Here is a 121896-nt window from a genome sequence, read left to right as displayed (position 1 = left end):
CATACCTCTCGACAGTCTCGGATTCAGCGGATCCACATCCCTCCACCTGCAGAGCCATGCACTGCACATAACATATATGGCTGCACTGTGTACACAGGACCTGTGATGAGGTCACAGGAGGGGAGGAGTCAGTGGGGTCACATGATCAGGGGCCTCAGTGTATGCAGGTTGTCATGCTGTCAACCATGCTGTGCTGGTTGTCATGGTGATGGATGAGGGGAAGTTTATGTGTGGGGTAAGGAGGGAAGCCGCGTGTACAGAGCGGAGCCGGGTGTGTACGGAGCGGAGCTGGGTGTGTACGAGGTGTACGGAGCAGAGCCGGAGGTGTACGAAGCAGAGCCGGGTGTGGAGGAGGTGTACGGAGCAGAGTCGGGTGTGTACGCGGTGTATGGAGCGGAGCCGGGTGTGTAGGAGGTGTTCGGAGCGGAGCCGGGTGTGTAGGAGGTGTACGGAGCGGAGCCGGAGTTGTACGGAGCAGAGCCGGGTGTGTAGGAGGTGTACGGAGCGGAGCTGGGTGTGTAGGAGGTGTATGGAGCGGAGCCGGGTGTGTACGAGGTGTGCGAAGCGGAGGTGTACAGGTGTGTACGAGGTGTACAGTGCGGAGTTGTATGAGTACGGAGTGGAGCCGTGTGTGTGTGCGAGGTGTATGGAGTGGAGCCGTGTGTGTGTGCGAGGTATATGGAGCAGAGCCGGGTGTGTACGAGGTGTATGGAGTGGAGCCGGGTGTGTAGGAGGTGTACGGAGCGGAGCCGGAGGTGTACGGAGCAGAGCCGGGTGTGTAGGAGGTGTACGGAGCAGAGCTGGGTGTGTAGGAGGTGTACGGAGCAGAGCCGGGTGTGTACGAGGTGTGCGAAGCGGAGGTGTACAGGTGTGCATGAGGTGTACAGTGCAGAGTTGTATGTGTATGGAGCGGAGCCGTGTGTGTGCGAGGTGTATGGAGCGGAGCCAGGTGTGTGCGAGGTGTACGGAGTGGAGCCGGGTGTGTGCGAGGTGTATGGAGCGGAGCCGGGTGTGTGCGAGGTGTGCGAAGCGGAGGTGTACAGGTGTGTATGAGGTGTATAGTGCGGAGTTGTATGTGTATGGAGTGGAGCCGTGTGTGTGCGAGGTGTATGGAGCGGAGCCGTGTGTGTGCGAGGTGTATGGAGCGGAGCCGTGTGTGCGAGGTGTATGGAGCGGAGCCGTGTGTGTGCGAGGTGTATGGAGCGGAGCCGGGTGTGTGCGAGGTGTACGGAGTGGAGCCGGGTGTGTGCGAGGTGTACGGAGTGGAGTCGGGTGTGTGCGAGGTGTACGGAGTGGAGCCGGGTGTGTGCGAGGTGTACGGAGTGGAGCCGGGTGTGTGCGAGGTGTACGGAGTGGAGCCGGGTGTGTGCGAGGTGTACGGAGTGGAGCCGGGTGTGTGCGAGGTGTATGGAGCGGAGCCGGGTGTGTGCGAGGTGTGCGAAGCGGAGGTGTACAGGTGTATAGTGCGGAGTTGTATGTGTATGGAGTGGAGCCGTGTGTGTGCGAGGTGTATGGAGCGGAGCCGTGTGTGTGCGAGGTGTATGGAGCGGAGCCGTGTGTGTGCGAGGTGTACGGAGTGGAGCCGTGTGTGTGCGAGGTGTACGGAATGGAGCCGGGTGTGTGCGAGGTGTACGGAGTGGAGCCGGGTGTGTGCGAGGTGTACGGAGTGGAGCCGGGTGTGTGCGAGGTGTACGGAGTGGAGCCGGGTGTGTGCGAGGTGTATGGAGCGGAGCCGGGTGTGTGCGAGGTGTACGGAGTGGAGCCGGGTGTGTGCGAGGTGTACGGAGTGGAGCCGGGTGTGTGCGAGGTGTATGGAGCGGAGCCGGGTGTGTGCGAGGTGTGCGAAGCGGAGGTGTACAGGTGTGTATGAGGTGTATAGTGCGGAGTTGTATGTGTATGGAGTGGAGCCGTGTGTGTGCGAGGTGTATGGAGCGGAGCCGTGTGTGTGCGAGGTGTATGGAGCGGAGCCGTGTGTGTGCGAGGTGTATGGAGCGAAGCCGTGTGTGTGCGAGGTGTATGGAGCGGAGCCGTGTGTGTGCGAGGTGTACGGAGTGGAGCCGGGTGTGTGCGAGGTGTACGGAGTGGAGCCGGGTGTGTGCGAGGTGTACGGAGTGGAGCCGGGTGTGTGCGAGGTGTACGGAGTGGAGCTGTGTGTGTGTGCGAGGAGCCACATGTGTACGGAGCGGAGCCGTGTGGGGCCATTATACAGTGTGGAGCACTGTGTGGTGTATATATGTGTGTATACTGTGCCCCCCTGTGCACAGTATCTGTGATACATATACATGTCCCTGCCTTGTAATAACGTCCCCTGTCCTGTATTAACGTTTCCAGTCCAGTAATCCCATCCCCGTCCTGTAATAACATACCTTGTCCTGTAGTAATGGTCTGTCTTGTCAGTATGATCACAGGAGGCCGAATCCCTTACTCTGGAAGTCTGCAGTGGGACAATGCAGCGGGCCCTGAATGGGAGGAGGGGGTGTCCCAGCGGTGCAATGCTGCGGGCTTGATGTTGGCGGTGAGCTAAGTGGAGTGCATTCCTTTCATGGCGGCCATATTTCTGAAGCTGTGGGCCAATGGAGGCGGCGCATGTGGAGATTATGATCTTGGTCCAGATGCGATCTCAGTCTGCGCATGCGCCGCCTGTGGCGGCCGTCTTCCTGAAGTCTTCCGTAGGGAAACAATGCACTTACACCATAGCCTGGAGCCCTCATTATCATAGGAATATGTCAGGTAATTGTTTTTCTAAAGCTTTATAGTGTAGTTTTAGGTCAGGGAGGGATGGTTAGGGATGAGCTAGCAAGGTGCAGGGACAGGTAGTGATGGCTACTTGCGGACATGTGCGGCACTTACGATGAGACAAAAAACTACTGCTAGCAGTGTTTTTTTTCCCGCTGCTGCAAGTACCGCATTTGCCGGATTGCAGCAAAACCGCAAGTGCCGCACATGTCCGCAAGTCCCATAGGGAATGAATGAGGCCGAACGCCGTGTTGCCTTAAGTGATCCGCAGGTGCAGAAAAACCGCCGAATCTGCCATGAATGGCAAAAATCACTGATGTGAAAGTAGCCCAAATCACTGCCGACAGTGTCTGCGTTAAAAAGAAAAAATAATCTCCAACATGGATCTTCTAAAAAGTCAATTTATTGGAAACAATTTAAAATGCAAACATTTGCAAAAAAGAGATGGGGGTCCCTGATGGTCGAAACGCGTCGGCGTTGACCACATGGGACCCCCATCTCTTTTTTGCAAATGTTTGCATTTTAAAGTGTTTCCAATAAATTGACTTTTTAGAAGATCCATGCTGGAGATTATTTTTTCTTTTTCATTGCTGGCTCTGGACTACGCCCTTGACCAAGGCGGCTCCGTGCGTGGACATCATTGCACTGTTGAGGGATTGGTGAGCTGACTTATTTTCTTCCCATTTTTTGGGAAGACCAGAGGTGAGTATGTGTTTTTCTTAAACGTGTAAATGTGTATGGAATGTGTGCCTGCTTACAGAGGGGCTATGTGGGGGCTCATACTGTATTTAAGAGGCTATGTTAAGGCTAATATTGTATATATATATATATATATATATATAGGGAGGTTATGTGAGGGCTCTTACAATATATAGGGGATATATGGGGCTGATACTGTATATAGGGGACTATGTAGAGGCTCATACTGTATATGGGGGCAATGTGGGGGCTCATTCTGTATATACGGAGGTTATGTGAGGGCTTAGACTGTATACAGGGTCTATGTGAGGGCTCATACTTTATATTGTAGGCTATGTGGGGGCTGATAATGTATATAGGTGTATATGTGGGGGGCTCATACTGTATATGGGGGCTCATTCTAAATATAGAACAGTTATGTGGGGGCTCATATGGTATATAGAGGGTTGTGTGAGGGCTAAAATGGTATATTGGGGGGTGTCAGTATACTTAATTATGTTATTTCAATTTTCGCTTCTGGCAGCAAAAAAATCTTGAATCGGCCCAGTATAGTCTCGTAATTTGCCATCAATCAGATGAAATTTAATTGTTAAAATATTCAATTAGGAAAAATACAACTCCAGACAACCACAACCTTTACTTTATTCAACCCGATTTTCAGCCGTAGATCTTCATCTTTTCCTCATTCATTGTCTTATAGTTATTGAAATGTGCACAAGAACTTTGGAATAACAGTTGCATGCCAAAGAAAACTGTCAGAAGAAGGAATGTATTCTTATGAATTACACAGGTACTGTAGATACTATGGATTTTATAACCTTTGGGGTCATCTGAATTTCTCAATCCATAACTCCATAGATGAGATTTTTAGGTCCTGATATTTTGGATGTAGATTGGATGATTACCACCTTGGTGAAAATGTGCAACTGACCGTGACAGTTACATATTACATGCGGTGGTCAAGAGGCAAAATAAGAGTTCTGCATGGAGTAGAGACGATCGATGGGTCCTGCTCGGGCCTGTAGGTTGCTTCCATCAGATGACGTCAGTAAAGATCCATTTAGATAATTGAGACTATCACTGTCCATATCATGAAAAACGTTATCAGCATCTATTAAAAAAGACAAATGTATCAGAAAATGAATTATTTAAACCTGAATATCTCTTTAAGGTGTAAGGAGGTGAAGCACAAGAAGAGTCCGGGGGCGGTTACCTTCTCGGCTCTATGCCTGGAACCATTGAACTGTGCTAGAGGTTCCCCAGGGGGCAGACTTAGAGACTGGGACAGGAAGGAAGCTGGGCTGAGAGTGGGGAAGGCACACGTGCAAGGAGCAAAGCAGCATGAGCAGCGGTCAGAGCAGGGCGCAGCTGCGCTCCGGGAGAGAGAGAGCTCCCGGTCAGAGGAGATTGCCCAGAAAGACTGCATCTTGTGAGTACATGAAAGTGGACTCTGCTGTGACTGGAGAGAGGCGCTTTGAGACCCGTGCAGAGACATTGGCCCGTGCAGAGTCTGTGACCCCCTGGTACCCACGGTATTAGTACAGAGACTGTGACCCCTGGTACCCACGGTATCAGTGCAGAGCCCCTGATTCCTGTCCTGGTGAGAGACTTAATAATAGACTGACCATCGTTTTCCCGGGATAGGCTGTGCTGTAAAAGCTAAAGACTCAGAGCCTGTGCATATCACATTAACTCCCGAAAACCCCGGCAGCGGGCTCCTAAAGACTAATCAGCCCACGGACAACTGAGAGACGAGAAGTGCCGCCGTTTCTCGGCGCCTACGTTGGAGAAGACAACCCTTCAAGCAAGTCCTCATCAGACTGATAAGTGTTCTTTTTCTCAAGGAATCCTGCTTAATTCTCTTACACTGTTTGACGCCCACATTTTTACACTGTTTTATTGTTAGTTACATTCTACTGCTTCCTCCCTGCGAGGAGAACCTGATTCCTGTTATTAAACCCCTCAACTGTTGGACTGTCTGTTCCGTGGTGACCCACTCAGTACCTGCATACTATTACAAAGGCTCTATTCCTATCACACTTTTGGTTTACATTCATCATCAGTGCCAGGTGTGAGTGCAGAGTAAGTATACCACACAGGTATATATGTCGCCTATTGGATTCCTGTGTAAAAGGCAGCCTAACCTTTTCATGACCTTGGGATTTTCCACTTTTGGGATTTCATTTTTTACTCCAATTTTTCTAAGAGCCACAACTTTTTTTTTATGTTTACCTCCTTATAGCCTCGTGATGGCTTGTGGGACGAGTTGTACTTTTCAATGACACCATTGATTTTACCATATAGTGTACCGGAAAATAGGAAAAAAATCCAAGGGCAACGAAATTGCAACAAAAAAGTGATATTACTCTTTTTTTTTCTTTTATTTACCATGTTCAATATATGGATAAACTGACATGGGAATATGATTTTTCAAGTCAGTACGAGTATGCAGATACAAAAAAAAAATTGGTACTTCCAAAAGGTGGTGCTAGAGTTCTATAGTCCTCTTTCTCTCTGAAGAGACAATTTGCATATTTCCCAGAGAAGCATTGCAAGGCTTAAAAGTCTCCTCACCTTGACATGTCGGTCTCCGCAAGGTAATATACATTGTGATTTGAAAGCATCTGTAGCTTTACTTACCGTATGGATGTAAATGGTCACCAGGCAGTTGAGGAGGAGTAAGACTTTGCCGGTAGAGATCTGTGTTGTAGAGACTCTGGTCTATTTGGAGGAGTGACTGCTGTTGTAACCTAGAATATGGCATCATTACGCCTTCTAAGCCACTGCTGCCATCTGAAGGATGCAAACAGAAATGCAACGCAAATAAAAGTTAGAATCTGGTTCCAATGGGCAACATGATTTCTATGTTTAATAGCCTATTATTTATCTGGCATAGTAGCACCACCTGGTCAATACACGCTGAGCACCCTAGACTCTGAAAAGAGAGGCTAGCATAAAATGTCATCATCATGGGTCAACTAACCTTCACTGTCGTCATTACTCTGTCTACTACTTCCGTGATTCCCACAAGCAGAGCCCAGACGCTGTGATGCCAACTGTTCATGGTCCTGTTGTTGCTGCCTCCGGGCTATTTTCTTCATCTACAGTATATATGACTAAATTAAGTAAGAGCCGGGTAAACACACTGTCATAATCAAAATCAATGGGCTAATAAAGTCCACAAGGTCATTATCTAAAGTAGAAATGGGGTAATGAGATCATACCCCCAGAAGAAACCATAAGGCGAAACTCAGAGTCAGGTTGATGATGTTATTATAATTGGTTGTATATGCATTTCTGAAAGAATAAATCATGTAGGTAAACTAAATGCCTTTGGTGATAATTGGTCCCCAGGGAGCGTCTTAATTACGGGCTATTCTCGCTTTCTCTTTCTTGCTTCAGGGCATAGAAAGAAAAGTAACCCAAGGAGGGAAGTGATCACGAAGTGGTGGTGGAAGACATAAACTAGTACTGGCGTTCACTGGGAATGTGAAGATTGTACCTTGACATAAGTCCGAGGCTTGCATACTTATTTATTAATTAGAATATGCGACTGGCACCATTGATAAGAGTATTTGGGCCTGTTAACGTCACTGCACCAGTGGTGGAGCAGGTATGAAGACAACCGCTGTCCATATAACCTATTAGTGCGTATACACATAGGTCCCCATAGTAAAAGAGACCCTCGTGAAAGTGGACTCAAGTTTTCCATGTATTACAAACTTTTCATCTAAGTGACCACCATGTAATTCTGTTTGTGGCTGATATGTAGTAGTCAGCCGATTGCCAAAGGAACTGTAGTATAAATGGCGTTGTTTCTGAGGAGACAATCCCTTTAATGATAAAGAGAGTTTGTAAAGACCTGTATCTGTACCTTGGCTCTCTGGTTTTGGAACCAAACCTGAACAACACGCACGGTCAGACCGGTCTCTGCTGCCAGTGTCTCCCTCACCTGCAAGGAGAAACACCAAGTAAGCATACACAATATGTGCCCCGTCCACATTTCACCCACAGGAGCTGTAACGAGCTCTCATTCAAAATCCATAGGAAGTCATGGTCAGCACGTCTACAGCTGTCACAGCTCCCACTCTTATAGGAAGGCTTGCTACAAGATATTGGAGGTGTCTCTTGGAATTTTTTGTCCAACCATCCACAAGAGTGTCAGGGAGAACACTAGAGAGATCACACAGATCCCACCGCTGCCACCAATTTGTCAGGGATAACAGCGGGGGGAATCGCGAAGATCCCACCACAACACCAATAAACATATTTTACCTCACCATGCAATGGTGCCACTCCACTACGCGCGTTTCAGCGAAGTGCCATTGTCAGGGGGGGTGGCACCTTCGCATGGTGAGGTAAAATATGCTTATTACATTCATTACATCAATGTACGATATTATGGTTTTCACATCTATGCTCCAGTGTTCTATTCAATGTGTATTACAGGCACTTTAGCCGTAATGTTGAGGGTTATGGGAATATAGTCAATATACTATATGATTTTTTTTCTAGTCTCTGGATGCAAGTTTTATTTATTTTGGTACTTATTTGTGTATTTTCAATCTTTGACTGTGTAGTTTAGTAGCATTACATCTTGCCATCTTGCTCTCGCCTGCCATCTGGTGGTGCCACTTACTTTCTTTGGCTCATCACCCTGTCACTTTTTTAACATTGTTTGTCTTTTAAATTATTTCTAATAAAATATTGTAATTTTATTGTTCATCTAACGCCTCTTCTTATATGCTCTCTCTATCCTAGAGTTAGTGGCTGCCTCTCAACAGATCCCCTGTCATAATTACCGGTTCACAGCAAGAGGTCCTACTTCAATGGAGGTTTTGGAACCATTCATCAGTTATAATTAATCAAAGTGAGGGTGATATGTTCCCTCTCCGGAGATATCTTTTTGGATTTTACAATTTGTCTCTACGACAAAGAGCATTTGTGAGGTCAGACACTGATGTTGGGGAGAGGGCCAGGCTCACAATCTCCATTCTAGTTTATCCCATAGATGTTGGATGGGGTTGAGGTCGGGGCTCTGTGCGTCCGGTCATGTTTTCCCACAGTGCTCTTACTCAACCATATGTTTGTGGACCTGTTTGTGGACTGGGCACAGTCGGAAAAAGGCCTTCGCCGAACTGTTCCTACAAAGAAGGAAGTGACGATTGTTTAAGCGGTGCGAAATATGTTGGCGCTATTTAAATACAATTATTATTATTATTTATTTATTATTGCCCACAATGTTTTTTTTTATGATGAACTGATTGAGATTTCTCTTTGCTGAAGAAGGTTTAGACAGTTATGGAGTCAGCACTCCTCAGCACTGGGTGACCCCACTCGGTAACATTATGGGGTCTCCACTTCATGGCTGAGTTACAGCGGCTCCTTCCACTTCTCAATAATAACACTCATAGGTAATTGGGAAGATTTAGAAGGAAGAAATGTCATGAACAGACTTGTTACACTGGTGGCCCCTATTACAGGACCGCGCTGGTATCAGTGAGCTCTTTACAACCAGCCATTCTGTCACATGTTAGTAAAGGCAGACAGCAGTGCGAGGGGGCCAAAGTTATACACTGGAGGCAATGGGGCTGGATGGATTTACACCGGTCACAATGGTGCTGAAAGTTGTACACAGGGGTGGCGGGGCCGGATGTTATACACCATGGGTAAGGGGCTGGTAGTTATACACTGGGGTTGATGGGGTCAGATGTTATACATCGGAGGCAAGGGACTGGATGTTATACACTGGGGGTGAGGGACTGGATGTTATACCCCGGGGGCGAGGGACTGGATGCTATACCCCGGAGGCGAGGGACTGGATGTTATACACTGGGGGTGAGGGACTGGATGTTATACACTGGGTGTGAGGGACTGGATGTTATACCCCGGGGCGAGGGACTGGATATTATACACTTGGGGAGAGGGACTGGATGTTATACACTTGGGGCGAGGGACTGGATATTATACACTTGGGGAGAGGGACTGGATGTTATACCCCATGGGCGAGGGACTGGATGTTATACCCCGGAGGCGAGGGACTGGATGTTATACCCCGGAGGCGAGGGACTGGATGTTATACACTTGGGGCAAGGGACTGGATGTTATACCCCATGGGCGAGGGACTGGATGTTATACCCCGGAGGTGAGGGACTGGATGTTAAACCCCGGAGGCGAGGGACTGGATGTTATACACTTGGGGCAAGGGACTGGATGTTATACCCCATGGGCGAGGGACTGGATGTTATACCCCGGGGGTGAGGGACTGGATGTTATACACTTGGGGCAAGGGACTGGATGTTATGCCCGGGGGGCAAAAGGCTGATTGTAAAATTGGAATTCAATGATTAAGATGTGGAGCCCAATCCTTTTCTCCATAACATGTAGAGTAAGGGAAGAGCCAGAAGCTCACCACCATAGCCAAATGCAGCACAATTTAGTTTCACAATTGTGTAGTCATTTTTCCATCGTACAGCCACCATACCATGACTGCATCATCTGGCCATAACCTAAAGAGAGTTGCACGCAGTTGTCAGGTACAAATGTACTCTGAGCGAGCAGAATACGCTGAATACCCTGACTGTAAAAACCAGCATCTGCTAGTAAAGGTATCATTATATACTTATGTAAATCATTAAATAAAGTCCAAGCTGCTTTTGCCTAGGAGACTAATACGCCATACTGAAATTCTGTAAAAACAGAGGATGGAAAACGGAGACCATATAGATATAACTCTAACTATGTACTATTATAGTTTGCCTAGAGATGGTTTCTTATGAGCGGGTAGTTGGGTACCTTTCTGCAAGGCTTGGAAGACACCTCAAATGAAGCCTTAAAAGCTCTGCGCTGCTGGGTGGTGAGGATTGTTCTCGGCCTTTTCGATCTTTTAAGTTCTTTCGCTTCATCGCTTCCCTTGCCATGACTTCCATCCTCATCTTCACTTTTAACTGTAAGCAAAACATATTTCCAAGGATGAGCCAAAGCATGGTAGTTGTGCATACAAATACCATCTAATACCTCATGATCGTGAGTGTTTTAACAGGTTTCTGGTTATCTCTCTTTTATATCTATCTCTATACTTTTTATAGCACACCTATATATTAGTTGTACACTGAACAAAAATATAAATGCAACACTTTTGTACTGGTGACAGGACCTAGGCGTTTCGACTATCTGTCTTAGGGTAAGTTCACACAGGACTTTTTAGCTGCGTTTTTTTATGCTAATTTAGGTGCGTTTTTTGGTGCGTTTTTTGGGTAAGTTCACACAGGACTTTTTGCTGAGTATTTTTGCTGCGTTTTTTTATGCTAATTTTCAGCTGCTTATAGATGATTAGTTGGGAAACATTAATGCTCATCCTCCTATACCAAGACATGGCTAACACCTCACTACCAGAAACTCCCTCACAATAGATCACAATCAGGACACCTCACAATGGCTCACTGTCACTATGGACACCTCACTAACCACACCCCTAAGCTCTTGGCTGTGAGATCACTTCCTGCTGGCCATGATTTTTCTGCACCAAAAATGCAGCAAATAATGCTACATGCGTTTTTGCTGCGTTTTTGCATTGTTTTTTCCATCACCCATTCAAGTCAATGGGTGAAAAAACGCTGCAAAAACGCAGCAAAAACGCTGAAAGAAGTGACATGCCCTATGTCCAAAAAACGCAGCAAAGCAGAAAATAGTGATCAAACAAAAACCCAATGTGTGTGCATGAGATTTCTGAAATCTCATAGGCTTTGCTGGTACTGTAAAAAGCAGCTGAAAATTAGCACAAAAAACGCAGCAAAAATACGCAGCAAAAAAGTCCTGTGTGAACTTACCCTTAGACCGGAGTCACACATGCGAGAAACACGTCCGTGTCTCGCATGTGAACAGCAAGCTCTGGCGCCGGCACTTCGGAGCGGAGCGTGCGGCCGCATAGCAACACATGGAGCCGCACGCTCCACTTGGAAGTGCCGGCGCCAGAGCATGCTGTTCACATGCGAGACACGGACGTGTTTCTCGCATGTGTGACTCCGGCCTTAATCATGGGCTCCATGAGTAAGGCCGGCGTCACACTGGCGTTTAAAACGGCCGAGTGCAATGCGATAAAAAATCGCATTGCACTCGGACCAATGTTAACATATGGGGCAGCTCCCAACAGCCGACTTTTTGTCGGCCGTTTTCCTCGGTCCAAGACAATCGCAGCATGCTGCGATTGTCTCGGACCGAGGAAAAATCTCGCCTCACTCGCACCCATATAAGGCTATGGGTGCGAGTGAGACAGCGCACACCACTCGGATAACATACGAGTGATGTGCGTTATAAGCGGACCCCAGCAATGGAGGAGATGGAGAAATTCATTTCTCCGCCTCCTCCGCAGCTGTGCTCCGATCCTCCCTGTGCGAGAGAATCGGAGCACAGACGCATGAGACTCGGCTCCTGCTCTGCTGCGAGCAGGAGCCGAGTGTCATTAGCATATTGCATCCGATGCTCTCGCATCGGATGCAATACGCTAGTGTGACGCCGGCCTTAGACAGATAGTTGACACGTGTAGGTCCTGTCACCAGTACTTTATTGATTATTTCTGTTAAATATTAATTATTCTTATTTTTATTCTGTACCGAGCACATGGTTTCTTGCTGACACTATCAAAAGCTATTTCTGTGTATGTAGCTCAGAGTATAAGTTAACTCCATATACAGAAGACACGTGATCAGTGTTGAACATATATAAACGTCTCTTAGGAGGGTGTGGGGGGCTTTTGTCACGTGGGACGGTCACCTCCCTTCCTTCACCATCATTCTCCATGGACATAAGACAAGACACGAGGAACAACAGCTGTTAGCTACTCCATGCCATGATGACTTCAGACTTTCACACAGACAGATGACTTCTACCATTCAGGACCCTGGAAAGATGAGTAACAGGAGAAGCGCTGATATCTACACATGGACACTCTGTTTATAATTGTTTCATTTACCTTTTATGTTTTTGCTGCGATGGTGGATAACTCAATAAACCACTATACTTTCGTCAGAATATCATGACATTTTTCTTTTAAGAATAACGCACCTGGTTAAGTCTTGATTAGATATTTTTGCGCAATAACGATTTTTAACAATTTCTCATACCTATGGAGTTTTAAAATGTGTTAAATAAATGCTAAGATGTACATATGGAGGATTGCCTTCAAAAACAAAAGTGCTGTGTTTATATATTTGTTCAGTGTACATATATGTACAACTATCCATATTACGGGCTTATCTTCGATCATGTCTGAGTGTAAAAGATCCAGCGAGAAAACAATCAGCGATAATTCACTCAATTATCATTGACTGTATCTTTTACGTAAAAATAAGTTGATCACCTTTCACTAAAAGGGGTTGTCAATTCTTGGGGCTCAAGTCTGCAGTCACTATGTGATTGCAGACTTGTGAATTTTCAGAGAGTGTACAGTGCACACTATGAGGATTCTCCAGGGACAGCGCCAGCAGGCTGCCATGTGACAGCAAGTATTAAACATTCTCCCGACCACATTCCGACTACACGTGTCCAGTCTTTCTCAATTCACTTGTATTGAGAGAGGCCATGCACGTCTACTGCGCATGTGGTCGCATGTATGCAAGTAGCATACTGGCAGTCATACACTCACCTGCTCCCGGTACTGGAGAAACCTGACAGCGCACACATTGTGATGAGCGAACATTCTCGGAAAATGTGTTATCTGAGAATGCTTGGGTGTTATCTGAGTATCTTGAGCCTGCTCGAATAATATGTTCGAGTCCCCACTGCTGCATGGTTTGCGCATGTTAGATAGCCACAACACATGTGGGGATTGCCTGTTTGTTAGGTGAGGATTCACAAATCTGCAGTCACATAAAGTGACTGCAGACTTGAGCCCTAAGAATGGACAACCACTTTACCCCATGAACTTTTCCACATTTATTCATGTAACATCCACAAACTTAAATGCATTTTATTGGGATTTTATGTGATATACCAACACAAATAAGCAAGTGCTTGTGAAGTGTAATGACACATGGTTCTCGAAAGATTTTAAACATATAAATCTGAAAATTGTGACGTGCATGTGCATTCAGTCCCCTGTAGTCTGATAACCCTAAATAAAATCCTCAGTGACCAATTACCTTCAGAAGTCAGATAATTAGTAAATTGAGTCCACCTATGTGTAATTTATTCCCAGTATAAGTACATCTGTTCTGCGAAGGCCTCAAAGTTTTGTTTAAGAATATTAGTGATCAAACAGCATTATGAAAACTAAGGAGCACACCAGACAGGTCAGGGATAAAGTTGCTTGTGAAGAGCAAAGCAGGGTTAGGTGATAAAAAATATAGGGAAGGAAAAAAATTTAGCTGGGGCAAAGATTCCTAAATAAATATACATATGAGATCATACTAGCTGGTTCTGTTCCTCCTAAATAAATCTGTGGTCGTTTATAGTATTCATGAATATTGATTACAAATCCTTTTAGGCAGGTACAATTTACTATTCTCTGTCACTACAGACTGGGACCCTCTAGTGGATTACTGCTGTGAAATAACTTATCGATCTTATTTTTTGCACAGTGGTGGTCCTTCATACGCCCAGATAATCTGAGTGCATAGTGCCATTGCACTATTTTAATAATATCACCTTTTCATCTAATCTAAAAGTTATATTTTATTCACACTCTACCTTTCCTTTCATTCCCTATAATATTTATGATTATTTCTAGTGATGTACACTTTCGTGAATAAAAATAATTTTATAAAAACTAGACTTTTTCTATTTACGATAAAAAAAATAGCCTACGCTCTGAACATCTAACAAAGCACTGTCAAATCCATAATCCAAAATGAAAGGAGTATGGCACAACCTCAAGACTACCAAAACATGGCCATCTACCTAAGCTGATATCCCAATCAAGGAGAGCACTAATTAGAGAAACGGCCAATAGGTCAATGGTCACTCTAGAGGAGCTGCAGAGATCCACAGCTCAGGTGGGAGAATCTGTCCACATTACTACTGCAAGTCAAATACTCCACAGATCTGGCCTTTATTGAAGAGTGGCAAGATGAAAACCATTTTTGTAAGCGAGCCATAAGAAGTTCCATTTGCAGAATGCAAAAAGCCATCTAGGGGACACAGCTAACATGTGGAAGAAGGTGCTCTAGTCAGACAAGACTAAAGTAGAACTTTTGGGGCTAAATGCAAAATGCTATGTGTGGCAGAAAAGTAGCACTGCACATCACCCTGAAAACACCACCCCCAATGTCAAACATGGTGGTGGCAGCATCATACCATAGGAAGGCTTTTCTTCAGCAGAGACAGGGAAGCTGGTCAAAGTTGATGGAAAGATGGATGGAGCTAAATACAGGGCAATCCTGGAGGTAAACCAGTTTGGGGCTGCAAAAGACTTGAAACTGAAGCATGGATTCACTTCCAGCAGGATAACTACCCTAAACATACAGCCAGAGCTACAATGGAAGGTTTAGGACAAACCATATTCATATGTGTAAGTGGCCCAGTCACAGTTCACATTTAGAATGTGTGGCAAGACTTGAAAATTGCTGTACAAAGACGCCTCCATCCAATCTCACTGTGTGTGCAAAGAATAACGGGCAACAATGTCCCCTCTTCATGTGCAGACTGGTAGAGACACACCCAAAAGATCTGCAGCAGTAATTTCAGAGACACATGGTCCAACAAAGTATTGACTCAGGGAGAAAGAGTGTGTGTGTGTGAATACAAATGCACATCACAATTTTCAGATCTATATTTTTTTAAATATTCAGAAAACCGAGTATCATTTCCTTTACACTTCACAAATACTTGCTACTTTGTGCTGGCATATCACAAAAAATCCAAATATATAACATTTAAATTTGTAGATGTAATGTGAAACAATGTAGAAAAGGTCACGGGGTATGAATACTTTTTTCAAGACACTGTAAATATGTTTCTGTAATTTATCTGCCCACGTAAAAGGAGCTTTACCGGTTTCTAAGTATGATATCATCTCATGAGTTATTTTCAATAAGAATCAGACATGGATTATTATGTTCTGAGGTCTTTCAGAAACTCGGAAACCATCCTCAGAAACCAGAGCATCGTAAACATAGTTAGCAAAAAAAAAAATTATACTCACCCAACTCTCGCCTCTCTTATCGCTGGTACAACCTCTAAGAAGGCATCTCCGATGTGGCAAAGTCTAGTCTTGGTGCTGAAGATGCCATTGACAAAGAAGATGACCGGACCGGAGTGGGGCCTTGAGGCTAAATATGAGAGGGCCAGGTGAATATAACTTTAAGGCCACGTTCACACTATCAGTATTTGGTCAGTATTTTACATCAGTATTTGTAAGCCAAAACCATGAGTGGGTGATAAATATAGAAGTGGTGACGTGTTTCTATTATATTTTTCCTACGATTGTTCCACTACCGATTTTGGCTTACAAATACTGAGGTAAAATACTGACCAAATACTGGACGTGTGAACGTGGCCTAAAAATAAAAATGTATTCCCTTCACGGCTCGATATTCAACCAAGTGGCATTTTTCTGGATTTGCTTAAGTGAATCCAAATTTTGTATAAAATTTTAGGCTAATTCGATTCTGCCATCTCTACTCGGAAGTGGGAAAAATTATCTTTTTTGTATTGGCAGTTTGAATACTTTTTATTTTAAATTGAAAACTTTTACTGACCATCAACTCATCTGATCGAGATTAGTAATTATGGAGGTAGGTACAGCGATTAGGGCATGAACCGCATTACCCTATGTGCACACACATTTGTAGATGACAGAATCGTCTCGCTGTGTAAAAATAGAGAGTCTACGACCTACCTGATCCAGCTGGTGTGAGACTGAAGGCACTGAGCATCTCTCTCTCCCTTTCATAGTCACTTCGACACAGAAGCTGTCCCTCCTTTAAGACAAACTCATCTCCTCGCTCTAATCTTCGCTCACACTCGCAGCAGTAGAAGCAGGCCACATGGTACACGTGGCTGAGAACCCGCATGATGAATTCGGATGGCAGCACAGTTTTCAGGCAGCTGTTGCACTTGGTAGCAAAAAGCCTAGAAGACATGAATACTCAAGTAATTATTTGGAGAAATATATGTTGGAATTCTAGTACGAGACCCATTTCTATAAGAGTGTAATAAAAACCATGATGCATAGGTGTCCATCTTATCATATCTGTTCTTTAAGGGTCTATGGAAACAACCCAAAAATCTTGGGAAGCTTTAAGTGAGTTCCATTATGGAGCATATGGGGCATATGGTGACCAGGATGAAGGACATATTGGGACTTAGATATGGGTAATATAGGGATCAGGTTGAGGGACATACGGTATGGTGATCTGGATGAGGGACATATGGGGACTAGTATGGATGACATAACGGGCCCAAGATGTGAGACCTAGATTTGGGATATATGGGGAACAGGATAAGGGACATATTGAGACCTAAATATGGGATGTATGATGAACAGGATGAGGGACATGTTGGGACCAGGATATGGGACATATGGTGACCAGGATGAGGCACATATTAAGACCTCGATATGTGATATATGGTGACCAGGATGAGGGACATATGGTGACCAGGATGAGGGACATATTGGGACCTGGATGAGGGACATATGGGAACCTGGATATGGGATATATGGTGACTAGAATGAGGGATATATGGGACGGGTCCAGTTATGGTCACAACCTCTGCAACTTTGGGACACCCCTTATGACACCCCTACCAACCAGCTGAAAACTGCTCTTGAAGAGACTGGAAAGAAGCGATGTATGCGGCAGCACACAGTGTCCCTGTGTATTGTCCAATGGTCACTGCTGAGTGCTGCAATTTATCTCCTATTCCGTCTCTTGAGGTTACTGAGCAATATACATGGCTGCTGCTGTTCCTCCCCGCACATCAGTTATGGCCAGCCGTGGCCGAAGTAGTCTTGAGCTGATCGGTGATGGAAATGGGAAAAAAGGTGCAGCACTGGGAAATGGCCACTAAACAATGCACGGGCTGCTGTGTTCCTCCCGTACATCAATTACTTACTGCCCAAACAATATTCTGGTGATTGGTGTTGGACCCCATTGATTTTACATTACCTATCCTATGGATAGTTCATCAATACTTTGATCCTGAGCAACCCATTTAAAGGGGACAATCCCCCATTTTGCTATAAAGCATTACTAACTATACATTTATCAAAGGGCATCCTGCTGCTGGGACTGCCAAGGATCTTCATCATTATACTAATGCTATGGAGAAAAATAGACTGCCCATGTAATAAATGGTTTCCCCTATATTAACTTTGAATTACTAAATAGGGTGTTTGAAAATGTGTTTCATAAACCAGACAACCCCTTTTAGCTTAAAGCACACTGCCCCAGTAAGCAAAGAGATGTTAGGGCTCATACTCAATTGCGTGAAATACGGCCGAGTCTCGCATGTTAAAACCCGGCTCTGCCACCGGCACTCCAGAGTGGAGGTTGCAGCCGCATAGCAATACATGGAGCTACACGCTCCGCTCTGGAGTGCCAGCGGAAGGCTATAGGGCCTCCCACAATGCACTGAAAGGAGATAATGGCTCCTGCAGTGCTTTGCTAAAAAGGTTACCTGAGTTCAGGCTCACTTTACGGCAATGCTGCATGGGAATTTTCTCACACAGCGCCGCTGATGAGAGAATGAACTTGGGAGACCTTTCTCCCGGCAGCAACGGAGGGTTACATCTCGGAGGATTACCTCCGCCTGTTAATTCATCGCGGAGGCCCTGTAGAGCATTGACATCACTCGATGTCATTGTTCTACATGGGAGATCGTCGTGGGACATCCGTTACTAACTGGACTACAGCAGAAAGGTAAGTATAGGTTGGTTTATTATGTTATTTTTATTACAGGAGATCGAGGGCTTTGGGGACTAGGTGATTGGTGAGTATGTACTGTATGTTATGTGTTGTGTGTACTGCCTGTATTGTATGTCCTGTATGTCTGCTGTATGTTCTGTATGTTTTTTTTTTTACTACTGAACACATGTATTGTCTGATGGGACTACTTTCCCATCATCGGCTAGCTGTCACTGTGAGCATTCATTGCCGGATGGGAGCAGTAGTCCCATCAGACAATGGCTGCTTACACAGACCTACACACACACGCAGGGACACACACACACGTACACATACAGAGACACACACAGACACGCACACACACATACACGCAGACCCCGGCACACAGACACGCACATAGTCTCTGCCCACACACTTCCCTCCTCCCGATCTGCAGCGCTTCTCGCACCTACATCTGCAGCAAATCCGCAGATCTTTTTTACACGTGTGGATTTGCTGTGGATGTGCCTGACTCAGTGGAAGTCAATGGGTGCAGAAACGCTGCAGATCCGCAAAAAGAATTGACATGCAGCGGAAAATAAAACACTGCAAACCTGAGTGATAGATATATTGACAGAAAGACAGATAGATAGATACATACATCTATAGATAGATATGTTGATAGATAGATAGATAGCTAATAGACGATAAATGATAGATAGATAGATAGATAGATAGATAGATAGATAGATAGATAGATAAATATGCAGCGCCCCAGGGTCCTGGTCGTTGCAGTAATATCATTCTCCTCTAGGGGGGAGTGGTGTTTGAAGGCAATAAAAGAGATCTCTATACCAGGTAACACAGACACACAACACATTTTGCACTCCAGTCCACCAGGGGAGCTATGCTCCTATTTATTGGGGCACTCTTCACAATTAGGTGGAACTCTTGGTCTGGAAAGGAAGTTAGTCAGATGCTAGTTGAGCTTCACTCAGCTAGTTGCTGCGTGAGCTCCGCTCAGTTTGTTGGTCCCTGACAGGGGTGGGATCCTGTCAGGCCTAGACAGAAGACCACGGAGCTGCGCCTGCCCCACGTGCGGCAGCTTCTAGAAAGAGACACGAACAGAGAACTGTATTGTAGAGAGTGAGAAGAAGTCATAGCAAAAGGAGAGGAAACCAGAAGGAGTTCTGCCCTACACGGACTGCCTACTTCTGAGGGGCAGGATCCGGTAGCCGGAACACCGAGGGAGCAACAGTTCTCTATGCCTTGCTCCAGAGACCGGCAGGACAGCTAATTCTACGTTACCTGCCCACCCTATACCCAAGAGGCAAGGTGGCACCCACGAGAGGCTGGAGCATGATAGAGTCCCTGTAAAAAGCTTCATGCCACCAGTCATACGGGTTTGTCCTATCCATCTGGGGGACAGAGAGAGACATAACATCTAGAACATCTACAACAGTTGTGAGGACCTTATGAGACACTTAGCAATAAGGCACTACAACACCCAGGTGCTAGAGGAAGGCTACTGATTTCCACCTGGATAAGGGGACTCTGGATTTGCCTTCAAACCGGCCGGACTCTGCCTGCCCTGTGATCTGTACTCTGGAATGTGGATGCTGAAACCTTCAGTAAAAAGGTAAAGAGACTGCAACCTTGTGTCCTCGTTCTTCACTGCACCTCACTCCATCTACCATCTACACTCTGGGAAGCCCTGGGGACACACTTCACCTGTGGGAAGGTACAGTTAAGGCCATATATTTTTGGACAAAGACAACATTTTTCTAATTTTGGTTATAGACTTTACCACAATGAATTTTAAACAAAACAATTCAGATGCAGTTGAAGTTCTGACTTTCAGCTTTCATTTGAGGGTATCCACATTAAAATTGGATGAAGGGTTTAGGAGTTTCAGCTCCTTAACATGTGCCACCCTGTTTTTAAAGGGACCAAAAGTAATTGGACAGATTAAATAATTTTAAATAAAATCTTCATTTCTAGTACTTGGTTGAAAACCCTTTGTTGGCAATAACTGCCTGAAGTCTTGAATTCATGGACATCACCAGACGCTGTGTTTCCTCCTTTTTGATGCTCTGCCAGGCCTTGACTGCGATGGTTTTCAGTTGCTGTTTGTTTGTGGACCTTTCTGTCTGAAGTATAGTCTTTAACAAGTGAAATGCTGCTCAATTGGGTTGGGATCAGGTGACTGACTTGGCCATTCAAGAATATTCCACTTCTTTGCTTTAATAAACTCCAGGGTTGCTTTGGCTTTATGTTTTGGGTCATTGTCCATCTGTAGTATGAAACGACGACCAATCAGTTTGGCTGCATTTGGCTGGATCTGAGCACACAGTATGGCGGCTCTGAATACCTCAGAATTAATTCGGCTGCTTCTGTCCTGTGTCACATCATCAATAAACACTAGTGACCCAGTGCCACTGGCAGCCATGCATGCCCAAGCCATCACACTGCCTCCGCCGTGTTTTACAGATGATGTGGTATGCTTTGGATCATGAGCTGTACCACGCCTTCATACTTTTCTTTTCTCTTTTCACCATTCTGGTAGAGGTTGATCTTGGTTTCATCTGTCCAAAGAATGTTCTTCCAGAACTTTGCTGGCTTTTTTAGATGTTTTTTAGCCTTTTTCTTCTTGATGCTTATGAGTGGCTTGCACCGTGCAGTGAACCCTCTGTATTTACTTTCATGCAGTCTTCTCTTTATGGTAGATTTGGATATTGATACGCCGACCTCCTGGAGAGTGTTGGTCACTTGGTCGGCTGTTGTGAAGGGGTTTCTCTTCACCATGGAGATTATCTGCGATCATCCACCACTGTTGTCTTCCGTGGGCGCCCAGGTCTTTTGTTGCATTGATGAGTTCACCAGTGCTTTCTTTCTTTCTCAGGATATACCAAACTGTAGATTTTGCCACTCCTAATATTGTAGCAATTTCTCGGATGGGTTTTTTCTGTTTTCGCAGCTTAAGGATGGCTTGTTTCACCTGCATGGAGAGCTCCTTTGACCGCATGTTTACTTCACAGAAAAACCTTCCAAATGCAAGCACCACACCTCAAATCAACTCCATGCCTTTTATCTGCTTAATTGAGAGTGACATAACGAAGGGATTGCCCACACCTGTCCATGAAATAGCCTTGGAGTCAATTGTCCAATTACTTTTGGTCCCTTTAAAAACAGGGTGGCACATGTTAAGGAGCTGAAACTCTTAAACCCTTCATCAAATTTTAATGTGGATACACTCAAATGAAAGCTGAAAGTCTGAACTTCAACTGCATCTTAATTGTTTTGTTTAAAATTTATTGTGGTAATGTCTATAACCAAAATTAGAAAAATGTTGTCTCTGTCCAAATATATATGGACTTAACTGTATACCATCTAGCTGCCATAACATTACCCCAGCGGACCCCTTAAAGCAACGTCGGTCATCCTGACCGAATACCACACGAACATTATCCCTTTAAAGACCTTCCCCTTTTACAACGGACCTCCCAATGGCCACGGACCGGGTCAGCCACCGTGACATCCCCCTTGAGAACCGAAGGACCCAGTACCGAGTTCCCCTGGCCCTTGGGGGCGCTCCAATCTGATCTATAGATAGATCTATCTATTGATCCATCTATCGATCTATTTATCTTTCATCTATCTATAGATCTATTTATCTATCTATAGATCTATCTATCTAGCTGTGTGTGTGTAAACATTATTCTTCAATGGAGTATATAAATGAAGAGGTTGGACAAGAAATTACATCACAATTCTTTTTTTGTTAAATAACAGATCTTTATTTAGCCTGCAAAAATGCATACAAATCTGCATGAAAAAAAAAACGCATGAAAATTCGCATAAAAAAACGCTACAAAACCGCATCAAATCCGCTAGGGTTTTTACCTGCGTTTTTTGCCAAGAGATGCTAAATCTGCACAGAAAATTCCACAGGCAAATCTGCAACGTGTGCACATACCCTGAGGGTTAACACTTCAACCACCAAAAATAATAGGAAATGTTCACTATGACTTTCGTTGGGCTACAGTTAAAAAATTTAAGTTGGAAAAACAGTTTTTGCTGTCCATAGCAACCAAATTTGAATTATTTTGGAATCCATACTTTGGTTGGTTGCTGTTGGTAACAAGACAGCTAATCATATGATCTATCTACATGGAAGTTTCTGTAGTGTAGTGGTTATCACGTTCCCCTAACACGTGAAATGTCCCTGGTTTGAAACCGGGCAGAAACACATTTTTTTTTAAATTTTGCGTTTGCTGTCACTTTGTTCCCATCTCTTTACAGGTTGAGTACAAGCCACCCCCATCATCTTCAACCCCATCTTGAGAGCGAAGAATAATCTGTCGAATATTCACATCACATCGGGTGTGATTCCTGCTGTTCGTAGTGTCTGGCAAAAAGAAACACCATTTGTGATTTTTTTTTAAAAAATGTAAAAAACTTTCCATAGTTAGTATTGTGCATGCGCTTAAATGGGTTACGGACAGTAAAAATTGAAAAGGAGTATGGAGGAGAATTGGGCTGAGGGCCGTGGGGAGCGCAGGAGAAGCCCATGCTTGCCCCCTCTTGCCAGTAATAGAATTGTGCAGTGGTGAATCTCCGCATCCCCCCATAACAGTGCCAGCGAGTGATCCTCATAGCGGGGGTGTCAGTGAGGGTGTAGAGGAAACACGGGAGTGTCGTTCTCTCTTATTCTCCAGAGCAATCCACTATCCTCAGAAACAGGCAATCCCGGCACGTGTTGAGACTGTCGAACATCCACGAGAATATGAGATCATATTATTCGAGCACGACGAAGAGCCTCGGTCAGCACCTGAGCGTGAGCAGATAGCATCTTATCCGAGCACGTTCGCTCCTCACTATTCTTTATGTCTTAGGGGCTGCGAGTAGTGGAAAATGTCCAGAAAAATTTTAGACCACCTGTGAATTTTGGTCCAGTTTAACAGAAAAAATAGAATAGTAGGCCGGCCACCCTGAATCCAGTATGGCGTCCAGCACATCCATACTTAGCAGTGTGACTTTGCAAGAAGTCCGGCGTTTAGTTTTGATTTGCACACGCAAAAAACTTTTCAGCTTGGTTAAGCACTTCGCACATTTCCGCAATGTCTCCCTGGACTTGTCCAGCAAAAAAATTGGTTACGAGAAGGCGAGGCCGCGTGAGGCGTCTGCGATGCAGATCTGTGCTCCCCAGCAGCAATTAGCCGGCGCAGGCAGCTCCCAGCTAATAAACACCGTGTCAGCCTCCATTACACCGTGAAGGCTGTGGATCCGGTGCCAGCGTCAGGAGCGCCCGAAAAGCCTCTCTCTTTTTTAATATAGCTGGAATCCAGTTAAGGCGATGTAATAATGTCTGGATTACCGGAGCCGGCTCATAATAAATCTCCGCTGTGTAACCCTGTATCAACAGGAGAACGCAATGAAATTATTCCTGGATTAGACACTAACAGCGATCTGACAGCAATATCTGGTGTGTGTTCACATCTATCTGTCTATCTATCATCTCACTCTTTCTCGCTTTGTCTTTCATTTTTTCTTTCTTTCTATTTATTTTCTTTCTTTCTCTCTCTTCTTTCTATACTTTTTTTCTCTTTTTGATTCTTTTTCTTTCTTTCTTTCTTTCTTTCTTTCTTTCTTTCTTTCTTTCTTTCTTTCTTTCTTTCTTTCTTTCTCTATTTCCCTCTTTTTTTCCTTCTTTCTCTTTTTTTCTATCTTTTTTCTTCTTTCTTTCTCACTTTCTTTCCCCTTTTCTATATTTTCTCCTCTTTCTTTCTATCCTTTTTTTTCCCTTTTTTGTTTATGTTTCTTTGCCTACTTCTTTCTTTCTCTTTTTCCTTTCTAACCTTTTTTCTTTTTGTTAATTTTTCCTCTCTTTTCTATTACTCTATTTCCTTTTGGGAAATATACTCCGTCGCTGGGCAATATACTATGTGGCTGGGCAATATACTACGTGGCTGGGCAATATACTACGTGGCTGGGCAATATACTACGTGGCTGGGCAATATACTATGTGACTGGGCAATATACTACGTGACTGGGCAATATACTACGTCGCTGGGCAATATACTACGTGACTGGCCAATATACTACGTGACTGGGCAATATACTATGTGGCTGGGCAATATACTACGTGGATAGGCAATATACTACATCGCTGGGCAATATACTACATGGCTGGGCAATATACTACGTGGCTGGGCAATATACTACGTGGCTGGGCAATATACTACGTGGCTGGGCAATATACTACGTGGCTGGGCAATATACTACGTGGCTGGGCAATATACTACGTCACTGGGCAATATAATACGTAGCTGGGCAATATACTACGTGACTGGCCAATATACTACGTGGCTGGGCAATATACTACGTGACTGGGCAATATATTACGTGGCTGGGCAATATACTACGTGACTGGGCAATATACTACATCGCTGTGCAATATACTACGTGGCTGGGCAATATACTATGGCTGGGCAATATACTACGTCGCTGGGCAATATACTACGTGACTGGGCAATATACTATGGCTGGGCAATATACTACGTCGCTGGGCAATATACTACGTGACTGGGCAATATACTATGGCTGGGCAATATACTACGTCGCTGGGCAATATACTACGTGACTGGGCAATATACTACATGACTGGGCAATGTACTACGTGGCTGGCAATATACTACGTGGCTGGGCAATATACTATGTCGTTGGACAATATACTACGTCGCTGGGCAATATACTACGTGACTGGCCAATATACTACGTGACTGGGCAATATACTACGTCGCTGGGCAATATACTACGTGACTGGGCAATATACTACATGACTGGGCAATGTACTACGTGGCTGGCAATATACTACGTGGCTGGGCAATATACTATGTCGTTGGGCAATATACTACGTGGCTGGGCAATATACTACGTGACTGGGCAATATACTACGTGACTGGGCAATATACTACGTGACTGGGCAATAAACTACGTAGCTGGGCAATATACTACGTGACTGGGCAATATACTACATGACTGGGCAATATACTACGTGACTGGGCAATATACTACGTCGCTGTGCAATATACTACATGACTGGGCAATATACTATGTGACTGGGCAATAAACTACGTGACTGGGCAATATACTACGTGACTGGGCAATAAACTACGTAGCTGGGCAATATACTACATGACTGGGGAATATACTACGTGACTGGGCAATATACTACGTGGCTGGGCAATATACTACGTGACTGGGCAATATACTACGTGGCTCGGCAATATACTACGTGACTGTGCAATATACTACGTCGCTGTGCAATATACTACGTGGCTGGGCAATATACTATGTCGCTGGGCAATATACTACGTAGCTGGGCAATATACTACGTGACTGGGCAATATACTACGTCGCTGGGCAATATACTACGTGACTGGGCAATATACTACATGACTGGGCAATGTACTACGTGGCTGGCAATATACTACGTGGCTGGGCAATATACTATGTCGTTGGGCAATATACTACGTGGCTGGGCAATATACTACGTGACTGGGCAATATACTACGTGACTGGGCAATATACTACGTGACTGGGCAATATACTACGTGACTGGGCAATAAACTACGTAGCTGGGCAATATACTACGTGACTGGGCAATATACTACATGACTGGGCAATATACTACGTGGCTGGGCAATATACTATGTGACTGGGCAATAAACTACGTGACTGGGCAATATACTACGTCGCTGTGCAATATACTACGTGGCTGGGCAATATACTACGTGGCTGGGCAAAATACTACGTCGCTGGGCAATATACTACATAGCTGGGCAATATACTACGTGACTGGCCAATATACTACGTGGCTGGGCAATATACTACGTGACTGGGCAATATACTACGTGGCTCGGCAATATACTACGTGACTGTGCAATATACTACGTCGCTGTGCAATATACTACGTGGCTGGGCAATATACTATGTCGCTGGGCAATATACTACGTAGCTGGGCAATATACTACGTGACTGGGCAATATACTACGTGGCTCGGCAATATACTACGTGACTGGGCAATATACTACGTCGCTGTGCAATATACTACGTGGCTGGGCAATATACTATGTCGCTGGGCAATATACTACGTAGCTGGGCAATATACTACGTAGCTGGGCAATATACTACGTAACTGGGCAATATACTACATGACTGGGCAATATACTACGTGGCTGGGCAATATACTACGTTGCTGGGCAACATACTACGTGACTGGCCAATATACTACGTGACTGGGCAATATACTACGTGAATGGGCAATATACTACGTGGCTGGGCAATATACTACGTGACTGGGCAATATGCTACATGACTTGGCAATATACTACGTCGCTGGGCAATATACTACGTAGCTGGGCAATATACTACGTGACTGGCCAATATACTACGTGGCTGGGCAATATACTACGTGACTGGGCAATATACTACGTGACTGTGCAATATACTACGTGACTGGGCAATATACTACGTGGCTGGGCAATATACTACGTGGCTGGGCAATATAGTACGTGGCAGGGCAATATACTACGTGGACATGCATATTCTAGAATACCCGATGCGTTAGAATCGGGCCACCATCTAGTATCTTATATTTCTCTTTCTATCTACAGTATCTAACAGGTTTCTGCTAATAACCAAGAAAAATTATCTTTCACAATTGGTGCAGAATCCAACCAGAGGAGCAGCACTTTTAGGGTATGTTCACACGTTCAGGATTTCCATCCTTTTTTTTTCAGGACAGTTTTTTTTAAAAAACTGCAGCTCTTGGCAGAAAACGCAGGTCCTTTTTTTGTCCTTTTTTGATGCGTTTTTGATGCGTTTTTTGATGCGTTTTTTTATGCGTTTTTTGATGCGTTTTTTTATCCTTTTTTTACTGTGTGTTTCCTAGGAAGCTTTTTAGGGCTAAAATGGCTGAAAATACCCTAACCCTACCCCTAACCCTACCCCTACCCCTAACCCTACCCCTACCCCTAACCCTACCCCTACCCCTAACCCTAACCCTACCCCTACCCCTAACCCTACCCCTAACCCTAACCCTAACCCTACCCCTAACCCTAACCCTAACCCTACCCCTAACCCTACCCCTAACCCTACCCCTAACCCTACCCCTAACCCTACCCCTAACCCTAACCCTATTCTAACCTTAGTGAAAAAAAAAAAAAAAAATTCTTAATTTTTTTATTGTCCCTACCAATGGGGGTGACAAAGTGGGGGGGGTGTCATTTACTATTTTTTTATTTTGATCACTGAGATAGGTTATATCTCAGTGATCAAAATGCACTTTGGAGCGAATCTGCCGGCCGGCAGATTCGGCGGGCGCACTGCGCATGCGCCCGCCATTTTGCAAGATGGCGGCGCCCAGGGAGAAGACGGCCGGACGGACACCGGGACGCCGGGTAAGTATAAGGGGGGGAGATTAGGGCACGGGGGGGGCATCGGAGCACTGGGGGGGGGGCATCGGAGCACGGGGGGGGGGGGCATCGGAGCATGGGGGGGCGGGATCGGAGCACGGGGGGGCAGCCACACTCCGCCCACGCACTTCCGCCCGCTCCCCCGCACTTCCTGCTGCAGCGGTTCTGCACATCAAATCGCAGTAAAACCCGCAGATATATTTTTGATCTGCGGGTTTTACTGCGATTTTGACCTCACAATGGAGGTCTATGGGTGCAGAACCGCTGCGGTTCAGGAAGAAGAATTGACATGCTCCTTCTTTTTTCCGGGAGCTATTCAGCGCGGCTTTTTTTTTACAATTTCCGGACCATGTGCACAGTGTGTCCTGTTTTCCATAGGGTACAGTGTACTGTACCCTGCATGGAAAACAGCTGCGGAACCGCAGCGGCAAAACCGCCGCGGTTCCGCGGTAAAAAACGCACTGTGTGAACATGGCCTTAGACCTAATACTATCTAATAGACCTGACAGAATAACAAATCTGCAGGTGGTCGGGCATCTAGGAAATAGCGACCACAATACAACACTGAACTTTAGGAAGGCAAAGTTTGAACAGCTTAGAGATGCCCTTAATCTGGTAGACTGGGACAATATCCTCAGAAATAAGAATACAGATAATAAATGGGAAATGTTTAAGAACATCCTAAATAGGCAGTGTAAGCGGTTTATACCTTGTGGGAATAAAAGGACTAGAAATAGGAAAAACCCAATGTGGCTAAACAAAGAAGTAAGACAGGCAATTAACAGTAAAAAGAAAGCATTTGCACTACTAAAGCAGGATGGCACCATTGAAGCTCTAAAAAACTATAGGCAGTAGCGTAGCTACTGGGGGGGCAGAGGGGGCCATTGCCCCAGGCCCTTTCACATGAAGGGGCCCACCGGGAGCCGGGGCCATTTCTGTGATGAGGCAGAACACACCACAGGATAGGAGCAGAGCAGTATAATGTCTGCTCCTATCTGACGGAGACTCTGCAAGCTGGCTATTAGCACAGTGGCCGGCTGCAGTCTCCCCCCTGCGGTGAATGGTTTCGCCTGTCTGACCTGATCCTGAAGCTTTTCCCAGGCTGCAGTTTTCTTCACTCTGTGCACGCTGGGATTGGCTCAGGCACGCTGGGTCCTAGTGCCCACATGTTGCATTTCACCTGGACACTTCCTGGTCCTGCCTGCAAACTTTATCAGTAAGTGGGGATGGAACTTATTAGGGTTATTATATTCAGGTATGTCACTGTGATGTGAATGTGAGACCATTGGGGTATTGTGGGCGCTGAAAGTGGGTGAGGGGGGACAGAGTACTGAGGGTGTAGATGTGAGATGATGGGAGTATTGGGTACTGAAGTGGTGGAGGGGAGACATGGCACTGGGGGGTAAATATGAGACCATGGGGGTGTTGTGGGGGCTGAAGGTGGGTGAAGTGGGACAGGGCACCGAGGGGGTGGATGTGAGATGATGGGGGTATTGGGGCTGAAGTGGGGGAGGGGGGACAGGTCACTGGGGGCTGAATATTATAATGTTTTGTTATGATTTTATATGTGCTCTATCACGTAATATTTGCTGTCTGGGGAGGCTGGAGATGGGGGGCTTTTGATGTGTACCACCTGGATCTTTTATGAGTATTAGTATATGAAGCCCTCATACAGTAACCATTACCATTACAGCACCACTCCAGCATTTTTTTTAATTTCACTGCTGGATCGGTGCTGAAAATCCAAGTCCCCTGCCCCCAGTCTGATACTCACCTTCTGGCGTTTTCATCTGTTTTAGTCTCCGCTCGGCTCCGTCTCCTGCAGTTTGTGACCTGTCCGCTGCTCCAGTGTTTCATGGAGCAGCGCAGAGGTCACTAATCAATGTGAGTCTATGGGAGCCTCATTCTGGCCTCTCTCTCACTCTCAGGCTATGTGCACACGGTGCGGATTTGGCTGCGGATCCGCAGTGGATTGGCCGCAGCGGATCTGCAGCAGTTTTCCATGCGGTGTACAGTACCATGTAAACCTATGGAAAACCAAATCCGCAGTATTTTCCGCAGCATGTCAATTCTTTGTGTGGATTCTGCAGCGTTTTACACCTGCTCCTGTATAGGAATCCGCAGGTGTAAAAACGCAGGAGAAATCCTCACAAAAAAGGCAGGAAATCCGCGGTAAATCCACAGGTTTTACCTGTGGATTATGCAAAAACAGTGCGGAAAAATCCGCAATGTGTGCACATAGCCTCATAGTCTTATATTGAGCGCTTGTGTTGTGACATAGCTTCTCTCTTCTGGCCTGTCAGAAGCTGCGCTCACAAGTTTGAGCCGTGGGACTGCAGCAGTGCCACAAAATAGTGAATACGCCGGAGGAAGCGTAAATGACCGGGGCAGGGGAGTTGCGCTTAAAGCACCACTCCAGCGGTGGGAAAAAAACCCTGCTAGAGTGGTGCTTTAATAATTTAATAATAAACAATTTATTACTATAAAGTTGATAAAGGCTTGGAATAAATGTCTGCAGTCACTTTATGTGACTGCAGACTGCCAAATCATGACAGGGAGCTGCGGGCCCATCATACTGTGTATAAGGGAGCTGCGGGCCCATCATACTGTGTATAAGGGAGCTGCGGGCCCATCATACTGTGTAAAAGGGAGCTGCGGGCCCATCATACTGTGTATAAGGGAGCTGTGGGCCCATCATACTGTGTACAAGGGAGCTGCGGACCCATCATACTGTGTATAAGGTAGCTGCGGGCCCATCATACTGTGTAAAAGGGAGCTGCGGGCCCATCATACTGTGTATAAGGGAGCTGCGGGCCCATCATACTGTGTATAAGGTAGCTGCGGGCCCTTCATACTGTGTAAAAGGGAGCTGCGGGCCCATCATACTGTGTATAAGGGAGCTGTGGACCCATCATACTGTGTATAAGGTAGCTGCGGGCCCATCATACTGTGTATAAGGGATCTGCGGGCCCATCATACTGTGTATAAGGGAGCTACGGGCCCATCATACTGTGTATAAGGGATCTGCGGGCCCATCATACTGTGTATAAGGGAGCTACGGGCCCATCATACTGTGTATAAGGGATCTGCGGGCCCATCATACTGTGTATAAGGTAGCTGCGGGCCCATCATACTGTGTATAAGGGATCTGCGGGCCCATCACACTGTGTATAAGGGATCTGCAGGCCCATCATACTGTGTAAAAGGGAGCTGCGGGCCCATCATACTGTGTATAAGGAAGCTGTGGACCCACCATACTGTGTATAGGGGAGCTCTGGGGGGCATTATACTTTCTATAGTGGAGATCTGTCAGCATTATACTGTGTATAGGGGAGCAGTGAGAGCATCATACAGTGTATCGGGGAGTTATAGAATCATCATACTGTGTATAGGGGAGCTGTGGGGGCCTTAGACTGTGTATATGGAAGCTTTGAGCTCACCATACTGTGTATAATGGAGGAGTACATGGGGGAACTTAGGGGACATTATTAAATGTAAAGTGGGCACTTAAGCATTACTGTATTGTTATAGGGGCACTCAGAGTATTGCGACTATCAAAGTTGCATATCGTCACAATATGGCGGTAAAATCAATGTTCGTTTTTGTATATAGATTTATTTTCAATAACTAGCGCGGTCATATTCTGAGGTTCCACTATATTCACAATTAGATTGCGCAACCATAGCTGTAATCAGGGTTAGCTGGTTAGGGGCCCACTCAGATGTTTCGCCCCCCCTAAGTTGAAACCCTAGCTACGCCTCTGCCTATAGGGAAAAAATACTTTATCTAAAAAAACTAATTAAAGCTGCCGAAAAGGAAACAGAAGCACATTGCTAAGGAGAGTAAAACTAATCCCAAACTGTTCTTCAACTATATCAATAGTAAAAGAATCATAAGTAAAAGTGTAGGCTCCTTAACAAAATGTGAGGAAAGAATGGTTGTAGATGACGAGGAAAAAGCTAATATACTAAACACCTTCTTCTCCACGGTATTCACGGTGGAAAATAAAATGCTAGGTGAAATGACAAGAGACAAAGAAACCCCTATATTAAGGGTCACCAATCTAACCCAAGAAGAGGTGCGAAACCGGCTAAATAAGATTAAAATAGATAAATCTCCGGGTCTGGATAGCATACACCCACGAGTACTAAGAGAACTAAGTAATGTAGTAGATAAACCATTATTTCTTATATTTAGGGACTCTATAGCGACGGGGTCTGTTCCACAGGACAGGCGCATAGCAAATGCGGTACAAATATTCAAAAAGGGCTCTAAAAGTGAACCTGGAAATTATAGGCCAGTAAGTCTAACCTCTATTGTTGGCCAAATATTTGAAGGGTTTCTGAGGGATGTTATTCTGGATTATCTCAATGAGAATAACTGTTTAACTCCATATCAGCATGGGTTTATGAGAAATCGCTCCTGTCAAACCAATCTAATCAGTTTTTATGAAGAGGTAAGCTATAGACTGGACCAAGCTGAGTCATTGAACGTGGTATATCTCGATTTTTCCAAAGTGTTTGATACCGTGCCACACAAGAGGTTGATACACAAAATGAGAATGCTGGGTCTGTAGGAAAATGTGTGTAAATGGGTTAGTAACTGGCTTAGTGATAGAAGGCAGAGGGTGGTTATAAATGATATATTCTCTAACTGGGTCGCTGTGACCAGTGGGGTACCACAGGGGTCGGTATTGGGACCTGTTCTCTTCAACATATTTATTAACGATCTGGTAGAAGGCTTACACAGTAAAATATCGATATTTGCAGATGATACAAAACTATGCAAAGCAGTCAATACAAGAGAAGATAGTATTCTGCGACAGATGGATCTGGATAAGTTGGAAAATTGGGCCGAGAGGTGGCAGATGCAGTTTAACAGTAATAAATGTAAGGTTATACACATGGGAAGAAGGAATCAATATCACCATTACACACTGAACAGGAAACCACTGGGTAAATCTTCACACTCCAGTCCACCAGGGGGAGCTAAGGGTTCTATCTATTAGGCCACTCCTCACATTAGGGTAAAACTGGTTGGTTGGTTAGGAAGTGAGTCAGAGTCAGAACGAGGAGAGGAGAGTTCCTGGCTGGGGACCGATGAGGAAAGGTCTCCCGGTCGAGCTGGCTGGGGTGATCTCCAGTCAGATCCAGTCTACAGTCTGAGGAGAAAAAAGGACACGGAGCTGCGCCTGCAACCCATGCGGCAGCATCCTAAGAAAGGACACAAAAGGAATTGTGCTGTAGTGAGTGAGAAAAGAAGTCATAGCAACAGGAGTGAAACATCAGTGGGAGACCAGCTAGAAGCAGGCTGCCTCCATCTGAAGCACAGATCCGGTGGCCAGAATACCGAGGGAGTAAAGAGCTCTACGCCGTTACCTCAGAGACTGGCAGGACAGTTAATTCCAAGTTGGCTGTCCGACCTTTATACATAAGAAGACATGGTGGCAACTTGTGGGGGCCGGGCGTCTCTAGTGTCCCTATAAAAAGCCTCAGGCCATCAGTCATACGGGTTTTGTCCTATCCGCACCATCTGGGGGACAGATATGAGTAACAACAGTAAGGACCTTATGGTAGCTTATACAAGTAGGGACCTACTGAGTTACTGTGCGTTAGGGGAAGGCTATTGAATTCCTCCTGGATAAGGGGACTCTGGATATTGCCTTCAGACCATCCGGACTCTGCCTACCCCGTGGTCCCTACCCTGGACTGTGGATGCTGAAGCCTTCAGTAAAGGTAAAAAGACTGCACCCCTGTGTCCTCGTTATTCACTGCGCCTTGCACCATCCACCATCTACACTCTGGGAAGCCCTGGGGACATACTTCACCTGTGGGAAGGTAAACCATCTAGCTGCCATAACATCACCCCAGTGGACCCCTAAGCAACGTCGGTCACCCTGACCAAATACCACAGGTGGCGTCACGAACACTATACCATAAACTGTTATCCTTTTATTGGATGCCCTCAAAGGGCCACGGACCGGGTCCAGCCACCGTGACATCCCCACCGACTACAGAAGGGGCCCGGTACCGAGTACCCCATTGGCCTGATGTGGGGGCGCTCCACTATTGTATCAGTTGCGTTAATATTCAAGTCAATTAAAACTTTAGAACAGCAGCAACGATGCAAGGGACCCGTCATTAACCCCCAACGTTGGTTTTGGGCAGGCTACAAGGCGTGTATCCAGACTCAGAATCCTGCCGCGCCAGATGGGTTTTTCTTCAGGTCTCTGGAAAACAAAACAGTTCTCACAACAATGTTAGAAGCAGCCTTTTGTCTTTAAAAGCTCCTTTTGTAAAACCAGTAGGAAGCACCTTCAGGAAGGTGCAAACTATATACAGTGGAAAGTTCTTGATCATGCACAGTTCATGATTCACACTTCTTTAAGGCAACTCGTGCAAAACATAGGATCCCTTTAACATGGGACCCCTTTAAGAAGAAACCCTGACCGGGTTCAATAAGCTTGGTCTGTACTGTACATCAAATGTCAGGAAAGGGTTGAGGAACCCGCTGTTCCCACACATCAATTTTATCTTTTCTTTTTGTGTCCAAACTTTACCTGTAGAGTAGGTGACGGTCACAAGGCAGCATTTCCTGTGTCTGAAGGAAAGAAGGTTTTCCACCAACATAGAAGAGGATTCTTTACTGTTAGGGCAGTGAGAATCTGGAATTCCTTGCCTGAGGAGGTAGCGACCAACGATCAGGCCCCTGCTGGGAGATCGTTGGTTGCTGGGAATGATCAGGACCTTTTTTTTGGTCGCTGATCACCCGCTGTCATCGCTGAATCGGCGTGTGTGACGCCGATCCAGCGATATGTTCACTGGTAACCAGGGTAAACATCGGGTTACTAAGCGCAGGGCCGTGCTTAGTAACCTGATATTTACCGTGGTAACCATTGTAAAAGTAAAAAAAAAAAAAACAGTACATACTCACATTCCGTTATCTGTCACGTCCCCCGGCGTCAGCTTCCCGCACTGACTGTGTCAGCGCCGGCCGTAAAGCAGAGCACAGCGGTGACGTATCCGCTGTGCTGTGCTTTACGGCCGGCGCTCACAGTCAGTGCGGGAAGCTGACGGCGAGGGACGTGACAGACACCGGAATGTGAGTATGTAGTGTTTTTTTTTTTTTCATTTACTATATTAACCAGGGTAAATATCTGGTTACTAAGCGCGGCCCTGCGCTTAGTAACCCGATGTTTACCCTTGTTACTCGGGGACTTCGGCATCGTTGGTCGCTGGAGAGCTGTCTGTGTGACAGCTCTCCAGTGACCACACAATGACTTACCAACGATCACGGCCAGGTCGTATCGCTGGTCGTGATCGTTGGTAAATCGTTAAGTGTAACGGTACCTTAACTAGATAGAGGGTGTGGGTGGAGTGAGTAGTTAGGGGAGGAGCTAATTAGGAGAGAAAGTGAGTCAGATTGTAAGAGGAGCTAAATGGAGTAAGACGTGCAGAAAGAGGCTTCCTGTCAGAGGGAGTTAGAGAGAGAAAAGGTTGAAGAGAGAGAAGCTCCAGAAGGAAAGAAGGGGTCCTAGGGGCACGGGAAGTGAGCAATCCACCTGTGGGGCCTGCATCCGCGCTGACCGTCGCCAGGTGGAGGGACCTGGTAACAGTGTGGAATCAGCCCCCAAGACTAGTGGAGGACTACAAGACTCAGGTAGCCAGCCAGAGGCTGCAGCATCTGCATATGTTGCAGCCACATCCAACACATTCACTGAAAAGGCAGTCAAATAGGATCCAGGGGACCAACAGAGAGTGTCACAAAATCTGAGGCTGCTGGATTGGGACACTCTGTGTGAAGGTGCAGGGCAGAAGGGTGAGAGCCAGCGCAGCGAGATGGCCCGGAAAGGAACATAGAAAGAGGGTTCTGGAAGGTGCACCCAATTTATTTGAGAGCTGGCTGGACCTCAGACCCGGAAGTCACAGCACCTGGCTGGGGACTACAACTAAAAACTGTGAGTAAACGTGTGGAAACTGCACCCTGCTGTGTCCTCTGAATTATTACTGCATCACCTGCCCTGCACTACAACCACCATCATCACCCTTTAATACCATCACTGCCCTGAGGTGTAGCTCTACCTGTGGAGAGCTGTAACAACATTGCTGCATCACCATCAGCCCCAACGGTCTCTTCAAACAGCGTCGGCTAACATCTATTTGCAGAATACCACAGGTGACATCACGAAAAATTCCCCTAATCCCCTATAAACTGTATTCCCCTTTTCATCATCACTCTTTTATTGGATGCCCAGGGTCACGGACCGGGTCACCGCTTCAGGGACCACCCCTTTAAGTACTGCCGGACCCGCCCAAGTACCCCATGGTTCTAGCGGGCGCTCCACAACAATATTGTATCTTACAGTTATTAGATTTTTTAGAAGGACGTAGATTTGGGGATTTATTCTGTAGGCTGAAGTAGATGGACAAATGTCTTTTTTCGGCCTTGCTAACTATGTTACTATGTGTTATTACCTCTCTACCTGAAAATACGTCACAATACTTATCTCTTGGAATTGTCTTATGCTGGAATTTTAGGTCCGGCTTGTCAGATTCAAGAACTATATTCATTCTACATGCGCTGTTGCTTAGATTGTGCAAGTGCAGTTGACAAAAACAGTATGGTAGAAATAAAGAGGTGGGCATCAAGTTCAATCGAAGGATGGAAAATGATAAAGCAACCCCCACATGTACTTATGCTGGCTAACAGATGTAAATCATTCAGCTGCGGCGATGAAAACTAAATCTCTGAGCACTAAAAAATACTCGGAGGTTCCCCGAGCGTGCTTGGGAAATCTCAAGTAATGAGTATATTCGCTCATCACTAGTAATGAGGTATAGGTATATCCATAATGCATTATCAACTCAGCACTAAAGAGTGTCGATGGACTGGACCAACATTCAAAGCAAGAATTGTATATATTTCCTCATCCCTTCTCAGTTTCCTGGTTCTTCTTTGTACCTTTGCTATCTCCAGGACATTCTTTCTATGAACTGATGCTCAGAACTGAACAGCACTTTCCAGGTGAGGTCCCATTTTTGCTTTGTAAAGTGGTAATTTTATGTCGCTGTCCCGCAAGTTCATGTCTTTTTTACTACCTGACAATTTCTTGCTGGCTTTACTACTTGCTGATTGACATTGTGTTGTTATTTAGCCCGTGCTCTACCTGTGCAGCAAGATCTTTCTCTATAGGTGACTCTCCTAGATTTACGCCATTAAAAATATTCTGCCTGTGGGTTAGTAGTGCCCAGGTCGAAAATTTTACATTTCTCTTTCTTTCTGGAACTGACCTCTTACATTTATATGTTCTACATGATATTGTTTTGTCATTTTTGGCCTTTTTATCAGTACGGTATGTGTAAGTCATGTGGGATTTCATGTTTGTCATCTATACTTGTTAGTTATAGGAATACACTTTGCAATGTAATGGACCACACTGGATGGTGAAAAAAATAAAGGCTTACATTTTATTCTGCCTCCTGTAGCGACGTTTCGGTCACAAGACCTTTATCAAGCACAGTAAACAGCGTTCTAACCACCGTTAAATACATAAGACTCCTCCCACCCCATTAACACAGCACCAATAGGGTGTTAATACAAAAGTGAAAAAACAATACAATCCTAACAGACATACAAAAAATATTAAAAACAGATCCATAAAGTCACTATTGAATTAGCCCCTCAGATCATAGATGGTTAATAACTCTGATCGCTCTTTATAAATAAATAACATTACAATAGAGCTCCCATCCCTACATTTGTAAACAGTAACACACCACCAATCAATATATAGTATTATAGTCCCCATAGCGATAACCACCTCCACAGGCATGCCCCTACAGATCACAGACCAACGAAAACAATAGTTTCCCCACACATAAAGCGCAAACAAGTGCGCATGTCGGCTCGCAAAGTCAGGACCGCATCCATCCAGCGTTGATGAGCGATAGCGATGCAGCTGTGTGTCCTACGTACATCCATATGCGCCGGTTACACAGACTTCCGGTGAGCGCATAGCTGGCCACACTGCGCATGTCAAGGCTCCCTCCGGCCTGCGCCTCTCACATGTTTTCATTGCGCATGTCAATTGAAGCCCTTTTTGGCCGACAATGTCTAAGTCTCCAAAGGCACTCATTGCGCATAGCATCTGAAGTCCTTCTCGGCCGGCTAAAAATACTCATTGCGCATGCTCCAGTCCAAAGGCTCTTATCCAGCCATCTATTTCGCACACCTCCCCAGGAGTTTTAGCATCACATCTTCTCCTTATATCTAGAATTTTCCTTTTGTTTATTTTTTAGTGGTAAAACTGCAAGTCCAGGGATATGCTCGGAAGACAAGAAATCCAAAATATTATACATATACCATCTTAATTCTTAAAGGGGATAGCAACATATATTTACATCAGTATGCAGAAACTATCAAATCAATCTACATATATATATATATATACTATCAAGGAGGGTCTAAATGGATAAAACTCCTCCATATTAACACCAGTAGATCACAAATGTGCACGTATAAACGCAAACATATACAATAGTGAGCCCAAGCGGAGCGCAAAACGCTCCCTCCGGGTCCACCATCAAGGGCACACGACCCTATAAAGTTAATCCAAAAGCACATCAGTGTACAATAATGGAATGTGAATGCCATATATATCCAAAGGTGCACGTTTAGGGTCATATCACTGTACAGTCATGTAATGTGTATGCCACATATATCTCCCCTTCTGGTCCTACAGTGTATTATCAGTCACCTTAATGGCCAGGACTATCAGGATTAGATCAGGACCGAGGGGAATCCACAACAGTTTACACATTAGATGTAAACATTTTATATACAGAACAAAAGCACATAAATAGGATGTTCTCATTGGATCCACATTAATTTACAAAACTTACATAAATCACTAAATAAATCCCCCAGAAAAAGGAGATCATAGAATAAATAACACCTGAGGGGTACTACACACCATGATTTGAGAGGGCAGACCAAATCTCATATGGAACAAGGTAAGTATATAATAGGAGATTAAAAACAATACACTGGTAAGGAGCTACAAAGAACCACAGAATACTAGAGACAACAGTTCTGCTGATATTCAATATTCATCCCCTTTGGATAAAGGGTATTAAGTTCAAAAATCCACCTTAGTTCTTTCCTCTTCAAGAAGGAAATGCGATCACCCCCTCGTCTTAAGGACGGCACATCGTCTATCACTCTAAATCTCAATTGATTAACTGAATGACCCATACTCAAAAAGTGTCTAGGCACCGGGGGTTCCGTCAGTCCAGTCCTAATGGTACTTTTATTCTTACTGATTCTCGCTTTAATCTCCATAGTGGTCTCCCCCACATAGAAGAGACCACATGGACAGCTCAGGACATAAACCACGAAACCACTTGTGCATGTAAATCATGCTCCTGGCCATGGTTTTGTACAGAATCTCTGTTTCTCTGGATCTTTGGATGTCTTTGTATAGAGGCATATCCCCCTTATATAGTTCACAACTGTTGTCCTTGAAGCCATTATCCAGAGGTCAAGAGGAAGGTGTCATGAAATCATAGAATCATAGAATAGTAGAGTTGGAAGAGACCTCCTGGGTCATCTGGTCCAACCCCCTGCTCAAAACAGGATTCACTAAATAATCCCAATTAACTCCTTGTGTGAGTATAGTTTATCCTTCAATATTTGCAAGTTAACAAACTATCTGTCCTGGAAAATGTGTAATCAACATATCAGCAAACATCATTGTTCAACTATCCTGTATGTTTGTCATCCAGGATAACAGCACAATATGGTACAACAAACGTAAACGTAACAGTTAATATTATAGGCTTGTGCGAACAAAAATCTGTGTTTTCTTGACGAACCAAAGAACATATATATAATTCAAAAATCAACCTATAGATAACAGACTATTCCTCCTGGCTTACTGAAAATAAACCTCTGGCTAAATAAGATAAAATGCTGTGTCGTCACAATGACCTCAGTCAATATCTTGATAGTTAGAATCTCTCAAAATCACTACTCCCAGCCTGTGCAGCCACGCCATCTGTTTATGAACCAGTCCCTCCAACTTCTCAGTGATGTTAGGGGACTCTGTAGATCACACCAAAAATTACTTTTTCAGTATTTACTGTCATATGTAATTCCTCCATATATGGCACCGATAGTTGACATGGCTAATGCCTCTGACAGCAGACTATCCCTGCACGTCACCCCAGAAGTCTCTACCGCCTCCCTTGTCAACAATCGCTATAATTTGTCATGATCCCAATGGCAGGGGATCACAAAAGGACAAGCACACAAAAAACAGAACAAGCTCTAGGGTGATGGAAACTGAGCTGACCGCGATCCTGAACCTAATTCACAACACTAGCAGTAGCCGGGGAACGTGCCTACGATGATTCTAGACATCTCGCGCCAGCCGAAGGACTAGCTTCCCCTATTAGAAGAAACAAAGACCTCTCTTGCCTCCAGAGAAACACCCCACAGAAATAGCAGCCCCCCACATGTAATAACGGTGAAATGAGAGGAAAGCACATACGTAGTAATGAAAACAGATTCAGCAAAATGAGGCCCGCTAAAACTAGATAGCAGAGGATACAAAAGTGAACTGCGCGGTCAGCGAAAAACCCTACAAAAAACCATCCTGAAATTACCTGAACTCATGTGCCAACTCATGGAACATGAGGAGTAATATCAGCCCACCAGAGCAACCAGCAACAAGGAATCACATAACTGCAAGCTGGACTAAAACAAAAATAAAGCAAAACGTGGAACAGGAAAATCAAAAACTTAGCTTGTCCTGATGATTACAGAAGCAGAAAGCAGAGGTAACAAGACACACTGATTACATTGATCGCCGGCGAGGAAATGACAAGAAAGCCAGGTTAAATAGGAAACTCCCATATCCTGATAGAACAGGTGGACACCAGAGACAGCAGAGAACACAAGTCACCCAGTACCATCTGTAACCACCAGAGGGAGCCCAAAAACAGAATCCACAACAATAATTGCTTGGTCAATTTTGACCAACCAATCGTAGCGCTTTGACAATAAAGTAAAAAAAAAAATCAATATGACACACTGTGATTGGTGCTGTGTGAGACAGCATCAATTACACCAACCAGAATAGGTGGGGGGATCGTTTATTAACCGTTTTGGTGCTGATCGACAGAACAATAATTACTGACCAAATGGTGCCAAAAGGGTTGGTTATAAAACAACAATCATCGCCATCTTTTCATCAGATCCGATGTGTAGAGTGGTTGCAGACCCCCTCTGTGTACCTGAGAAAAAAAATCATTGATGGTCAGTGTGATCCTGCTGCGATCCTCCTTGTCTCCTGTGATCCTATGATCCTGTGCAGTGCGACTGTCTGTGATCATAGCAGCAGTTCCCAAATCCCTGTTTCAGCTCTATCCCATCCCCCAACCCAGCCCCAATCCCACCACTCCCCAATTACATTTTTGGTGCACGCTTTTGGCGCCTTTTACGTGAGTGAGTAAAAGCATCACTTACACACACACACACACACACACACACATCCCCACTGGTTAGAATAAAATAAAAAATGGCCCATTCATCAAGATGTTATTCAGCAGAGAAGGCATACGCTTTCCTTGCCTCCAACACAGATTCAGGCAGTGAGGAATATCCCACATTCCTCTTTTTATCTTCCCCCTCCTCCTCATCTAGTTAGAAGGGATCCTCAGGATGGAGCCCTAAGACTGAGGCAACAACTTTAGCAATTGATCCCATATGAACTCCCCCCCCCCCCAGAAAAAATTATCAGACTGTTATTCTGGATTTCTTCAGCATCGCAGAAAATCCAATTTGATGCTACAGGTCTCACTGAAATTTGCTTTTTCAAATCCTTTTCAGCGAGGAAATAATACATCTTATCATGGCCCAGACAAATGTGTGTGGGCATAGTCAGTAAACCAGAGATTTGGCAATACTGGAGTATTGATATGCTGTAACAACTCTGCTGGCATCACAGCATGGCCTCACATCTCTCACACAATCTTACCCACTGCTCCAGGCCATGATGTGGTTTCTGTTTCATGCCAGCTCCATGTTCTGTGTCTCTGCTCTCTGCATGCCTCACGGCTGTGTGTATAGGGGGCCGGCGCCTGAACTCTCTGGTTCTTATAGGAATCAGGTGCATCTGTCTAATCAGTTCCTGACCAATTAACTCCTGTATATAGTGCAGCTCCACCCTGTGGTCTGGGCCTGTGCAATGTGTTAGCTCAGTTAGTGTTTAGCTGCTGAGTTTGCCTGGCCTTGCTCTGAGTTACTCCCTCTCTGGAGGCTTTTCTCTGTGCTATTGCCTTGATCTTGTAGTCCACCCTCCAGGAGGCAGAATATCCTGGTCCCTGTGTCTTTGTCCCTGTGTCTTGTTCCATTGCCTTGTCTGTACTTTGTCTTTTCTCGGTCTCCTTGTCTGTGGCTTCCTTCCCTACTTTGTCTTTCCTTGTGTTCTCAGTCTGCTTACACTCCGCACTCTTGCGGCTCTGCACTCAGACCTTGCTTCGCACTCTCTGGCTTTGCTCTGTGGCTCCGCTCTTTGCGGTTCTGTCTGGCTCCGCTCTTTGCGGTTCTATCTGGCTCTGCCTCCTGTGTTTCTGCACTTGGCTCCGTCTCTGCTCTTGGCTCCGCCTCCAGCGTCTCCGCTCTTGGCGTTACCTCCAGCATCTCCGCTTTTGGTTCCGCCTCCAGCGTCTCCGCTCTTGGCTCCGCCTCCAGCGTCTCCGCTCTTGGCTCCGCCTCCAGCGTCTCCGCTCTTGGCTCCGCCTCTAGCATCTCCGCTCTTGGCTCCGCCTCCAGCATCTCCGCTCTTGGCTCTGCCTCCAGCATCTCCGCTCTTGGCTCCGCCTCCAGCGTCTCCGCTCTTGGCTCCGCCTCCAGCGTCTCCGCTCTTGGCTCCGCCTCCAGCGTCTCCGCTCTTGGCTCCGCCTCCAGCGTCTCCGCTCTTGGCTCCGCCTCCAGCGTCTCTGCTCTTGACTCCGCCTCCAGCGTCTCTGCTCTTGGCTCCGCCTCCAACGTCTCTGCTCTTGGCTCCGCCTCCAACGTCTCCGCCCTTGGCTCCGCCTCTTGCGGCTCCGCCCTTGGCTCTGCCTTCTCCTTCTCTTCTCTTAGTTCCACCTTCTACTCGTACTCAGCCTCCTGCTTTTCTGTTCTTGGTTCTAGCTCTTGTGCTTTCGCTCTGCATCCGCTCTTGTGGTCTTTCTCTACTTGTTACTTAGTCCTCCTGTCTGAACAGGTTCCAACCTGTTTCTCATACCTGCCTGCAGACCGGTCCCTACCGGTTCTTCCTATGTTCCAGCCGTACCTGCCTGCCTACCAGAGAGCCAGTCGTGTCCGCCTGCCCGCCAGTGTCTGTTGTACCCGTCTGCCTGCCTGTGTCCCAGCCGTGTCCGCCTGTCAGCCAGAGTGCCAGCCGTGCCCGCTCCGTTCTTTAGTGGGATCAGCAGCCACAGCCAGACATCACCCTGGAGTGGCACCTGGTAGCTTCCTATTGCACAAGTCTGACCTCACCATCAGAGGCTCCAGCGAACACCTAGGAAGCTACTTAGTTACGCCCCTTCCAGGGAAGTTTGGTCTGTGGTCCAGTGGGGCCACACCCCCGTATGCCCGCGCCAACCAGTCTGGGCGCGTGCATGACAGTTTGCACAGGCCATGGTCAACGCTGAGTCCCATGTGCCTTCGCTCTCGGAGCAAGATGAACTCTCTTCTTGCCAGTATTGGCCTCCGAGGAAAATGTTTACACAGTCTGAAAGCCAGTCCTTCACTGCTCCATCCCCAATTGTCATCTCTAATGAGCTGTTTGATCGACTTCAAGCCTGCGCTCCTAATGACGAATCCAAGCCAGCAGATCCTCCATGCTACTATGGGGACCCAAAGCAATTTCGTGTGTTCCTGGAGCGGTGCTTGCGTTATTTCAAGTGGCATGCTCCCCAATTCCGCACTGACTGGTTGAAAGTAGGTTTCTTAATGGCCTACCTTAGAGGAGATGCTTTGATGTGGTGCGACCCCCTTTGGGAAGCAGGGGACCCCATCATCTCGAATCTGCCGGCCTTCCTGGTGGCCTTCTGTAAAGCCTTCGATGAGCCAAGTACTGCATCTCCTGAAAAGTCTTCCCCTTCAAGCTCACAGAGATGGTCCAGACGAAAGAAACCTGTAGGTAAACCGTCACTTCCGTCCATGACTGTCCAAGACTCATCTGTTCCACAACCCGCCAAAACGGCCACCCGAGCAAGATCCAAGAGGTCTAATAAAAGGGGTCTGGCAAATCTGCAGCCTGAATCTGGTGCTGAGATTGAAATACGGTATCCCTGTGGTTGTAAAGAACATTCAGATGGTCTTTGCCCTGTGAAGCCTGTACTCCAAAACCCTGGGCCAGTAGGAGAGGCTGCCCCTGGCGAGAGTACTTCCTCTCCGTCAAAGTTAATGACTGTTTCTCTGCCTTCTGGGAGCTTTGGTGTGTTTAAGCTGCCTATCATTCGGAGTCAGTGTATGGTCTCAGTTCTACAGCTCCAGAAGCCGGTGTGGGCGTTGCCTGATAATGGCCGAGCCCTGCTAAAGAGCAGTCTAGTCCTGCAAGGACAACTACAGCTCCAAGTTGGAGCCTTATGCACGAAGAAGTTTGTTTTCCGTATGCTGTCTGTTATGCCCATGGGTCATTCTGAGCCAAGGACTCTACCACCCGCTCTGGTCAAGAGTTCCAGTAAAGTGCTTCGTTTGAACTTACCCAGTCTTGAGAAGTGTCTGGTTCCCATGCGTCAAAGACACTCAGCAGTGTCATCTTCTTCAGCTGGTCTGCTAGTCGTCGAGTCATGGTGTGCTGACGTCACCGAAGATGGGGAAACGGTGACGATGTCTCCACACATCTCCAATGACTATACCAGTAAACAGTTAGTCGTCGAGTCAAGGTGTGCTGACGTCACCGAAGATGGGGAAACGGTGACGATGTCTCCACACATCTCCAATGACTATACCAGTAAACAGTTAGTCGTCGAGTCAAGGTGTGCTAACGTCACTGAAGATGGGGAAGCGGTGACTATCTCTCCACACATCTCCCACGACTATTCCTGTAATCTGTTCCTAGGAACATCCCCGCCGTTTGGACGATTTCTTCTGGATAACGGGCAGAAGATGGTTCCTATGTGGATACCTTCAGCGTCCTTGTGGCCGGCTGGTGAAGATTTCAAAACAGAAGTTTGTTCACCTCAATTTCTCTCTGACCCGGTGGAGCTATTGTTCTCCTCTCTCATCTCTAATGACTTTTCTTGTGTTCCGTATCTAAGAACATCTCTGCTACCTGTCGGGCAAAAGTTGAATCCTATGAGAAGGCTTCCAGTTTCCATGTGTCCGGCTGGTGAAGATGTTAAGACAGCAGCATTCAATTCCCTGTTACCTGTCTGTTGTGACCTGGTGGTCAGGACAATAATGGACCTGGTGGTTAAGAGCACAAGGAATGACCTGATAGCTACTGATAATAAAGGACGAGCTTTGGGACATGGGAACTCTGCTGACCGCAATCCCTAATCCTATCAAAACACACTAGAAATAGCCGTGGATTGCTCCTAACGCTCCCTATGCTTCTCGGCACAGCCTAAGGAACTAGCTAGCCCTGAAGATAGAAAAATAAAGCCTACCTTGCCTCAGAGAAATTCCCCAAAGGAAAAAGCAGCCCCCCCACATATAATGACTGTGAGTAAAGATGAAAATACAAACACAGAGATGAAATAGATTTAGCAAAGTGAGGCCTGACTTACTGAACAGACCGAGGATAGGAAAGGTTGCTTTGTGGTCAGCACAAAAACCTATAAAAAGACCACGCAGAGGGCGCAAAAAGACCCTCCGCGCCGACTCACGGTGCGGAGGCGCTCCCTCTGCGTCCCAGAGCTTCCAGCAAGCAAGACAACAATAAAAATAGCAAGCTGGACAGAAAAATAGCAAACCAAAGAAATACAAGCAGGAACTTAGCTTCTGCTGGGAAGACAGGTCACAAGAACGATCCAGGAGTGAACTAGACCAATACTGGAACATTGACAGGTGGCATGGAGCAAAGATCTAAGTGGAGTTAAATAGAGCAGCCAGCTAACGAATTAACCTCGTCACCTGTGGAAGGAAACTCAGAAACACCCACCAGAGGAAGTCCATGGACAGAACCAGCCGAAGTACCATTCATGACCACAGGAGGGAGCCTGACAACAGAATTCACAACACCTGTCTACCTGAAGGAGGTGGTCCAGCTCATTGTGGAAGCTAACCCTGTTGAACACCAAGAGACTTTGTTTTATGAGATTCCTGGTGACCCGCCTGCCTTATTCTACCCTGAAGATGTCATGTTGGCCTGGACTATGTGTACTCCTATCCTTCTTCTACAAGTTATTCTGGCGGGCTTGAAGAAGAGGGGCCGTAAAGGGGGGGTACTGTAACAACTCTGCTGGCATCACAGCATGGCCTCACATCTCTCACACAATCTTACCCACTGCTCCAGGCCATGATGTGGTTTCTGTTTCATGCCAGCTCCATGTTCTGTGTCTCTGCTCTGTGCATGCTTCATGGCTATGTGTGTAGGGGGCTGGTGCCTGTACTCTCTGGTTCTTATAGGAATCAGGTGCATCTGTCTAATCAGTTCCTGACCAATTACCAAGAGGCCTCCTGTATATAGTGCAGCTCCACCCTGTGGTCTGGGCCTGTGCAATGTGTTAGCTCAGTTAGTGTTTAGCTGCTGAGTTTGCCTGGCCTTGCTCTGAGTTACTCCCTCTCTGGAGGCTTTTCTCTGTGCTTCTGTGCTATTGCCTTGATCTTGTAGTCCGCCCTCCAGGAGGCAGAATATCCTGGTCCCTGTGTCTTTGTCCCTGTGTCTTGTTCCATTGCCTTGTCTGTACTTTGTCTTTTCTCGGTCTCCTTGTCTGTGGCTTCCTTCCCTGCTTTGTCTTTCCTTGTGTTCTCAGTCTGCTTACACTCCGCACTCTTGTGGCTCTGCACTCAGACCTTGCTTCGCACTCTCTGGCTTTGCTCTGTGGCTCCGCTCTTTGCGGTTCTATCTGGCTCTGCTCTTTGCGGTTCTATCTGGCTCCGCCTCCTGTGTGTCTGCACTTGGCTCCGTCTCTGCTCTTGGCTCTGCCTCCAGCGTCTCCGCTCTTGGCGTTACCTCCAGCGTCTCCGCTTTTGGTTCCGCCTCCAGCATCTCTGCTCTTGGCTCCGCCTCCAGCGTCTCTGCTCTTGGCTCCGCCTCCAACGTCTCTGCTCTTGGCTCAGCCTCCAGCGTCTCCGCTCTTGGCTCCGCCTCCAGCGTCTCCGCCCTTGGCTCCGCCTCTTGCGGCTCCGCCCTAGGACCTAGGAAGCTACTTAGTTACGCCCCTTCCAGTGAAGTTTGGTCTGTGGTCCAGTGGGGCCACACCCCCGTATGCCCGCGCCAACCAGCCTGGGCGCGTGCGTGACATATGCTCTACAACACACTGGTATTCCATATGGCCATGGAAAGGACATGATATGAAGAGATACAAAAATGTTTGCATTATAATGATAATGTGCAGTGTCCTCCCAGAGACCATCCCAACTTTCATTGTCTATATAAAATTCAGACAGTAGTTGAACAATTCAGCATAAAATTGCTGAGGCATACAACCACCAAAGGAACATCTCTATAGATACATCTCTGGTTCATTTCAAAGGGAGGCTTATTTTGACTCTTCAAAGCAGTATGAGTATCTAAATCCTTAACCATCAATCCCTTAGACAACTATATGATTGTTGTACTCACATGCCAGGCATCCTCAGATAGTGCCAACTCAGCTAGCAGTGACTTGTAATAAGAGTCCAGGAGAAACAGAGTTGATATTCTCTGAAATTTTGTATTAAGTTCAATGCAGCAGGTGAAAAGAGTAATCTCAAACAGAGAAGTATACATGTGCATCCAAAGATGGCTACAGCAAACTGATAATGAAGAAGAAGGGAGGAGCAAGGGCTAACATAATCAACTACAGAAGGGAAGTAGGGACACACTTCAAAAGAGAGTGCTTCTCCCTAGAAACCGCAGAATTAAATGCATAACACAGAAAATACACAACAAGTTGTTCCCATTCATGGGACACAACAAGGCTAAAATTCCAAAAAATAGTTGTCCAATAAGAGGGCCAGAAAATGAATTAAACTGTACAGGCTGTGTGAGTACCTCAGGGTACACCCACAGATTTAGAGTCTACAAAGGGGACACCCAGGTTAACCCCCCTGTCCTGGTAGTGAATGGGAAAATTGTGTGGGAATGGCTGCACCCACTGCTGGATAATGGTTATCACCTCAACGTGGATAACACATGCTGGTGGTCAAGAATAAGGACAAGAGATTGTATCTTGGATTATAATAAGTTCATGGGTGATGTAGATCTCTCAGATCAGGTCCTCAAACCATACAATGTAATGCGAAAAGCAAAAGTATGGTACAAAAACTTGCCTGTGCACATTGTTCAGATGGCACTGTACAATTCTTTTGTGCTGTTTCAATGTGCAGGCAATACGGGGAGCTTCCTTCACTTTCAGAAGGTAGTCATAAAGGCCATAATGTTGGCAGTCAGGAAGGTGAGGGTCCCAGTGCGTCTGAAACTGATGGTGCCCGTATCACCTAAGGTCATCATTTTCCCAGTGAGGTTCCACAAACTGTGAGGAATGGAAGAACATAAAAAAAGTTGCAGAATATGCTCCAAGAGGGCACAATTTACCATTGTGAAACCTGACCTGACGATTGCTTCAAAGCGTACCACATGTCCATTAATAAAATTTGGTTTTACCTAATTGACACAACAGCCTTTTATAGTCTGATGTACTCTGCACAATTTACACATACCACCACATTATTCGTGCACCAGCAAACCCTAAAGCATTACCATTACTATAGCTATGCCTCTAGATAATTCCTTAAGGGTGTGGTTTCCAAAAATTAGGTCATTTTTGTGGGATGTTTCCTCTGTTTAGGCACATCAGGGGTTTTCCAAGTGCAACGTGATGCCCGCAGACCATTCCATTAAAATCTGGGCAGTGTGTCCAAACAGTAGTTTCCTACCACATATGGCATATTAGCTTACTGAGAAGAAATTGCACAACAAATTGAGGGGTCCATTTCCACTTGTTATCCTTGAGAAAATGAAAAAAGTTGGGGCTAAAGCAACATTTTTGTAGGAAAAAATTCTATATGGTTCAGCGTTGTAAAATTCTGTGAAGCACATGGGGGTTCAAGGTGGTCACCACACTTTTAGATAAATTCCTTGAGGAGTGTAGTTTCAAAAATGGGGTCACTTGTGGGGGATTTCCACTATTCAGGTATATCGGGGGCTCTCCAAGTGTGACATAGTGTCTGCTATCGTTTCCAGCCAATTTTGGTTTCCAAAAGTCGAATGGTACTTCCTCCCGAGCCCTGCCATACACACAAACAGTAGTTTTTCACCACATATGGAGTATTGGTGAACTCAGGGAAATTTGCACAACAAATGTTTTGGTTTATTTTCTCTTGCTAATCTTGTGAAAATAAAAAAATTGGGGCTAAAGCAAGATTTTTGTTGGAAAAATGTGATTTCTTGTTTTCACAGCTCAACGTTTTAAACTTCTGTGAAGAACCTGGTGGGTCAAATTGCTCACCACAAATCTACGTGCATTCCTTGAGGAGTGTAGTTTCCAAAATAAGGTAACTTGTGTGGGGTTTCCACTGTGTAGGCACATCAGGGGTTCTCCAAAGGTAACATAGTGCCTGCTATCGAGTTCAGCCAATTTTGTGTTTCAAAAGTCAAACGGTGCTCCTTCCCTGCTGATCCCTGCTTGCGCTTAAACTGTAGTTTTCCACCACATATGGGGTATCATTGTACTCAGGAGAAATTGGACAACAAATTTAGAGGTCCATTTTTTCCTGTTATTCTTGAAAAAATAACACATTTGAGGATAAAACAACATTTTTGAGGGAAATATGAGATTTTTTATTTTCAATGTTATAAAATTCTGTGAAGCACCTAGTGATTCAAGTTGCTCAGTACAGATCTAGATAAATTCCTTGATGGGCCTAGTTTCTAAAATGGTGTAATTTGTGTGGGATTTTCACTGTTTAGGCACATCAAGGGCTCTTCAAATGCGATATGGCATCTGCTATTGATTCCAACCAACTATGTGTTCCAGAAGTCAAACGGCGCTCCTTCCCTTCTGAGCCCTGTTGTGCGCTCAAACAGTAGTTTTCCACCACATAATGGGGTATCAGCGTACTAAGGAGAAATTGCACGACAAATTGTATGGTGCATTTTCTCCTGTTAACCTCATGAAAATGTAAAATTCGGGGATAAAATAAAATTTTTGTGTGAAAAAGTGCAATTTTTAATTGTTTCCTTCCACATTGCTTTAATTTCCGCGAAGCACCTGAAGGCTTAATAAACTTGTTGAAAAATGGTGCCACTTTGGAGTATTTTGTATCACATAGGCCCCTCAAAATCACTTCAAATGTGATATGGTCAACAAAAAGATGGTTTTGTAAGTTTTGTTAAAGAAAATGAGAAATCGCTAATCAACTTTTATCTCTTCTAACTATTTAACAAAAAAAAATGTTTAAAAAATTGTGCTGATGCAAAGTAGCCATGTGGTAAATGTTATTTATTAACTGTTTTGTTTGGTAAAACTCTGGTTTAAGGGCAATTAAAATCAAGTTTGAAAATTGCAAAATGTACTAAATGTTCTCAAAATTTCCAATATTTTCACAAACAAGCATAAAAATATTATCCTAACTTTACCACTAACATAACGTATAGTATGTCATGAAAAAAACACTCTCAGAATCACTGGGACACGTTGAGGCTATGTGCACACGTTAAGGAATTCATGCAGAAAATTCCTGTGAAAAAACGGACATTTTCTGCAAGAAATCCGCAAGAAAACGGCATGTGTTTTTGCCGCGGTTTTGCCGCGGTTTTGCCGCGTTTTTTTCCGGACACTTCCCAATGCATTTTGTAGTGGGAAATCCGCAAAAAAAACGCAAAATTAATGAACATGCTGCGTTTTTTACCGCGATGCGTTTTTTTCACGGAAAAAAACGCATCATGTGCACAAAACATGCGGAATTCATTCTAAATGATGGGATGCTTATTATATGCGGTTTTTTTTTGCAGTTTTATAGCATTTTTATCAGGAAAAATCGTAAAAAAACCGCAAAAAAAGCAACGTGTGCACACAGCCTGAAGCGTTCCAGAGTTGTTACTACAAAAAGTGACATTGACCAGAATTGAAAAAAAATTGGCCTGGTCAGGAAGATGAAAACAGGCTTTGGGGCAAAGGGGTTAAGTTTCCATCCAGTTTTCCATATTCACTTTCAGAAATGCTAATTCCTGAAATTTTGTGGGCAAATTTGTCTTCACTGTGAGGCTGCCGTCACACTAGCAGTATTTGGTCAGTATTTTACATCAGTATTTGTAAGCCAAAACCAGGAGTGGGTGATAAATACAGAAGTGGTGCATATGTTTCTATGATACTTTTCCTCTAATTGTTCCACTCCTGGTTTTGGCTACAAATACTGATGTAAAATACTGACCAAATACTGCGAGTGTGACGCAGCCTAACACAGAAATCTCTGTACTTTTATTCTTAATCACCACCCCCACTCCAGTGTCCATTTCTCCACTCTCCAATAAAGTCTAACCCTTCTCTAGCCTATATACCATTCTATTTTCTGCCTTGTCCTCCTCCCTCTCTCCTAAATTCTCCTCTCTGTTCCCAGAACAGCAGACCCCCTTCCATTCAGGTGCAAATTTCCTGCAGAGTACAGATTGTACCTCAATGAAAAATGTTATGGTTTGCAGCAAACAGCAAACTACACTCAATAAAAACTCAAGAGTTAAGGACACCTTGTCGCGATGAAATGGCTTTTACTCTCTTAGGCCTCTTTCACACTTGCGTCGTTTGCCATCCGTCGCAATCCATCGTTTTGGGGAAAAACGGATCCTGCAAATGTGCTCGCAGGATGCGTTTTTTTCCCATTGACTTGCATTAGCGACGGATCGTGACGGATGGCCACACGTCGCGTCTGTCGAGCAACGAATCCGTCGTGTTTTGGCGGACCGTCGGCACGAAAAAAACGTTCAAGTGAACTTTTTTTGTCCATCGCATCCGCCATTTTCTACCGTGCATGCGCGGCCGAAAATCCGCCGCCTCCTCCCCGGACTTCAGAATAGGCAAAAAAACTGCATCGGCTGCCCACGTCAGGCTCAAATTTCACAACGTGCGTCGGTACGTCGGCCCGATGCATAGCGACGGACCCGTATCGACGCTAATGTGAAAGTAGCCTTATGATCAAAATAACGTCAACTTCATACCCTGTACTATTACTATTTATTTGCTTACTGCAGGGTATTTGCTCATTTTGTTTTTATCTTTGGTTCTGTCTGTTAAACGACCACAGTGTGAACATGCACCTTCACATTGCACTTATACCAACATGTTTGCTGGTCCATTTCTTCAGTTTTACTCAATAAAAGTGGTCTCTTATGGAGCAGGTGCACAATAGAAAGGTTTTAAAAAGACCTTAAAATGTCACAATAAATATGATCTATCTTGTACGCTTAAACAATAAGGTAATACAGATTTAGGTATTCTGTCGCTGAGTGCAAAGCCGATAGGGTGAAACCCTGCGTCAGACAACATGTCAGAAGTGCTGTTTTATGGGCTTTTTAATTATATTAAGGCACTGTTTTATCTTTCTATGTGAGTACAATACACTGGACCTAATAAATCAATCCTTGCTGTTTGACACTGGATGTCTGCTTGTTGTGAGGACGTTCCTCTTGAAGATTGTGGAGGAGCTGACACCGATCCATGGTGGTTTACATAGAGACATCAACCTTGGGACACCCAGAAGCATCAGACTCTGCTCGTGAGTGGATGTTCAATTTGTTTTACCTTATGTTTTAAGTGGTCCAACATATTTTTTTTACCCCAATGAAAAATCAGCCCAGTGGTCAAGGAACCAAAATCCTTCTGATCTGCACCAAGACTTAATTCATGCACTCTGTGTCTTATCCGTGATGCATATGGCACAGGCAATATTCCAGAGAATACTACCACGGAGGTCATTCCTTCAGCTTGCAGACTAATTTTCTTTAATTAATTCTTAAGGATCCTCCACCTACTATTTATTCTGTCATTTGTGGGCCATGACCTCTAGATCATCACCCACTCCCTGCAGTAATTTATCCATCCATTGCACCAAACTCTGGCACCAGGGAAAGGGCAAAAAATGCGGTTGAGGTTGTTATGGTGTCAAATTATTCTATCCGTCTTCCTGATTATAGAATTCCCTATAAACACTGTCTTACCCTATCTATATTACCGCCCTCCTGGGGCAGTATCCAGAGACTGACATGCTTGCAACATCACCCATTTTGATTAATTTGCTTGGAAGTAGTGACACAGTAGTAATTTTCCTTTTTTTAGACCCATTTCCACACCCTTTTCACTCCAATAATATCGTTTTTATGGGGTGTAGGTAGTATTGTGCCTCAGCCCCATACATCTTGTGTAGCTGAGTTGCAGTACCAGACTCATCCCATTGAAAGGGGCTATTTGTAGTACCATGTTTTTTTTAATCGTGGATAATCACTCTAACTACACATATCACAGTTGTAGGCCTGGGATAAACCAAACACTACAATGGGAGCCTGGAATCTGGTGTGAGCATGCACCGGCGACAGCTCTATTTAAATGCCATTCTCAAAAAATTACTACAGCATCTAAATGGTTAAAAGCAGTGAACTGAGCACAGCCCCGGCCGCTGTTTCTAGTGACAGATCCCGGCTGTGTGAAAAAAAGCTGACATGTATGCATAGAGCATGCTCAGCTCCTGTGCCCCCCCCCACCAATACAAGCCCACTCCATGATGGAGGTGGCATTCCGAGGCTAAGTTTATGGCAAGGATCTCAGGGGGTGGCACTTTGCTTACCCCTGGGAGACACCTCAGACTGCTGATTTAAGTGAGATACTCATCTTGCCTCACAATTTCTGTTCTAGATAACCCCAAAAGTGTTTTCTGGGGTCAGTCATGTTCTTCTACACCAAACCTAACCATGCCTTTATGAATCTTGCTTTGTGAACTGGCCACAGTCATGGGGAACAGAAGGGGGGCCTAACCCAAACTGTTCCCAAAACGTTGGAAGCTACAATTGTCCACGATACCTTGTGCCTAAGCCAATCTCTGATAAACAAGACCATAGCATTATTCCTTCCCACCAAACATGACGCAATGCGGCCGGGGGTAACGTTCTCCTGGCATTCACAAAACCCAGACTTGTCCATCAGATGCCAGAAAGAGAAGTGCGATCCATCACTGTACAGAACATGTTTCCTCCAGAGTCCCGTAGTGGCGGCTTTACACCACTCTATCCGACGCTCGGCATTGTGCTTTGTGATGTAAGGCTGCATGCAGCTGCTCGGCATGAAGCTCCCGGTGGGGGTGCAGTGCTTGTGCTGATGTTAATACCAGAGGAGGTCTGGCCTCTGCAGTTATGGAGTCAGCAGAGTGTTGGTGACTTTTCTGCCCTCTGCTCCTCAACACTCTGTGACCCCACTCTGGAACTTTATGTGGTCTTCATTTCATGGCTTAGTTGCTGCAGTTCCTTCCATTCCTCAATAATATCACTCACAGTTGATGGGGGAGGATTTAGGAGGAAGAAATGTCATGAATGGACTTGTTACCTCAGTGGCTCTTATTACAGGACCGAGCTGGTATCAGTGAGCTCTGGACCACCAGCCATTCTGTCACATCTGATGTTATAGACTGGGGCGAGGGCACTGGGTGTTATACACCTGTGGCTCCTCTGACAGGACCCTGGTATACATAAGCTCTTTTCCACCATGCATTCTGTCACGTTATTAAAGGCAGATGGCAGGTGAGGGACGTTATACACTGGGGGTGAGGGAACTGGATGCTATACACTAGGGGTGAGGGAACTGGATGTTATACACCAGGGGTGAGGGATCTGGATGTTATACACTGAGGGTGAGGGAACTGTATGTTATATACTGGGGGTGAGGGAACTGGATGTCATACACTGTGGGTGAGGGAACTGGATGTTATACACTGAGGGTGAGGGAACTGTATGTTATATACTGGGGGTGAGGGAACTGGATGTTATACACTGTGGGTGAAGGAACTGGTTGTTATGCACTGGGGGTGAGGGAACTGGATGTTATACACTGTGGGTGAGGGAACTGGATGTTATACACTGAGGGTGAGGTAACTGGATGTTATACACTGTGGTTGAAGGAACTGGTTGTTGAGCACTGGGGGTGAAGGAACTGGTTGTTATACACTGAGGGTGAGGTAACTGGATGTTATACACTGTGGTTGAAGGAACTGGTTGTTGAGCACTGGGGGTGAAGGAACTGGTTGTTGAGCACTGGGGGTGAGGGAACTGGATGTTATACACCAGACATGAGGGAACTGGATGTTATACACTGTGGGTGAGGTAACTGGATGTTATACACTGTGGTTGAAGGAACTGGATGTTATACACTGTGGTTGAAGGAACTGGTTGTTGAGCACTGGGGGTGAGGGAACTGGATGTTATACACCAGACATGAGGGAACTGGATGTTATACGCCAGGGGTGAGGGAATGGGATGTTATATACTGAGGGTGAGGGAACTGGATATTATATACTGAGGGTGAGGGAACTGGTTGTTGAGCACTGGGGGTGAGGGAACTGAATGTTATACACCAGGGGTGAGGGAACTGGATGTTATACACCAGGGGTGAGGGAACTGGATGTTATACACTGGGAGTGAGGGGACTGGATGACAAATCCGAGTTCAGTCGTTAAGGCTTGTGTGCATATAGAGTATATAATATGTATAATCTTTTGGACTCCAGTTGATCAACATAAGAACTCATTCAGACATCTGTGAGTAACATATGAGTTCTAGCAATGTTTTTCACTTCTAGAACATGTACTCATTATAATCTATGGTGCTGTTCACATGACTATGTGTCTGCAAAAATAAATCTGAGATATGTTAATTTTCACTCAGAGTCATGGATCAAAATTACCCATACAATCCTTTGGGTCTGTGAAAGTCATGGACAGCACATGGATGTCATCCGTGTGCAATCCATGAGCTGACTGTGCTTGACATTGTAATGGGAAGGAGAAGCTTTGCAATTTATTTCATTTTTTAAAGCATATGAGAAAATCACTGATGAAACACTGCTGGAAAAAAATGACATACGGACCGGACACTGATGAAAATCTGATCCAAATCTTATCCAATATACTGATGAAAATCAGTCCATTTTTTGTGTGTAAGAAAAATCCATAATGTATGAATGAGGCCTAATGAAGCTGATATGGTTTTCATTTTCTTCTTTTATGTTTATTTCTGTTCGGTCTGATTTAAGCCTGAATTCAGCTTGGCCCGTCTCTCCTTAAAGGGAAGCTATCATTAGAAAATGACATATTGTTTCAATCAGGTTTTTGTATTCATGTTTTTTTTTTTATATTACATTCTTTATTCAAAAATACCAAAAATGTAATCCTGCAGTTTCACACTGGCAACTGAGAGTTTTTTAGGCTCACACTTTCTATTCTTCCAGGATCAGTTTTCAGCAGTTTCTTTATCAGCAGAGGCAGGATTACAATGACAGGCATATCTCTATACATACAGCAGCTGATAACACAGGATCCAACAATCGCGATAGGTGATGTCACAGCTCACCTTTGCACACAGTCATTAGATGTTTCAATATAAAAGATGAAGTCAGAGTCTGTTCATTGCTGCTTATATACATGTGTTGTTTCCTGAAACAACAGGAAGTTACAGTCTAAAAAATTCCTAGTGGCCAGTGTGAAAATTGCTACATTTATATTTTATTTTTTAATGTAAAAGCATTGGCAAAAAATAATAATAAAAAAAATGAGCACAAAAAAATAATTTAACCAATAGGTCATTTTGTGTGATAGCTTCACTTCAAGAAGATCAACTGTGGATAAAGTCGTAATGGCAATGCTCTGTGAAAATCTAAACTTTAGTACATAAGATGGATTTTCACAGAGCATTGCCATTACGAGGAAGGAAGGCAATACAGGGTAAAATACCTTTTTGATTTTGTATGTAATGGCAGGATTTCATTCCTGTGTATTTAGAAGTACATCACTCCTTCACTTTCCTGGGTTCTTCTATCTTTGCTTGAAATATGCCCCTTCCCCCCTCCTCCCCCCGACAATGAGGTTTCATTGTGATTGCTACTAACTACAAAGTGTTTAAAAAATCAAGCTTAATGAATCTTTCATCTTCAGGATAGAGTATAACTTCCCAATTGTTGGGGGTCCAACCATTGGGACCTCCACTATTCCAGAGAACCATGGTTCCCCATTGTGAATGGAGTAGTGGTCGATTACACATACGGTCACTCCATTCATTCTTAATGTGAGCTGAAGACCAGCTGAATTCTGCACTCTGCTATCTCTGGTGGTCCCATAGTGAATGAATGAATGAATGATTGACCACCAGTCCTTTCACACAAGGCTCTTCAGAGTCATGGTTGTTGGGATCGGTGGAAGTCCCAACGCTCAGGAAGTTAGAATAGCAGATAACTTTCAAACTTGGTATACCTTCTTCGAAGCTCGCACAAACTTTATAGTCAAATGATCCACCAGATAATGGCAGGATCAGTGAGAAGACTAATGTGTATGGAGGCTTCAAGACTCTACCCAGACAGATGATGTATGGGGACAGAAGTGTAACAACCCAGGGTCCCGGTTGTTACAGTGGCATTGCTTTCTTCAAGGGGAGAGTGATGTCACGCTTGGAAGCGAGGGAAGCTCTTCTTCATCAGGTTAACACAAACATACAACATGTTCACACACCAGGCCAGAAGGGGGAGCTCTGATCCAGCTTATAGGTGGCTCCCCTATATATATATATATATTCTGGTCTGGAGGGAAAGTTAGTTAGTTCCTGTCAGAGAGACAGAGGAGAAGGAAGCAGAGAGGCCGTGCAGCTACGAGAAAGTGTTGCAGCTCCTGGACAGAGATAACACAGAAGGAAGAACAGCCTGTAGTGAGCGTGCAGGAGAGTGGAGCACAGGAGAGTGAAACCTGGGGAGAATAGGTGCGACTAAGCTACCTCCCTGCAGAGCGCAGATACTGGAAGACCGAGGTTGTGTCGGACTCTAAGAGGCACAGCAGAAACCGGCAGGACAGCTGGAGTACACGTCACCTGTCTGCCCAAACAGTGCGCCCAAACAGTGGTTTACCCCCACATATGGGGTATCAACCATGCGCCCAAACAGTGGTTTACCCCCACATATGGGGTATCAGCGTACTCAGGACAAATTGTACAACAACTTTTGGGGTCCAATTTCTTCTCTTACCCTTGGGAAAATAAAAAATTGGGGGCAAAAAGATAATTTTTGTGAAAAAATATGATTTTTTATTTTTACGGTTCTACATTATAAACTTCTGTGAAGCACTTGGTGGGTCAAAGTGCTCACCACACCTCTAGATAAGTTCCTTACGGGGTCTACTTTCCAAAATGGTGTCACTTGTGGGGGGTTTCAATGTTTAGGCACATCAGGGGCTCTCCAAATGAAACATGGCGTCCCATCTCAATTCCAGTCAATTTTTGCATTGAAAAGTCAAATGGCGCTCCTTCGCTTCCGAGCTCTGCCATGCGCCCAAACAGTGGTTTACCCCCACATGTGGGGTATTGTCGTACTCAGGACAAATTGTACAACAATGTTTGGGGTCCATTTTCTCCTGTTACCCTTGGTAAAATAAAACAAATTGGAGCTGAATTAAATTTTTTGTGAAAAAAAGTTAAATGTTCATTTTTATTTAAACATTCAAAAAATTCCTGTGAAGCACCAGAAGGGTTAATAAACTTCTTGAATATGGTTTTGAGCACCTTGAGGGGTGTAGTTTTTAGAATGGTGTCACACTTGGGTATTTTCTATCATATAGACCCCTCAAAATGACTTCAAATGAGATGTGGTCCCTAAAAAAAAATGGTGTTGTAGAAATGAGAAATTGCTGGTCAACTTTTAACCCTTATAACTCCCTAACAAAAAAAATTTTTGGTTCCAAAATTGTGCTGATGTAAAGTAGACATGTGGGAAATGTTACTTATTAAGTATTTTGTGTGACATATCTCTGTGATTTAATTGCATAAAAATTCAAAGTTGGAAAATTGCGAAATTTTCATAATTTCCGCAAAATTTCCGTTTTTTCACAAATAAACGCAGGTACTATCAAAGAATTTTTACCATTGTCATGAAGTACAATATGTCACGAGAAAACAATGTCAGAATCACTGGGATCCATTGAAGCGTTCCAGAGTTATAACCTCATAAAGGGACAGTGGTCAGTATTGTAAAAATTGGCCTGGTCATTGACGTGCAAACCACCCTTGGGGGTAAAGGGGTTAAGGAGGACAGAGAGAACAGTGAGGACCTTGACAGAAGCCACAGGCAGCAAGGGACTACACCACAGCGCAAGTAGGAAGTCTAACTCCACCTGGTAAAGGGGACTCTGAACTCGCTTCCAAGCTGGCCGGACCCTGCATGTACCTGTAATCTGGGACCCTGGACTGTGGCTGCCTGAAGTCTTCAGTAAACCAGGTAAAGAGACTGCAAACCTGTGTCCTCCATTTATTTATACACTACCCACCATCTCCAGCTACACACCGAGAGCCCTGGCGACCCAACTTCACCTGTGGGAAGTTATACCATCTTAACTGCGATAACATCACCCCAGAGGACCCCTTTAAGCAGTGTCGGTCCCAACTGACCGAACACCACAGGTGGCGTCACGAACATAAACTTTATTCATCAAACTCCTTTAAAGACTTTTCCTTTAACATGAGTGCTAAGGGCCTCGGACTGGGCCGCCGCCGCCGTGACATCCCCCTTTAAGTTCCGGATTCGGTACCGAGTACCCCACGGCATTCCAGAAGGATCCAGAAGAATACCAGTGGAATATTAACGATCGAGAAGATAAGCTAAAGCCAGAGGCGTCCAGTGAAGAGTAAAAAAGAGTGTTTGACCTAGCCGAGTGTTCCTACGTATGGGAGAGTCGGAAGAGATAGCACTATGACTGTTATGGTACGTTCAGGTTTTTTCGCGTTTTTTTGCGATAAAAACGCATTACAAACTGCAGACATATGCATACTATCATATAGAATGCATTCTGCAATTTTTCTGCACATGATGCGTTTTTTCCACAAAAAAAAACCACATTGCGGTTAAAAAAAGCAGCATGTTCATTAATTTTGCGGATCTTTTGCGTTTTTCCCGCTATTCTATGCATTGGGAAAAAATGCAAAAAAAAAAAAAACGCAAAAAAAACGCATGCGGATTTCTGGCAGAAATGTCCAGTTTTTGTCAGGAAATTTCTGCTAGAAAATCCTGACGTGTGCACATACCCTCAGACTAACAGCTATCTGATATGTATGGGGGGGCTTTAGATCTTGTTTGATTAAGCACTAGTCAAACTGGACAATTTTGGGTTAAAAGACTCTCCTTCCCCTTCATATCTTGGACAGCTTCCTAAAAAGAAGAGTGCTATCTATGAAGTAGACATTACCATATTGAGCACCAGACCTCACAGCTTCTCCCTGTCTCCGAGTGTTTGAGTAAGTGACGTCCCTACGATTTTATGAGATCTGTGACTCTAAGGCATCAGGTAATCTGATCAGACATTTGATTACATTTCACAGCCTTGTCTTCTTTATTAAAATCTCCCAGAACCCTCAGCGGCAGGTCTTATTGCTGCTGGATGCTAATAAAAGTATCTCCCTCTGGGACATGCAATAGATGAAGGAGGCTGCAGCAGCAAAACATGCCATCCGTGGATTAGGCTAGTGTAGAGGGCATTCATCACCTCTACAATATGAATACTATATACCATGTGCTTTACTTACTAGGATTTTTTCTCGCACAATCCCCAATAACAGCACAATATTGGATGTGATCACTAAGAATCCCCATCTATCCCACATCAATATCTTGAAGATGCCTACACAAAATGAGTAGGGAACAATATATTGGATCAGAAATCCTGATTCACACTGATGGGAAAATATTAAAGTGTCTTTCCACTGCCCCTTCCTAGTCGGTCTACAATTTCTCTACAGTTATGCAAATATTAAAATGCCATTTTCATTCCAAAGGTCAAAAGTAGATAAAAACTGCAAGAGAAAAATATGACATAAAAATATAGAAAATGAAATTGGCTCTGTATATAGTGGAATTACTTAGGTGAATGTATCAAGGTACCAAGTAAGTAACCTCATATTGGCTCATTAGATGTTAGAACACCTCAGGGAGGTGTTCCTGACTCAAGAAGATCCAGCATCAAATAATCCAAGTATGAGGTTACGTATTTGATTCCCTGATATGTTCACCTAAGTAATTCCACTATATACAGAGCCAAGTTTATTTTCTATATTTTTTATGTAGTATTTTGTTTTGTTTTCTATGGGGCTTTTTGGCACTCTGATAAAGCTCTCGGAATAATGGCGATGATTGGCAAAATGTGCCTATGGCTACATTCACATTTGCGTTGTTGGGCGCAGTGTCAGCGACGCGACGCAACCAACAACGCATGTGCACAACACTGCGTTTTGCGATGCATGCGTTGTCATAAGAAAGCACAGAGCAGGAATTTCGGCGCAGGGAAAACGCTACAAGTAGCGTCCTCTGCGCCCTGTCTGTGCGTCTATATGATGCATGCGTCGTAAAACGCAGTAAAACGCGCACATGTCCATGCGCCCCCCATGTTAAAGATAGGGGCGCATGACGCATGCGTCGGTATGCGTCGACGACGCTGCGCCCAACAACGCAAATGTGAACGTAGCCTAAAATGTACTCCATGGTAAATTTTTATCTTGTATTTAAAGAGGTATTCAGGTTACAACAAGTTATCATTTCTCCTTTCCAGTTGGCCACCACAATCATCAGACTTGCCAATATCTGCTATATAGTAAAAAGTTGTGTCTGCTTCATACATGTCAGGTGCAGGTTGCATTTTACAAATTGCACCTGCTTTTATCAGCAGCGATTGGTACTGCTGTCAATTAATGGCAGCATAATTTAAAGTGAATCAGTCACCAGGTTTGGCCGATATGAGATACGGACACCACTTTTCAGGCGTCGTATACAGCATTCTATAATGCTGTATATCTGCCCCTAACCTGACCTGTAAGAAAAGAAAATAACTTTTATTATACTCACCTGCGGGGCGGTCCGGTACAAGGGGTGTCGACATTTTTGGTCCGGCGCCTCCCATCTTCTTACAATCGCCGTCCTCCTTCTGTGCTTCGTGTGGATGATGCATCCCTATGTCATCCACACAGGCTATTTGGCATCGTGCTCTTCTCTGCCCTGTTGAGGACAGGGTAAAGTACTGCAGTGAGCAGGCACAGGGGCTCTTTGATCTTTCCTGGTGCTTGCATCAGTGACTCTACAAAAAATTTTTTGAAGTGGCATACCTGTTGGTAGGAAGCCAATCTAAATGACTAATTGATGAAGCTGCTCAGATAATGCCAAGAAGGTGTAAAGCTATCACTAGAGTAAAAGTTTTCATTAATACATGTTTCTTTCCATGTAGGTTCACTTGTGGTTTTGCTGACTTCAGCCTGAGTCTACAATGTGCACATTCCAATAACAGTAAACAAAACCATTGCAGAAGAGGCATGTCCAAAGGTTTGATTGGTACTGTATAACTGTAAAGTGCGTGACAACGGCAGTCATGACCGAGCTGCTGTCCGGTTACATTTTGGCACTTTACAGACAAACGGTGTCCCAGTCCCAGTGTCCTGTCAGGTGTTGGGTGCATCACACTCACTTGTAGGCCCTAGGCCTCTGTTCTCTCCAGGCTTCTATCCTCCGGAGTCACCGCACACAATTCAGGGGACACAAAGTTCGTTACAACAGGTGAAAGTTTACTGTTCAGTTCAAGTTCATCAGGTGGTGACATATGGGATAGGGCATAGCATTTCTTCCATAGTACAGTATCTCTTCAGCCCCACCACTCATTCATCCTGGACTCTCAATAAGCCCACTGACTCCGTCAGCCTTGTGGATTTCCTATCCACTTCAGTAGCGCCCCTGCCCTTCACGTGATTCCTGGTCCACCGATGTCGAGATGTCAGAAGACCAAGCCCTCTCCATGGTACTTGGACCGAGCCCTAGGCTCCAGACGTTACAGGAATGACAACAAGGGATATCAGAAAGGCCTCCCACTTCTGTTGTGAATTCTGTGGCTGAATTCACTCCTGTGGTCACAAGTGGTACTGCAGCTTCTGAGCTTCCTCCCTCAGGTGTTCTGGTGAGCTCGTTAACTGCTTCATTACTTAACTCCGCCTGATGCTGCTATCCTTGCTCCTTGTCAATGTTTCAGTGTTGGATCTGAGCTTCTCCTGATTGTTCCTGTGACCTGCTGCTCTGTATAGCTAAGTGCTTTTTGCTTTTTTTTGTTGCTTTTTTTCTGTCCAGCTTGTCTTTTGTTTTGCTGGAAGCTCTGAGACGCAAAGGGTGTACCGCCGTGCCGTTAGTTCGGCACGGTGGGTTTTTTTTGCCCCCTTTGCGTGGTTTTGCTTTAGGGTTTTTTGTAGACTGCAAAGTTCGCTTTACTGTCCTCGCTCTGTCCTAGAATATAGGCCCCACTTTGCTGAATCTATTTCATCCCTACGTTTTGTCTTTTCATCTTACTCACAGTCATTATATGTGGGGGGCTGCCTTTTCCTTTGGGGAATTTCTCTGGGGCAAGTCAGGCCTATTTTTCTATCTTCAGGCTAGCTAGTTTCTTAGGCTGTGCCGAGTTGCCTAGGTAGTTGTTAGGCGCAATCCACAGCCGCTTTTAGTTGTGTTTAGGATAGGATCAGGTGTGCAGTCTACAGAGTTTCCACGTCTCAGAGCTCGTTCTTGTATTTTTGGGTATTTGTCAGATCACTGTGTGCGCTCTGATCGCTAAGCACACTGTGTTTCTGGATTGCCTTCATAACACCTGTCATTAGCAAACATAACAGTACAAGGAGCCTAACTAATGATTCTCAATAGAGGGAAAGAGAAAGTTCTGACATCATTTTTTTTTTTTCTCAGCTCTGTGTTCACTTTTTTTTTTTCCCCTAGACATTTGGGTGATTCTGGACACAGGTGTGGACATGGATATTCAGGGTCTGTGCTCTTCAATGGATAATCTCGTTATAAATGTACAAAAAATTCAAGATACTATTGATCAGAAATCTATGTTAGAACCAAGAATTCCTATTCCTGATTTGTTTTTTGGAGATAGAACTAAGTTTCTAAGTTTTAAAAATAATTGTAAGCTATTTCTGGCCTTGAAACCTCATTCTTCTGGTAATCCTATTCAACAGGTTTTGATTATTATTTCTTTTTTGCGCGGCGACCCTCAAGACTGGGCATTTTCTCTTGCGCCAGGAGACCCTGCATTGAGTAGTGTCGATGCGTTTTTCCTGGCGCTCGGATTGCTGTACGATGAGCCTAATTCAGTGGATCAGGCTGAGAAAAATTTGCTGGCTTTGTGCCAGGGTCAGGATGATATAGAAGTATATTGTCAGAAATTTAGGAAATGGTCAGTACTCACTCAGTGGAATTAATCTGCGCTGGCAGCTTTGTTCAGAAAGGGTCTCTCTGAGGCTCTTAAGGATGTCATGGTGGGATTTCCTATGCCTGCTGGTTTGAATGAGTCTTTGTCTTTGGCCATTCAGATCGGTCGACGCTTGCGCGAGCGTAAATCTGTGCACCATTTGGCGGTACTGCCTGAGGTTAAACCTGAGCCTATGCAGTGCGATAGGACTATGACTAGAGTTGAACGGCAGGAATACAGACGTCTGAATGGTCTGTGTTTCTACTGTGGTGATTCCACTCATGCTATTTCTGATTGTCCTAAGCGCACTAAGCGGTCCGCTAGGTCTGCCGTCATTGGTACTGTACAGTCCAAATTCCTTCTGTCCATTACCTTGATATGCTCTTTGTCGTCGTTTTCTGTCATGGCGTTTGTGGATTCGGGCGCTGCCCTGAATCTGATGGATTTGGATTATGCTAAACGTTGTGGGTTTTTCTTGGAGCCTTTGCGGTGTCCTATTCCATTGAGAGGAATTGATGCTACACCTTTGGCCAAGAATAAACCTCAATACTGGGCCCAGCTGACCATGTGCATGGCTCCTGCACATCAGGAAGTTATTCGCTTTCTGGTGTTGCATAATCTGCATGATGTGGTCGTGTTGGGGTTGCCATGGCTACAAACCCATAATCCAGTATTGGATTGGAATTCCATGTCGGTATCCAGCTGGGGTTGTCAGGGGGTACATGGTGATGTTCCATTTTTGTCGATTTCGTCATCCACCCCTTCTGAGGTCCCAGAGTTCTTGTCTGATTATCAGGATGTATTTGAAGAGCCCAAGTCCGATGCTCTACCTCCGCATAGGGATTGTGATTGTGCTATCAATTTGATTCCTGGTAGTAAATTCCCTAAAGGTCGATTATTTAATTTATCCGTGCCCGAACACACCGCTATGCGCAGTTATGTGAAGGAATCCCTGGAGAAGGGACATATTCGCCCATCGTCTTCACCACTGGGAGCAGGGTTCTTCTTTGTAGCCAAGAAGGATGGTTCGCTGAGACCGTGTATTGATTACCGCCTTCTTAATAAGATCACTGTTAAATTTCAGTATCCCTTGCCATTGTTATCTGACTTGTTTGCTCGGATTAAGGGGGCTAGTTGGTTCACTAAGATAGATCTTCGTGGTGCGTATAATCTGGTGAGAATCAGGCAAGGAGATGAATGGAAAACTGCATTCAATACGCCCGAGGGTCATTTTGAGTATCTAGTGATGCCGTTCGGACTTGCCAATGCTCCATCTGTGTTTCAGTCTTTTATGCATGACATCTTCCGTGAGTATCTGGATAAATTCCTGATTGTTTACTTGGATGACATTTTGATCTTCTCAGATGATTGGGAGTCTCATGTGAAGCAGGTCAGAATGGTTTTTCAGGTCCTGCGTGCTAACTCTTTGTTTGTGAAGGGATCAAAGTGTCTCTTCGGTGTGCAGAAAGTTTCATTTTTGGGGTTCATCTTTACCCCTTCTACTATCGAGATGGATCCAGTTAAGGTCCAAGCCATCCAGGATTGGATTCAGCCGACATCTCTGAAAAGTCTGCAAAAGTTCCTGGGCTTTGCTAATTTTTATCGTCACTTCATCTGTAATTTTTCTAGCATTGCCAAACCATTGACCGATTTGACCAAGAAGGGTGCTGATTTGGTTAATTGGTCTTCTGCTGCTGTGGAAGCTTTTCAAGAGTTGAAGCGTCGTTTTTGTTCTGCCCCTGTGTTGTGTCAGCCAGATGTTTCTCTTCCGTTCCAGGTCGAGGTTGATGCTTCTGAGATTGGAGCAGGGGCGGTTTTGTCACAGAGAGGTTCTGATTGCTCAGTGATGAAACCATGTGCTTTCTTTTCCAGGAAGTTTTCGCCCGCTGAGCGTAATTATGATGTGGGCAATCGAGAGTTGCTGGCCATGAAGTGGGCATTCGAGGAGTGGCGTCATTGGCTTGAAGGAGCTAAGCATCGCGTGGTGGTATTGACTGATCATAAGAACTTGACTTATCTCGAGTCTGCCAAGCGCTTGAATCCTAGACAGGCCCGTTGGTCGTTATTTTTTGCCCGCTTCGACTTTGTGATTTCGTACCTTCCGGGCTCTAAAAATGTGAAGGCGGATGCTCTGTCTAGGAGTTTTGTGCCCGACTCTCCGGGTTTATCTGAGCCAGCGGGTATCCTCAAGGAAGGAGTCATTGTGTCTGCCATCTCCCCTGATTTGCGGCGGGTGCTGCAAAAATTTCAGGCGAATAAACCTGATCGTTGTCCAGCAGAGAAACTGTTCGTCCCTGATAGGTGGACTAATAAACTTATCTCTGAACTTCATTGTTCGGTGTTGGCTGGTCATCCTGGAATCTTTGGTACCAGAGAGTTAGTGGCTAGATCCTTCTGGTGGCCATCTCTGTCACGGGATGTACGTACTTTTGTGCAGTCCTGTGGGATTTGTGCTAGGGCTAAGCCCTGCTGTTGTCGTGCCAGTGGGTTGCTTTTGCCCTTGCCGGTCCCAAAGAGGCCTTGGACACATATTTCGATGGATTTCATTTCTGACCTTCCCGTTTCTCAAAAGATGTCAGTCATTTGGGTGGTCTGTGATCGCTTTTCTAAAATGGTCCATCTGGTGCCCTTGGCTAAATTGCCTTCCTCCTCTGATTTGGTACCTTTGTTCTTTCAGCATGTGGTTCGGTTGCATGGCATTCCTGAGAATATTGTTTCTGACAGAGGTTCCCAGTTTGTTTCAAGGTTTTGGCGAGCCTTTTGTGGTAGGATGGGCATTGACCTATCCTTTTCCTCGGCTTTCCATCCTCAGACTAATGGCCAGACCGAACGAACCAATCAGACCTTGGAAACATATCTGAGATGTTTTGTTTCTGCAGACCAGGATGATTGGGTGTCCTTTTTGCCGTTGGCTGAGTTCGCCCTTAATAATCGGGCCAGCTCGGCTCCCTTGGTTTCTCCATTTTTTTGCAATTCTGGGATCCATCCTCGTTTCTCTTCAGGACAGGTTGAGTCTTCGGACTGTCCTGGTGTGGATTCTGTGGTGGATAGGTTGCAGCAGATCTGGACTCAGGTAGTGGACAATTTGATCTTGTCCCAGGAGAAAGCTCAACTTTTCGCTAATCGCAGACGCCGTGTGGGTCCCCGACTTCGTGTTGGGGATCTGGTTTGGTTATCTTCTCGTCATATTCCTATGAAGGTTTCCTCTCCTAAATTTAAACCTCGTTTTATTGGTCCGTATAGGATTTCTGAGGTTCTCAATCCTGTGTCTTTTCGTTTGACCCTCCCAGACTCCTTTTCCATACATAATGTATTCCATAGGTCGTTGTTGCGGAGATACGTGGCACCTATGGTTCCATCTGTTGAGCCTCCTGCCCCGGTTTTGGTGGAGGGGGAATTGGAGTATATTGTGGAGAAGATTTTGGATTCTCGTGTTTCTAGACGGAAACTCCAGTATCTGGTTAAATGGAAGGGTTATGCTCAGGAAGATAATTCCTGGGTTTTTGCCTCTGATGTTCATGCTTCCGATCTTGTTCGTGCCTTTCATGCGGCTCATCCTGGTCGGCCTGGGGGCTCTGGTGAGGGTTCGGTGACCCCTCCTCAAGGGGGGGGTACTGTTGTGAATTCTGTGGCTGAATTCACTCCTGTGGTCACAAGTGGTACTGCAGCTTCTGAGCTTCCTCCCTCAGGTGTTCTGGTGAGCTCGTTAACTGCTTCATTACTTAACTCCGCCTGATGCTGCTATCCTTGCTCCTTGTCAATGTTTCAGTGTTGGATCTGAGCTTCTCCTGATTGTTCCTGTGACCTGCTGATCTGTATAGCTAAGTGCTTTTTGCTTTTTTTTGTTGCTTTTTTTCTGTCCAGCTTGTCTTTTGTTTTGCTGGAAGCTCTGAGACGCAAAGGGTGTACCGCCGTGCCGTTAGTTCGGCACGGTGGGTTTTTTTTGCCCCCTTTGCGTGGTTTTGCTTTAGGGTTTTTTGTAGACTGCAAAGTTCGCTTTACTGTCCTCGCTCTGTCCTAGAATATCGGGCCCCACTTTGCTGAATCTATTTCATCCCTACGTTTTGTCTTTTCATCTTACTCACAGTCATTATATGTGGGGGGCTGCCTTTTCCTTTGGGGAATTTCTCTGGGGCAAGTCAGGCCTATTTTTCTATCTTCAGGCTAGCTAGTTTCTTAGGCTGTGCCGAGTTGCCTAGGTAGTTGTTAGGCGCAATCCACAGCCGCTTTTAGTTGTGTTTAGGATAGGATCAGGTGTGCAGTCTACAGAGTTTCCACGTCTCAGAGCTCGTTCTTGTATTTTTGGGTATTTGTCAGATCACTGTGTGCGCTCTGATCGCTAAGCACACTGTGTTTCTGGATTGCCTTCATAACACCTGTCATTAGCAAACATAACACACTTCCTTGAAAGATTGGCACATGCTGCCCCTAGCAGCCAACCGCACCAAAACTTGACCTTGGCACTGCACTTCCCTTTCTGAATCACTAGCAGGAAGTGCCCACCTTTTACTAACACAAGTTCCCACCCACTGGGCTAGTTCTATCATTAACCATTTCCTATCCTACAAACTAAACCTATTGTTCTTATTCTATATCCTATACCATTCCGAAGCCATCTACTATCTAAGCAGTATCCCTTATCCCTTATCTAATCCTGTGCTATGCAATACTCACATTATACATTAACACTTTACATTAACATTACACGTTGTATAAGACGCACATCACTATTCACATGTAAGACAGCATGACACTATACACACAGTGCGATCGCTGTCTTCAGGGGCAGGAACAGGGTCCTCATCCCTATGTAACAAACAGAGAATATAAGGTGTTTGTAGTACAGAGGGTATCTGGGATCCTCAGTTCGCTCCCATCAGCAGCACAACTGTATTTGAGGGCTGTGTACAAACAAGTATTCTTATCGTCATCTCTACAAAGAGCTCGGACAAACTCAATATCCTGTGAAGGTGCATTCTGGTGAAATGCCAGGAGCTATTACCATGAGGGAAGAGGAATGCCCATGGGATTGATCTCAAAATTGTCTTTTATTACAGCTGTAATAAAGTCAGAAGGAGAGGGAAGATATTAAACATGTATGAGGACCGTTTAATTACATTTCTAAGATGCAGGATTAAAACTGTGAAAGAGGTTACTTGGGAAGTCAAACAAAAATTAAGTCAATGGAAAGGCAATATTTAAATTCAAGGCTCGGGCTGGAAGGGAAATAGGATAAAAAGGAATTAGTCATTGGACACATTTCATTATTAAAGCAAGCACATGGGTGTATGAATATTACCTCTACATCGATCTCTATGAGTAATCAAAAATGAGAAACATAGCTGCTACCAAAATTATATGTCACAGCTCACGTCTATTGAAAATTATTTTTATTAGTAAAATTTCCTAATTTTCCACTGTCTGAAATAAACCTAAACCAATCAAGCAAAACTATTTCAATATCTGAAAACAACTGATATCACAATTATTTACTCAAAATGCCATTTTTACTGACTACTGCAGTCTCAACGTTATTCAACCCATTTTTGACAAGCGTCTTTAGCATTTAATAGAGTTCCTTTATCGGTTATTATGACCTGCGGCAAACTTGATCCATAATCAGACACCAGCTTCTGGCAGCGTTCCTGGTGAATTTTAGCCCATTTCTCATGGACAGTGCCGTCCAGGTCACTAATATTCTTGGGGTTGTGTACTGCAGCCATCTTTTTGAATCCTACCAATTGAATTAATGGTAGGCGACCATGATGGCCACTCCAGAATCTTTCAAGATTTCTGCTCAAACCAAGCCATGGTCCTCCTTGCATGTGATCATTGACCTGATGGATGATCCAAAGACAACAACGCTTCAAGTTCCACACAGAACGAATGATGTTTTCTCCTAGCATTCATGTAATTGTATCAATCTTGCCTTCTACATGCTTCAGGTTGCTTATGCAAAAGGAAGTAAAGCAGTGGAAGAGCTTCACCAAGCAACCACCATTCTTCACTGTTGACATCACCAAGCCACTGCCATACATCACTGTAACCATCACTCCAACACTGAGCCACCACCGTGTTTCACGTAGAGATCACTGAGCCATCGCCATGCTTCACTGTAGCCTTCACCAAGCTATTGCCATGCTTCACTGTATCCTTCACCTAGTCATTGCCATGCTTCACTTTAGCCTCCACCTAGTCATTGCCATGCTTCACTGTAGCATTCACTGAGTCATTGCCATGCTTCACTGTAGCCTTCAGCTAGTCATTGCCATGCTTCACTGTAGCCTTCACCGAGTCATTGCCATGCTTCACTGTAGCCTTCACCTAGTCATTGCCATGCTTCACTGTAGCCTTCACCTAGTCATTGCCATGCTTCACTGTAGCCTTCACCTAGTCATTGCCATGCTTCACTGTAGCCTTCACCGAGTCATTGCCATGCTTCACTGTAGCCTTCACCGAGTAATTGCGATGCTTCAATGTAGCCTTCACCTAGTCATTGCCATGCTTCACTGTAGCCTTCACCGAGTCATTGCCATGCTTCACTGTAGCCTTCACCTAGTCATTGCCATGCTTCACTGTAGCCTTCACCGAGTCATTGCCATGCTTCACTGTAGCCTTCACCTAGTCATTGCCATGCTTCACTGTAGCATTCACCGAGTCATTGCCATGCTTCACTGTAGCCTTCACCTAGTCATTGCCATGCTTCACTGTAGCCTTCACCGAGTCATTGCCATGTTTCACTGTAGCCTTCACCGAGTCATTGCCATGCTTCACTGTAGCCTTCACCAAGTCATTGCCATGCTTCACTGTAGCCTTCACCGAGTCATTGCCATGTTTCACTGTAGCCTTCACCTAGTCATTGCCATGCTTCACTGTAGCCTTCACCGAGTCATTGCCATGTTTCACTGTAGCCTTCACCGAGTCATTGCCATGCTTCACTGTAGCCTTCACCTAGTCATTGCCATGCTTCACTGTAGCCTTCACCGAGTCATTGCCATGCTTCACTGTAGCCTTCACCGAGTCATTGCCATGCTTCACTGTAGCCTTCACCTAGTCATTGCCATGTTTCACTGTAGCCTTCACCGAGTCATTGCCATGCTTCACTGTAGCCTTCACCTAGTCATTGCCATGCTTCACTGTAGCCTTCACCGAGTCATTGCCATGCTTCACTGTAGCCTTCACCTAGTCATTGCCATGCTTCACTGTAGCCTTCACCTAGTCATTGCCATGCTTCACTGTAGCCTTCACCTAGTCATTGCCATGCTTCACTGGTAAGTGTTCTTTGCAGCACATGCTTCATTCTTCTTCTTCCAAATATACCACTGACCCAATGGCCTGACAAGTTCCAGTTTCACTCCACAAAAGTCCCAACATTTCTGTGGATTATTTATTAGATTTAGAGAAAATTGTGACATTTCTTGCGCTTTTCGGTCAACAGAGGGTCAGAGTTCGGTAATGGAAATCTTCAGAGTTTAGTATGCTCCTTACTGTGCAAACTGAAACGTCAGTGCCTGCTGCAACAAAATCATGCTATTGGTCTTTTGCAGTCACTTGGTTTTTGACTACCTACCTTCTCAGGAATCTGGTGGCAGCTGGTGGTAGGTTCCTCTTTGAATCACATCCAGGTAGTATAATCAGTGTTCCAAAAACAAACTATACATGTTTGGTATCTGTGTACTCATACTATCCTGGGGAATTATATTGCCAGGATAGTTTATAGTGGGCATGGTAAATAAAAAAAACAAAAAAACTGTTTGGAAAAAACATTGTGGAAATGTACTTTTTTTTTCAATTTCAACGCCCTCTGAATTTTTCCCCTTTTCCAGTACACTATATGGTAAAATGAATGGTGTCATTCAAAAGTACAACTTGTCCCACAAAAAAACAAGCCCTCATATGGCTATAGGGACGGAAAAATAAAAAAAATTATGTCTCTTGGAAAAATTGGAGGAAAAAACGAAAATGAAAAAAACGGAAAACCTCCAGATGGTGAAATGTATGATGGTTAAAGCCTTATTACAAGGATGCAAAAAAACATTTTACCACAGGGTCCTGATTATGTTTATATGGTATTGAATAGTGCACTGGCTGCACATGCGCATTATAGGAGATAGTCAAGCATAATTTATAAAGTTCCCAATAAAGAGAATGTATCATCAGAAAATGATCTACTGTTTAAATCAGGTTTTATGTTAAACGTATAATTTTTTTTTTTTTAAATTCCATATGTCTATAGGCAAAAAATAAATAAAAAATGTTGCACTGTGCCAAAGGCCTAACAATATACTCATACTTCCTGTTCTGAACAAATGATTTTCCATTAATCTCTTAATCATCATAGGCAGGATTACATTACAGATAACACCTCTATATACAGGACATAACACAGGATCCACCATTCACAATAGGTGATATCACAGCTCACCTCCTCCTCCTGTACAATGACAGATAACACCTCTATATACAGTAGATAACACAGGATTCACCATTCACAATAGCTGATATCACAGCTCACCTCCTCCTCCTGTACAATGACTGATAACACCTCTATATACAGTAGATAACACAGGATCCACCATTCACAATAGGTGATGTCACAGCTCACCTCCTCCTCCTGTACAATGACTGATAACACCTCTATATACAGGACATAACACAGGATCCACCATTCACAATAGGTGATATCACAGCTCACCTCCTCCTCCTGTACAATGACAGATAACACCTCTATATACAGTAGATAACACAGGATTCACCATTCACAATAGGTGATGTCACAGCTCACCTCCTCCTCCTCCTGTACAATGACTGATAACACCTCTAATACAGTAGATAACACAGGATCCTCCATTCACAATAGATGATGTCACAGCTCCCCTCCTCCTCCTGTACAATGACTGATAACACCTCTATATACAGTAGATAACACAGGATTCACCATTCACAATAGCTGATGTCACAGCTCACCTCCTCCTCCTGTACAATGACTGATAACACCTTGTGTCAATGCTACTCACTTGGAAGCGATATGAGGTATCACAGGAACCATTTTTATTTAAAAGTTTGGCTGGTTTATTTATTTATAACCCTCATCACAGGAAAACTTATACAGCCTTTGTAAGGCACAAAGTGAAACACAAAGTAAAAAGTCAATAAAAAAAGTTCTGGCATAGAGCCCAGCTTCTTAGATTTTTAGCAAAGCCACACAATCCAGGAGATGTGCCACCTCAACACACTGCCCTGTGTGAGATAAGCAGGCCTCATTTTACAAAGTGAATCACACCCAGAGGTGAAGATATGGTGAGCAGCCATCTCCCCCAACTCTTCAGCTGCTTATAATCAATTTCTCATGACCAATTAATCCCTTTTAGTCCTATATGTACAAAAGCATTACTCCAGGTTACCTCCCATCCACGATGTGTCCAACAGCCTCCTGACAACCTCTATATACAGTAGATAATACAGGATCCAACATTCACAATAGGTAATTTCACAGCTCATCTCGTCCACCTCCTGTACAATAATTGGTAAATACTCTATATACAGTAGAAAATTCAGGATCCAGCATTCACAAAAGGTGATGGCACAACTCACCTTCTCCCTCTCCTGTACAAAAGCTGATAACATATCTATATAAAGTAAATAATTCAGGAGTGATGCCAGTAAAGATAGTCATGAACAGCGCCACCGCTTTCTATAACACCACCCTCACATCAGCCATAGACTCAGTCGCCCTCATGCATTGCAAAGTGCAACGAATCATTAGGCAACCCTGGGACAACAATCTCACTAAAAAACTTCGACAAGCATCCAGGGTCGTGGAGCGGCACTGGAAGAAAACACGCCTGCCAGACGACTTCACTGCTTTCAAACAAGCTACACTTGCCTTCAACTTAGCCCTCACCTCTGCTAAATAGACCTATTTCACAAACCTTGTATCTTCATTATCCTACAACCCAAAACAACTGTTCAGCACATTCAACTATCTCCTCCACCCACCACTGCCACCTTTAACTCCCCTCATCTCTGCCTAGGACTTTGCCACTTACTTCCAAAATAAGATCGACCAAACAAGGCAAACCTTTACTGTTCCACCACCCCAACCACTCCATATAACAGACCTCTGAACTTCCCAAATAACCTCCCTCTCCAACATCACTGAAGGAGAGCATACTCACCTCCTTTCCAGATTACACCTCACCACCTGTGCACTTGACCCCATCCCTTCCCATCTGCTCCCCAACCTCACTAACATGCTCATTCTAGCCCTAACCCATCTCTTCAACCTATCGCTATCTTCAGGTATCTTCCTCTCTTCAAACATGCCACCATCACACCCATCCTCAAAAAACTAACCTTGACCCCACTGCTATGCCTAGTTATCACCCCATATCACTGCTCCCGTTTGCTTCAAAACTCCTTGAGCAGCATGTCCATGCTCAACTTTCCTCCCACTTCTCATCTAGCTCTCTCCTTGACAACCTCCAATCTGGTTTCCGCCCTCACCACTCCACCGAAACTGCCCTTACAAAAATTACTAATGACTTACTCCATCCTCCTCCTTCTCGACCTGTCCTCTGACTTCGACACAGTCGACCACTGCCTACTCCTACAGATTCTTTCTTCCCTTGGCATCAAAAACCTTGCCCTGTCCTGGATTGCCTCATACCTTTCTTACTGCACATTTAACGTTTCCCACTTCCACACTACCTCCTCATCCCGCCCTCTCTCTGTTGCTGTCCCTCAAGGCTATGTCCTGGGACCCCTACTTTTTTCCATCTATACCCTTGGCCTAGGACAACTCAAAAAGTCCTATGGCTTCCAGTACCACCTGTATGCAGACGACACTCAGATCTACCTCTCTGGCCCAGATGTCACCTCCCTACCTTCCAGAATCCCGGAGTGTATATTAGCCATATCCTTCTTCACCTCTAACTTCATAAAACTCAATGCAGACAAAACCGAACTCATCATCTTTCCTCCATCTCACGTATCTCCCCTACCCAATCTATCTATTATGGTAAATGGCATCACACTCTCTCCCGCACCTGTAATCTGTAACTCTCGACTCTGCCCTGTCCTTCAAACTGCATGCCCAAACTCTTGCCACCTCCTGTCGCCTCCAACTCAAAAATAGTGCCAGAATTCATCCCTTCCTCAGCCCTCAATCTACTAAAACATGTGTGCATGCCTTCATCATCTCCTGCCTCGACTACTGCAACACCCTCCTCTGTAGTCTCCCCACTAACTCTCTTGCACCACTCCAGTCTGTCCTCAACTTTGCTGCCCATCTAATCCACCTCTCTCCTCGCTACTCCCCTGCTTCTCCCCTCTGCAAATCCCTCCACTGGCTCCCAATTCCCCAACGAATCCAGTTCAAACTACTAACACTGATCTACAAAGCCATCCACAACCTGTCCCCTCCCTATATCTCTGAACTAATCTCCCAATATCTTCCCTCACGCAATCTTCAATTTTCCGAAGACCTCCTACTCTCCACCACACTTATTCGTTCCTCACACAACTGCCACCAAGATTTCTCCTGAATATCCCCCATCCTCTGGAATTCCACGCCTCAACATGTCCAATTATCCACCACCCTCCGATCCTTCAGATGGAACCTGAAAACTCATCTCTTCAGGAAAGCCTACAGCCTGCAATAACCATTCTGCTGCCTCACCACCACCCATAGAATGTAAGTTCGCAAGGTCGGGGTCCTCGCCTCTCTGTACCAGTCTGTCATTGTAAATTTGTTTACTGTAAATGATATCTATAACTCTGTATGTAACCCCTTTCTCATGTACAGCACTGTGGAATTAATGGTGCTATATAAATAAATAATAATAATAAAAATAGTCAAGGAGCCTAAGGTCCAAAAGCCAGAAGGGTAGTTCATAAAGAGAGAAAATAAACAAAGGTGTATTCAAGTAATAGTACAAGGTCAAAATACCAGGATGACAGCGGATCAGAACAAAGGGATTAAACAGACAGAGGGTCAGAACTAGATGCAAGGTCAGGCAATGAAAGATCATCAAGCAAAACAGTAAGCACAGAGAAAATTAACTACACTTAGTTGAAACTATATCTGGAAGAAGTCTGAGACTAAAGGTACCTTCACACTGAATGATATCGCTAGCGATCCATGACGTTGCAGCATCCTGGCTAGCGATATCGTTCAGTTTGACACGCAGCAGCAATCAGGATCCTGCTGTGATGTCGTTGGTTGCTGCAGAAAGTCCAGAACTTTGTTTCGTCACTGGACTCCCTGCAGACATCGCTGAATTGGCATGTGTGACGCCGATTCAGCGATGTCTTCACTGGTAACCAGGGTAAACATCGGGTTACTAAGCGCAGGGCAGCGCTTAGTAACCCGATGTTTACCCTGGTTACCATCGTAAAAGTAAAAAAAACAAACACTACATACTTACCTTCCGCTGTCTGTCCCCGGCGCTGTGCTTCTCTGCACTGGCTGTGAGCGCCGGCCAGCCGGAAAGCACAGCGGTGACGTCACCGCTTTGCTTTCCGGCCGCTGTGCTCACAGTCAGTGCAGGAAAGCACAGCGCCGGGGACAGACAGCGGAAGGTAAGTATGTAGTGTTTGTTTTTATTACTTTTACGATGGTAACCAGGGTAAACATCGGGTTACTAAGCGCGGCCCTGCGCTTAGTAACCCGATGTTTACCCTGGTTACCGTCATCGTTGGTCGCTGGAGAGCTGTCTGTGTGACAGCTCTCCAGCAACCAAACAGCGACGCTGCAGCGATCCAGATCGTTGTCTGGATCGCTGCAGCGTCGCTCAGCGTGAAGGTACCTTAACAGCCCAGACATAGTTTCTCCAGGCAATCATCAGGGACAATGAACACCTAGAGAAAGTCCAGCACCTCCTAGTCTCAGATTGGACATGTGTCAATTAAAACACCCACAAATCAGCACGCCACTGCACTAGATTGAACACTGGGCTGTCAATCAAACTACTGACAGCTTCAGCATGCCACCGCATCAGATTGGACAACTGAGCCTTCAGTAACTTTATCCTAGATGCACCGAGGGGTCGAATTGTCACAGTACCCATTTCTAGTGGGGGCCACTGGACCCTTAGGATTCCCAGTAAATTTTAAATGGGAGGCCCAGACTAACTGCTTGGCCTTCACAGCGTAAGCTGGGACCCAGAATCTCTCCTCTGGTCCATATCCCCTCCAGTGGATGAGGTTTTGGATGGAATTTCAGACCCTATGAGAATCTACAATTCTCTGAACCTCATACTCCAAGCCTCCATCAGCAGAAACCAGAGGAGGGGGGATGAGGGAGACACTGCCGAAGGGACAATCTTTTTCAATAGGGATTATGGAACATGTTAGGGATGTGGAGGATGGAATGGAAGAAGCTTTAATCTGAATGCCACTTGGTTGACCACCTACACTAACTCATATGGACCAATAAACTTTGAACCCAACTTTGCTAATGGCACTTTAAGCTTAATATTCCTAGATGACAATCCAACCTTATTCTCAATCTGTAAAACAGGACCCACCGAATGTCTTATGGGCCTTCCATTTTTGGCGAATCTGAGCTGTCCCAATATTCTTTATTAGCTCCCTCCAAACATCCCCAAGTCTCTGCATGGCGGGTCCTCCACCACAGGACATTCAGAACTAATCCTAGAAAATGTGACGCCGTGAGTCAGGAAAGTTAAGGAGTCCAAGGTCAGAAGCCAGGAGGGTATGTGATAAGCAGAAAGAAGAGACAAAAGCATAGTCAGGTAACGGTCCAAGGTCAGAGTACCAGGAGGGTGGCAGATAAGAGCAGAAGGGGTTAAACAGATGGATGGTCAGAACGAGGTCCAAGATCAGGCAACAAAAGATCAACATACAGAACACAAGTCGCAGAGGAACAAACCAAACAGCTGAATGTATGACTGGCAGAGGTCTGGGAGAAACAGTTCAGGTAAGTAGCCTGGCAGTCACCTGGGATAATGAACACCTGGAGACAGGCAGCGCCTTCCAGTCTCAGATTGGACGGCCGAGCTTTCAATCAACACACTAACAGTTCAGCACTCCCCTGCAACAGACTGGATGGCTGAGCTGTCAATCAAAATACTGACAGCTTCAGCACACCTTTGTACCAGATTGGATGGCTGAGCTGCCAGTAATTGCATCCCAGACACACTAAGAAGTGGAACTGTGACAGAAGATTCACCAAAATGGGGATGAAAACCATAATTACAGAAAAATGGTGAGGTTCCTGTAGGCTAATATACTTTACTGTTAAAGGCAAACTCAGCAAGAGGTAAAAATGATGTCCAGTCCTCCAGCCGAGCTGCCACATAGCACCTTAAAATTTGTTCCAAAGATTGATTTCTCCTCTCAGTCTGATCATTGGTTTCAGGGGGTTAAGAAAATGAAAATGACAAGTCACCCCCGAGTTTACTACAAAAAGCCCTCCAGAATTTAGAGACAAGTTGCATTCCCATATCCCTTACATAATCTTTAATATCAGTATGCATTGATGGCCACCAAAAAGTCTTGCAATAGCTTTAAATTTAGCAGTAACCCCAGGATGACCACTCAAGATGGAATCTTTCCTAACTTAATAATTTTTTTCCACAGACGAAAATGTTTTAGAAAGAAAAGCACATGGACGCTAGTTAGTCAGAGTTTTGGGCACGTATGATAAAAATGCATCTTATACATAACACTAATTATCTGACCCTGCAACTGATATTGTGATGACTATAGACATAGCCAGAGCCCGAGTCATCTGCATCAAATTCGCCACCTGGTCGCTATGAATGTGAACAGGATCCATAATGGTGAAAATGAAAAATGTATAGGCCAGACGTAATCTGAGTCGGGATGATCAAGAAATCTGAGGTCAAAAGCCAGCAGGGTACGTCTTAAACAGAGGGAAGAGACAAAGTCGTAGTCAGGTAATGGTTTGAGGACAATACCAGGAGGATAGTGGATCAGATCAAAGGAGTTAAACAGACAGAGGGTAAGCATGAGGTCCAAGGTCAGGCAATGAAAGATCATCAAGCACAAACTAGGCACAGAGAAAATCAACCGCACTTAGCTGAAACTACATCTGGCAGAAGTCTGGGCCTAACAGCTCAGATAAGTAGCCAGGGACAAGGAACACCTGGAGACAGCCCCTCCCTGTCTCAGATTGGATGGCAGAGTTGTCAATCAAAACATCAACAGCTTATCATGCTCCTGCACCAGACTGGACAGTGAGCTGTCAATCAAAGTACTGACAGCATGCCCCTGTAAAAGATTGGACAGCTGAGCCGTCAGTAACTGCATCCTAGACACACTAAAGAGTTACAACAGGATGTACCATTCATAACAGGCGATATCACAGCTCACCTCCTCCTCCTGTACAATTACTGATACCTCTATATGCAGTAGATTACATAGGATCCACTATTTACAATTGGTGATGTCACAGCTCACCTCCTCCTCCTGTACAATGACTGATAACACCTCTATATACAGTAGATAACACAGGATCCACCATTCACAATAGGTGATGTCACAGCTCACCTCCTCCTCTACAATGGCTGATAACACCTCTATATGCAGTAGATAACACAGGCTCCACCATTCACAATAGGTGATGTCACAGCTCACCTCCTCCTCCTGTACAATGACAGATAACACCGCTATATACAGTAGATAATACAGGATACACCATTCATAATAGGTGATGTCACAGCTCACCTCCTCCTCTTGTACGATGACTGATACACCTCTATATACAGTAGATAACACAGCATACACCATTCACAATAGGTGATGTCACAGCTCTCAACCTCCTCCTGTACAATGACTGATAACACCTCTATATACAGTAGATAACGCAGGATACACCATTCACAATAGGTGATGTCACAGCTCACCTCCTCCTGTACAATGACTGATAACACCTCTATATACAGTAGATAACACAGCATACACCATTCACAATAGGTGATGTCACAGCTCACCTCCTCCTGTACAATGACTGATAACACCTCTATATACAGTAGATAACACAGCATACACCATTCACAATAGGTGATGTCACATCTCACCTCCTCCCCACCCTTCACAATGACCTTTGCCCAGATTGAAGCATGCCTAGAAAGTTCTCCTATAGAATCAGATCTATCTACTGCAGCCTACATCCTACATATATAAGGACACATTTTTCTTTTTTCCATGTAAACCCGTTAATTGTAATTTATAATCTGATGGAAATTGATTGGTCACAAAGCTAAAACTCAAGGAAATGCTCACCACAATAATTCACTTCAATAAACACTAATAACATCTATTTCTAATTTTTTTTTCCCGTGTAAAAAACTAAAAATACGCTACATGGAAAATAGGATTACAGTTAATATGCATTAAAGTCTATTTTTTTTAGTTGGCAAAAGAAAGACATTCAGATTACTTGGCTGCGGAGGAGGGTTAAATGATCAAATGGTTTCTGTCAATCCCACCCCTATTCTTCTGTGATAAGATGCAGTCTGGGCACGGATCTTATGCCTTAAATCAGGTGCCAAGGGAAGTCTGTGGCCTGGGACAGGGGGTGAGGATGGGGCTCCATGTGTGGGATTAAAGCTTTTCATCACCCCACATTATATCTCACTTGTAAGGACCCTGGCGCAGCTGTTAGTTTATCTTATTTCTTTCTCATCCCACAAACTTTCATTCAACTTCAGTTTTAGGACTGCAAAACACCCGGTGAAGATAATTTTATATCTTCTCCTGAAACGTAGACTTCTATATTTTCTGCAATGTGAGTCTCTTAATTTGTACATATACAGGCGCTTCTCACAAAATTAGAATATCATCAACAAGTTAATTTCTGTTCTTCAATGCAAAAAGTGAAACTCACATATAAAGTTATTACAAACAGAGTGATATATTTCAAGTGTTTCTTTCTATTAATGTTGATGATTATGGCTTAGAGACAATGAAAACCAAAACGATATTACCTCAGTAAATTCGAATAATTAACAAAAAACACCTGCAGAGGCTTCCTAACTGTTTAATAAAGGTCCCTTAGTCTGTTTCATTAGCCTGCACAATCATGGGGAAGACTGCCCACTTGACAGATGTCCCAAAGGCAGTCATTGACACACTCCCCAAGGAGGGGAAGCCACAAAAGGTCATTGCTAAAGAAGCCGGCTGTTCACAGAGTGCTGTATCCAAGCAGATTAACGGAAAGTTGAGTGGATGGAAAAAGTGTGGTAGAAAAAGGTGCACAAGCAACTGGGATAACCGCAGCCTTGAGAGGATTGTTAAGAAAGGGCCATTCAAACATTTTGGGGAGATTCACAAGGAGTGGACTGCTGCTGGAGTCATTGCCTCAAGAGCCACCACACATAGACGTATCCAGGACATGGGCTACAAGTGTCACATTCCTTGTGTCCGGCCGCTCATGACCAATAGACAACGCCAGAAGCGTCTTACCTGGGCCAAGGAGAAAAAGAACTGGACTATTGCGTAGTGGTCCAATGTGTTGTTTTCAGGTGAAAGTAAATTTTGCATTCCATTGGGAAATCAAGGTCCCAGAGTCTGGAGGAAGAGCGGAGAGGCCACAATCCAAGTTGCTTGAGGTCTAGTGTGAAGTTTCCACAATCAGTGATGGTTTGGGGTGCTGGTGTAGGTCCACTGTGCTTTCTCAAAACCAAAGTCAGTGCAGCCGTCTACCAGGAGAGTTTAGAGCACTTCATGCTTCCCTCTGCTGAGGGAAGCAGGACTTGGCCCCTGTCCACACTGCCAAAAGTACCAATATCTGGTTTATAAACAACAGTATCACTGTGCTTGATTGGCAGCAAACTCACCTGACCTTAACACCATAATCAATGAGGTACTGTCAAGAGGGAGTTGAGAGGCACCAGACCCAACAATGCAGACGCGCTGAAGGCTGCTATCAAAGCAACCTGGGCTTCCATAACACCTCAGCAGCCCCATAGGCTGATCACCTCCATGCCTCATTGATGCAGTACTTGACGCAAAAGGAGCCCCGACCAAGTATTGAGTGCATTTACTGAACATACATTTCTGTAGGCCAACATTTCAGATTTTAAAATCATTTTTCAAGCTGGTTTTATAAAGTATTCTAATTTCCTGAGATAATGACTTTGGGGTTTTCATTGGCTTTAAGCCATAATCATCAACATTAACAGAAATAAACACTTGAAATAGATCACTCTGTTTGTAATGACTCTATAAAATATATAAGTTTCACATTTTGCATTGAATAACTGAAATAAATTAACTTTTTGATGATATTCTAATTTTGTGAGAAGCACCTGTAATTTTCTTCAAAATGATCTTCTTATGTTTAGTTTTAAACCTTTCTTCCCCCTTAAGCCTCACTCAAAACTGTCCTACTATTCACACACTTCTGTAAAATAAAAAGTTATGGAAATCCAACTGTTGCTGGAAAATATACTATGTCACGTAACCCCCTACCAATATCGTTACCAAGAGTTCTTTAATAATGATGCTCACTTACTTTTCATAGTCTTCTTTGCAGTACAGCTGACGGTTGCGATAATAGCAGGTCCCAGATAGGGTTTGTAGGCAGGCTGCACACTTAACGCAGCACTCGTGCCAAGATCTGTCATTCACTCGGAGTAGGAATCGGTCTGAGATAGCGCATCCACAACCCGCACACACTTCATTTATCTTGTGATCTGAAATAACATGTTGAAAATTCTCGTAATGCTCTGATTTCACACATCATCATGAACTTGTATAAGAATTAGGCATTTCTTAAAGAAGACCTGGTACCAGGCCAAAAGTGAACAGTGTTTGCTCTTATCTTCTTCCTGTTGGTCTCCCAGTTATTACATTTTTCGCTTTTTTAAAATCCGCTATAAGGTTTCCGAGATATAGGCCTTATTTAAGGAAGGCTTTGATGCGGGCAGGGCTCACAGGGTTCTTTGAGGGCGCATCTTTTGGCTACTCTGCATGAATGCCCCGTGAGCACTACCCCTTTGCTAAAAACTATAAAAATTATCTCTGTTTAAAAAAAACCCATATCTCTGGAACTGTATGGCGAATAGGGTTGAGCGAAACGGGTCGGCCATTTTCAGAAGTCGCCGACTTTTGGCAAAGTCGGGTTTCATGAAACTCAACCCGACCCCTGTGTGGGGTCGGCCATGAGGTCGGCGATCTTCTGAATTTGGTATCGGAATTCCGATACCGAGTTCCGATATGTTTGCAATATCGGAAATCGGTATTGGAATCCATATTTAAGTGTAAAATAAAGAATTAAAATAAAAATATTGCTATACTCACCCTCTGACGCGCCCTGGTACTAACCGGCAGCCTTCCTTCCTTAGAATCAGCGCGTGAAGGGCCTTAGATGACGTCGCGGCTTGTGATTGGTCGCGCAACCGCCCATGTGACCGCTCGCACGACCAATCACAAGCCGCGACGTCACCGAAGGTCCTTCAAGCGCTGATTCTTAGGAAGGAAGGCTGCCGGAAAGAAGCAGGGCGCGTCCGAGGGTGAGTATATACCTAATAGTATATATAGATTAATGGTATATATAGTATATATAATGGTATATATTAATGGTATATATAGATTATGGTGCCAATGATGTCTGAATGGTTTTATACTAAGTTTATGGTGCTGATTAAGAAAATGACAGATTTGATCTAGTTTCTGAAATATTTAAAAGCCAATTAATTAATTACTGTAGAATTGTGGCATCAAAAAGTCGATTTTATAATATCGCAAGCCTACATACTGAAATACAAAATAATTACTGTATATGGGTTATTTCATTGCCGAAGACATTGCTAAAGAGTCAAAAGACCAAAAGCTATTGCATTTCTTGTCTCACACAAGTTGCATTGGGGGAATGCATATTTTTTTATGGATGAACTATCTCAAAAACTAGAACCAATTCAGCTAAAATAATGGCGTTTTTTTAATTCACTGCCCTCAAAATACCCTAAATCTATTAAAAAAACTTTGACAGTGGCACCCGAAAAACATTTTTTGTAGACCTGTGAATTATTAAGGTCTTCTCAGCATCTGATATTCCATCATGTCCTATTAAAAAGGGAATGATGGTTAAAGTATACGACAGATAATGGATTGTAAGATCTTCTGGTAGTCCAATTTGATCGTCATCAGTGACTACACAGATTGAGTGCGTGGGAATGAAGTGGCTGTGGTGACGATGCCAATGGAGTGATGCCACCTGTAGAAAAGCGGCAGAGAGCCAGAGAGAGCAGAATCTGAGACAAGATGGATGGCGAGACTCTTCATGTCATTGAGTGGCAAAGAGACTGTAATACTTGCTGAGAAGTGCCACCATGTTCCCACCAAGATGACATAGGTAAATAGTTTATAAGGATGGTCCTATTATGGAGAACTTGCTATCTGATTCATGCTGTCTGGACCACAGGCAGCATTAAGCAGATACTGGTGCCCTTCTTGTGTGCAATGTATGATTTACTCCGAAATGTTGCAACGTTTCAGGAAAAACAGACTTTGAAAAGCTCCCTGAAGGGCTATGCATCTTGGATGGCAAGTCTAAGTTGTTTTTCCCTGTCTTCCTCCCCATGACTGACCGGTCTCCCTACTGCTGACATCATCCCCTCAGGGACCGAGAGGAGTCTGTGAGCAAGTTTCCAAGCAGGTTGAAGGATGAAGTCTCTCATAGGCACTGGCAGTGAGTGTTAATGTGGAACAGTGAAAGAAATGTCAAAGTTTGTTCCTGAAAACAGAACAAAAACATCAACAAACTACATAATTATTAAATGGGAAGTTACTGTCATTGTGAAGTACTGTGAAACAGAGCAGGCCGGAGCGAGCCGTCCCCTCCCCCCCAGACGGCGTACGTGCAGGCCGTCATGACAGGGGTTTGGAGAGGAAGGATAGAGGGGGTGGGGTCATGTTTTAGGGGAGGAGGGTAGTATGCATTGGGGGGGTTATAGGGCAAGGAGGGGGTGGGGTTGGCCAGTTCCCGCTCTGGAGGCCAAACGTGAGAACCCGCCCGCCCTGTTTTTTCCATTTCTCGTTTGGAGGGGTTTTTTTGGGGGCTAAGTTGCTCTGAGTCATGGTGGCTGGTGATGGTGGGAGGGGTCCTTGGAGTTGGTACTAAATTGGCCTGGGGGATCCGTTGGGATATGGATTCTTCAGTTGGTGTAAAGTTTGGTTTCGGGTCTGGTGGTTTGGGGGAATCTTGGCAACGGTGGGCCGGATTCCCAGGTGTTAAGTGGACAATGGTAACCTTTTGGGGTATTTTGGTGCTCCCGAGCCAGGTGGTAGCGGCTGGGAGTAAATTATGGTCTGGTTTCTATCGACTCTATATATTATGGTTTACCACCAGTTTGGAGCTTCAAGGACCTCCCCACGTTACTTTACCATTTTGTATGTTTATAATAAAGGCCACTGTGGCCAATTATTATCCAAGTTTTGAATCCTGTCTTTATTGGGGATGGGGTCTATTCGGGAATTTGGAGAGGGGGCCTAAAGATAGGAGAATCCTACTGAGCTATCGAACAATACCAATGTCATGTTCTACTAATGTGCCTCATGCATAAGAAGTAACCAACATGTTTAGAGTGCCCAAGCGGTTATGGACCCTTATGTTGTCTTTCTGAATAATACTGATTCCTCCACAGTCAAGCTCCATATTGTAATTTTTTTTGTTTAGTCTCTTGTTATAAAAACAAACATATCTTTATTCTTAGGAAATTGGAAAGTGCAACAACACTCTGATTCTATAACCACACAACCTTTTAGCTGGTGTGCTCTTCATGCTCCATGCCTCATTGACCATGTTTGATATCCTTATTTCGCCGCTAAATTTGCCTTCATCTATTTCTCACATAGGGAAAAGGGTCTCGCTATGACTTTTGCACCGGTGCAGAAAACTAGAATTTTCATGCACTCACACAAATCCTCCAGTAGGTGGATTTTAAGACCCTCTCCAAATGGTGCAGGGTCTTCTCCAAGCTTCATGCCCGTAGACCCTCAGTTTTTCAGTTTCTCTGGAGACGTGGGGTTGATATTGGTACTCTTAAATAAATATTGTGGGATTTCCCTAAGCTGACCAATTCTGAACTGGTGTCTAGTGTATAGCTTCAAGATTTACTGACTTTACATTACCTTTTTCCCCAAATTCTGCTTCAACTGAATTCTATACCAATATGCTCCTACCACAAGACAATAGTAGGTAAACTAATAGAGCCTTTATTTTTACTCTTTGGAAACAGACCTTCCGTCACTAAAATGTTGGCTTTTGAAAGTGCAGGAGGTGATATGGATGAAGGATCTCAAAGCTTTTTTTAAGGAACCCATGATAAATTCCTCGAATACTGACAGGTCTTCTTACTCATTTTTGAATCTTGTCAAGGACTAGCTCGGTGTCTCAAAGTTCCTATTACAAAGTTCTATTTCCGGGTGATCTTATGGTATGTGCACATAATGTCTTTTTCAGGTGGATTCCACTTGGAATCCACCTGAAAAAAAGCTCTTAAAAATCATCTAAAAGATTGAACATATGCATTGCAACGTCTAAACGAATTGTCGTACGTATGATCCACCTTTTGTAACTTCTTTTAACCACTTTTTGCTTCGAAAGGCATGAAGTAGCTAAAATAAGTGACTGGTCCAATTTTTTGGTGGATTCTGCCATGAAGCAGTCAATATTTTATAGATAAAATACATAGAATGGAAAAAAAAGATGCTGGTGGCAAGCCAACTGTAAGAAATGTCCAAAAAGATGTCACAAAAGAAGCTCCAGGAAACACATGGCGTTTTCCTGAAGCGTCATCTTATAGCAAAATTGACATGGATGTTCTGGCATCTAAAAGACATCGTGTGCATAGTCCCTTGCACTTTACATGAAAATGTATAAATAAAAGATTAACCCCTTAAGGACCTAGGCACTTTGTGGGTTAATGACCAGGCCTCATTTTTTACATCTGACCATGACATTGTAACTCTGGAACAATTCAGCAGATCCCAGTGAGTTACAATTTTCAAATTTTAATTCTTATGCTCTTTAACCAGAGAGTTATGTCACACAAAATAGTTAATAAATAACATTACCACATGTTCTACATTTTTTTAAACATTTTTTGATCAAGTTAGATGTGATTGATTAGCAATTTCTAATTTTTCCCCCACAACTTACAAAGCCATTTTTTAGGGGCCACATCTCATTTGAAGCTACTTTGTGGGGTCTACGAGTTATATGACAAAAATATTGACACCATTATAAAAACTGCACCAATCAAAGTCCTCAAAACCACCTTCAATATGTTTATTAACCCTTCAGGTGCTTTACATGAATTAATGCAATGTGGAAGGAAATTAATGAAACCTTTTTCACAAAAATATTAATGTAGCCCTGCATTTTTTATTTTCACAAGGGTAACAGGAGAAAACGAACATCAAAATTTGGTGTGCCATTTCTTCTGAGTATGCCGATACCTCATATGTGGGGGAAAACTACTGTTTCGGTGCACAGCAGAGCTCAGAAGGGAAGGCGCACTGTTTTACTTTTTGAACGTACAAATGGCTGGAATCGACATGTCACATTTGGAGAGTCCCTGATCTTCCTAAACAGTGGAAATCCCTCACAAGTTACGACATATTGGAAACTAGATGCCTCAAGGATTGTGTCTAGATGTCTGGTGAGCACCTTGATCCCCCAGGTGCTTCCAAAGGTTTATAACGTAGAGTCATGAAAATTAAAGGGTGACGGGAGATAATGGACCCCATATGTGTGAAAAGCTACTGTTTGGGCTCACGGCAGGGCTTGGAAGGGAAGGGGAGCCATCTGACTTTTGGAGCGCAAAATTGACTGGAATCATTAGCAGATGCCATGTCACATTTGGAGAGCCCCTGCTGTGCATAAACAGTGAAAAAAAACACAAGTGACCCCATTTTGGAAACTACACCCCTCAAAAAAATTATCTAGGTGTGCGGTGTGCACCCTGAACCCCCAGGTGCTTCACAGAAGGTTATAAGGTGCAGCCGTAAAAATAAAAAAAATCACATTTTTCCCACAAAAATGTTCTTTTAGCCCCAATTGTTTTATTTTCAAAATGGACCCCAAAATGTCTTGTTCAATTTCTCCTGAGGGTGCAATACCACATATGTGGTCGAAAACTACTTTTGAGACAGTGCAAAGCTCAGAAGGGATGAGGTGTCATATTGGAGTTCAGATTTTGCTGGAATGGCCTGAGGGTGCCATGTCACATTGGCAGAGCCCCTGAGGTGCCAGAACAAGAGAAGTCCCCCATAAGTGATGTCATTTTACATACTACACCTCTCAATGAATTCATCTAGGGGGCAGTGAGCACGTTGACACCTCATGTGCCTCACAGAAATTTATACCATTGAACGGTGAAGAAAGGGTCAGGAGGGCGTTAAACTAGAAGAAGAGGGGACGGGAAGAAAAACATTAGACTTGAACAAAGAAGACCCAGGAAAACATACTCAGAAGGGAGGTAAGAACATTTATAAAACAATCCACAGCGAGGAGATTGGAACAAAACAAAATCCTCTAAACTGCATGCTCGCAAACGCCAGAAGCCTGACAAACAAGATGGAAGAACTAGAAGCAGAAATATCTACAGGTAACTTTGACATAGTGGGAATAACCGAGACATGGTTAGATGAAAGCTATGACTGGGCAGTTAACTTACAGGGTTGCAGTCTGTTTAGAAAGGATCGTAAAAATCGGAGAGGAGGAGGGGTTTGTCTCTATGTAAAGTCTTGTCTAAAGTCCACTTTAAGGGAGGATATTAGCGAAGGGAATGAGGATGTCGAGTCCATATGGGTCGAAATTCATGGAGGGAAAAATGGTAACAAAATTCTCATTGGGGTCTGTTACAAACCCCCAAATATAACAGAAACCATGGAAAGTCTACTTCTAAAGCAGATAGATGAAGCTGCAACCCATAATGAGGTCCTGGTTATGGGGGACTTTAACTACCCGGATATTAACTGGGAAACAGAAACCTGTGAAACCCATAAAGGCAACAGGTTTCTGCTAATAACCAAGAAAAATTATCTTTCACAATTGGTGCAGAATCCAACCAGAGGAGCAGCACTTTTAGACCTAATACTATCTAATAGACCTGACAGAATAACAAATCTGCAGGTGGTCGGGCATCTAGGAAATAGCGACCACAATATTGTGCAGTTTCACCTGTCTTTCACTAGGGGGACTTGTCAGGGAGTCACAAAAACACTGTTCTTCAACTATATCAATAGTAAAAGAATAAAAACTGAAAATGTAGGCCCCTTAAAAAATAGTGAGGAAAGAATGGTTGTAGATGACGAGGAAAAAGCTAACATATTAAACACCTTCTTCTCCACGGTATTCACGGTGGAAAATGAAATGCTAGGTGAAATCCCAAGAAACAATGAAAACCCTATATTAAGGGTCACCAATCTAACCCAAGAAGAGGTGCGGAACCGGCTAAATAAGATTAAAATAGATAAATCTCCGGGTCCGGATGGCATACACCCACGAGTACTAAGAGTACTAAGTAATGTAATAGATAAACCATTATTTCTTATTTTTAGGGACTCTATAGCGACAGGGTCTGTTCCGCAGGACTGGCGCATAGCAAATGTGGTGCCAATATTCAAAAAGGGCTCTAAAAGTGAACCTGGAAATTATAGGCCAGTAAGTCTAACCTCTATTGTTGGTAAAATATTTGAAGGGTTTCTAAGGGATGTTATTCTGGATTATCTCAATGAGAATAACTGTTTTACTCCATATCAGCATGGGTTTATGAGAAATCGCTCCTGTCAAACCAATCTAATCAGTTTTTATGAAGAGGTAAGCTATAGGCTGGACCACGGTGAGTCATTGGACGTGGTATATCTCGATTTTTCCAAAGCGTTTGATACCGTGCCGCACAAGAGGTTGGTACACAAAATGAGAATGCTTGGTCTGGGGGAAAATGTGTGTAAATGGGTTAGTAACTGGCTTAGTGATAGAAAGCAGAGGGTGGTTATAAATGGTATAGTCTCTAACTGGGTCGCTGTGACCAGTGGGGTACCGCAGGGGTCAGTATTGGGACATGTTCTCTTCAACATATTCATTAATGATCTGGTAGAAGGTTTACACAGTAAAATATCGATATTTGCAGATGATACAAAACTATGTAAAGCAGTTAATACAAGAGAAGATAGTATTCTGCTACAGATGGATCTGGATAAGTTGGAAACTTGGGCTGAAAGGTGGCAGATGAGGTTTAACAATGATAAATGTAAGGTTATACACATGGGAAGAAGGAATCAATATCACCATTACACACTGAATGGGAAACCACTGGGTAAATCTGACAGGGAGAAGGACTTGGGGATCCTAGTTAATGATAAACTTACCTGGAGCAGCCAGTGCCAGGCAGCAGCTGCCAAGGCAAACAGGATCATGGGGTGCATTAAAAGAGGTCTGGATACACATGATGAGAGCATTATACTGCCTCTGTACAAATCCCTAGTTAGACCGCACATGGAGTACTGTGTCCAGTTTTGGGCACCAGTGCTCAGGAAGGATATAATGGAACTAGAGAGAGTACAAAGGAGGGCAACAAAATTAATAAAGGGGATGGGAGAACTACAATACCCAGATAGATTAGCGAAATTAGGATTATTTAGTCTAGAAAAAAGACGACTGAGGGGCGATCTAATAACCATGTATAAGTATATAAGGGGACAATACAAATATCTCGCTGAGGATCTGTTTATACCAAGGAAGGTGACGGGCACAAGGGGGCATTCTTTGCGTCTGGAGGAGAGAAGGTTTTTCCACCAACATAGAAGAGGATTCTTTACTGTTAGGGCAGTGAGAATCTGGAATTGCTTGCCTGAGGAGGTGGTGATGGCGAACTCAGTCGAGGGGTTCAAGAGAGGCCTGGATGTCTTCCTGGAGCAGAACAATATTGTATCATACAATTATTAGGTTCTGTAGAAGGACGTAGATCTGGGGATTTATTATGATGGAATATAGGCTGAACTGGATGGACAAATGTCTTTTTTCGGCCTTACTAACTATGTTACTATGTTACTATGTTACTATTACATTTTTACCACTAATATGCTGTTTTGGTCTCAAATTTTAAATTTTCATAAGGGCTAATAGGAAAAAAAGAACTTTTCAGTTTGTTCAGTTTGTTGTGCAATTTCTCCTGATTGCACCTGTACCCTACATGTAATTGGGAAATACTTTTGAGGCACAGTTCAAAGGTCAGAGGGGAAGGAGAACAATATTATTGTGAAGATTTTCCTGTTATGGTTTGCGGGTGCCATGACCCACTGGAGAGCCCCTGAGATGCCAGAATAGTAGATAACCCGAAATACATGACCCCATTTTACAAACAACACTTCTCAATGAATTCATCTAGGGATGCAGTGATCATAATGACACCACAGGTGTGTCACATAATTTTATACCATTGGGCAGTGAAGAAAAAATTATTATATTTTTAGCACAAAAATTTTGGTTTAGTACCAGATTTTTACCTTTTCACATGGGGAAATGGGAAAAATTATTTTTGCTAAAAATGGCAATACCCCATATATGGCTGTTCAGTACTGCTTAGCCATATGGCGAGACTCGGAAGGGATGAAGCGCTATTTGACTCCCAGAGTGCAGATTTTGCTAGAATAGTTTGAGACTCCACATACAGAGCCACTAAGTGCTAGAAGAGCAGAATCCCCCCTCAAGTATAAATTATACTCCTGCCAAACATGTGGACGCTAAATGTAGTTTCGGCACACTGGGGTTCAGAAGGGAGGAGGCATTTGAATATGCGAGTTCAAACATTGCTGAATATCTTTTGAGGGGTGAGGAGCCATTTCACTTTTCTAGAGCCTTTGTACTACCAGTAACGTGGAAGCCCCCTATATTTCCATTGACAGGTGATGGAGCTGAGTGGGGACTTTTTTTCTGGATTGAGTTGAAGCTTTTATTAGGAACATTTTACACAATATTTGGGATCACATTTATCCTCTACACTAAGCATTTACATCGGGGTTTACATCTAAATCTTAGAATGGCGTGATTCAGATGAAACCCGCAAGGAATCATTTCACTATAAAAAATGCAGCAGAGTTTGCAGCAGGACTCTGTGTGGTCTCTGTATGGTCTCTGTAAAGCATTGTCCTTATTTTCAGAAGTGCACAAAACTGTGGTGGACAGTGCTTTTATGAACACCTAAAAAGATGGACACCGATGGATAACAGGCCAGACAGAGTCCACAGTGCCTCTATCTGCCTCATTATAGGGAATTTTCCACCGGGAGTTCCATCCAAATCACGTTTTTCAGAGATTTACACAGAAACCCCGGTGTAAGCGCTCAGCAAAGAGCGCCGAATAAATGTGAGCCAATTCTTACTGTGATCTTTGAGAGGCAGAATAAACAAATCAACAGCAGGTGAAGAATTGGTTTTAATTATTTTTTACGCTGTTCATCATGCAGTATAAGTGATTAGATGACTATTCTTTGGTTCAGTGCGATTACAGTGATACCAGATTTATATTGGGTTTTTACGTTTGGCTACTGTCACAAACTAAAAGATGTTTTTTTGCATAAACTAGTTTTTGCATCACCATATTTAAGAGCTATAATTTTCCTATATTTCTGCTGACATTTTTATTGTTACTGTTTTCGGGTACATGACAATTTTTTTATCTCTTTCTATTACAATTTTTGGGAGGCAGAATGAACAAAAACCAGCAATTCAGGAATTTATTTTTTGGGGTTTTATGGTGTGTCATGTTAGGTAAGATCGATAAGGCAGCTTTATTCTTGAGGTCAGTACGATTACAGCGATACCTCATATATTTTGGCGCTTTTGCACAATGAAAACTTTTATAGAAAAATGTATTATTTTTGCCTTGCTGTATTCTGAAAGCTATAACTTTTTAATTTTTCCACTGAGAGCTGTATGGTGGCTTGTTTTTTGTGGAATAAGATGACAATTTCAGCCATACCATATTTATTTACATTTGTCTTTTTAATCGTGTTTTATTCCACTGTTTTTGCAGCAGTATGATGAAAAACCATAGTTTGCCACTTTTTTAAAGGCATTAACTGAAGGAAGGGGTTAACTAGTGTGATAGTTTTATAGATCTGATGCTGCAATACCGAATTTGTGTCCTTTTTTTTGTTTCTTTTTTACATAAAAATGTGTATTCATTGGTGTAATATTTTTTTATTATTTTATAATTTTTTTAATTTTTATAATTTTTTTTAACTTTTTTTGTACTTAGTACCTATATGGGACTTTCACTGTTTTTGCTTTTTTTTACTTTGATCACAGGTAGAATGCATTATATCTGTACAGAAGCTTCTTAGACCATGATCTGAGCATGATCTAAGCAGCTTTCCATCATGACGACCCCGGGTCACCATGGTAACATTCGAGCCCCGCTGATTTCCCTCCTTTTGCCTGCCCCCTAAATGTTGCGATCGCTCTGCATTGCAGGATTTATGGGGATAAACAGCCAGGAGCCATTATGGCACCATCCATGGCTGTTAGTGCAGGAGCTCAGCCACTAGCATCACTGAGCTCCTTCTGTGATTAGGCAGGAGGTGCTGATATTTCAGCATCTCATGCATGATCATGCTGTGACTGGTCAGTCATAATGACTGACCGATCACAGCTGCCTGAGTGCAGAGACCGACGTCATGGGTCCCCGCACCTCTTCCATGCCACTCAGCTGCCAGTGACAGCTGTCGGCATGGAAGTGTCACTCAGTTTTTACTAGCTGTCACAGTTTAAAGTCATGATGGACATAGCACGTCATGATGCGGGAACTGACACCCAGTAATGATGTGCTATGTCGGTCATTGGTTGTTAAACGTTAAGGAAAGAACAAAGGAGCACAATTGTAACACAAAATAATCCAAAGTCCATCCATTTAAATGAGAGTCAAATCATTGTCCTTTACCATTTACATCATGTATACTAAACTTCACACACTTCAAATTTTTTATACTTTCAGGTGGGAATTTTTTTGTGTTCATTTTTGCTTGTCTAATCTATTTCTTTGAAGATTGAGAAAAAAAAACTGAAAAAAATGCCACCCTTTGCCAACAAAAAAATAAAAGGGAAGCATAAACAAGTTGATAAATTTTCTCTCCACCGACATCGTATTATCTGTAGTCAAGCGTAAAACCCAAATACATCTGTTTACCACAGGAAATAAGAACATAGAATGTAGGTTTGTGTCTGATTTTATCTGGTACTTCATCTCTGGCATCTCTTCAAAGTTAGTGATGAAGCATTCGAAATGTGGAGGCAGAGAGAATATCCATCCTATGTACACAGGGCTAAACTTGACCTTCATAAAGTCAATCTTCAATACAAACACAAGTGGAGTGAGTTTCAACTTTGTGACCTCAACGATGTTAACTCCTTGCATTGCCTGCTGTATGAATCATTAATTTTTGTGCTGCGGGGAAGTCACACATTGTTATTTTTTTTTTATTAGAATAAAATGAAAATTGGTATTAAGCAACTGGTGCACATAATTAGACACTCCAAGCCATCATGCATCTGTACGGGAGCACGAGAGATGAGACAATCTGCTGAAAATTGGCAGAAATTCGGGCAGAAAATTGGATTCTCGACACAAACCTATTGCTGGCAAAAGCTGTTTATTATGCTCTGAGATCTCTCAAGATCCCAGAGCCTAAAGAACAGAGTGGTTAAAAAATAACAAATATTATACTTACCCTGACCATCATCTGTCCTAGCACTACAACTCCTTTGTCCATTCCTTTGTTGGCTCGCCTTCTCCCTCTGGTTCTAGTCTTTTCTTTCATCTTCAGTCTTCTTCTTTCTTATGTCAATCACTAGGCCTCTCATGACATCCCGAGCCGCGTCGTCTCTCCTCATAGTAATGTGACTTAATGCCTAGTCAACCTTACAAGTGCTGAAGACGTAAGAAAAGAGCAAGAGCGAGGAAGAGAGCAAGCGGACAATGGGCCGGGGAGATGTAACACCAGGACAGATGATGGGTAAAGAATCAAGTAAATCGAATCACAAAATATCCAGGTTCTGGTGAATCCAAATGCGAAAGTTAAAGTGAATTTAATTTAGTTCAAATTGATTTGTTAATTTCTAATAAACATGCTTCAGTGAAGGCACCATGATTTACAGGCTACAAAATGGATTGTCCAAATGACAGATTATCAGGTAAAAAGCTATGAATAAAGCTTGGTCTTCTTATAGTTGGATTTTCAGGGTTTCCAAACTATAAATAATTATTAAGCTCGTTATGCCTGTTATCGACTCATATAAACCACATCATTCTGGCTGGCTGCAATCCCTGATGAAGGAGATTGTTTTTCTCCAAAACATGTTGGATGTATTCTGACCAGCAAGACACTCTAAGATTTCTAGCATAAGGGATGCCACAGCTCGTCATGACTTAGACAACCTGTGGCATCTCATCCCCGGCGCACCCCTATCCTACCCTACTTTTGCCCATTTTGGTGGAGCTGGCGAACACAGAGATTAAATTTCCCCAAATTTTGGGACTTTTCAAATCAGTTTACGGCAGAATTTTTGCAAAATTGCTTTGATGAAACGGGCTTTAGACGCAGATTCATTAGGAATGGCATAGCACATTCATGCCGTTCATCAGTCTTGATGGAGTATAAGGCACCAAATTCATTAAGATGCCCACGCCACTTAACGATTTCGGTTGCATCTTAATTAAAAGTGGTGTGCTTAAGTTTTCATAGCATTTACACCATTTTTCTGGAGTGAGAGCTTTGATGAATTGGCCCCATAGTGCTTATGTTTGACATTTACAATTACAAAGATTCTAAGGCCTGATGTTTGTTTTGCAGAAAATGTTACCTTATCCAGCTCTATCACTCACCGCCTGGGTGTCAAAATACATCATGGATCCCTATTATGTTAGTTTATGATCGCCAACTTTGTTGATATAGTCTATGTGGCTGCAGTGCACTAAAGAACATGAACTATTTTGCAAATTTAGAACTGATGCGCGAGTCCCAAACTTTACTCTTAAAACTTATTCTCGTTCCTTTGCCAAATGCAGTTCAGGAACCTCTGACTTAGGATTTGTAGCTGGATTGGTAGAACCATATTTGGTGTACACACAAGCAACTCAGATCCGTTCCCTCTGAAATTGATCCAAATTTTAATTATTTAAAGCCAGTAACTTAAAATATTGTTCTGTGAAATGACTTTCGGCTCATTGCCGGGAGTTTTTTCTACTTTTCCCTATGTAAAGTGCTTTAGAGTCTCTCTCTCTCTCTCTATATATATATAAGTTTGGGATTTGACCCAGTTTACTTCTACAGACCTTTGGATCAAGCCTGACAAATAAAACAACGGTCTTGATTAATTAAAAGCGAATACTTCCTGAAACGCTGACTACATACCAGTGGCGTAACTAGAGACTGATGGGCCCCCGTGCAAGATCTGTATCGCCCCCCCTATTCTGAATATATACATTTATGCCCTCTATCTTGGTATATATGTTCCCCATCCTGGTATTTATATTTATATGCCCTCCATCCTGGTATATGTGTCCCTCATCCTGATATATATCCCTCATCCAAGCACCATCCTGTTATACAGTATATATCCACCATCCTTGTATATGCCCCTTATCCTGGACCCCAACCTGATATATATCCCCCATTCTGGTATGTATCCCTTATCTTGGGCCACATTGTGGTGTGTATATCCCCAATCCTAGTATATGTACTCCAATCTGGCACTGTCCTTTAATGTATAGAAAGAAATAAGCCATTATACTCACCAGGGACGTACATAGAAGTCATGGGGCCCCATAGCAGAATTATAATGCACTACCCATGGTCCTCCATATAGTATAATGTAAAGTCCATAGCCCTCCCTATAATATAATGCACCCCCATAATCCTCCATATTGTATAATGTAACCCCATAGTCCTCCAGACAAGAAAAGTTGTCTCCAGCGACCACAGGAGATATGATATGATTCGTAAAACTTGACGTTTATTTATCATCATATTAAAAAACATAGATATGCATATATGAGCATTCCCAGTGCAAGGAAAGAATCTTACATGTTTTAACCTACACGGTCTTAATCATGGATAGTCCTCCATACGGTATGCTGCAACACCCATAATACTCCATATGGTATAATGCACCCCCATTGTCCTTCATATAATATAATGCACCTCTCATAGTCCTCCATATAGTATAATGTAACCCCATTGTCCTCCAGACAAGAAAAGTTGTCTCCAGCAACCACAGGAGATATCATATGATTCGTAAAACTTGATGTTTATTTATCATCATATTAAAAAACATAGATATGCATACATGAGCAATCCCAGTGCAAGGAAAGAATCTTACATGTTTCAACCTACACGGTCTTAATCATGGATAGTCCTCCATACAGTATGCTGCAACACCCATAATACTCCAAATGGTATAATGCACCCCCATAGTCCTTCATATAATATAATTATTATTATTATTATTATATTATTATTATACATTTTTATAGCGCCATTTATTCCATGGCGCTTTACATGTGAATACGGGGCAAATATAGACAAATACATTAAACATGAGCAGATAACAAGGCACACGAGTACATAAGGAGGGAGGACCCTGCCCGCGAGGGCTCACAGTCTGCAGGGGGTGGGTGAGGATACACTAGGAGAGGGAAAAGCTGGCTGTGCGGCTGTTCAGTAGGTTGAGGATCACTGCAGGCTGTAGGCTTGTCGGAAGAGATGAGTCTTCAGGTTCTTTTTGAAGGTTTCTATGGTAGGCGCAAGTCTGATGTGTTGGGGTAGAGAGTTCCAGAGTATGGGGGAAGCACGGGAGAAGTCTTGGATGCGGTTATGGGAAGAAGAGATGAGAGGGGAGTAGAGAAGGAGGTCTTGGGAGGATCGGAGGTCGCGTGTAGGTAGGTACCGGGAGACCATGTCACAGATGTATGGAGGAGACAGGTTGTGGATGGCTTTGTATGTCAGTGTGAGGGTTTTGAACTGGAGTCTCTGGGCGATAGGAAGCCAGTGAAGGGCTTGACACAGGGGAGAGGCTGGGGAATAGCGGGGGGACAGGTGGATTAGTCGGGCAGCAGAGTGTAGGATGGATTGGAGTGGTGCCAGAGTGCTATAGGGGAGTCCAGAGAGTAGGAGGTTGCAGTAGTCGAGGCGGGAGATGATAAGGGCATGCACTAGCGTTTTTGCAGTGTTGCGGTCAAGGAAAGCACGGATCCGGGAAATATTTTTGAGTTTGAGACGACAGGAGGAGGCAAGGGCTTGGATATGTGGCTTGAAAGAGAGGGCAGAGTCGAGGATCACCCCGAGACACCGGGCGTGTGGGACTGGGGATAGTGAGCAGCCATTGACATTGATGGATAATGCACCTCTCATAGTCCTCCATATAGTATAATGCGCACCCATAGACCTCTATATAGAATAAAGCACCTTTTATAGTCCTCCATATAGTATAATGTGCCCCCATAACCATCCATATAGCATAATGCATCCCATAGTCCTCCATATAGTATGATACACAGTCCATAGTTTTCCATGTAGTATAATGCAAAGCACATAGTCCTCCATTTAGTGTAATGTAACCCACAGTCCTCCATAAAATGTAATGTACTCTCCATAGTTCTCCATATAGTTTAATGCACCTCCATATTAGCATAATACACAGCCCATATCCTTCATATAAAATAATGCGCATCCTATAGTTCTCATATAGTACAATGAACAACCCATAGCCCTCCATATAGTATAATGCAAAGCCCATAGTCCTCCATAAAGTATAATGCACTCTCTATAGTATAATGCACCCCCACAGTCCTCCAAATAGTATAATGCATGCTATAGTCCTCCATACAGTATAACACATTCCCCATAGTCCGCCCTATAGTACAATGAACAACCCATAGCCCTCCATATAGTATAATGCAAAGCCCATAGACCTCTATATAGAATAAAGCACCTTTTATAGTCCTCCATATAGTATAATGTGCCCCCATAACCATCCATATAGCATAATGCATCCCATAGTCCTCCATATAGTATGATGCACAGTCCATAGTCTTCCATGTAGTATAATGCAAAGCACATAGTCCTCCATATAGAATAATGTAACCCATAGTCCTCCATAAAATGTAATATACTCTCCATAGTTCTCCATATAGTTTAATGCACCTCCATATTAGCATAATACAAAGCCCATATCCTTCATATAAAATAATGCACATCCTATAGTTCTCATATAGTACAATGCACAACCCATAGCCCTCCATATAGTATAATGCAAAGCCCATAGTCCTCAATAAAGTATAATTCACAGACCATAGCCCTCCATATAGTATAATGCAAAGCCCATAGTACTCCATAAAGTATAATACACAGACCATAGTCTTCCATATAGTTTAATGCACAGCCCACAGTTCTCCATATAGTATAATTCACCTACATATTAGCATAATACACAGCCCATATCATTCATCTAATATAATACATAGTCCATAGTACATCCAGTTAAAGTTTCTGCTGGTGGCGGTGGCTCCCACCTGCACGGGGCCTGTTGCTACCTCTGCAACTGCGTTCATTACTCCCCTGCTGCATACGAAGACTTGATGTGCACCCGGAAGTTCATAGATCCCAATGTAAAATCTGTACTATACCTCCAATGATTCAGTATAAATGTGTAAAATATATAAATCTATAAAATAGATTTTTGTGGTAGCGTTTTTGAGCAGATTAGGCAGGGTTTAAATGGTTATTCGCAAAAAATACAAGGTATTTAGGATAGGGGAAAACTTGTGGATCTTTAGGGGTCTGATTGTGGAGACCCAAAGTAGTCCTCAGAACAGGACTCTGGAGCCTCAAGCACATTCTTGGCCTACACTTCATTCAGTGTCAATGGTATTGCTGAAAATAGTCAAGGAGGTTGAGCATGTGCACATGCAAGACGGGGCTGCAGAGCACCACTCTTGGGTTTCCAGAATCCCATTCTTGGGATTGGTGAGTGTCTCAGAAGTCAGCCTCCCCCCAGTGATTAGTAAGTTCCCCCAGTGATCAGTAAGTTATCCTATATCCTAACAGGAGAGAGGATGGGGGATATGTTTAGCCCAAGATCGAATGAAGTTTTTTTTAGCGACACCCCAGAGAACCTAATTTTGCATGGTAATTAGAATTTCAGTATTTCAGTTCTGCAGAATGCTCACTTCAGGGAAATCCTGAACTAATCAGTGCCAATCTCGAGATGTGAGGACACCAGTTGAGGTATTTTATGAGAAAGCTATACTAGCAATTGCATTCAAAGCTGAAATTTACAAGGTAATTACTCACCCAGCCCATGAAAGGGGGAATGTTCCTGGCACGAAGAAGGAGTACTTTCCGTTTTCATAGTTAAGGATTCAACAATTACATCCAACACCTGAGAAGAACATGTGGAAGAGAGTGAATCTGAGATCCTCCTTTCATAGGTTAAAGACCCTACATTTTTTTGTAAATAGAATATTTAATTATTTATCAGACTCTATCGAAATTCTGTTCCACTGGACTCAATAGGTGCTATAGCCATTCTCCCGCCTGAACCTGAAGGGAGCACCGGATGAGTTAGCTTTCTCTATTCTACATTCCTTTGAATCATCAATCAAGAAAAGATGTAAAGATATCATTATGTGAATCTATAGACATTCTGAGTATGAAAAAAGATGTGAAAAAAGCAGCAGCGGGGGAGAAATAATGTAAAATTAAATTAAAATGAACCTGACCGGAGATTCATGCTGCCCGAACCACGGATATCAGGAATCAGACACCAGCTGCATTATTGTTTTCTCTGAAATGTTACTGAGAAGACATATTCTGAAAAAAGCCGACCAGGGACCATGACGAGCCTGAAAGCATAGAGGAGATAGGTGGGGACCAGCCTTGGACAATTCTTCCGAAATCTATATTCCCTGGCCGGCTATTCAAAGTGTGTTTTCTCTAGAATACCACAGCATAGAGTCAGATTCATGCTGCCTGTGGTTCATTTGGGCTACATGAAGCTAATATCTGGTTCCCTTGAAAACCGGGGTCAGATGACAGCATGAAAAATCATCCAAAAAACTCAGATGATTTTCATCCATATTTCCATCTGTGTGCCATTTTGTTTTTGTCCATTTGCCATCTGTGTGCCCGTTTTTTTTTTACATCTATATACCTTTAATTTGCCCATTTTTATGTCCGTGCGGCATCCACTTTTATACAGTTTTCATAGGTTAATAATGGTAATGTATAAAAAAAAATCGGATGCTATACATTTTCAGTATAGAATCCAATATTTTGTGCACCCATAGACTTGAATGGGCTAGCATCATCAAAAATCTGGAAGAGAATAGGGCATGCTGCAATTTATTTCACATGGACACTCAGTTACTGTGAATACACTGTCATCTGAACAGCCTCATTGAATAACATTGGTCAGTTGTGCTCTCCTAGGCTCGGACTGGCCCACCGGAGAACCGGAGAATGCCCTGGTAGGCCACTGTGCAGGACTAAGCCATTTATTCCCCAACATGAGCAGCAGATATTAGCAGCATCTCATCATTCATTCAGCATATTACTTTGCTATTTATTATATAGAAGCATAAGAACATTTGTTAAAGAAGGAAATGTAATATTTGCATGTAGCTAAAGGTTAATGCTGGTGATGATATCTCCCTATAACAATGCTTAGACATTTGTAAGGTTAAGATATGTAAAGCTGTAAATCTGGCAATATTAATGGTTTTGTAGATGGAAATCGTCAACAATCAGGTCAGGGGTAGCCAATTAATTAATCAATTAATTGATTGATGATCATTATCCCAACAGTCTGATTACCAAAATAAATGCCTAACCCCAATTTTATGTATTCTGCTACTTTCACTTGCGTCCACTTGCTTTAGGAGCCATGAAAGCTCTTTGTAGACGTTAAACATATTTATAGACTTACGCTTATCTGATGGAGGCCAGAAGTGCGAGTGTCATTTGTCCTCAGTCAGGCCACCATATTATGGGTACACAGACATGAGAAATAAACATTGGTGGTATAGGTTAGGAGATCCACCGGACGAATGTTAGACCTCCACCGGACACGGCAAGATGCAATGTGGAAAGACCTTCAGTGAATCTGACTGGACAGGGGATAAGGTTGAGTTAAAAAAAAAAATCTGACTCACAGCCCATACAAAGCAGGATGCCATTCGCACTCTTAAGTAATGACTATGCCGACTCTGACAACGGCAGATCCATCAACAGCAGCTTGTTGATGGTTTCATTTACTGTTTTGTAATACAAGGTTTGGATTTGACTGGGAAGGACATAGGTTTGTGCAAAACATAATCACATTCACAGTCCATACAAAGCAGGGTGCCATTCGCACTGCTAAGTAATGACTATGCTGACTCTAATAACAGCAGATCCATCAACAGCAGCTTGTTGATGGCTTCATATTCAGTTTTGTAAAATAAGGCTTGGATTTGACTGGGTAGGATATAGGTTTGTGTAAAACATAATCACATTCATGGTCCATACAAATCAGGATGCCATTCGCACTGCTAAGTAATGACTATGCTGATTCTAACTACAGCAGATCCATCAACAGCAGCTTGATGATCATTTCATACTCTGTTTTGTAATATAAGGCTTGGATTTGACTGTTTAGGACACAGGTTTGTGTAAAACATAATCACATTCATGGTCCATACAAATCAGGATGCCATTCGCACTGCTAAGTAATGACTATGCTGACTCTAACTACAGCAAATCCATCAACAGCAGCTTGTTGATGATTTCATATTCTGTATTGTAATATAAGGCTTGGATTTGACTGGGTAGGATACAGGTCTGTGTAAAACACAATCACATTCACAGTCCATATATACCAGTAAGGAATGACTGTGCTGACTCTTAATAACGGCAGATCCATAAACAGCAGCATGTTGATGGCTTATTTTTCATATAGAACTGGAAATTATTATTTTTTTTATTTATTTTTTTATATTTAAGGTTCAAAAACATATCTCAGGCTGCCTTATTATGATCTTACTTTATCTGCGAGAACAAGAGGTTGTAACTGTTTGACACTTTTACATAGAAAACTGATTATCTTCCTTATAAAAGTCCTTATGACCGACCTTGAAATACATTCATTAGTAAAAAAAAATACTGTTCTAAATATAAGAAATAAATCAATAAATTAATAAATAAATTAAAATAAATCAATAAATTACAGGAGCAACATTATCTATGAGAACATCCGATAACAGCAAATGTATTGGGTTTTTAGAGGTTTTTTTTATATAAATTTTATATTACACTACCCCAGACTACAAGGTCGGTATAGCATTCCCTTACACTAATTTATTTTACAGTCATTTGCTATTAAACTTAATATGTTAAAATAACTAGCGTTCTTCGTTTTCTAACAGTGAGAAATCCTAGTAAAATTGTAGACAAAATTTAATCATTTACTAAGAAAAGTTATAGTTTAATCAAAAAGTATATAATTACTTCCATTGAATGATTTTTTTTTTTTTTTACAAATTTTACAATTGAAAATATCCCAAAACTTTTTTTGTCTTCTTTTTTATCTTACTCAGCCTATGATAAACATTTTCAAGTGTTTGGTTCTTTAGTATATATTATTATTGTTATTATTATATTTTTGAAAATTTGTAACCATTAATAATAAAGCTTTATTCGTATTAACGCCTCATGCATAATAAAGCAAGAATTAGGAAAAATAATGTGTCGCATATAAGGTCTGTACAGTATAAAAATGGCCATTTTAAACCAATTTTGATATGGTTTGCATGCTTATTTAAGTACGTGAACAATATAAATGATTTACCCTATCCTTAAATGTTATATTATTCCTATGTCGATAACTGTAGCTTAAAATTTTATTTAAGTGCCGGTTCTCCAGTTTTTGGCAATCCGTTGGCAGACTATAATGCTTGGTATTTATTTGCACGTGTATACGGTCATAGAAGAAAAAAAAATCTACATATATATATATATTTTTTACGTCTACATATATGGAGATATACCATATATATATATATATAAATATATATATATATATACACACATGTATGTATATATGTATATATATATACATATATATTTATATATAGGTACACATGTATATCTAAAAAGCTATAAGATATATATTTGCATAATAATATACTGTTATATATATATATATGTAAGTTATTTATTTATATATATATATATATATACATACTTTATTCATCCATTTTTCATAGTAAAAAAACAAACAAATTATATATACCTGTACATGCACATATGTTTATTTTACTTTCCTTTTTAATATATATAAATATATATTAAGAAGTGAAAAATATAAAATAAACATATAAATACACATATATATTTTTTCTTCTTTTTAATATAAAAACATATACATATATACTGTATATATCTAGAAACATTTGTGTGTATTTATCTGTTTTTTTTATTTTTTTCCCTTTTTTTATTTATTATAAAAGAATTAAAAAAAAGGAAAGACAAAACCCCCCAGATCTGTATAATATATTTTATTTTATTTTTTTTATTTTATATTTTATTTTATTTCTTTCCTAATCTGTTACTTCTGTTAAATGATCTTAAGAGATATAAAAAAAACCTAACGATGGTTGTGGAAGTGAACACATGCCGTGAGTATTAAGTAATGGACATTACAGAATAATGAATAATATAAGTAATATATACGCCCCTTTTTAAGAATACATTCTTATATTTTATCCTTCACATACTATACATTCTTATGTTATTATGACGAATTACCGTTTTATAATACTAATTACATTTCTTGGAAAAAAAAAAAAATTTTTAATACAAGTCTGACTTCCACCTTATCTCTTATCTAATCTTCTTCCGATTAAGCAATTCCGGTAATCACGCCTAAAGTTCTCGATCCTAAATGAAACGGCTGGTCAGAATTTTCTGTGGATCAGCTGCCTTAATATAACCTGACGGTATTGTGTCTCCCCTTATTAAACCTCATTGGCCCTAGGGTATATTAAGATCACATTAACCACCATAGCCCCTGCATGAATGGCGCTGTATTCCCCTGATACTTGAGATATTAAAATAACAAGAACATTACCATGAGCTTCACTGCTTTGCTTTGTCAAAACATAAAAGGATATATAATATATGTCATAAAATAGGTAAAAAATTGTAAAAAAAAAATGTAAAAAAAAATCTATAAAAAAACAAAAAGAAAACCAAAACATAAAAAAAAAAAAGAAAGTAAAATGTACCATTACTTTCTTTGTTCAGTAAAAGACTAAATGTTAAAATGTCACAGCTTGGATACAACCCACAAAGTACAATCCGCTGAGGAATTATCTCCCCATTAATAAAATCAGAACCATTCGATGATCGATGACGCCTCGTTTCTTACCTTTTGCACCGGTTATCACCTCGAGATGTTGTTTTTGTATTTATGCTGCTGAGTTCTGCGGGTTCCTCCTTCCAAAGATTTGTTAATCTTTACCATAAGCAAAAATCTTCATCAGTTCATCATAAGAACTTCAAGAAAGCTCATCCATCATCTGACTTCACCTCCTGAAAAAGAGAGAGAAGAACGGAGGGGAGGTGTGAGGGAGAATAGGAGGGCTGGTTAAAAGTGAAGTCTACTTGTTTTTTTTTTGCCATCTAGGCAACAAGAGGTTAATTGTAGGGATTAACGGGCATTTATTGGAATTTTGAAATCTGTTCTCTCTCATATCTAACTATCTAATGGTCATAAATATAAGTTATAATAATAACCCTCAAGATTATGTCTACATCTAACGCTAATTTGACATCAGATTTTACTGCAAATCTGTGCAAATTATGCTGCAGATTCATCTCTTATATCCATCTATCTATTATCAATCTATCTATTATCAATCAATCTATTATCAATCAATCTATCTTTCTATCTATTATCAATCTATCTATTATCTATCTATTATCTATCTATCTATTATCTATCTATTATTTGTTTATTTTCTATCTATTATCTGTCTATTATCTATCTATTATCTGTCTATTATCTGTCAATTATCTGTCAATTATCTGTCTATCTATCTATCTATTATCTAACGATCTATCTATCTGTCTATCTATCTGTTATCTATCTATCACACATAGTTTTGCGAAAGCAAGTGTTCAGTAGTGAATTGTGATATTGACTGGCCAATGGATGGGGCACATCCAAGCTAGGAGTTATGAAAATCCATAGCATATCATATTTCTATTTCTTACATACTGTGCTGCTATCTCCACTGTGCTCTCTTCTTCCCCGAGCAGCGTGAAATTTGGGAAGATCAGAGAGTCTCCTGAAGTGAGTGTCCTTCATTGCTGTGTTCAGTGTTGGTTCAGTGTAGTAGGAAGTGGGTCTCATGTTCCAGGGCCTCCAGGTCGCAGTATGGGCAAATTCTGTCCTCACTGGGCTTCTAAGCATGTTGGCACCAGCCAGGTTCGATGGCCAGACTGTGGGCACGGAGTCTCTACAGACTCAAGGTCCGCTGGTCAGTGAGGTTCAGTAATTTCTCCAGATATGGAGCCAGTCTGTAGTCTTGCTACATACTGCAGTACATGATCAGATTCTGTGAGGAGATGGCATAGCTCCTCCAGTCACTGACATACCTCTCTTGGCTCTTGTCTACCATCTTCCTGATTCCAGCAGTTTTCAGGTTGCTTTGATTAGTGTTTCAAGAAAAGCACATCCAGCCCATGAATGGCAGCGCTTCCCAGGACTCACATTCAAAGATGATATTTCATATTTTTTTATTTCATACCTTTTATCCCAGTCTCAGAAACTTGATTTGGGGTGTGGACCAAGTTCAGGAAACTGAACTTGGTCCACACCCCAAATCAAGTTTCTGAGACTGGGATAAAAGTTATGAAATAAAAAAATATGAAATATCATCTTTGAATGTGAGTCCTGGGAAGCGCTGCCATTCATGGGCTGGATGTGCTTTTCTTGAACTACTCATCCTGTGTGAGCCTTACTCTGGCTCTCTCACTTGGATCCACCCGAGGCAAGCTGCAAGCCCTGTATATTGAAAAGTATCTCAGAGGGAATTTGGAGGATACACGATCTAAAGCCATTTTAGTCTTTTATCAGGTGAGTGCATAAAATTGTGCACCCTTTAAAGACTATAATATTGTGTTTACGCACTTAGGGCGCCGCGATTTGTCTGTTCTTCTCTCCCAAACAGGGTTTTTTTGATTAGTGTTTCGGTCAGGTTGGGTTTGATTGATCTGTTCCTATGGAACACCTACATGCAGCCGGACTTTATGATTAAGGGAGATTGGACAGCTACTATATAAGTGAGCCGGAGTTACAGCACCCTCTTTAGGACTGCTAGGTGTACAGGTAAACAGCCCAGTTCAGCCCGATAGGCACTGTTGTAGGTGCTCCGATTGACCTGAAGAAGGTGTTTACAGAGTTCAAGAGGAAATATTTCTGTTGGGCTAGAATCCCACTTTGACCAGTCTGGGTATGTGGAAGGACCCCAGACTTCACAGCTGTATGGTAGGTTTTGTGTGATGATGCAATCGCAGATTTTTAGCCAGACCCTCACTGGTGACTTCAGATGGTAGAGTTTCCCTTCGGATGGCATAGAAGATTTTGCAGGCCTTATTTTTATGGATCTATATGGCTTGTTTGAAGTTCCTTGACTGATGGATTTCCAGTGCAATGTATTTGTTCTCTCCTATAAATGGGAAGTTGTTTAGCACAATTGAAGTGTGCAGGTTTAATCTTACCTTTCTTATCTGGAACATCATGATGTTGGTTTTCGTTGTATTGATGGGTGGTGCCCATGTGGAGCTAAATTTCTTCAGGATTTGTAGTTTGTCTTGGAGGCCTTTCTTAATTGGTGACAGTAGCAGCTGGTCATCTGCATACAGCAGAAATTTCACCTGGGTATCATGGAGCGTGAGACCTGGTACCAGGGAGCATTCAAGAGCAGTGGCCAGCTCATTGATGTAGACGTTGAAAGCATTGGATTTACGCTCAAGTCCTGTCTGACTCCATGGCTCTGCTGGAAATAAATTGTTCTTCTCATATCCAGCCACACGCTACAGAGTTTCTCGGTGTAATAGTTTTTGATGATGTCATAGGTCTTTCTTCTTATTCTGCTCTCCAGCAGTTTCAGGAATAGGGCTGGGTGCCCTTCATAAAGTCCACAAAACAAACTTATATCTTTCCATGCTTAGTTTTGGTGATGTGGGTCTGAATGAGGCCTTCTGGGTATAGATGTGGTAGCTGGTTCAGCATGGAACCTGCTTGGCTTTTTTTCTGCGGACATTGTGCTAGGTGAAAATGCTGAGGATCCTCTTGTTCAGGATGATGTTGTATTCAGATGGTTTTGGAAATGTTTGATTTTTTCCACCATTGCCTTTAACTTTGCCACTATGTGTATCTGTTCTTGGCCTATAGAGAAGACAGAGGTATCACACCTGCGCTGCTGTTATCAAAATATCAATGAAGTTAAAACATTTATTTAAATAGGTTTAAAAGTCAATGCGTTTCAAAGTCACATAGGACCTCATCATCAGGACAAACCTGTTCTTGTCATAGTTGCATTATTTCTCTGCACTTAGAAAACATGAAGACATAGGCCTCATTCAGATATCCAAGGTTCACTTACATGTTTCATCTGCGTAGAACACATACTGTAGCTATCAGAGTCCACGGGGGCTGACAGCAAAAAAAATTAAAATTGCACATTCAATTCTAATGTCTGCAAAAATCACGAGGATGCTGTCTGTTTCTTGTCTCGTTGTTTTTGTAATCTGTGTTGGAAATCTTCTAGGCCTTTTCCTTATTTCCTGTTTGAGGAGTTTTGGCTGCAGTGCAGTTTGTTGTTTTTGCTGGAACTATGGCATGGTTAAACCACTCAAAATACTGCGGCGACACCACGTGCGATGACACCGGAAATAAATGGGAGAATAGCTATGGGAAAATCTACAATGAAGTCAGTGGACTAGGTCATCAAATCTAGGAACATTTATCTGCTGACAAAGACATTGTTCGCGCATAGTTTGGTCTTTTATGTGGTGGTTAAAGATGTGAAATCTGGCCGATAAAAAAACAAGACAGGAGAAGAATCATTGCCTTCGAAATGTGTCGTTATGGAAGGATGTTATCAATACCATGGATGGTAAGAAGAACAAACAAATCAATATTGGAATAAAATCAAGCCAATCATGTCTCTCAAAGCAAAGATCAGCAAGCTACAACTTGCCTACTTTGGACACATCATACGAAGAGAGCATTCACTCGAGAAGGATATCATGGGAAGAAGGATAGAAAGAACAAGGCAAAATGGAAGACCTTTCTCACTGCGCTTGTGGGGATCTCACCGAGGTTACCGCAGTTCAGGGGTCTGGCTGGGAATGCAGCCCCAGTGACCGGCGGTAACCTCGATGATGTTACTGCTGCTCACTGACACTACAGTTCATTCCCCAGTGGTTCTCAGCCTGAACGGTTGCACCGTGGCACTGTCCAGGTTGAAAACTGTTTATCCCCAGACATGGTATACGGCATGGCAAAGAATGATGGACAGGTGAGTGATATGATTCTTTTTTATTTTTGTTTTATTACAGGAGACGATGGCTGCAATGGAATGGGCGATGATGTGAGTATGGTTTAATTTAGAATCATTCAAGGGGTCTGTGTCATTCTTTCAATTAAAGGACTTTATTCTGTCTGTGTGTTTATTTACAATAGAACCATAGGATTAGTAATGGATAGGCACCTTATAGACGTCTCTCCATTACTAAGACATGGGCTTGACTTCACTGGATAATACAAAGGTGACATCAACCCCACAAAAATAAACCCCAGTTGCCACCACTACAGGGCAAGTGGGAAGAGCCGGGCAAAGTGCCAGAATTGGTGCATCTAATAGACGCACCTTTTCTGGGCGGATGCGGGCTGCTGTTTTTAGGCTGGGGGGCAATATCAATGGCCCCTTATCACCCTGAGAATACTAGCCCACAGCTGTCTGCTTTAGCAAGCCTGGATGTTAAAAATGGGGGGGACCCCACATAATTTTTTTTTAATTATTTATGTAAATAATTAAAAAAAAAAACTTGGGGACTGCTCTATTTTTGATTATCAACCTTGCTAACGCTGACAGCTGAGGGTTGCAGCTCCCAACTGTCGGTTTTGCCTGGCTGGTTATCAAAAATACAGGGGAACCCACACCGTTTTTTTAAATGATTTATTTAGAGCTCATGTGGCGACTGTTGAATACTCCCATCAGGGCTGCCTGTTCTCACTGTTATTAGCGGCAGCAGGTGTAGGTTGATAGGAGCAGTAGTCCTATTAGCCGACGCCAGGAAACGGACGTAAACTTTTTACCTCAGTTTAAGCAAAAAATGGGAATGATAAAACTTTACATTTAACACATAATTAAAAGTACATAGACACAAAAAAAATGTAATCAGAATCTGTAAAAGACCTGCCCGTCAGCCTACAGGTGAAAAGAAGCACCAATTGACCGTGATTAGCTACTTTATGTCAGGAAAACTGACATATAGTGGAATGACCTGACAGGGTATCATATATCAGTATTAGATCAACAAGGAATAAATTAGAGTGATCTCACCCAGTTCAGGTAAAAATATGGATCTCTAGCATTTTCAGATATTTATGTGGAACAGTGGGCATCTGAGTTCTTTATAGCCATTCATATCATAGACCGAAAATTAGAACCAGTATGAAAAAGTAGCCACCTCCCAACACATTTCATCCCATCTGGGACTCATCAGGGGATATGGCAGCCAAAGTGGAGGGCTCCACCGTGTTAGGCAGTGTAAAGAGCCTGTTGGTGGAGACTCTTTACATTGCCTATTATGACGGAGATGTAATGGACATACACTTTCCAAAAAGTTCAACTTTTGTCTCGTCAGTCCACAGAGGGTTCTCTCAAAAGTCTTGGGAATCATCAAGATGTTTTATGGAAAAACTGAGATGAGTGTTTATGTTTCAATTGCTCAGGAGTGGTTTTCATTAGAACTCCGCCATGCAGGACATTTTTGCCCAGTCTCTTTCTTATTGTGGAGCCGTAAACCTTAATTGAGGCATGTGAGGCCTGCAGTTCTTTGGATGTTGTTGTGAGGTATTTTGTGACCTCTTGGATGAGTCGATGCTGCGCTATTGGGATAATTTTGGTTGGCAGGCCACTCCTGAGAAGGTTCACCACTGTTCCATGTTTTTGCCATTTGTGGATAATGGCTCTCACTGTGGTTCGCTGGAGTCCCAAAGCTTTAGAAATGACTTTATAACCTTTTCCAGACGGATAGATGTCAATTGCTTTGTTTCTCATTTGTTCTAGAATTTCTTTTGATTGTGGCATGATGTCTAGCTTTTGATGAGCTTTTGGTGTACTTCACTTTGTCAGGCAGGTCCTACTTAAGCGATTTCTTGATTGAGAACATGTGTGGCAGTAATCTGGCCTGCATGTGGCTAGGGAATTTGAACTCAGCTTCCCAAAGATGTCGTAAACCACAGTTAATTTATGTTTTAAGGTGGGGGCAATCACTTTTTCACACAGGGACCTGTAGGTTTGGATTTATTTTTCCCTTAATAATAAATACATTCATTTAAAAACTGCATTTTGTATTAACCTGTTTTATCTTTGTCGAATACTTAAGTTTGTTTGTGATATGAACATTTAAGTGTGAAAAACATGCAAAAGAATAGGTAATCAGGAAGGGGCAAACACTTTATATACAACTGTATGTCTTTAAAGCATGCGTCAAATAATTATTGTCGACAAAACATTGTCCTGCATAAACAGGAGCTGTTCTGGAAATAACAAAACTGGAGCAGAGACAGACAGTAGAGGTCCCTGTGCCAGAACAATATATGGGCCACTAGCAGTCCAGTAGCTCATCATAATGCACAATTTCACCTGCTTTCGAGGTAGAAATGGGGTTCCTTACCCCTTGGTCCTCTGTTCATTTTGTGATGTACCAACTAATGGTATACTGAGAGACAGGTATGTACCACACAGACAGAGGTCTGCTGTGATCTGAATCCAGGACAGGTTACTGGGTCTTGTTGTCCCACAAACCTGTATTTTAGTAAAGTGCTGGATTTAAAGGGAACCTGTCACCCCGAAAATCCGGGGTGAGGTAAGCCCACCGGCATCAGGGGCTTATCTGCAGCATTCTGTAATGCTGTAGATAAGCCCCCGATGTAACCTGAAAAGGGAGAAAAAGATGTTATATTATACTCACCCAGGGGCGGTCCCGCTGCTGGTCAGGTCGGATGGGCGTCTCCGGTCCGCTGCGGCGCCTCCTATCTTCTTTCCATGACGTCCTCTTCTGATCTTCAGCCACGGCTCCGGCGCAGGCGTACTTTGCTCTGCCCTGTTGAGGGCAGACAAAGTACTGCAGTGCGCAGGCGCCGGGCCTCTGACCTTTCCGGCACCTGCGCACTGCAGTACTATCCTCTGCCCTCAAGAGGGCAGAGCAAAGTACGCCTGCGCCGGAGCCGTGGCTGAAGATCAGAAGAGGACGTCATGGAAAGAAGATAGGAGGCGCTGCAGCGGACCGGAGACGCCCATCCGACCTGACCAGCAGCGGGACCGCCCCTGGGTGAGTATAATATAACGTCTTTTTCTCCCTTTTCAGGTTACATCGGGAGCTTATCTACAGCATTACAGAATGCTGTAGATAAGCCCCTGATGCCGGTGGGATTACCTCACCCCGGATTTTTGGGGTGACAGGTTCCCTTTAAGGGTTAACCAGAGAGTGATGGGTGGGACTGCTTAACCGAAAACCTCCCAGGGGTGTGTTCCTGTGATGTCAGAAAGGTCCTATATGTTTCCTGGTTGCACCACATGGGAGGAGATGGCCATGTGTGAGGCTGGAGCTCCTGAAAGTTCAGAAAGCACTGAGGGTCTGGACTACTGACAGGACTTGCATGAAGCCAGGCTGATAAACCTGAGAATCTGTTAAGCAGGTAACCCAGAGCCTGGGGGATTGTGAACTGACGGGCATCAGGTATTGAACTGTCCGAACGTAACCGCAACTGAAATGGACTATATGTCGGTTCTGTGATGTTCACATGGCTTACCGTGGTTTATGGAGGTGTAATAAACCAGGCATGGACATGGTAAATGAGACAAGTTTGTTGTTTGTTTAAATAGCTCCACCAAGTGAGTGTACCCCAACCATCTTAATGATCGCTACGTCACATGTGGTCGGAGAATGCGGACACCCTTGTAGCCTTGTTGCTAGGGGCAACGGACGAGGTCTACAAGCTCGGTTGCTGAGGGCAATGGACGAGGTGCACGTTTTCTGGATTCTGCAGCAGTGCAGCCTGGTTGCTAGAGGCAATGATATAGCTGCAACAGCACATGCAGAAGCAGGCATCTGCCTGTGGCTTGGTGGGGCCATGAAGATTAAAGCTTCTGGCGGTAACTCGGCGAAATGGACTATATGTCGGTTCTGTGATGTTCACATGGCCTATCGTGGTTTATGGAGGTGTAATAAACCAGGCATGGACTTAGGTAAATGAGAAACGGTTGCTGTTTGTGTAAATAGCTCCGCCAAGTGAGTGTACCCCAACCTTCTTAGTGATCGCTACGTCACAGTTCATAACATGATATTGTATAATGCTTGAATTAATCCCGTCCCACAATCTGCTGTACAGATATGTGGTCCAGTGTCCTCATGGGCTCAGGGACTGAGGCTATATCATACCTGGCAGCTGATAGCTGTTTTCTACACCCAGCGTCTGCACATGAGCTCCCATCACTCCTGAGTATGTTTTCCCCGTGTTTGTGTGGGTTTTCTCCAGATGCTTTGATTTTTTCTCATACTCCAAAAGCTTACTAATAGGGAACAAAGATTGTTAGCCTCAATTTATTATGATTATTTACTAGCTATTGAACCTGTTCTACGCCCGGGTGGTGAGCATTTATATTGGTATATGGTCTCCATCCTGGTATGTGCTGCTCCATCCTGCGTCCCCATCCTGTCATGTGCTGCTCCATCCTGCCATGTGCTGCACCCATCCTGCGCCCCCATTCTGACATGTGCTGCTCCCATCCTGCACCCCCATCCTGTCATGTGCTGCACCCATCCTGCGCCCCCATTCTGTCATGTGCTGCTCCCATCCTGCGCCCCCATTCTGACATGTGCTGCTCCCATCCTGCGCCTCCATTCTGACATGTGCTGCTCCCATCCTGCGCCCCCATTCTGACATGTGCTGCTCCCATCCTGCGCCCCCATTCTGACATGTGCTGCTGCTGCCATCCTGCGCCCCTGTTCTGTCAGGTGCTGCTTCCATCCTGCGCCCCCGTTCTGACATGTGCTGCTCCCATCCTGCTCCCCCATTCTGACATGTGCTGCTGCTGCCATCCTGCGCCCCCGTTCTGTCATGTGCTGCTCCCATCCTGCGCCCCCGTTCTGTCATGTGCTGCTCCCATCCTGCGCCACCGTTCTGTAATTTGCTGCTCCCATCCATATGCCCCATACGCTGCTCCATAAAGGTTTATGGCCCGCATAAGAGGCTCCATATTATATGCCTCGTACACTGCTCCATAAAGGTTTATGGCCCCCATAAGATGCTCCATAGTATATGCCCCCGTACACTGCTCCATTATGGTTGATGGCCCCCATAAGATGCTCCATAGTATATGCCCCCGTACACTGCTCCATTATGGTTGATGGCCCCCATAAGATGCTCCATATTATATGCCCCCGTACACTGCTCCATTATGGTTTATAGCCCCCATAAGATGCTCCATATTATATGCCCCTGTACACTGCTCCATTATGGTTGATGGCCCCCATAAGATGCTCCATACTATATGCCCCCGTACACTGCTCCATTATGGTTGATGGCCCCCATAAGATGCTCCATAGTATATGCCCCCGTACACTGCTCCATTATGGTTGATGGCCCCCATAAGATGCTCCATAGTATATGCCCCCGTACACTGCTCCATTATGGTTTATAGCCCCCATAAGATGCTCCATATTATATGCCCCTGTACACTGCTCCATTATGGTTGATGGCCCCCATAAGATGCTCCATACTATATGCCCCCGTACACTGCTCCATTATGGTTGATGGCCCCCATAAGATGCTCCATAGTATATGCCCCCGTACACTGCTCCATTATGGTTGATGGCCCCCATAAGATGCTCCATAGTATATGCCCCCGTACACTGCTCCATTATGGTTGATGGCCCCCATAAGATGCTCCATATTATATGCCCCCGTACACTGCTCCATTATGGTTGATGGCCCCCATAAGATGCTCCATAGTATATGCCCCCGTACACTGCTCCATTATGGTTGATGGCCCCCATAAGATGCTCCATATTATATGCCCCCGTACACTGCTCCATTATGGTTGATGGCCCCCATAAGATGCTCCATATTATATGCCCCCGTACACTGCTCCATTATGGTTGATGGCCCCCATAAGATGCTCCATAGTATATGCCCCCGTACACTGCTCCATTATGGTTGATGGCCCCTGTTGTGAATTCTGTGGCTGAATTCACTCCTGTGGTCACAAGTGGCACTGCAGCTTCTGAGCTTCCTCCCTCAGGTGTTCTGGTGAGCTCGTTAACTGCTTCATTACTTAACTCCGCCTGATGCTGCTATCCTTGCTCCTTGTCAATGTTTCAGTGTTGGATCTGAGCTTCTCCTGATTGTTCCTGTGACCTGCTGCTCTGTATAGCTAAGTGCTTTTTGTTTTTTTTGTTGCTTTTTTTCTGTCCAGCTTGTCTTTTGTTTTGCTGGAAGCTCTGAGACGCAAAGGGTGTACCGCCGTGCCGTTAGTTCGGCACGGTGGTTTTTTTTTGCCCCCTTTGCGTGGTTTTGCTTTAGGGTTTTTTGTAGACTGCAAAGTTCGCTTTACTGTCCTCGCTCTGTCCTAGAATATCGGGCCCCACTTTGCTGAATCTATTTCATCCCTACGTTTTGTCTTTTCATCTTACTCACAGTCATTATATGTGGGGGGCTGCCTTTTCCTTTGGGGAATTTCTCTGGGGCAAGTCAGGCCTATTTTTCTATCTTCAGGCTAGCTAGTTTCTTAGGCTGTGCCGAGTTGCCTAGGTAGTTGTTAGGCGCAATCCACAGCCGCTTTTAGTTGTGTTTAGGATAGGATCAGGTGTGCAGTCTACAGAGTTTCCACGTCTCAGAGCTCGTTCTTGTATTTTTGGGTATTTGTCAGATCACTGTGTGCGCTCTGATCGCTAAGCACACTGTGTTTCTGGACACAGGTGTGGACATGGATATTCAGGGTCTGTGCTCTTCAATGGATAATCTCGTTATAAATGTACAAAAAATTCAAGATACTATTGATCAGAAATCTATGTTAGAACCAAGAATTCCTATTCCTGATTTGTTTTTTGGAGATAGAACTAAGTTTCTAAGTTTCAAAAATAATTGTAAGCTATTTCTGGCCTTGAAACCTCATTCTTCTGGTAATCCTATTCAACAGGTTTTGATTATTATTTCTTTTTTGCGCGGCGACCCTCAAGACTGGGCATTTTCTCTTGCGCCAGGAGACCCTGCATTGAGTAGTGTCGATGCGTTTTTCCTGGCGCTCGGATTGCTGTACGATGAGCCTAATTCAGTGAATCAGGCTGAGAAAAATTTGCTGGCTTTGTGCCAGGGTCAGGATGATATAGAAGTATATTGTCAGAAATTTAGGAAATGGTCAGTACTCACTCAGTGGAATGAATCTGCGCTGGCAGCTTTGTTCAGAAAGGGTCTCTCTGAGGCTCTTAAGGATGTCATGGTGGGATTTCCTATGCCTGCTGGTTTGAATGAGTCTTTGTCTTTGGCCATTCAGATCGGTCGACGCTTGCGCGAGCGTAAATCTGTGCACCATTTGGCGGTACTGCCTGAGGTTAAACCTGAGCCTATGCAGTGCGATAGGACTATGACTAGAGTTGAACGGCAGGAATACAGACGTCTGAATGGTCTGTATTTCTACTGTGGTGATTCCACTCATGCTATTTCTGATTGTCCTAAGCGCACTAAGCGGTCCGCTAGGTCTGCCGTCATTGGTACTGTACAGTCCAAATTCCTTCTGTCCATTACCTTGATATGCTCTTTGTCGTCGTTTTCTGTCATGGCGTTTGTGGATTCGGGCGCTGCCCTGAATCTGATGGATTTGGATTATGCTAAACATTGTGGGTTTTTCTTGGAGCATTTGCGGTGTCCTATTCCATTGAGAGGAATTGATGCTACACCTTTGGCCAAGAATAAACCTCAATACTGGGCCCAGCTGACCATGTGCATGGCTCCTGCACATCAGGAAGTTATTCGCTTTCTGGTGTTGCATAATCTGCATGATGTGGTCGTGTTGGGGTTGCCATGGCTACAAACCCATAATCCAGTATTGGATTGGAATTCCATGTCGGTATCCAGCTGGGGTTGTCAGGGGGTACATGGTGATGTTCCATTTTTGTCGATTTCGTCATCCACCCCTTCTGAGGTCCCAGAGTTCTTGTCTGATTATCAGGATGTATTTGAAGAGCCCAAGTCCGATGCTCTACCTCCGCATAGGGATTGTGATTGTGCTATCAATTTGATTCCTGGTAGTAAATTCCCTAAAGGTCGATTATTTAATTTATCCGTGCCCGAACACGCCGCTATGCGCAGTTATGTGAAGGAATCCCTGGAGAAGGGACATATTCGCCCATCGTCATCACCACTGGGAGCAGGGTTCTTCTTTGTAGCCAAGAAGGATGGTTCGCTGAGACCGTGTATTGATTACCGCCTTCTTAATAAGATCACTGTTAAATTTCAGTATCCCTTGCCATTGTTATCTGACTTGTTTGCTCGGATTAAGGGGGCTAGTTGGTTCACTAAGATAGATCTTCGTGGTGCGTATAATCTGGTGAGAATCAGGCAAGGAGATGAATGGAAAATTGCATTCAATACGCCCGAGGGTCATTTTGAGTATCTAGTGATGCCGTTCGGACTTGCCAATGCTCCATCTGTGTTTCAGTCTTTTATGCATGACATCTTCCATGAGTATCTGGATAAATTCCTGATTGTTTACTTGGATGACATTTTGATCTTCTCAGATGATTGGGAGTCTCATGTGAAGCAGGTCAGCATGGTTTTTCAGGTCCTGCGTGCTAACTCTTTGTTTGTGAAGGGATCAAAGTGTCTCTTCGGTGTGCAGAAAGTTTCATTTTTGGGGTTCATCTTTACCCCTTCTACTATCGAGATGGATCCAGTTAAGGTCCAAGCCATCCAGGATTGGATTCAGCCGACATCTCTGAAAAGTCTGCAAAAGTTCCTGGGCTTTGCTAATTATTATCGTCGCTTCATCTGTAATTTTTCTAGCATTGCCAAACCATTGACCGATTTGACCAAGAAGGGTGCTGATTTGGTTAATTGGTCTTCTGCTGCTGTGGAAGCTTTTCAGGAGTTGAAGCGTCGTTTTTGTTCTGCCCCTGTGTTGTGTCAGCCAGATGTTTCTCTTCCGTTCCAGGTCGAGGTTGATGCTTCTGAGATTGGAGCAGGGGCGGTTTTGTCACAGAGAGGTTCTGATTGCTCAGTGATGAAACCATGTGCTTTCTTTTCCAGGAAGTTTTCGCCCGCTGAGCGTAATTATGATGTGGGCAATCGAGAGTTGCTGGCCATGAAGTGGGCATTCGAGGAGTGGCGTCATTGGCTTGAAGGAGCTAAGCATCGCGTGGTGGTATTGACTGATCATAAGAACTTGACTTATCTCGAGTCTGCCAAGCGCTTGAATCCTAGACAGGCCCGTTGGTCGTTATTTTTTGCCCGCTTCGACTTTGTGATTTCGTACCTTCCGGGCTCTAAAAATGTGAAGGCGGATGCTCTGTCTAGGAGTTTTGTGCCCGACTCTCCGGGTTTATCTGAGCCAGCGGGTATCCTCAAGGAAGGAGTCATTGTGTCTGCCATCTCCCCTGATTTGCGGCGGGTGCTGCAAAAATTTCAGGCGAATAAACCTGATCGTTGTCCAGCAGAGAAACTGTTCGTCCCTGATAGGTGGACTAATAAACTTATCTCTGAACTTCATTGTTCGGTGTTGGCTGGTCATCCTGGAATCTTTGGTACCAGAGAGTTAGTGGCTAGATCCTTCTGGTGGCCATCTCTGTCACGGGATGTGCGTGCTTTTGTGCAGTCCTGTGGGATTTGTGCTAGGGCTAAGCCCTGCTGTTCTCGTGCCAGTGGGTTGCTTTTGCCCTTGCCGGTCCCAAAGAGGCCTTGGACACATATTTCGATGGATTTCATTTCTGACCTTCCCGTTTCTCAAAAGATGTCAGTCATTTGGGTGGTCTGTGATCGCTTTTCTAAAATGGTCCATCTGGTGCCCTTGGCTAAATTGCCTTCCTCCTCTGATTTGGTACCTTTGTTCTTTCAGCATGTGGTTCGGTTGCATGGCATTCCTGAGAATATTGTTTCTGACAGAGGTTCCCAGTTTGTTTCAAGGTTTTGGCGAGCCTTTTGTGGTAGGATGGGCATTGACCTATCCTTTTCCTCGGCTTTCCATCCTCAGACTAATGGCCAGACCGAACGAACCAATCAGACCTTGGAAACATATCTGAGATGTTTTGTTTCTGCAGACCAGGATGATTGGGTGTCCTTTTTGCCGTTGGCTGAGTTCGCCCTTAATAATCGGGCCAGCTCGGCTACCTTGGTTTCTCCATTTTTTTGCAATTCTGGGTTCCATCCTCGTTTCTCTTCAGGACAGGTTGAGTCTTCGGACTGTCCTGGTGTGGATTCTGTGGTGGATAGGTTGCAGCAGATCTGGACTCAGGTAGTGGACAATGTGACCTTGTCCCAGGAGAAAGCTCAACTTTTCGCTAATCGCAGACGCCGTGTGGGTCCCCGACTTCGTGTTGGGGATCTGGTTTGGTTATCTTCTCGTCATATTCCTATGAAGGTTTCCTCTCCTAAATTTAAACCTCGTTTTATTGGTCCGTATAGGATTTCTGAGGTTCTCAATCCTGTGTCTTTTCGTTTGACCCTCCCAGACTCCTTTTCCATACATAATGTATTCCATAGGTCGTTGTTGCGGAGATACGTGGCACCTATGGTACCATCTGTTGAGCCTCCTGCCCCGGTTTTGGTGGAGGGGGAATTGGAGTATATTGTGGAGAAGATTTTGGATTCTCGTGTTTCTAGACGGAAACTCCAGTATCTGGTTAAATGGAAGGGTTATGCTCAGGAAGATAATTCCTGGGTTTTTGCCTCTGATGTTCATGCTTTCGATCTTGTTCGTGCCTTTCATGCGGCTCATCCTGGTCGGCCTGGGGGCTCTGGTGAGGGTTCGGTGACCCCTCCTCAAGGGGGGGTACTGTTGTGAATTCTGTGGCTGAATTCACTCCTGTGGTCACAAGTGGCACTGCAGCTTCTGAGCTTCCTCCCTCAGGTGTTCTGGTGAGCTCGTTAACTGCTTCATTACTTAACTCCGCCTGATGCTGCTATCCTTGCTCCTTGTCAATGTTTCAGTGTTGGATCTGAGCTTCTCCTGATTGTTCCTGTGACCTGCTGCTCTGTATAGCTAAGTGCTTTTTGTTTTTTTTGTTGCTTTTTTTCTGTCCAGCTTGTCTTTTGTTTTGCTGGAAGCTCTGAGACGCAAAGGGTGTACCGCCGTGCCGTTAGTTCGGCACGGTGGGTTTTTTTTGCCCCCTTTGCGTGGTTTTGCTTTAGGGTTTTTTGTAGACTGCAAAGTTCGCTTTACTGTCCTCGCTCTGTCCTAGAATATCGGGCCCCACTTTGCTGAATCTATTTCATCCCTACGTTTTGTCTTTTCATCTTACTCACAGTCATTATATGTGGGGGGCTGCCTTTTCCTTTGGGGAATTTCTCTGGGGCAAGTCAGGCCTATTTTTCTATCTTCAGGCTAGCTAGTTTCTTAGGCTGTGCCGAGTTGCCTAGGTAGTTGTTAGGCGCAATCCACAGCCGCTTTTAGTTGTGTTTAGGATAGGATCAGGTGTGCAGTCTACAGAGTTTCCACGTCTCAGAGCTCGTTCTTGTATTTTTGGGTATTTGTCAGATCACTGTGTGCGCTCTGATCGCTAAGCACACTGTGTTTCTGGATTGCCTTCATAACACCTGTCATTAGCAAACATAACAGGCCCCCATAAGATGCTCCATAGTATATGCCCCCGTACACTGCTCCATTATGGTTGATGGCCCCCATAAGATGCTCCATAGTATATGCCCCCGTACACTGCTCCATTATGGTTGATGGCCCCCATAAGATGCTCCATTGTATATGCCCCCATACACTGCTCCATTATGGTTGATGGCCCCCATAAGATGCTCCATATTATATGCCCCCGTACACTGCTCCATTATGGTTGATGGAGCCAAAAACTGCAGACTGGTGCTTCAGGAATCGGCACCTGCGCAGTCTGCGCTTTCCGCCGCCATTTTCTTGAAGACACACTGAGGTTTCCCACAAAATGGCGTCGGAAAGCGCGGAC

At 43.8% G+C, this 121896-nt stretch overlaps 1 protein-coding gene across 1 annotated transcript; it reads right to left on the bottom strand.

Annotated features, from left to right (window-relative positions):
- Window positions 1–3986: 3986 nt before the first annotated feature.
- LOC138677149 (LIM homeobox transcription factor 1-alpha-like) lies at window positions 3987–106016 on the bottom strand. The gene is made up of 9 exons (XM_069767058.1): window positions 105842–106016; window positions 100729–100816; window positions 82884–83064; window positions 16271–16503; window positions 10231–10382; window positions 7310–7387; window positions 6419–6536; window positions 6076–6228; window positions 3987–4546 (listed from the first exon to the last, which is right to left on the bottom strand). Exons 2-9 carry the CDS (start codon window positions 100784–100786, stop codon window positions 4395–4397), a joined length of 1125 nt encoding a protein of 374 aa, XP_069623159.1. The 5' UTR covers window positions 100787–100816; window positions 105842–106016; the 3' UTR covers window positions 3987–4394.
- Between the last annotated feature and the right edge of the window lie 15880 nt (window positions 106017–121896).

This window comes from Ranitomeya imitator, chromosome 4 (genome assembly GCF_032444005.1).
Source record: "Ranitomeya imitator isolate aRanImi1 chromosome 4, aRanImi1.pri, whole genome shotgun sequence".
Classification (NCBI taxonomy): Eukaryota; Metazoa; Chordata; class Amphibia; order Anura; family Dendrobatidae; genus Ranitomeya; species Ranitomeya imitator.
Note: the sequence above shows the minus strand (reverse complement) of the source record. Positions and strands in the feature narration are given on the sequence as shown.

Bases quoted from the DNA above. Each gene is read 5' to 3' on its own strand.
- LOC138677149 (XM_069767058.1), bottom strand. From the start codon at position 100,786: ATGAAAACGGAAAGTACTCCTTCTTCGTGCCAGGAACATTCCCCCTTT. The intron at 6,537-7,309 runs GTACAGATACAG...TATATACTGTAG, and splicing joins TCCAAAACCAGAGAGCCAAG to ATGAAGAAAATAGCCCGGAG. The intron at 6,229-6,418 runs GTTAGTTGACCC...TGCATCCTTCAG, and splicing joins GAGTAATGACGACAGTGAAG to ATGGCAGCAGTGGCTTAGAA.